This window comes from Tenebrio molitor, chromosome 2 (assembly GCF_963966145.1).
Source record: "Tenebrio molitor chromosome 2, icTenMoli1.1, whole genome shotgun sequence".
NCBI lineage: Eukaryota > Metazoa > Arthropoda > Insecta > Coleoptera > Tenebrionidae > Tenebrio > Tenebrio molitor.
In genome coordinates, this window is record NC_091047.1 from 31,361,024 (window position 1) to 31,505,202 (window position 144,179).

Below are 144,179 nucleotides of genomic sequence, written 5' to 3' on the forward strand. Positions count from 1 at the left end.
TAATTTTAAAGATTTTCAGCCATTTGGAGCCTTTGGGGGGCTCGTCGAACAAAAAAACGTTGTATTCAACTCGTTCTTGTGTAATTTGGGCTTTTTTTGGCACTCGTGGACCTTTAAAACTCTCGTTTCACTCGAGTTTTAAACTGGTCCACTCATTCAAAAAAAAAAAACAAAATTACATACGAACTCGTTAAATAATAGTTATTTTTATATTAAGTGCGTGAAGAGAGTGTTTTTTGTGCATGAAAAGGTCTTTTACGCCGAGACGAAGGTCGAGGCAGTATAAGCCTTTGAATGCACAAAAACATCTTCACGCACGAAATATAAACAATATTTTTTCTATAATTGATTCAAAAAATTGAAATTAAAAATTCAAATTTTTGAAGGAACTCTGAAGTTTCAATGCAGTGACCATGTTGCTAGGTAACTAATAAAATACAGTGCGTGAAGTGAAACACAGAAATAGTCGTGTGCGTGAAATCGCATTTCACACACTGTTTTGTATGGTTTCTATACTTACTAACAATGCAAAAAGAAATACACGTTAGAAAATGACCCACTTCAGGCACCGATAACTATGCGTGAATTTCAATTTTTTGAATCAATAATAGAAAAATAACTATTTTTATAAGATTTATTGATCGATATTGTATTGTTCTAAAATTGTGTAAGTGAGGTTAAGTTTGAATTGTTTGAAGTTATACTTTGTTTTTTCTTTAACATAGTTGCTTGAATTTGAACTTTTTGTTAATTTAAAACGCTTTAAAACTTTCAACACAACTGTGTGTGTATTTTCAGTTTTTTAGTTTCTTCTAAAATACTTGTTGCGTTACACTTGGTTCACTAAGAGGGGAACTGGACTGCTGAACTGAACTGCCGGGTGTGATGCTGGGGTGGAATTTGATTCCTCCTGGTGCCTCACAGAGCGGTAGTCGGCAAAGCCAGTCGATTAATAAAGTACCGACACGATTTGACGTTTAGATAAAAGGCAACCGTAACGATTTTTTCGCTACAAGAGGCGCTGATATCGCTATTTTGACTGGCTTTGGCATGGATTTATTAGTAATAAATTACTAATTATTACTAATAAATTACTAATTATTACTAATAAATCCATGGACTTTTGTGAACAAATGTTCACCAAAGCCAGTCAAAATAGCGATATCAGCGCCTCTTGTAGCGAAAATATCGTTACGGTTGCCTTTTATGCAAACGTCAAATCGTGTCGGTACTTTATTAATCGACTGGCTTTGGTAGTCGGGGGTTTGGGTCGCCATCTATCGGTGATTGCTGATGCTGGTGGAAGTTCCATTGGGATCGTCTAAGGCTCGTAGGCAGTAGCTGGTGATGCCATCTTCAGGCGATCGTTGGGAAATCTGCCGATAGATCTACTGGTGGTTGCGGATGTATTGTTGGTTGCAGTGACTGGCTTCCAACAGGTCGCTGCATCACCCCCCTCCCAGCGGGATGGTCGCGAAAGCGGACAGGGCGTTGGATGTTGCGTCCAGATCGCGTTTGTTTGGTATTGGTGTCTGTTGTGTTTGTTGCTGTGTTTGGTGGAGTGATGGTGGGTTGTGGTGGGTCTTCATTGGCGACGTATGCGGGTTTGAGACGATCTGTCGAGACGGAGGTCGGACGACCGTTGAGGAGCAGGCGGAAAGTTCTGTGATCACGGCGGAGAACTTTGTAGGGTCCGTCGTACGTCGGTTGAAGAGGAGGTTTGACTGCGTCGTGGCGTAAGAAGAAGTGGCTGCAGGTTTCCAAGTCGCGGAAAGTGAAAATTTGTTTGTTTCCGTGACTGCTTGTTGGTGTTGGACGGAGGTCGTTCATCAATTTTCTGAATTGTTGAATAAATTCAGGGTCGCTGAGGCGTGATTTGCTAGGGTTGAAGAATTCTCCAGGCAGACGAAGGGTTTGACCGTAGATTAACTCGGCTGTTGTGGCTTGTAGGTCATCACGCCACGCGGTGCGGAGGCCCAACAGAACGAGAGGAAGCGCTTCTGTCCAGGTTTCGGCGTGGCAAGTGAGGGAAGCCTTTAGTTGACGGTGGAGTCGCTCAACTAGTCCGTTGGCCGCTGGGTGATATGCGGTGGTACGGAACTGGGTAGTACCACATATCTTGTTGAGGCAGCGAAAGAGTTCGGATTCGAATTGGCGGCCCTGGTCGTTGGTGAGGCGAAGAGGCGTACCGAACCTGGAGATCCAGCCTGCTACAAATGTTTGTGCGACGGAAGCAGCGTCGATGTTGGTCAAGGGGAATGCTTCGGGCCACCTGGTGAAGCGGTCGATGCACGTCAGCAGATAGCGGTACCCGTTGGATGGAGGTAGGGGGCCTACTATGTCGATGTGCACGTGCTCGAAGCGGTGATTGGGGGGTGCGAAGCGTCCGAGAGGAGGCGAATTGTGACGCCAAATCTTAGTTCGCTGGCATTGGGTGCATGTGCGGGTCCACTGGCGACAATCTCTCTTGATGTTGGGCCATACAAAACGATCTGTAACAAGCTTTGTAGTGGCACGAATGCCTGGATGAGAGAGGTTATGCAACGAGTTGAAGACGGGACGTCGGAGGGTTGGTGTGACAAAGGGACGTGGTTCACCGGTTGTTGTGTCACAATAGAGTGTCAGGTTGGTACCAGGGATAGTGATCTTTTCCAGACGGAGGCCTGTGTTGGCGTCTGGGCGAAGAAATTCCTGCAGTTCGGCGTCGTTTTCTTGGGCCATGCTGAGGGCGCGGAAGTCGCCGGCTGAGGAGATGCTCCCAATGCGTGACAGGGTGTCGGCGGGGATGTTCTCGGGGCCTGGGACGTATCTGACATCTGTGGTAAATTGGCTGATGAAGTCGAGATGGCGAAACTGACGCGGTGTACACTTCTCGGGTTTCTGTGCGAACGCGAACGTCAGTGGTTTGTGATCGGTGAGTATGAAGAATGTTTGGCCTTCCAGCATGTGACGAAAGTATTTGATCGCGGCGTACACGGCGTAGAGCTCGCGGTCGTAGGCACTGTACTTAGTCTGTGCTGGAGTTAGTTTCCTGGAGAAGAAGGCAAGCGGTTGCCAATCGTTGTTGACTCGCTGTTGGAGGCAGGCGCCGATACTGAAGTCGGAGGCGTCTGTAGAGAGGGCGAGGTCAACTCCAATGACGGGGTGTGCCAGGAGCGTGGCGGTGGAGAGACTTTGTTTGCAATCTGTAAATGCTTGTGCCATCTCTGGGGTCCAGTTGATCGTTGCTTTGCTTTTCGTTTTTGGAGTGAGAACAGCGTGAAGAGGAGCTTGGAGACTAGCTGCTTTCGGGATAAAGTTCCGATAAAAGTTTATTAGTCCCAAGAATTGCCGTAACTGTTTCGCTGTTTCCGGTCGCGGGAAGTTTGTGATCGCGTCGGTTTTTTCGGGCGTCGGTCGGATGCCACTCGCGGAAACGATGTGTCCAAGAAATCGGATTTCGCGTTGGCCGAACACGCACTTGTTACAGTTTATGAGGATGTTGAAGCTTGCGAGTCTTTCACACACAGTACGGAGGTGTTTTAGGTGCTCTTCCTCGTTTTTGGATGCGACGAGGATGTCGTCTATGTACACATAGCAAAATTCCAGGCCGCGTAGAACGGTGTGCATGAAGCGCTGGAACGTTTGTGCAGCGTTGCGGAGGCCGAAGGACATATACATGAATTCGTACAGTCCGAACGGTGTCGTGATTGCTGTTTTCGGGATGTCTTCCGGTGCGATTGGGATCTGGTTGAAAGCGCGCACCAGGTCAATCGTCGAGAAGATGGTGCAGCCAGCAAGGTTTTGAGAAAAGTCTTGAATGTGCGGCACGGGATACTGGTCGGGTATGGTGCGTGCATTGAGGGTGCGGTAGTCGCCGCAGGGTCGCCAAGAGGAGTCTTTTTTGGGTGCTAGGTGTAGCGGTGAAGACCATGGGCTTGCTGAGGGGCGGATGATGCCGTCATTGAGTAGTGCCTGAAATTCTGTCTTGGCTATCTGCAGTTTGTGTGGGTCCATTCGTCGAGTCTTACAAGAGATAGGAGGTCCTGGCGTGGTGTGAATGTGATGCACGGTGTCATGTTTGAGGGTGGTTCTGGTTTGCTGTGGGTTGGTTAGTTGCGGAAATTCTTTGAGCAGGCGGAGATATATTGAATCAGTGACCGCAAGGAGACGTGGAGGATTGGTCGCGGTTATGGTAGAGACGGTACGGACGCTGAGGGGCGTCTGGGTATCGATTAACCGTTTGTTGCGGGGGTCGATCACTAGGTTGAAGTGGCTCAGGAAGTCCATTCCGATGATTGGGTGTGTGACCGCGGCTACAATGAATTTCCAGGTAAATTGTCGTCGTACACCTAAGTTGAGATCCATGGCTCGAAAACCAAAAGTTGTAATGGTGGAGCCGTTTGCGGCGTGTAGCTGGAACTCGGTTGCGGCGGGATGGTAGCGTAGCTTGTTGACGGGGTAAACAGATATTTCGGCACCGGTGTCCACCAGGAATCGCTCTTTTGTGGCGACGTCGACAACGAAAAGGCAGCGTTGCTGGGGTACCGGACCAATTGCCGCCGTGAGTGGTCCAGTACTTAGTTTTCCGTTTGGTAGGAACAAGGCTGGGTGCATTTGGTCGCTTTCCCCTTGAAGCGGTTGTGGTACCAGCAGATTGTGTTTTCTGGTTTGTCTTGTTGTGCTGCTGATTGGTTACGGCGCTGCTGGCGGTTGCATGCTTTGCGGAGCTCGGCTACTTCTTTACGTAGTTGCGCGAGTTCTTTGCTAAGGTCGGTTGATGTTGCTGCTATTTGAGTGGCGTCAATGTGTGGCGCAGTGGGCAACATCTCGTGGACCTTGTCTGCGAGTTCAGCGAGCTTGTCCAGGGTGGAGTCCGTCTGTGTGGTCAAGATCACCTGAGTTTGGTGTGGCAGGCGATTTGTCCACAGGGATCGCAGAAGGTTCTCTGGTACTGTCGCTAGGCTTCGGAGGTGCCGTAAAAATTCAGAGGGCTTGCGGTCCCCTAGGTCTTCTCGTTGAAGAAGTTGTTGAATGCGTTGCTCTTCGGAGCTCGACAGGCGGGATATTAAGGCTGTCTTGAGTGCTTCGTACTTGTCGCTCCTAGGTGGTGTTTGCAGAATGTCGCGGACGACTTGTGCGTTCCGGAAGTCAAGGTTAGAGACCACGTAGTGGAACTTGGTGGTGTCGGCCGTGACGTTAGCTAGTGCTAGTTGGCTTTCAAGTTGTGAGAACCAGAGTGCGGGCTCGTTACTCCAAAATGGTGGGACTCGAACTGTGACGCGGTCTACCTCAGGGTTGCGGAGCGCAGGGGCCTCAGTCTGCACGGAAGCTGTGGATTCGCCGTTGTTGGGCATGGTGCGCAGTCCAGGAGTCAAAAGTTGGTAATCACCACACAACACTCGCGAATGGTAACTACGTTGGCAGACTGGACTGACACTACTGGGGGCACTTGGGAGCACTGAGCACTTCTGGGGGTACTTGGGAGACACTACTGAATCACTACTGGAGCACTGTTTCTCGGGGTCACCACTGTTGCGTTACACTTGGTTCACTAAGACGGGAACTGGACTACTGAACTGCCGGGTGTGATGCTGGGGTGGAATTTGATTCCTCCTCGTGCCTCACAGAGCGGTAGTCGGGGGTTTGGGTCGCCATCTATCGGTGATTGCTGATGCTGGTGGAAGTTCCATTGGGATCGTCTAAGGCTCGTAGGCAGTAGCTGGTGATGCCATCTTCAGGCGATCGTTGGGAAATCAGCCGATAGATCTACTGGTGGTTGCGGATGTATTGTTGGTTGCAGTGACTGGCTTCCAACAGGTCGCTACATACTTAAACATTCGTTTAGAATTTAAAAAAGTAGGTAAGTATTTTATGAAAATAAAAATATATTGTATGTCTTGTTACGAAGACACAAAAACGAATGAAAAACAAAAACCACTTCTTCCTAATACATAGATAAAAAGCTTAATAGTCGAGTCAATAAAGCCGAAAAATCGCCGAAACTTCTTAATCCTCAGAAACAGCTCCGATTTTGATGATTTTTTTTTAATGTGTATATTTATATATTATTTGAAATCAGAAACATTTTGGTTGGGGCACGTAAATATTTATATTGTTTAAACAATAATTTGCTATTTATGGAAAAAATTCCGTTTTCCACGATATTTATTTCAAAGATTTCTTTTATATGGAAGCTGAAGTATAAAGAGTAGTTGTTAAGTTAAAATTTCTAGCAAAAAAACAATTTTTACAACAAAAAACAACAATAAAAATGCAACATAAAACCAAATGCAGAGAACATTTTTTACCCATTCGTGTCTTTCTGTTATGGAACATTGGAACAGCTTAAACAATGACATAGTTGAATCAAACAGTGTAGTTGTTTTTAAAAATAAATTACAAAAATATCCTCTGGAAATTCATAGCCATAATTACAATTAAGTAGTGCTTATAGGCGGCCCGGCCGGGACTCGAACAGTGAAATACATCTGTTGGAAATCCTACACTAAAGCTTGCTAAGTTAATTTCTGGGAATAAAACAGGCTAATGCCTCTATTCCTCCAATTAATAATTATTATTATTATTATTTGAACCCTCCACCACCCGGCGGCACGGCAATTTTGCCGGAGTACATACACTATTACGGATATAAGTAATGATGCAGTGCTAATCAACATAATTACCGGGCTCTCGCCTCCACATTTTGACTTTGTTGTGTTTTATTATGTTCTGTGTCAATGTTAAGGAACTTCCTTACGATGTGACATGAGTATAATAATATACCTTTTTGAATTTCAACTACCAATGTGTTACCTAAATCCAGAATTTTTAAATTTTTAAAAAGAGATTGTGGTACTATTCCCGTTGCTGAAATTATAAGTGGTAAAATCGAATTTTTTTTCTAAACACCAAAGATTTGTCATAGCAACGGAGAGCTCTAAATATTTATTAATTTTTGTGTTATATGTCTGTGTTATATTATGTGAATTTGGAACAGCTATATCTAAAAGATATGCTTGCTTTTGTTGTTTATTTAAAATAATAATGTCTGGTCTGTTATGCTTAATATGAATGTCAGTTAAAACTGCTCGATCAAAATATAATTTGTAATTATCATTTTCCAAACAACTTTCTGGTATAACTACAATGTGGTTGTGTATTCTTTAATAAATTGAATTTAACAGCTAAATTCATGTGTATAATTTTAGCGAATATATCATGACGTTTCTTATATTCGCTTTGAGCCAAAACTACTTCATTGTAATTATGGCTATGAATTTCCAGAGGATATTTTTGTAATTTATTTTTAAAAACAACTACACTGTTTGATTCAACTATGTCATTGTTTAAGCTGTTCCAATGTTCCATAACAGAAAGACACGAATGGGTAAAAAATGTTCTCTGCATTTGGTTTTATGTTGCATTTTTATTATGTTTTTTGTTCTAAAAATTGTTTTTTTACTAGAAATTTTAACTTAACAACTACTCCTTATACTTCAGTTTCTATATAAAAAAAATCTTTGAAATAAATATCGTGGAAAACGGAATTTTTTCCATAAATAGCAAATTATTGTTTGAACAATATAAATATTAACGTGCCCCAACCAAAATGTTTCTGATTTCAAATAATATATAAATACACACATTTAAAAAAAAATCATCAAAATCGGAGCTGTTTCTGAGGATTAAGAAGTAAAAACCTTCATTGACTCGACTATAATAATCGTTTTCCACAATGATCTTTATTAAAGTTTTAGATGTTTCATTGTCATAATTTACATATTTATTGTCATAATTCATTTCTTCATTGTCAGCAGCTACGTAAATGAAATCAGACAACCCAACATAACCTCATCTCATCAGTCAACAGTCATCATATCCTATAATCTTTAACATTATAAGCGGGAAATTTAAATTTTAAAAATGACTGGTCAAATTCGTCAAGTCATTGACCTCACAACACTACCATAGACCATTCAAATCCCTCGACTTCGTCTCGTGCTCTTATTTGCTATATAATAATTGGTCTTCTGACCTCATTTATGGATGTTTTCGTTCATTAGCAAAAAAATTTCCGATAAAAATGTTTGCACTTGGGATATAATAAGTAGTAACTTTTCACTTGCTAGGTTATTGATAGGGAATTTTAGATAACACTAAATCCAGTCGTAGTTGGCAACTCTCTGAGGCGCCATTTTGACAGAAACGTCATGCTCACACAAGACAGAACGGAGAACGACTTGCGCAAACGTTTTTCGACGTACACTGTGCGCATATCCATAAAATTGAGTTTTGGTACAAAATTTTAGAATTCAAAAAGAAAATGCCACGTCGTCTTCTCAAAGTTGGGACCAAACGGTTAATATTGACTTGTATCGAGACATTTATTGAAGCCAACGGGAAAACAACTCACAAAAACGAACATCACCAATAAAGTTAACTCTATTTGTGTTTTTTTGTTGTACATTTTGGCTAGTAAGTGTTGTAGTTTGATACCTTCTGCCTTTTCATCCCCTGTAAATCATTATTTTGAACTTTCTGTCTGATTAGTTTTTATCTGAAAATAGGTATTTGTATTAATCAATGCTAATTGAAAGTTCTGATTACTGCCAAATTACCATTTCCTTCGTTCTTCATTAATATCGAGAATTGCATGAGGTGATTTCGAAGTTTTTACGTTAAATAATCTGTACCTACCTGGATATAACTCCACTTTTCAACAGACGTGATCACAGAATAAGACACACGTTTTTAGTTTCTCCTACTTCAAATATTGATTTCCGTTATTAATATTGATAAATACATTAAAATCATTGCTTTACTACCATGGTCAAGTTTTGACAATTCTGACATTTTCACATCATGTTCACACCATACAAATATTTAGTGTAAAACGTATGCAGCACACAGCTAAACAGCGCCTACTATGTTTTTCGTTGTGGTCACAATCAAAGTGAATAGATAATAGTTATTTATTTAACGAGTTCGTGTGTAATTTTGGCATGAGTGGATCAGTTTAAAACTCGAGTGAAACGAGAGTTTTAAAGGTCCACGAGTGCCAAAAAAAGCCCAAATTACACAAGAACGAGTTGAATACAACGTTTTTTTGTTCGACAAGCCCCTTAGAGGCTCCAAATCGCTAAAAATCTTTAAAATTAGCTTGACGTTTCGTTTTGACAAGTTGTCAAATTTATCATAATCCGTTCACACAGGAGAAAATTCTCAAATTCTGACAGTGTCGAACAAAAAATGTGTTTAATACTGTGTTTAATCTAGAATTAATGAATAAAAAAACTGTAAGCTAGTAAAAAGAAACAATAATTAATGATAACTCAGACATATTATGGATTTAAAAAATCAACTCTCATCTTCGAATTCTTCTGGTTAATCCGAATCGCCATCAGACTCCTCGAGGTGTACAATCAGTGATTCCACGGTCACTTCAATGCGCACATCCAATTCCCACATCTGCTCTTCTTTAGTTTAACCGTATCCCCAACTTTAAGTTCCGCATGTTCATCACAGACATGTTGCGACTTGCTTTTTCGTTGAACATAATTTGTTCTGTGCATTCCATCGATAATCAAGTATAAAAACCCTTGACCAAACTAGCCTTTAAATTAATGCATAATTGACAATGACACGAATTGATATTAATGCATTTGTGGCCTATAGCATCATGAATTGAAGTAATTTACAAAATTGAAATAGGACTGTATTGAACTATTGAAAGTGTATATTGGGCTGCCTGACTTTTTCTACAGCATTAAAAAATGAACTATATCAAGGCGGTCTCTATTTTAACAGGCCGTGACACTGACTTCAGAAAGTGGTCTGTGGAATGGCCCACTAACGTCTGACAACGTTGCTTGGCCAACCTTTAAAAAAAGTTACTAGTTTTGAAGTTTTGTGATCACTCACTGTCACTCACTATTTTGTCATTGTTAGCTGTGAGTTAATCATCACTGAAAGATTTTTCTAATTCTCGTATTGCAACTTTACTTCAGTATATATCAGGTGACTAAGTCAAGGTAATTATGTGTATCCTGTTTTATAAGATAGCTATTGTTAGTAAAATTTCATAGTCCTGTATTCTGAACAAGTATCCTATCCAAAATGAAGATAGAAGTCCTTTTAGTTCACCTTGATTGCATTAGGTCGAGTGCAAATTCCAACACATGCCACCTGTACACTGTACAGCTCAGGACAAGATTTTTTTTCTAAAGTCGTACACACAGACCATTAAAGACCAATAAAGGTGCAGTATGAATTGTTGAAAATAAATAAGAACTGCAAAAGCTACCCACTCGGGTGTATGGACCCTACCATCAATACAGGTTTATAATTTAAAATGGATTTTAGACCTAATGGAACGAGCAACAAAGACCTCACGCGCCAGTTTTCTAGTTCCAAAGTCCGCATCCATTCTTGCATTCTAATCTTCTTCGATGGAAATTTGAAAACGCTAACGTAGGAAGACTTACTTGAAGCATAATTTGACTTGCAATTGGGTATCTACGAGAACACAACATTTGTGTGGCATGTTTATTTTTCAATTACTGAAATTAATTGCACAATTAATTGTCTTGTCAAAATGATTTTTGAATGAACCGCCTTTCTTTGGAAGTGCCAATATTTTTGAAACTCAGGATGCTATGGAATGGCCCACTAAGAAATTTGGCAACACAGCCAGTGTCCTGGCCTGTTAAAATAGAGACCGCCTTGACTATATCCAACCTTCTTTTCATTCAGCTGGTCACTATTTCTACGCAAAGGGTGCCCACTTATATCTGCAAGATATGATGGCTCTAGAACAGCTAATGGATCTAACTGAGTTTAAAATGTTCACAGAAGGAGATTTTATAATACGCCGATCCGATAAGTTTTGGTCCGGTCAGACTTGACAATTGAGCAGAAGCTGATGCGGTCTTGAGAAGCTACGGTGGATTGACAAAGGGGCGTGGAATCTCCAGCAATGTGCTGACACGGTGAACCGTAGGAATAGTGTTCATGCTAAACATATGCGAGGCAGGTGCCCGTCGGAGCTGAAATTAAAGCTAAATAAATATGTTCAAGTTCATTATTTTTCTCATGAGAGGAGTATTTTTGACTATTTAGGTATACATATTTTAACAAAATAAGAGACCTAAACAAAAAAAAATCACTTCTTGGAAGAAATACCCAATATTTGAAAAGCTGTATCTTGCAAACTACTAGACGCATAAAGCTCACTTAGGCCTCAAATTGTAGTGAATTTACTCTAGTTTAAAAAAATGTAAGTGTAACTTTTTCTATGAGACTCATACCTTAGGACCTTGAGCAAAAACTAAAAGTAGTGCGAAAATTTCGCTGTTTTTTGGTTACCATCCAGCGCACACAAATTTGATTTTTTACTCTTGGCTGAAGTTCACACGACATATTAAAAAATTAGAATTATATGATATTTTGCAAGGTCGGATGTATACAGCCTGTGCATTCTTAAACTCGAACATAGGCAATTAACAATAACATTGTATTGAACGTTTTTGCTGATTCCTGCTCGCCAATTGAACCTACAGCTAAGGTAATGGTATCAATAGAAAGATGAAATTATTACGCTTGAAATGATACCAATTATAAGATTAAAGGTGCGAAGTATATTTTAAAATGCTAATTTAAAACTCGGCGTTTTTTATTTAATTGTATTTAAATTTTTTTATTTAAAATCATATTTATGACATGTCATTTTTTTTAAATTTGACAGCATTTTTCAAAAAATTTGGAAATTTGTTGGTTTACGTCAAACGAAAAATGAATTGTTACTCCAATGAAGAACGAATTTTTATGGTAAAAATCAAAATTGTTTTTGTAAAATCGTATCAAAATGAAGTCACTTATACAGTAATTTGCGGGGGTAAATAATGCCTTTTGCGCCCTAAGGCCTAAAAGAATAACAATTAATTTTAATAGCTATTTTATTTGTTGCATCATATTGGCAACCAACAACAGAACTCTTGATTTTTGAGAACGAATCATGTCATTTATTTTTTCAAAGTTTTAATTGGATTTAAATGATTTTACAAAAAATAATATTTGCATTTCGGGCGTGAGCGGCGATTTCGGCCCTTTGGCGTCTTAAAATCAGGAAATCTGCTTCCAATAAGATGGCGGCATTTCGGCTTAGATGTTAGAAATTTTTTATACCTATGATTCATTTCCAAATTGTTGGATTGGTAAAGGTGGTGCTATAAATTGGCCAGCAAGATCTCTCGATTTAGCACCTTGCGACTTTTTCTTGTGGGGCCACCTTAAAAGCAACATTTACAAAAGACGCCACCCAGATATTAATTCTTTGAGTGAAGCAATAACTGCCAACTGTTTTTTAGTCAAGGAACCGCGACCTGTTGATTTAGGTTTGCAATAATAAAATTTCCTGTTACTCTTATTGTCTTTGAAAGTGTAAATTGCGGTGTTGGTGGTTCTTTGATGGAAAAACAGACTATAGATGGACATGGATAGCAGTCGCGAGGACGCTCCTACGTCAGGACAGCAGTCGCGAGGACGCTCCTACGTCAGGACAACAGTCGCGAGGACGCTCCTACGTCAGGACAGCCGTCGCGAGGACGCTCCTACGTCAGGACAGCCGAATGTTAGATGAAATTTCAAATGTCCCGCCAGACGGCGAGGCCAGTGGTCCGGAGGCAGCGGGGGAAACACCGCTCTGCTCGGATCAAGAAACAGCAAGATCGGAGAGTAGTAATCAAGCTCACATGCAGTTATGTTGGTCATCTACCCAAAATAAATTCGTTTTAATTTGTTAGAGAATTTCATTTAACAGTAGGTATACGGTATACTCCATTCTTTATCTTGGTGAGTGGTCTTAGGGAAATTTTCAGCCGTCAAGTTGAATTTAGGAATTTTTGAAAGTTCCCATGGAAAAGTGCGTTGGTAGTTGTAAAAAAATATTCAAATATTACAATAATGTACTTACAGAGACGCCACGAAGTCTTTCTGTTTATTATTTTCCAAGTTAAATTGCTCAAGGCGCGTCCAGACTATATAACAAAACATGTTATATAGCAATGTAACATATTTGTTATAAAACTATGCTGTGTAACTTGTTAGAATTTTATGTTTTTTAACATGAGCATCTAGATTATATAACAGGATTTTTATAACAAAATGTACCGCAGCTCAGTACGTAAAATGGCACCAAATGCAGAGGATGCAATTTTGGCAGCAGCAGCAGCCTATATTATTGTCTAGACCGCGCGTTAAGTCCACACGAAGATTTTGGGTACGACCATCTTTAACAGAGCGAAAACGATATTGTGGTACAGATCTTTTGGGGGATCTTGCAAAAAATGATGTGGACCCATTAACAGGTGAAATTCGGTGCGATGGTAGTTTCAAAAACTTTATAAGAATGACAAGTTCTGATTTTGAATACCTTATAATGGAAATCGGCCATAAAATAGGCAAGAAGGACACAACTTTTCGAGATGCAATACCAGTAAGAGAAAGATTAGCAGTAACGTTGAGATTCCTAGCAAGTGGAGATTCCTACATAGTACCTAAGTTTAAGCCTGCTCTTCAAATTTTCGAAGCAGAGTATTTCGCTTATTGTGCCAGAAGTTTGTGATGCTCTCATAGAGTGTTTCAATAACATGTTGTATGTTGTCCAGTGTGGACAAGTCTGAACATGTTATAAAACAGTGTTTTAAAACATCGTTTGATCTTTACCGACAACTGATGGAGAACATAAAACATGTTATAAAACAAGAAAAATGTTATAAAACACTGCGTTATATAACATTTTTTCTTTCGTTTTTCTAACAAGTTGTATAACTTTGCTATATAACATGTTTTGTTATATAGTCTGGACGCGCCTTCATGATTCACATGCACCGAGACCGAGACATAACCTCAAACGTGTCATCTTCACATCGCATCGTTTTCTAAAATTTTAATAACTTACTTGGGAATTTCAAAATGTTCTAGACCGGCCACACACTTTCCGGTCAAATTTGATCCGGTTTATAGTTTAAGAATCCGGTTAATTTTTCAAACCCAAACTTCTTTGCAATATTGCCCGGCACGGGACGGAAATAATGATTGACCGACGACGGACGCCGATAATTTTCAGACCGGGAACGGTTAAATTTGAGAATGAATGTGTACGGCTTATATATTTACATTTCGCGACATAAGATCGCAAGATTTGGACATGAATGCTTGATGAAGATTCTGAATCTGAATGACAGCTTGACAGCGATGACAGTTAATATTTGATTTACACCACACGAAAATTTGGTGGAAAAAGTAAAACTTACAAAGCTACCCATGGCTTGCTTGATCGCATCGACCACTCACCAAGATAAAGAATGGAGTATAGGTACCTATTTAATGTAATTTTACCTTTTTCTTTGGTATTGTTTTTTCTAAGAATTTATAATAAAAACTGCTTTTAAACTGTTAATTACTTTAATATTATTATTATTATTAATTAGAAATAATAGGATAATACATATAAAATACACAATTTTAATTGCCTATGTTCGACTGTGAGAGGACTAAAAAGATTCATCATTGAATCTTACTTTCGTAATAGTGCTTTCAATAACGGAGATTTTTTTTCTGACGGAAATTCGAGTCTAGAATTTGGGGTACATTTTTACGTTGACGGGAATTCGTGTACAGGATTAGAGAGCCTACGTCCAAGCCGTAGAGGGTCAAAGCCAATGTATAAAATATTATGCTGACGGGAACTCGTGTGCACCGTTCAATTCCTCGTAGGTGTACGGGGAGTTTTCCATAAGGCGCTTTAGGTGATGCTTGACCATCTTAATTTCACTCTCCCAAATACTACCCTGGTGAGCAGCTGATTAACTCCAAATGAATTGCCTTAACCGATAAGCATATGCTTATGAACAGACAAACATATCCCTTAGTTAGACTTTAGAATTCGTGATTGCTTAATCTCAGTAGGTAAAATCGACAACAAGGTAGAGAAATGGTCTGTGAAGGTTGACTCGAAAGGAAGGCAAATCAGCCATTATTTGCTCTGCAGGAGAGGCAACAAATCGGTAGCATTTAATACATTTTCTGGGCGACAGTAAGTATGTAATAGTTTCTGATGTTCATGCATAATTATCATCGATTTTGTGACGGAATCTTCAGCAGGCAAAACAATGGGAAACCGTTGAGAGAATGAAACACTTGAATTTTTGAGACGGTCATCAACCCGTAGAATACTTTCAGAATCGATAAACTGGTTTAAATAGGTACTGCATCTTGTTGAACCTCAATCAACTAGACGCAGTAGGTAAGGCTATTTCTCTGGAAAAATAATGATTTTGTATGATTTTAGCAATCAAACTCATATCTAGCAGCATTGGCTCAAAAGTACTCAGGACTCAGGGGTTTTACGGTTGTATAGTAGTTGCCGGGGAAAATGGAAATCTGGCTTTTTGATTTGAATAACTTTGGGTTGTATTTAAATAAAACTGTAATGGTTACATTATTAAGATTTATGACCTCAATAAGCGGTCGATACTCGATAGGCACTTTTCTCTTGTAAATAAACAGTCGCCCTTTTAACAGGTATGTAGTGTTACGTTATTTATTCTCCCTTTTGGTGAAATGTTTCCAAAATAACGATTTAACAGACTTCGGGTCGAAATCCACTGGAGACTGCTCGAGAGTACAACCAAAAATGTGGGGGTGGGTGGTGATAACCGGGAGAAAGGAAAACTCCGAGTCGTTTAACAGAAATAAATATATTTTACTCAGTCCTGCACATACCGGGTATCAACCACCAAACCTGGCCAGAGGCACATTAGACATATTAAAATAATATATGAGTTGCTATGAAACATATTATTGTTTCGTCAAATTTGCCCAATAATTGAGCATAATACTGCTCTATGTTCGTTCTTCCCTTTTCCAAATTTCAAAAGTATTTCTACTTTCTACGTTACCTACATCAAAAGTTTCCTGATGGCATTGTTTGTACGGATGATAATTATAGCTGTCAATATGACATTACACAATAATATATTTCATAGCAACTCATATATTATTTTAATATGTGTAATGTGCCTATGGCCAGGTTTGGTGGTTGATACCCGGTATACAAATCTAATAACTTTCAACAAAAAAGTTTCTCACCCTAAATTTTTATTTACAAAACGAAGGGTTGTGCCCTCGCCGCGATAAAAAAAGAAAAACTCTCAAAAGGAGATTGAATTCGAATCAAAAAAAGGGGAACCGAAGGCGAAGTCCGCTATCGTCTACGACGCTAATCTTGTACGCCGCCCACGATCGGCGGGACCGTCCCCTCGGGCCTCGCGTCGTTTCCCCAAAAGGAAAGAAAAATTCGAATAGAAAAAGAAGTCGGGCGGCGGCCGAGGACACAAGAGATAAATAATACTAAAAGAACGATTTAAAAAAACTGTTATCGGTCTGACTGGCCGTTTGTAGGTGAGGTCACCAACAGACCGATAACCCAAACCCGAACAAAAAAAACGTTCTGCCTGAAACGACGCGCTCGCTTCCCGAAAACTAAAAATTTACTCTATCACCCTGGCCTTGGTCGTCACGGGGCGGTCGACGTGTCTGGAAACCTGGACGTTCCTCGGGCCCACGGTGGACGACGAAATCTGGGCGTGGAATCTGACTCCGCACTCTGCGTTCGGTTCTCCGCGAACCTTCCGTCGGGGATCCGCAAATCCGCTCCTCGGCGTCTGGGTTCGGACTCCCTGGACTCTTCTTCCTGCCTCACCTTCTTCGGACTCTCGACGTCTCCACACCCCTTTTCTCGTCATTCACTCACTCGCCGTTTTCGCCCCCTTCACACTCCGACACCTATCTGACCACCAACCAAGGCAAAAGACCAAAGACCTCTCCTCTTGATCCGCAAAAGAAGGAATGGGTACATTTTTCATTCCCCCCCGAAGGGGGGCGGGCTGCTGAGGCTTTCCAGAGCCTTTTCAGCCACATTGACGGGAAATTTCGGGATGGATGCGGTGAGGATGGCTGCGGAAGGAAGGTGGTAGGTACTGAGGGGTAAATACTGACCCAGCATTCGCCTTATCTGTGATATGAGACCTATGCTCATACCACGATGTGATGTAGTGGGGAAACCCCTGAAAAAACCCACTACAGATCAGGCGGCACCGGGGTTAGAACCCGGGACCTCCCGAGAACGCAAAGTGCCGCGCTGATCCGCATTGGTTCTTCTCTTTTATAGTTTCGTCCCTCTCAATTCGGATTTTTATCCTTCTCGGCGGAAAACGGACTCGCCTTGAGTCATGCGCACGATGATCGAGAAATACTTGCATTTTTTAAAATGTAACAGTAGGTAGGGTAGGCCCATAACTTTCGCAGACATTTGGGTGGCTTGCCACAATTCTTCCGGTTCCGATAACTAACCAGAGTCCTAATCCAGTTCCTCCTTCCACAAGGATTGCATAATAATTTTGGCTTTTATAACTATGTACTACATTTACCAGTCCAAGTAGATCATAGATTTTCAAAATGACAGAGAGGATATTTCGTATTTTACTATTATTGGGGACAAAATATGTAGGTACGGTCGATGGACAAATAAAACTGGGACGAAAATGACAATCACATAAATTGAAACTTTCCAAATCTCCCTTTATCACAAATAGGTTAACTTTGGTATCACATATTGAATTGTATACACACCGACAAATATATTGACAATTCAATAGTCTGATTTACATAGCTTACATTTCAAGTGTCCCAGTTTTATTTGTCCATCGACCGTACAGTTACCGCCAGGGCATTTCGTCAGTTATTTTACTGTCAACTCGAAAATACAGTGTGGAATAAAATGATTTACATCTAGTTACCTTTGGAATTTTTGCACATGTAAATTTTCCTGTACCGCTCTACCTTTTTTTTCGAAGTCCGAACTATTAGTTCTGTCAATAAATGTCATCAATCGAATTGACAATTGTTAGGTACAATTTACTAAATTGAATTAACAAACGTTGGTGGCCACTTTCAACACTAGCCGTGACTTGCTTTTGTTAGCTCCTTTTTAATTTCGATCTTAATTTTGCATTCATATCATCCCTTCGCAATAAATCACATTTGGAATTTGGATATATATTTTGAGGTTAGGCTTTCTTTTTTTTGTAGAGCGGCATTTCGTATTTTTACAAGTGTAATGCAAAGGTAACTAGATGTAAATCATTTTATTCCACACTGTACTTGTGTAGCCTAAAAGCTTTATTGTCATTATGACTGACATTCAGAATTTTTGTGACAGAAATTCTGCCACGCACAATAAAATTCAAAATGCCACCAGTAACGTTTTTGATTGACAAATTGACATCCATGTCAAAAATTCCAATGTGGGGTTAGAAATACAGTGAGTTTTTTTTAAGACTGGCCATAGGGTTTTACATGCTAATTTTTCAACCCCCTGTTAACTTTTGTTCCGATAAAAATATTCAAACCATTTTTGGAACAAAGTTGGAAGATTTTTTAAACTATCGGATAGATTACAATTTAATATCCCAAACCGTCGAAAAAGTTGTGAAAAAAATATTTTTTAGGGCGCCGAAATCGGCCGAAATAATAGTACGTCGAGCGGCCGCCAGAGTAGCGCCATTGTCGGCTCAATCAGCACCTGACGATCTCCAATTGTGGACGCTTTTGGCGCGTTAAAAATATTTTTTTCACAACTTTTTCGACAGTTTGGGATATTGAATTGCAATCTATCCGATAGTTTAAAAGATCTTCCAACTTTGTTCCAAAAATGGTTTGAATATTTTCATCGGAACAAAAGTTTACAGGGGGTTGAAAAATTAGCATATAAAACCCTATGGCCAGTCTTAAAAAAAACGGACTGTATATAAAACCTGTTTTACAGCTAATGTCAGTTGAATGACAACCGTGGCCGTGACTGTACCTTGGTCATCATTTTTCTGTCACTTCAAAAGAAAATTAATGTGAACCAAATTGCTGAAAAATTGGGTACAGCAAAAAGTACTGTTATACAGTGGCTGCTCGTGGACAAATTTAGCAGTGGGCACAAGTAAAAACAATGAAGTATGGGTTTAAGAATCTTACCAAAACTTTACTTGTACAAAAAATCGGCTCTCCTCTTCTTTGTGGGCGAAAATATTTCGATCACTTTTTCATTAAAGTTATTAATATTTTTCACCAACTTCTATTCTATTGATAACATAGCCAGTGCCGTTAGTCTGTCTTGGTCCATAGTATTTCTTTAGAAATTCTTTCTTCTTTTGAGTGTGGAAAAACAGCGTTCACATTCAGCAGTCGTCATTGGAATAGTTGCAATTATAACAAACCACAAACATTTCTGATACACTGCATATGTCTTCTCTTTTATATAAAGTTGACAGTTCTGTTTTAAGTTTGGAAGGATCAAGAACATCATAACAGCGTGTTGCGATTTCAAAATCCTTTTGTGGAAAATCTTTTGTATATTTTTGAAAATTTTCTCTGCAAATTAAATTTGCTGCTGAAAGATGGTCCGTAAATGTAAATCTATCTACTGTTACTGTTTCCCGCTGATTGGTAGTATCGTGCTCTTTTAGAAGGTCGCTCTTCAGGTTCCAAATGTATTATAGAATCGATACTAGTATTTCATATTTTGAGTATTTCTTCTTCAAATGCGTTTAAACACTTTTTAACGTATGTCCCATCAGCAGATCTTTTTTGCAGTTGACCGAATAAAATATCTAGATTATAAAATATCTTCATTATCAAATGAAATGTCTCTAACCAGAATAAGAACTCGGTATTTTTAAGTAGGAGATTAATCCTGTGGCCTTTGTAACCGACTCCGTGTCTTCAAATTCATAAATTTCTTCCATGGCTTCCAAAATTTCATCTTTTTTTCAAAAATTGTGTTTATTTTCCCTGCTTTTGAAGTTCTATCTAGTATTTGCACCTCTCGGGAGTTTTTTATGTAGGATTTTATTAAGTATGGCAGTTCTTTTCGGAGATAAAGAGAAAAATATCGAAAATGCTTCCACGTTCGCAAAAAATATTTTGAGTCTTTTATTAGATGATGTGGCTTGCTTCATTATCAAATTTATCTGATGCGCGTAGCAATGTACAAAATGTGCGTTAGGATATTTTTCTTTGACTTTTCCTTGAACACCGTTATTTTTACCACTCATAACATTGGCTCCATCCTAACTTTAAGCGATTAGCTGGTGCTGAGAAATCCCTATTCCCTTTAGTTCATGCAAAATGGATTCGGATAAATTTTCAGCTGCATGACCCTCTGGCTTCATAAAACTCCAAAATCTTTCAAATAATACCCCTTAGTAAACATATCTTAAGACAATAACTATTTGCTGCAAATTCGAAACATAACTAGGTACACGATTTTGATTTTTTATTTGTTCTCTGCAAACCTGGAGCATAATATACATGGTGGTCCCGATATAACCTGCGAAATCCAGTAATAGGTGACGATGAGTAGAACTCATACACAAAAAAATGTTTTTAACAAAAGTTTTCGTTTTCGAGATGAAAATTATTGAAAATTTGGTCGAAATTTGCTGTACGCTAATGAGTTAATCGGGTTTAAAAAGGTAATTCTGGTTGCTTGGTTGCAATTTCTTTAGCAACAGTACCTGTAACACCTATGACATTTGTCAACTTTAATTTTAAATTTGCGAATCATATAAAAAGTTATGAAGTTCACAAAACAAGAATACGCGGATTTCCATTTACTCTATGGCGAAGCACGTGGTAATTCAAGAGCGGCAAGGCGACTATACGACGAGCGTTTTCCTGAAGTAGTGCTTCTGTCCCGTTGTACTTTTGTGGAGTTACATCTACGTTTATGTGAGGCTGGTTCTGACTGGTTCCAATACGATGGCGTCCCCGATCTTCCATTTAACCTCTTTGGATTTTAATTTTTGGGACCACACGAAAGATTTGGTGTAGGAAGATGAAATAAATACCTACAGAAGACCAACTCCGGGAATGCATAGCAAATAATGTCGCAGACCAGGGGCAAGCAGACACAGGGTATCTACACTTGACGACCATGTAGCTTTGATTGAGACGAAACAAAATAGGCTTTTCACAACAGCCGTTCGCGCGAGAAATTTAACAGGCTTCCCTGGAAGTGTAAGAACGGTGCATTGTCGCATAGAAAGTAGCGTACATACTTCATAATCATGTTGCTGCGGTCAAGATAAGACTTACTCCGCGACACAGGAAAGCAAGAATAGGTTTTGCGTTGGAACACTTGCTGAAAGATGAAGTTTACTGATGTCAAAAATAGTTTTTTTCCGACGAGAAAGTGTTACAATCTTCTCATAATAGTCACATTAGAGTATATAGACCACCGGACGGTCTTCTGTTAATAGGTATGTGGGCATCGTGTGGGCATGGATTTCTGCTGGTGTTCCTAGGACAATGCTTCATGTAGAAGAGCGAAAATAGTATGTCTGTTGTTACCGGACACCGTTTGAGCCCCGGTTTTGCTAGTGCAGACTGCAGCTTAGTCCCAACTTCTCCAAAAAATAGGTGGCGCCGGCCGAGAAAAGTCAAGCTTAGTTTTTACACTCAAAAAGCGTCGTGTCATTTCACTCCTCTTCCCAAAAATGAGACTGCGTCTCTTTTCAGAGCCTGGCTCTGGTAAAAGTGAGCTCGACTACGAGACGGCCATCTTCTTCAACGGAAGAACGCATCGAGAGACGGGACAAATCGGTTCTTGTGGGAGTCGTTCCGACGGAGCAGAGACATCGGTCAACGAAACGACACCGGCTCCCCGTGCAACTGTATTCAACCTCGAGGACCTTGACAACTTGACTTTTCTCGGCCAGCGCCGCCTATTTTTTTTTTGGAGAAGTTGGGACTAAGCTGCACTAGCAAAACCGGGGCGCCAACGGTGCCCGGTGATACTGTACAAGAAATTTTGTTTTTCGTCTGATTGTGCTTTTGTATTTGTGCTACTGATAATTACATGATTCTGGGTGAGATGGAGGTAGTAGAACCAGAAGAAATTATTGAAGGAGCTGCTGCTGTAGTTGGCAATTTGTTGCCATCAAAATCGAAAATGTTATATGACATGACGTACAAAAATTTCAAAAAGTGGTGCATGGAGAAGAATGTAGAAGTCACCGCAGAGAACGTTTTACTAGTATTCTTTGGTGAAAAGGCCAAAATGTTTTGTTGGGGCTCGTCTTCCTTTGATCTCCTGTCAGGCGGCTCCAGTTGTGATTAGGAATGGGGGGTCGTCTCTAAGGAAATTTTTGAACAGTTTTAGTAAGTGTATTTCCAAAATGAGTGAGGTCACAAAAGTCGGTCTGCACTTGCTAATCGCTGCTGGAGGAAGAGACCGCAGTCCGGTCTTGCACCTTGCACCGTCCAGCCGCGGTTTTCCCTCACGAGAGGCTAAATGACCCAGGCCATTCCATACTTGTGCGCAAGTCCTATAATTTTGCGCGTTATTTAAATTTGACGTTCACGGACTTAGAAAATATCGCAAATTTATTGTTTAAAAATTAGAACAACACTTGCGTATCTAATAAGAAACAATACAATAAAAGACCTTTTTTTTATGTAGTAAACTCATTTATACAGGTGTCCCAGAACTCGCGCGTCAGCTGTTAACTGTGAATTTTAATATTTAATCCAACAAGGATTCTACAACAACAAACGTGAAAAGTATATTAGTTTTGAAATGAAAACGATTTTAAGATAACCAATCACACACGCCTTCCTGAAGGTAACTCTGTTAAATATATGCGTTTCCGAGGAAACGATTTTAGATGTTGCTGCTAAAAAAACTGTGATGAAATGTTTGGACAACGAGTTTTATAAGGGTTGATTTGGCGCACAAATCCCAGGTCTAGAAAACGACCCGTAGGCGAGTTTTTTTGTTATTTTTTAGATTTTTTAAAAATTTTTAAATAAAAAAATTAAATTTTCAAATTCTAGGGAATTTTGTATTATGTAATTGGTAATTCAAGGTAACGGATGCAACTACCTACATCTGCAACATATGTTAAAAAGTAGAGTTTGGAAGTTTTTTAGTGTAAATGACAATATTACACTGAAATATTGATAAAAATTTTCTTAGAGATCCATTAAACTACGAGTGCTTTAATAGATTGCCATAAACGACTCCAAATTGATTACAATAATAGACCTATTAAAAGATTCTAAAATCATAATTATATCTTTAGTTTGTGTTCTACTCATCTACCGTTCTTTGCCTTACGCGCAGCACACGGTACAGTGCCATGCGGTACATGTAACAACAAAGCACCCAAGTTACTAACGCATGCGTATTGGTAAGGATCGTCCTGGGTTATTTACCCTCTCGTTTTTCCCTCCTACAAAGTTAGGGGTGGTTCGCCCTGTGTCGCAGACACATACCACCCGCACTACTCCTAGTAGCTAATTCAGTTGCCTAACCTAACGTCTCTAAAGGCCCATACACAATGGCGTTAACGTTACGTCGATGTTAAAACGTTAATGTTAACGTTAGATCTAGAAATTCAAAATTACATGTATTTCATAGTGGACCGTTCACAATGACGTTATGATGAAAATTAATGTTGTATGATATTGTTAGCGTTAACGTTAGTTCTAGAAATGTTCTGGATTCTTAACGTTACATTCTAACATTACAGCCCTTTCACAATGACGTTAACGTTACGTCGATGTTAAAACGTTAATGTTAACGTTAGATCTAATTACATGTATTTTAGTATTTTTTTAAAAATTATTTCCGCTGACTAATGTTAGAATGTAACGTTAAGAGTCCAGAACATTTCTGGGTCTAACGTTAACGCTAACAATATCATGTAACATTAACTTTCATCATAACGCCATTGTGAACGGTCTACACTGAAATACATGTAATTTTGAATTTCTAGATCTAACGTTAACATTAACGTTTTAACATCGACGTAACGTTAACGCCATTGTGAATGGGCCTTTAGCCAACGGAAATAATTTATAAAAAATACTGAAATACATGTAATTAGATCTAACGCACATCTAACGTTAACATTAACGTTTTAACATCGACGTAACGTTAACGCCATTGTGAAAGGGCTGTTAAGCTAACGCCATGGGCGCAGTATTCAATGATCAAGGCTTGTATGAGTATCTACGACAATGTTGACATTAGCAAATTTTCAAAATTTGTCGCTTTCTTAAAAAACAATTGGGTCATAATAAAATCTCCCTAGGGCAAATTATGAATATTATGTACCTGCGGGTATAATTATTCATTTCTGTCTCAATTTCGATGTGATAGAAATCAACAAATTTTCCCGGCAGTGAAAAAAATAAATAAAAACCGACCTCCATAATATTATCGTTTATTTCGGCAAAATATTAAAACTTAGTAGCTGCGTACGATTGTATTAAATTTTAATGCATGATTAACCCATGAATCAGAAACTTCGATTAACTTAATTTTGCTTTTGTAAACTGGCCCCATGTCACTCAAACGACATTGATGACCAAAGTAATTTGTCCCCAATAGTACTACTAATTTCAGTTTACCCTAAACTTTGGTTCACTTCTACACCAATCAAACCTTAATCCCCCTAAATATTTTATTTTTTAAGTAACAGTTACAAAACAAATACTGTACAACGGAATTAGACAATTATCATTGTTAAAAGACTCTAAAATGACAGTGAATGGAATGAACTAAAGTACATTTCATATTATATACCTACATAAGTAACATTAACAATTAAGCAACTTGTACTTAATGAACTAAATGCAGCTTAAGCACGGTAATTTTTGTGAATCTCTGGCTTAATAGCATACACCAACTGAAGAACCTCCTCAATCACCTGAAAACCAACAATCAAATCTCACCCTGAAAGCTAGTTTGTGACACTCACGGGATCCTTCTGGCTCGCTACGGCTTTGTTCATGTCGTCGATTCGCTGTCTAGTGTCCGCGTCAATCTTAGCAGCGACGCCCTCCTTGGACCCCATGTGTTTCGCCTCGAAGTCACGGAATTGACGTTCGCGTTCTTTGCGGTATTTCTCGATTTCATCTTGAGCTTCCTCCTTTGCTTGCTTCAACCTTCTGGCTTTGCCTGAAATAAAGTTTTTGTTGAGAACGATAACTCGTGACTACATTCGACTGTCACTGTTACACCCATTGCGTTGTTTTGTGAGTTGGGATTTCGAGGGGACAACTTACGTTTACGTGCCTCGGATACCTTCTCCGCAGCCCTCTTCTCAGCCGCCAGAAGCTGCTGGATGCCCTGCGTTTGACTTGCCATTTTTTAACAAGGACTTCTTCGGAACGGGGAACTACTAATGCACCTGATTTCCAACCAGTGTCATATGATATGATCGAGATCGATTAATTACGAACTTGAACGCTATGCGATAGCGGCGCTGCAAGCTCCAGCAGAAATAGGTCACATGAGTCAATTCGTCCTATGATTCAGTGGCTCTCAATAAGCGGCATCAATCTCGTAGGTAGATAAAAAGTGTAAATAGTTTTTTGTGTATCGAGGCCCAAAAAGTGCATCTTTTTCATCCGAGTGTGGGTTTTCTAGTCGAGGCGCAGCTGAGACTTGAAAACGGGCGAGGACAAAAGGCACTTTTTGGCCGAGGTGCACACAACGTTTTTCAGTTTTTCGTGATCGTTTAGGCAAAATTTTTGAAAATGTTGTTTATTATATCGAATGTTCAATTGAAAAGTTCATCAAGTGGCCTTTGAATTTTTGACAACATTGTGAATTATGTCTTAGAAAATCAATGACAAGAGTTAGGTTAGGACAACGTTAAGATGTGATACTTTCGACAAAATTTATTTTATAATATGTAATGTGAGTGCCTCTTAATTTGACGAAAGTTCGAAAGTTACAGCGATGTGCAAGCTGTAAAATTTTAGGTTAGTTTTCTTTTTTCTGTTGAAAGCATTAAATGCACACCAAAACATTATGCCTACGTTATCGACAAGCCGAGGGACAAGTTAACAATTGCAAAGATGCAATCTTCTTGGATAATCTGCTGGCTTCAATTTCTGCACTGGTGTGACTAGGGTCTGACACGGTAGGGACAAAAATGTAAATTCTTGTGTAACATTGTATGCGTTGTTCCAACAAAGAGATTAATTTGCTGACTCAATAGTCAGATAGATGTTTTTGGTGCATTAATTAAATTTAATTAATTGAAGTTCAACTGTACTGAAAATGAAACTCAACTCAAAAAAGACATTTCACTTGCAAAAGTCATAGCCAACTTGATGATGTACTTTTCGTTTTGAACACCCGTTAGGTACGGTTGGTGGACAAAAAAAACTGGGACAAAAATGACAACTATTCAAATCGAAATTTGGCAAATTTGCACCGTTTAATTCAGGCTTGCGAACAAATAGGTTAACTATGATATGATGACATAAGACAAAAATGCCACGTGTGACACTTACAAACATCAAATCGAATTTTAGATTTCATCCGTTTTCAATTCCTTTTTTAAATCCACACAATTTATAAAAACACGTAGGTAAAGGTAAGTTGAATACTTATATATTGCATATTTGTTTAAAACAAGTTGTTAACGAACAAAAAACCTAAACCTAATACTTCGTCATTGCACCATTATTTATCAATGACCATCTGTTCGACAGTATTTGGACGAAACTCATTTTTATACATAATTGAGGTCATACGCCCCCAAATACTTTCTATTGGATTTAAGTCGGGTGACTTGAAGGCCACGGTAAAGTACGCACCCCTTGCTCATCCAAGAACTCTCTAACAACCCTGGCTCTATGGACATGACAGTTATCGTCTTGAAATATAAAATTTCGTTCACCAAACACATGTGTTACTGAGGGAAGCATTATCTCCCTCAGAATTCTAACATAAACCGGTGCTCTTAGCCTCTCCTCCACATTTGCACAAACTCCTGGGACCCTAATGCTGATGCATCCCCATACATTGACTACAAATCGTTCACTTCGATTGGTGGCGTGAACTTATTCTTCATTATATCTTGTCCCTACAGCTCTATATACGCGGAGCCGTCCAGTGTTAGAAGACTGGAATGTCTTTTTATCAGAAAAGACTACCGCATCCCATATATTTTGATGAATATAATTATTCTTAAGCAAGCATAACTCTTTGTTGTTTATTCTGTGCAGTTAAAAATTTTTTTTTGCTGCACATTTATTATTTAATTCAGATTTCTTTATTCTTCTTCTTGTTGTTTTTAAAGAAGCAGGAAAATTCGTCTCCTGTCGAGCTCTGATGGCGGTTTGAAATGGATGTAAACGAAGAAAGTTTATCATATCAAAATCTTTATTATCTGTGGTAACTTTTGGACGGCCAGAGCCTGGTCTTCTTACAATGTTACCAAAAGTTTTTAAAGTTTTTGTTTGACGAGCAAAACAGTGTTTTTGCTAACGTTTAGCTCGTTAGCAATTGCTCTTATGGTAATACCCTCCCCAAGGCGTTGTCTAATTACGTGGTTTTGTAATTCTGTTAGATTTGGCATTATATCTGACAAGATAACTGTCAACAGTGTTTGTAAAAGTCAGTTTTATTTTGACTTTATTTTGACAATTAAAGCTTGATACAAACGTAAGAAATTTTGCGTGTCCCAGTTTTTTTTGTCCACCAACCGTACATAAAATAGGGGTAATTTATAAAAACTGAATATGTTTTGTTGGTTTATTTGACAGATGTCTGACGTAAGCCCAAGTCGCAATCCTAAGTCCTTGTTCACAATGGACATAAGCTTGACATAAGGCATAAGAAATTCATGATGCATGCAGCGTATATACTATTAATTTTTACGTAACTTATGAGAAGTGACCTCAGTGAACATTATTGTTGTGTACAAAAAGGCATGGAGAATCATATTCGAGTTATATGAACACATAAATTATTTTCCAATTGCCCAAATTTATAAATTATTCTTAGGTATCTCTTATGTATTTCTTATGTCTTATGTCCATTGTGAACAAGCACTAACATTAACAGCGAAAAAATGGTAGAGTAAAAATTAACGATAGGTAAAGTGCGTCTATCGATATTTTAAAACGACCTTTTGCTTCCTTCAGTGGTTTATTGCCCGCTAATAAAGATTGTTGTAAAAGTGGTGAGTAACCGATCCTCAATAATCCGCAGGTACCATCGAGAGTTTTTGTTACAGGGTAGGTAAATAATCCCCTAGTAATGAGACCATCATAAACGACCCAAAATGTTAACTAGTGTTTAAAAAGTCGTTTCAAAATATCGATAGACGCATATATTCTCGTGTCAAAAATGGATTACTCCCTAGAATTCGAACTTTAGGGAAATAACGTTTTTCATGTTGTGTGTAACTAGATTTTTCAAAAGTAATTTAGAAACGCCTAAGGTTGGTTACTTTGAATTGAGAGATTAAATCCAAATAAATATGCCGCCAGTAACCAAAATTGATTGTGAAACGAAAAATCATCTATCACTTAGCGAGAAATTAGCCATTTGCAACTGTTACAATTAATTTGCTGTCTTACATTTTTGGGATATCTTTTGTTTGTCTCCAGAAACCACATAGCCTCCAACCTAACCAAATTTATGGCAACCTAGTAACGAATATCCCTAAATCCTAGGGAGTAATCCATTTTTTAAACGAGAGTAGTCTATTTTTTAATCAAAGAACCACAACACCGCAATTTACACCCAAAATAGAGCTGACAACATTGTACACTTTTGACATAGGGTGAAAAATCTCATCATAAAAAATTTAGGTTATTAGAGATATTAGTATCGCAGCATATTAATAAAGTTAATAACAACTAATAACAACTAATTTGAGAGTTTAATAAATGTCTTACGTTGCGAGGCATTTTTAATAACACGTTCAAATTTTAGCTGCGAGTTTGCGTACTTTCAAGGACATTAAAAAATGACAGACGTTGGCTGGTATCGCCAATAGATATCATTAAATACCCTAAATTTAGTAAAATTTTATATTTACAAACCTAAATCAACAGGTCCTGGTTCTTTGATTAAAAAATAGACTATACAAAGAAATTATGCTTTAAATACAGAACCAAAGGTTCGAAATGCCCCCCATTTTGCTCTAAACATAACTATTCTTTTTAGGCTCTCGAACAGATTTATTATCCGTTCACCTGACATCCGCACTGTCAGTGTTATTTTATATCCAAATTAGTCGAATGTACAGTTGCGACCAAATAAAACTGGGCAGCAATTTTTTCTATTGTAAATCGGAATTAAATATTAAATCACCTGAAAAATCATCTCCTAGGAGATAACATAAAAAACTATTTTTCAAATTGACATCATCCGTCACTGTTATGTTGTGCCACAGGTATGGGTATCTGGTTACCAGAGAAACTTTCATTTTAAAAACCTGAATTACCAAAATTTATAAAAATGACATCAAATGTCAATTTAGTGATCGCTTTTATTTGGCCGCAACTGTACATCAAAATTTCGACTTTTCTGTTGAGTACTTATACAATAAATCTAGTGATAAATAAATTACTGGTGTCAAGTAAAAAGAAGTTGGGTTATACACTGGTGTTTCAAATTATTTTTTCTAATTTGCTGTTTTAACAAAGCTGTTAACGCATTCGTTTTGAATGTGTTAATAACCTATTAACACATCCGAAATCTAGGAACTATTTTCAGTTGGTAACACACATTGCCGGCAGCAAATTGACTCTGGTATTCTCTGCTATTTGCCGCATTTCTAGATAAGTCATCTTTAATTGCAATTTTACTTGCGAAAAATGACAATTATACAGGGTCTATCAGAACTGGCGGACCAAAATAATACGGTGAAATCATCATCTTCTGGGAATAATAGGAAAAATATTTTAAAAAATCCAACCTCATTGGATTTTAAAATAAGAACGTTGTTAATTGACCAATCGCGTTTAGATATAAAATTACCTTAAAAAATTATATTAGTAAACTAGGTACAGGTTGCAAAGACACACTTGTCATTTGCAACAGCATTTTTTCAATATTTCTGAACCAAATAAAGGCACAAAGGGACCAGCAAATCATAGTTTAGATAGAATATTTTCCATGTAAGTACAGTTTTACAGTAATTTCAAAGGACTAATGCCATAAAAACGCTGTTGCAAAGGCAAAGTGGTTTTTTGCAACTTGAGTCAACTATAACTATCGAAACAAATTTGATTGTTGCAAAGACATAATAATTGAATATTATGTCATAATAAATTATTTCTGACAATTACAAAATTCATTAAAAACGCTTAATGTTTACTTCTTCAGAATATTTTGATATGCTTGTCTTATATGGACAGTGTGATGAGAGTGCCACAATTGCTGCTCAAGAGTACGCAGTTCGGTTTTTGAAAAGTAATCCATGCTCTGGAAGTGTGCATTCTGGTTCTTTTGCTGCACTTACAATTTCGGGAGGTGTACACGAAAACGCTTCCTCAACAGTTTCCCTTCCTTCTACAGGCTTTTGAGCAATGTTTTTTGTAATAGTAATTTACGTTATAAGTCCGGTAGGTTACTTGTAACAGTACGAGTTAGACATTATGGACGAGGCGACGCGACGTTAGGAGCCGAATCTAGAATGTCTAAACGAGTACCTGTTACAAGTACTACCGGATGTATATCGTAATGTATTTTATTTCATACTGGAAGTCTCTTGTGCATCATAATTTTAATTGAAAAATTAAAAAATCACATTATATTGTGAAAATAGCATCACCTTTTTTCCTGTGGCAACGGCCGTTGCTATTGTTTTTATAGATCGAATATTTTTTTACTTTTTCACTTTTCAATGTCAGATTTGATGTATAAAAGGAAAACAGTCCGGTAGGTGTTGCTAAGTGATACTTTCCGGCTCTGATACTGACGATACTGTTATGACTCACCTACCGGACTCAAATCGATGATGCAATCGGGCATCTACCGGACAGTATGAAATAAAAACACAAAGAACACCGACACAAACTGACACAACAATTCTTTCTGTTTATTCGTTGTCACTAGTTACAATAATCACTGGACATCTGATTTTAACAAAAAATTCGAAGAGCGAGCGTTTTGTACATTTTTTCGCGCGTGAGCGACAAAGTGACAGTCCTCGGAAAACGTCAACTTTGCGTTGTCAAATGCAAGCGCAAAGACCTACTTTCTACATCGATTGTAGAAAAACCATCCGCTAATAAATTAATTTTTAACAACCGGTTATCTACAAATAACCAAAATTCTATTCTGTAAGACAAATTATTAACGGGTAGGTTAAAAAGCATTATTTTAGCGGCTAGGTTATTTTGAAGAATGAAGTCAGGCACGGAAGCGTACAAATACATATGGCAACGTCGCATAAATCACTGTCAGCTGGAGGAACAACAGTCATAATTATTTGCAAAATTATACCTAACCTCAACTAATAACGGGTGACTATTAAAATTTTCACTTGGAGTTGGCTTTGAACGAGTTTTTATTTTTTCTGTTACTTTAGACACACGCAAGAACGAACGACAAATGTCAGTCAGTACAATTGAAACATAACCTATAAATTATATAAAACATTTATTGAAATGTCAAACTTGTCAGTGTCTAAGGTGCAACGGAAAACAAAGAATGATCCATAGCCAACCCTAAGTGAAAATTTTAATAGTCACCCGTTAGTTGCAGACTACATTGGTATGGGCACAGACTACTCAAAAACGTGAAATTGAAATTAAAAATCGACCGGTTTTTGTTATTTTTTCAAAACTCAACAATTTATGATTTATCGAATTGTTGCATTACTTTTGCCCCTCACTGTATAAATGAAAGTAATTGGTAATTGGTACCACTTTTACGACAACCCTCGTTAAGCGGCAATAAACCACTCAAGGAATCAAAAGGTCGTTTTAAATATCGATAGATGCACTTTAGGTATCAACTCAAATATGTTACAGTTTGCCCACTGTAGTTTGAGCTGTGAGGGATGCGCAAAGTTGAATAAAAAGGTCAGATAAAAAGGTCCTGGAAACGGCAAAGAAATGCGACAAAATTAGTGAAGGGGCTGTAAGACCACTACGCATCCGGTTCTTACAGCTCAAGCTACAATGAGAAAGCTGTACCTACAGGGTGATTCATCTTTTACCGCCGGTGGCAAAATTACCCTTAAGAATTGAGAAAAATTTATGGAATTGACAGATTTGATTTGTCGAAAAATTTACTTACGAGTACATTTATCGCCTTCATTTCAGTTCATGCACCAAAAGAATATTCATTGCGAATGCCATTATTTATTTGGGATTTGGGACCGTTTTGACGTAAGTTAATTTTTAACGCTAAAAATTAGCAATTTGAGTTAAATTTTAACAACTTTTGGTTAAAATTTTGGCTTAGAGAATAGCGCAATGGGTTAAAATATTTTAACCGTTGTTTTAACGTTTAACTTTTAACCAAGTGTCTTACAGAATAGGCCTGTTGGTCAGTTTAAATTGCTTCTTTCTTAATCACTATTTAAGATAGATTTTTTTGAACATTTTTCCTATTATTCCCAGAAGATGATGAATTCACCCTATTATTTTGGTCCACCATTTCTGATAGACCCTGTATTTAGTCTAGATTCAAATGTTAACCATGAAATAAATGTGTCCCCGGGAACTGTCACAAAATTCCCCAAATTACCAAAATTGATTTTATTTGTAAAAAACCATGTATTTAATACGCAAATTAGAAAAAATAACATAAAAAATTGGTTTTATAAAACTTAAGAGCACTCGTCATGTACGGGCACTTTTGCTGCAAATCTAACTCGTGTCTTAATATAAGTTTTATAAAACTCATGTTTTAATATACTATTATCTAACGCTGTTTAAGGTATTATATCTAAAGCTTCATCAGAATCGAACTCCAATTCTGATTCTGAATCGGAGGCGGCAAGAGAAATTATTATAGGAGGAACATCAGCAATAGATAAATTACCCATATACTTCTCCAAGGTGGCAACTGGCAACATTATTGAACGTAAATTACCAAGTTAGTATAATAGGGTTTTAAATATTACCAACAGCCTGTCAACTTGACAGCACAGCCTGACAGTGGGGATGTCAGGTGAACGGATAATACCAGCCTGTTTAATTTAATTTGAAATGTCACTGTCAAGTGTTATTTGTTATGAGGCTGTCCGCTATCACTCTGTCAGTGTCAAGCCGTCAACAACCTCCAATTGTACCTACCATTCAAAAATAAAATTCAGTATCACCAACTCAAACAGTCCTTCTTAATTTAAACGAAACTGCCCTATTTTGCGTTTATACAACTTTATTTGATGCAAATATACAGGGTCTTTCAGAACTCGCGCCCCAGAAAAAATGAGGATACGCGAGATCCCATTCAGATGTGTAATTTTGAAGGAAAAAAATGTAGCTTAAAAGATATTCGAGAAAAGACAACTTAAAGTTGATCAATCAGAGATCTACACCTTCAAGGTGTGTTTGCCCTAATTTTACCTTAGTAGGATTTCATTAAAAAAAAAACATCCTCAAAATATGTGGGTAACTGGAGTTTTTGAAAGATGACAGTGTCAATAGTTATTTATTATAAAGTTCATTCACGTTGGATTTTCCCTGTCAAATTGTTGTCATGTTGCAAACCTGCACCTCTTTTCCTAGTAATTTCCACATTATCGTGTTAGAGCTATTTGACAATAATCGAATGCAGGTTTTCACGGCCGTTGTCAATAGGGTTATTGTTTTCCGGGTTGTGCCGCGGTCGTCTGGATTGTTGGGTAGCTGACGTTACTATCTTCTTCGGAGCTTGTAAATAAACTGGTTTGGTCTATTCCGTGTTGGGCTATTTATATGGTTAGTGGTGGGAGTAGTCCCCGTGGGATTGGTGGTGGGGGTGGTAGGCGTGGCTCGGTGACTGAAGTTAGTGGGGGGGTGTGTACATGGTCGAATAACGGAATTCCACGTGCTAGAAAGCTCAACCCCTTGGTCTCTGTTGAAATTATTTGGATTTTTTCTAATCTCGATTGCTTCCCTTATTAATCTTTGATGGTATTTGGATGTTTTAGCCAGAACTACTGTTTTTTCAGCAATCCAGACGACCGCGGCACAATCCGGAAAACAATAACCCTAGAGCTATTTGACGTCTTTAATTTTGAATCTTAGTTTGACATGTGAATAAAGTCACAGATTTTTTCATAAAATTCTATTCCTATCCTATGCCTGGTTAATTTTACCATGGCGGAAAGAAAAAAGAAGGTTTTATTAAGAGCTAATTTGAAAATTGCGTTAATTAAATGTGGCCAAGAACTGAAAAATGCCTATCTCGACCTAACCTCTACAGTCTACGCATGACATGGTTACTTTATTAGACCGTATTGGCGACATACACAACTAAAATATTATTGAAGTAAATATCGCACTGCCAAAAAATTAAATAATTTGACCTTGACGAGGAAAATCCAACGTGAATGAACTTTACAAGACGATAAAATCGTATTTTATCTTCGAGAGCGTTTTTTAGCTAATTACTCTCGAGATGATTAAATTTTATCGTCGTGTATAATATTCTATTTTTTCTATAGCATTTGTATTTTATCATTAATAGTATATTAAGTATAAAGAACGGTAATGACAATGTACGGATCGAAGACAATTGTTTGGAGGAGGAGCTTGCGACGACTCCAATATTGTCTGAGATCCGTACATTGTCATTAACGTTCGTCATGCTTATGAGATTTTTTGCGCGATTGAATATTTATTACAAAACATTCCTAACTAGAATGCAATGCGATACGACGCCCTTCACATCGTGTTGCCACAATGTCGATTTTTGTATCGCGTTTCTAAGGCAATCTGCAAACAACTACCGCCATTGCAGTTTTTGTGCGCAAATATCGCCAGTTGTGTTGAAAAACAAGCAGTAAAATGAGTGATATTAGTGATTCCGAAAACGAAGTGGATATTGTAGAAGAAACTTTGAATGTGGGGTGCGTCACAAATAAAGAATTTTTGAAACTAACGACCTCAACGTGTAATTATGAAGACAAGGAAAATTTGGGTATGAAAATTTTGATAATACTAATGTCGCGGCAAGTTCGCTAATATTATTTCATTACAGCGGCAAGGAATGCCGACCACAAGAGCCGTGTGAGTTTCCAGAAAGTGCTAACATCTTGTCTTCAACTTCTGTCTACATAAATCAAGAATTTTCGAAACCAGCGAACTCAATATGAAATCAAGAAGAAAAGAAAAATCCGGCGTATGAACATTTTGACAATTCTAATGTCGCGGCAAGTCTGTTACTAAAATTGTTTCATTGCAGCGGCAAGGTAGGCCGACTACAAGAGCCGTGTGTGTTTCCAGAAAGTGCTAACATCTTGTCTTCAACTTCCGTCTACATAAATGAAGAATTTTCTAAACCAACGATCTCAATTTGTAATCAAGAAGACAAGGAAAATGCGGGGTATGAAAATTTTGACAATGCCAATGTCGCGGCAAATTTGCTAATGCTATTTCATTGCAGCAGCAAGGAAAGCCGACTACAATAGCCGTGTGAGTTTCCAGAAAGTGCTAACATCTTGTCTTCAACTTCTGTCTACATCAATGAAGAATTATTTTCGAAACCAACAACCTCAATGTGTACCTAATCAAGAAGACAAGGAAAATGCGGGGTATGAAAATTTTGCCAATGCCAATGTCGCGGCAAGTTTGCTAATGCTATTTCATTGCAGCGCCAAGGAAAGCCGACTACAAGAGCTTTATGAGTTTCCAGAAAGTGCCCCCACATCTTGTCTTCAACTTCTGTCTACATAAAAATTATTATAATAATCGATTAATTTTGAATAAACTTTACTTACCGTTCTAGAACACCAAAAATTACTTACCATCGAGTTTATCGTTAGCAACGAGTAAACAGAGCTTACCATCTTGGAAACAGACGTGGTAAACAACCAAATAGAGTACAATCGCGCAAAAAACATTTTTTTAAATCATTACTATAATCGTGTCAGGTTTTAAAATCTCGGTAGTACCTACGAGCGTTGTTAGGGTAATAAATAAAATGAACTACTTTATCTACCCTTATTGTTAACGTTGCACTTTATCTACCCTTGCGGTTAAAATGATACTTCACCTTTTGATTTGAATAGATAAAAGCACACTTTTAACGTCTGCTATAGAAAAAATTAAATTTGTAATAAAAATGGCAAAACCTTTAATTAAATTAAATTATTAACTATAATTTAATTAAATTTTAAATTATTTGTTTTCATTGAAAAAGTGGCAAAGTAGAAAAAATACTGTATCATCTCGTTTATAAGGCATTTTATCGCACTTACTCCTTTAGGGCACTCCTCGCAAGCTCGTCGTGGCCTAAAACCGTGCGTGCGATAAAATGCTTCTTATAAGACTCGTATCATAATATACTATTATCTACGGCTGCTTGGATAAGACCTTATAACCACATTCATTTACAGTAATTTGAGTTGCGTAATGTAGGTAGTTCATTACCGCACTGGTTTCATTACGTAACGCATTTTTATTTAGAAGCAAACAGACAAAATTTATTGAAAGACAACAATACAAAAGAAAAGCTAGGTACTTATTGTAAATACATAACATAGTTCTTGCATTTTGTTCGCCCAGTTGCCGGCATCGGCTTTGTTTCGGTCTTCAATCTCTGGGCTTGGCACAAAAAGATTCACTTCCACTTTTAATGATATCATCTACTATTCTCTTTTGGGTTGCTCGCACAAGAGACCACGTCATACCGGAAAAACGACGCAAATTGCAGTGACACCTCCAGAGACGCTCGTCTCTTGCACTCCAGGTCGTTCTCGAAACAGGATCACACACGTTTCCGTTCCTTTTCTCACTTGACGTCGAGGTAACCCCAATGTACATTTTTCGAAGTCACTTCATTTCTGAGAGCTGCGATAAGACGTAAACGACCCGGCTCTCAGTTATGAAAAATTAAAAACAACGCGTTGTTTACAAACAGAATTAGTTGGTTGTCCTGGTATTGAGCAAATGACCAAATTGTTTCAATCCTGTTGCTTTGATTTTGAATTAAAACGATTGAAATTTACATTTAACAATTATCAAAATATATTTTTGTAAATGTCAAATTTGACGTTTTTGTCAAAAATTTATTTTTTTAATTAATAATTCGCAGCCGTAGATAAAATGTTGTACATAACACGTGGGCTAAAGCATATTACAGGAAACTCGTGTGTTACTGATGAACTCGGGCTCGCCCTCATCATCTGCAATCTTCACACTCGAGTCCTGTAATATTGCTTTTATCCCACTAATTGTGTAAATAACTATTATCACACTAATTATGTAAATAACTATTACTTTTCACCAGACATAATTAAGATTTATTTTATGTTCTAGTTAATTTGCGGTGTTGCAGTTTTTGTACTTCCCGCTACCAGCTGCCCCTACTAATTAGTCTGTTGGTCAGCCCAATCAACTTCTCATAACTTTCGAACGACTAAACTAAACCGTTCAAAATTTTCCAAACTCCTCTTTTCATTCCTTTTTTAAATTTTGCGAAATTGATTAATCCCGAATTAACTTCGGGACGCTAACCTCACGTTTCTTCTTTTTGAATTTAACTGGGTCGAAAGACCCAATTGGAAAAGTAAATCGCTCTTAGTCATTTTTTGACTTGGATTTGGCTTCAGGCAACAGTTTCACCTCGAAATAATTTTTTGAAACTTCCATGTTCGAGTTTTGAACAGTATGGAGAGTTTTGCTCCCAGATGATAGACAATTTAACTTTATTTCCAGAAGGCTTGTAACACAAAAGGAGCGAAACTAGAATATCTCTATTTAAAATGGATCTTTTCGAGTTTCAGACAGAAGGGAAATCTTGTTCAATCCATTTTAATTAGGACATAATTGCTTCTATTAGTAATTTTAAATACCTATATAATTGTTTTATAAAATATTTTTCCTGTAAGTTAAGTGTACATTAACGAAACGTCGGCAATAAAGATAGCACAATTTTTCCTGCTTAGTGATCAGAAACTTGAGAAACCAAACCCTAGTTCACGTTACATCTATGTGGATTGCAACTACACACATCTTCTATTTGTCCTGATTAAAAAGGCAAACTTGAACTTACGAGATTTCACTTTGTTGATGAACTTGCACTGGAAATACTTCTTAATCGATAAAAAAATATTTTATTAACAAATTCTTGACATAAATGCAACAAGTAAAGAATTATTTTTTAGAATGCATTCATGTTGTAGCAAACAAATACAGAAGGGCCTTGGAAAACTGAAATATCTCTGAGCCCCCTAACTTGGATTCACCATAAACCCTATCCACGAAAGTAATGGGTACTTCCCCTATATCATAATTGAGCTGACGCGCCCTCACGATCATTTCCATTTGGAAAACGTAACCTTTAGAGACGCAACTTTTGATAAGTTTCTCCAAAACATCTTTCTTGTACAATCTAAATGAACCAGTTAGGTCAGAAGCGCCAGGTCTTAGCAACAATTGTGTCAGAAAGTTTGCTCCTCTTGATATCAACTTTCTCTTGAAATCCCAGCCATACACACCACCTGACCGCACATAACGTGTCCCGGACACAACATCATAATCTTTTGATTTCTGTTTTTCAATAAATTGTGGAATAAATTTGGGCTGCAAAACACACATATTCAGAACTGACATATGATAAAATATTAATTTTTTTCTTACATGGTGGCTTAAATCTGCATCCATAATGATGATAAAGTTGCCAGTAGCATGCTTGATGCCATGAATATATGCAGTCCCCAGACCTAACTTTTTCTCTCGAGGTCTCAGTATAATTTTATCTTCCCCATAAATTTTCTGAAGTTGTTTGGCGGCGTCTTGCGTCCCGTCAGGGCTACCGTCGTCAATTATAATCACCTCGTAGTCGTAGCCACTAAAAATTAACTGTAATTACAACAGTTCGGAACATTGTGGAGTTCCACCTTTCTTTCATATGTTTCACGATCAGCCATATTATAATCGGCAAATTTTCGAGTTCGTTGTACGTCGGTAATAAAATTGAATATTTATCTTGTTTACTCTTTTCACTCATTTTGATTAAATTTTCGGTATCGAAAGATGGGTTGAGGTTAGAGTACAAGACAGCTAAGAACAGGACAGCCAATAACGAAAAAATATAATTTTGCATTTAGTATTGCAATGTTTGCCAATTTACACAAATTCGAACTCAATTAATTTCATAAAGCATAAAGAATAAACACTTAATGTAGAAAATATTGAAAAATTCGTCTCAGGACTCATATAATTACATATTTTTTTGTCGAACGATTGGTATTGTAAACGTCAACTGTCATCACTGCTGTCAGCTGACTGTGACATTTGTCGGTGTTTTGTTTGTCAATTCGCTGACAGAACAACAATCAGAGCCGTATTATGGGTAAAACATCAAAGGTGGTAGTTTGCGGGATGAAAGGGGTAGGAAAAACTGCAATTTTGGAACAAGTTATTTACGGTAACATAACTTCTAAAACTGTAAGTCAATAATTTCATTAAGGATCAGACTAAATTGGTACATTCACAGGAGTTGCACCCCACAATTGAAGATATTTATGTTGCTAACATTGAATCTGATAAAGGCACGCGGGAAAAAGTGCGATTCTATGATACTGCTGGAATAGAATATTTACAAATAACTACAGCTAATGGAACTACAAACCAGCAATTACCAAGGCACTATTTAGCTATAGGGGATGGTTATATTTTAGTATACAACACTGAAAGATCTGACTCACTAGACGTACTAGTTTCACTTAAAAAGGACATTGACAAAAACAAAGACAAGAAAGAGGTAATGTTATTGATCATTTTGTGTTTATGTATGTGAAATCTGATTTTATGTACAATGCCTAGAGATTTTAGTTAATATGCATATTAACTAATATCTCTAGATAATATGCATAAACCCCAGAGATTTCAATGCTTATGAATAATATCTTTTAACTTTTAGTTATTATGCATTAAACACTAAATTCGTCAGTTATTTATCGAAATAATTGAGTTCAAAATGTCACAACAGCTCATCTTGTTCAAACAAATAAATGTTCTTTATTTCTTTGGAATGTTAGATAATCAGGATATCCAAGTGCCTCAGTTTATTACATATTACGTAGATACTGTATTTTTGCGTTCTTGTGCTGTCAAATACATATTTAGGGATATAAATTATTACCAAGTTTTATTGACACTTCTGTTTTGCATTTTTGCAGTCGTCGCAGAGTATTATTTTATTGTTATAGGGTTAGTAAATAATAAACCTCTTCCATGAGTTAAAATTATGGATATAAAGTACTTAATATCTATATTTTTCAGTGGTTGTGCATAACAGGCATATACATTCAGTTATTTAGATAACTGAAGAATTTTGTGTTTTACGCATAATAACTAAAATTTTAAAGATATTGTTCATAAGTACTGAAATCTCTGGGGTTTGTGTGTATTATCGAGAGATATTAACTAAAATCTCTGGGTATTGTGCATAAAACTAGATTTCGCATATTAGCGGTAACAGTTAGTTTCTACATATATTGTATTATTTGAGATTTTATTTCAGGTTACAGTAATTGTAATAGGAAACAAATTTAAAGAATCTGAAAACACAGAATTTGATTCTACATTGAGTAAAGCTACAGCTTGGTGCAATAGAGAAAAGTTAAGACATTTTACAGCTTCAGCAATGCAACGAAATAGTTTGTATGAGGCTTTTGTGTATGTTACTAGTAAGTTGAATCCCCCACCCAGTAAAAGTACTTTCACACCACTTTCAATGGGTAGGAAGGTGAAAGATCAAAGTTAGTTCAATACATTTTCATTTAAATACTCCACACATTGATAACATTCTCAAAAAGAATTCACTCTCTTGCAGTAGTTGGGAAACTGAGTATATTGTTGTGTTGAATTGATTTGGAAATGGTTTAAATGAGATTTTTTTTAAATTTGTTTTTATTTATTACTTATACATAGTTTAATTTACATAGTTTTGTAAAAATATTTTAAAAACAGCATTATAAATTATTTTTAATACAAAAAGTAAATCTAATTCTAAAAAAAAAATATTTTAAGTATGAGATTTAATAAAACTAATCCATGTCGTTGACCCTCTTCTTGAGCTTTTTGAGTTCTTGGTCAATGATCAATGGCAGATCCATTCCAACTTGCTCATTAAAATATTTTTCAATGGCATAAGCTTCCTCCATCCAGAAGGTCTTTGGCAGGTTGAACAGCTCCTCGACATTGACCTTACCTTCCAACCCTTCCAAATTAAGCGACTCAGCTTTTGGAATTAACCCGATCGCCGTATCTCTAGCACACTCTTCGTTATCCAATCTCCTCAATATCCAGTCCAACACTCTGGAATTTTCGCCGAACCCGGGCCACAAGAATTTTCCGTCGCTGCCTTTTCTGAACCAGTTGACGTGGAAGATTTTCGGTAAGTTGGTCGACTTCTTTTCCATACTGAGCCAATGTTCTAAGTAATCCCCGAAATTGTAGCCGAAGAAAGGCCTCATCGCGAAAGGATCGTGCATTATGACTTTTCCTTTGTGCTCAGCCGCCGCGGTAGCTTCACTCCTCATTCCCGCCCCGATCAAGACTCCGTGTTTCCAATCTCGCGCCTCGTACACGAGCGGCACCCCAGTCGGTCTTCGCCCGCCGAACAGTATAGCCGAGATGGGTACCCCTTCGGGGGCCTCCCATTGCGGATCGATAATGGGACACTGTTTTGCTGGGGTGCAGAAACGGGAGTTGGGGTGGGCGGCGGGGGTGTTGCTCTCTCCCTTGACCCACGGTTTGCCGCGCCAGTCCGTGATCTTGACTCCGTCGTCGACCTCGTCTTCCATTCCCTCCCAGAAGACGCCGCCGTCACTGGTGGAAGCGACGTTAGTGAAGATCGTGTTCTTGAAGATGGTCTTCATGGCAATGGGGTTGCTGGAGTTGGAGGTGCCCGGAGCTACCCCGAAGAATCCGTTCTCGGGGTTGATGGCTCGGAGTTGGCCGTTGTTGTCGAAGCGCATCCAGGCGATGTCGTCGCCGACGCACTCGATCTTGTAGTCGGGCAGGCTGGGGGTCATCATAGCCAAGTTAGTCTTGCCGCAAGCCGAGGGGAAAGCTGCCGCGATGTAGCGTTTTTTACCAGCGGGGTTGGTCACACCAAGAATCTAAGATTCGAAAAAAGAAAAAACAAAATAAAATGGTGAACACATCAATTACTATGCAGGACAAAAATTCATATTGTAGCAAAATACCATTGTACCAAAATACCGTTGATATTTTAACTTATTTTTAACAGTTAAATATCACGTTTTTTAAGGGTAATATCACAAGTTTTGAAAAACCGAATTGAGAGTTAGCCAAGCATTTTCAAAAAATTCTCGGTTTTGAGATATTCTTCCATCCATTCGCGACTTACTAATACTAATATCGAAACATAAAGAATTTGCTCTGTATAAGTCTATATAGTATAGTAACTTACCAGCATGTGTTCAGCGAGCCACCCTTCTCGTTTGGCAATTGTAGAACCGATTCTGAGAGCGAAACATTTCTTCCCCAGCAAGGAGTTTCCACCGTACCCGCTCCCGTACGACACGATTTCGTTGTTTTGGGGCCTAGAAATCACCATTAAACCAGAACAAAATTTTTGAGTAGGTATTTACCTGTGGAGGATGATAGTTCGTTCTGGATCACACGGCCAACTCGCCATTTCAACGAACCCGCTAGCTGGGATCCCAACAGAGTGCAAACACTTGACAAAATCTGTCCCATCGGCCAACTTGTTCAACACAGCTTGTCCCATCCTGGTCATGACCCTCATCGAGACCACAACATAAGCTGAGTCGGTAAGTTGGATTCCGATTTTGGCTAACGGAGAGGAGACAGGACCCATCGAAAACGGGACAATGTACATGGTCCTGCCTTTCATGCATCCTGTGAAACGGTCTTTGATAGCGACGTCCATATCTCGGGGAGAGATCCAATTGCCCAGAGTACCCTTGATGCCTTCTTTGGTGGTGGGAATAGTCTCGGCCCTCTTTTCTGTAGAGATGAAGGTCTTGGACTCGACCCGAGCTGTGTCAGCGGGATTGGTACGAGCCAACCAGCTTAAGTAACAAAACAAAAATGAAACAGATGCACGGAAGTGACAAAGGAGTACTTACCAGTTCTGGTATTTGGGCAATGGTACGATTGTGCCATGCTGCTGCATGAGGTTGAGCAAGTGGTTGTTCTCCTGTTCGGTACCATCGCAAATGTGGATCTTCTCGGGCTTGCACAAGTCGACGTTTTCTTCGACGTAGGCTCGCACTTTGGGGGAAAGGCTCTTCAGATCGCCATTGATCACACTGATCCCCTTCAGGTGATTGAAGAGGCCCACGTTGGGGTGGCTGGCCTGTTTGGCGAAGCGGCCGACTTCGGTTGAGAATCTGCAAAAAAGAGTATTTGTTACAGACTAACATTCTGCGACATTGCATCTGAATTCAGAGACAAAGAAATTCCACAAAACCAGTCTAGACAAGAAACTTACATCCCGGATTTTTTCTCGATGAATTCAGGCATCTTGTCTCGTTGCTCGTTCTTCAAATGAAAGTCAGAATTAAGTGTAGCTCTTGTGGTACATAGAATAGTAGCCGAAGATAAACTTCAAGTAGAATTTATCGAAATTCGACACAAAACAATTCGTTCTGTGATATTTGGCGACTAATTTGCACAGCGTATTAGCCAGAATTGAGGTTTCTTTTACCAACACGGAAATAAATTCACCAAACAAAGAACTGAAGCGAATAATGATGGAAAATTGCCAGCGGACCCTTATATCCAACAATTGGGAACTCCCTCCTATGTCATAGTGGTGGGGGGTTCAAAGTACCTACCTATATCGTTAAAATAATTATTATCTCCGAGATTATTTTGCATGTCGAAATTGACAAAATCTGCCGGAATGGAAAATCTGCTGGAACATTGGCTATTGCCAAATGTTTTTACTGATATTTTTAATCAAAGCAATTGTGACGATTTCCTGCGAAAGAGGATATGAGCTGTAAGGATTAAGATTTGTTTGTCAATGGTACCGCTCGAAATTCCAATTTTTATCCACATGCTCATCTACTACGGTACAATCTTGGACTTTTAATCGATGAATAAGTCTTATCTCCAGTACTTTATTCTTTAATAATCGGAAGCGACTTTTAATCTCGATCAACGGCTGTCGATCTGTATTCTGTACTACGTCCCGAACCGATCTTTGTGACGTAATTCGAGGTCACAGGCTCGATTATAAGTCGCTCTCTTATTGGCCAAATCCGCGGGTGTGTTACTTGCCAAGCTGATGCAACTGGACCTGTTGTTGGCGAGTTGCTACGCTAGCGGATAAACAACCGTTTCTTTTGCAATAAAAACTCGACTGTCCGATTTCAAAATGATGTGATGCTTTCCGTTATGACGCAACTTTCGAGAAATGCCAATGTGACGCTCCCGGGATTGTTTTGATTCAGGGGGAAGGTCGCAGTGTGGGTTCGATTTTTTGAAAGGATTTTGATCAATGGGCCGTGACAGTAACCTTGAGCTGCTGATAATGGAACTTTCATTGATTTCTAATGACAGCAAAAAATTTGTGGGTAACAAATTTGTGAGCGTTTTTGTGGAGAGTGAATGTTTACAGATTGGAATAGTCGGTTGTCAAGTCAGGTGAAATTGAAACAAATTATTGAAGTATCTGAGATGATTAATTCCAATGATGCGATGCAATTATATCTGATTATTAAAAATATCAGTTATAAATGAAATGGAAAATATTTAGAATATACTGGGTGCCCCAAAATTCGCGGAACAACTCAGTGGGGCAATGTCAACATTGTCAACTTACGTTAGAGAATTATGAGAAAAATAATAAAAACATTCTATGTCTTTCAGATTTGAAGATATGGCAGCTCAAAAGGAGCAGCTTTGATCTCGTTTATTTGAAATATTAAAAAAGATTTTGTTTATTTGTTTTTTACTTAAAAAAGATTTTGACTATTTGTTTTTTACTAAGTATTTAGCCAATGCTATAATAATTCTAAATCATTGTGATCAGGTTTGCAATTATTTACTTCATTATTTCCAGCTTTTCAAAGACTTGATTTTATGTCGGTTTTGTTTCAAATAACACAAATAGAGCAAAAATCAAATATTTGCAGACTATTGGGATTTGGGATACATTGAATGTTTTTAAATGTTGCCATATTTAGTGTAACGAGTAGGTCCATATCTTCTACAAAAAAGAAGATTGATTTTTTAAAACATTTTACCTGATATTTTAATGACAATGGGCCGTATCACGACACCGTTATTAAAGTTGCCGATAACTAAAATCGTGATTAATAGTTATTTAAACATTAAGGGAGGTAACTAATATTTACCTGTCGAGGACAGGTTTGCTCCCGAGTGATAGCGAGGGGTAGCAATAGAGTCCGAGACTGGTTAAATTAGTTACCTCCCGAATTGTTTCTAATATTTTTTCCACTCTCAAAGTTATTTTGAATTGCATACTTTCTTTTTGATGAATTTATTTTAAATATTTGAATAAAATATTAGTATGTCTGTTGCTGGTTGCTACGATTTTTATTACAAAACGTCAATATTAAAAGCGTTGTGTCAAAAGTTTGTAAAATGAATTTGAACAAAATTGAAGGAGAAATGGAAGTTGCTGAGGTTGCAAACGCTTCATGTTCCTTCCCCCTGCCAAAGAACTCGAAGAAACGTTACCATAAGGCATATTAGTGTTTTGTTTGGTTTAATTTTTGTCACTTATTTCTCCGAGGGAGGTAAGTGGTTACTTACATCCCGTCGTTAATAGTAACCAACGATAGGTCAAAAAAGTTGTACCTACATCCACCAAATCAATGTCATAACAACGTACTTACCATGCAGAGAGTGGAAAAAATAAACATAAAACGATATAGATTTATGCAATTATAACGTGCTAGAAAGAGATGAATGCGTCACCATCGTAATTAGAGACATGACTAAATTTAATAAGGGTGTCGTGATACGGCCTTATGTATTTAACAACGTACTGCTAAGTTGTTCCGTGAGTTTTGGGGCACCAGTAGAATGCAATTTTTTTTAAATTAGATACTTAATTCAAACTGAATTACAGCTGGGTAAATATTTTGAATGAATATACATAATTCCATTTTACTCAACTTTTTATGTGATTTCTGTAAAACGCGAAGGTGGTTCAAGCCCTGTTAATAAGGGATGTCTATTGTCAATAACATGTGTGTCTCCTATGCTTTTTTTTTAAGAGCTAAAATCAAGTTCCAGACTAAGATATTACGCAAATCTGCACATTTAGTGGTTAAGACTAGCCAAAGAATTTAATCTCGGCAGAAAATTTTGTGAACGTGTACGGTGCGTGGGACTGATATTTCCGTAGGAGTATTGCAATACTCATGGAATTTTTCTAGTTCTTAACTTAATTGTAGGTTGTAGAATACCCGTAAGAAACTTAAAAACCAGGTCTGAAAGTACCTACATACTTATAAAATAATAAAATTATCAAGAAAAGTGAAGAAATTGATTAGTGAGGACCTTTTGGCATACAAATCGTACAGGAAAGAATTATGCTACGTGTAATTGTATAACCGAACGAATTACGTAGCTGTTTGCCACTTAAAAATTTTCGCTGGAGATAACTTGGTCTCTAACTCTAATATTAAAAATGATTTAAAAATTGAATGAACAACACTGTTCACTTGGCGTATTATTGTTCGTGCAGTTTTTCGGTTTTTCTTTTATTTTTCTGCTTTCGTGCACATTTATTCTGATGGATATCGAATCTTTAAAAATGTCCGTAGCAGCATTAACTTTTTCAAAAATAATTCTAAATCAACATATTGAATATGAAACATTCATCAGCTCGGTATTCATTTAAATTTTACTGTAATGCTTTTGTTATTCTGACATTTGTCAAAGAATTTTAATGGTCATTATTACTCCGCAGTTCTCTAAACCGTACAAATTCTTCGTGTTAATTACATTACAAGTTGATAAGAAATGGATGACATATCGATTAATTAAAGAAAGGCGTAAAAACATTTCATCGTTCAAAGGTTTGGTATGAGTGGACTTTTATGTAACAGTTGGCGCGACTCAAAAATTAGTTACTGGAACTGATATCATGAGGTGACCGAAATGACATTAAGGATAAATTATGTAGCCTTACTCGTCAATTTTTGTAAATGTACATTTCTGTTCACGGAAAAAGCATACAAGTGTTGGGAGAGATTTTTGCAATTTTTTGGCTGTGTAAATTTACTTGATATTTGTTTCCATGTTTACCTACCCATATTAAGTTATCAGGTAAGAATTTACAAACCAATTTTGATTATACCGCACTTAGGGCCAGTTTCACCAACTCCAGTTAAAGTTAACTGTAGGTTAAAATATACGAAAACATTGTTGTAACAATAGGTAACTACGGTAACGAAGCATTTTAACCTACAGTTAACTTTAACTGCCGTTGGTGAAACCGGCCCTTAGAGAACCTACAATAAACCTTGAAAATAAATAATAATATGTACTTCATTGAGGGGGCCTTAAGTACACTTTTACTTCGATTGAAATCGAATTATTTCAATTATCTGCCACTGACAATGACAATGACATCCTGACATCAGGTACCACGCCGGCCAAAAAAATTTAGCCGTCATTGTGTCATTTAAAAAAAATTGTAATCCGTACCTACTTTATTGTCATCATGATTACCGAAAACATTTACAAAAAAAAAAAATTAGAAAAGTTGTTGCTCTTGATGAGTTTTATTACTAGTTAAAATTAATGTATCTACTTATTTCTGTTACATGCTGTATAACAGACAAATCACTTTTGTCTAGAATTCACATCCTCTTTTTGGTTTCAAAGGTAAAGTAGCTACATACTCATTATCTGTTTTTTTTTTTTATTGCTGTGATACTTCGTGACGTCTTGTTAATAGATATTGATTAAAAACAACTGATACTGTTTCAGGGTTTTATCAAATTATTGAACAGTTATCAGCGCTATAACAAGAATATGAAGATAATTCTACGAAAAATAGCAGATGATTTGAATACAATAAGGCTTATTATTAATTGATAAGTTCAATTTAGTTGAATTTAGAACACATTTTGAAATTGTTATTTAAGATATCGTCGATGTTTGTTACGATAGTAATCATATGACCATAAATTATTGAAGAGAAAGCACGTTAGGTAATATTACAATAAAACATGATAACTGCAATGAAATGTTGCAACGCTGAGTGGATTCGATAAATTTATAGAAATGTAATGTAAGAGACTAAGGCCCGGTTTCTGGAATAGCTATTTATGCACCAAGGGCGTTACAACGATGATTACGCCCGGAGAACGATGAATCCAACTCGAGGGCTTTAGCCCGAGAGATGGATATCGTTCGATGGGCGTAATCATTCGGTGACGCCGTGGTGCATACAAGATTTTATTTTTCACTACGTGTTCTTAAAAAAAAAAATTGGCATCTTTGCAATTATGAATTGATGAGAGCGTTATGAATTCATTACGCCCGCTTATTCTTATTACGCCCTGTATTATGCCCTGGTTGTTATGGACATGTTTACGTATTTCGTATCCTAGGAGTTATCCATGCAATTATACTAAAGTGAAAAATAAACAATTTTATCGGGCCAGTTAGTTAACTCTCCGATAAATACAAAAATCCTGTAATGTGATTGGTTACTTTCTACCGTTTCTATAGCAACGCTTGATTTAACCGGTCAGTAAGTTATTGGGCCGTTCCAGAAACCGGGCATAAGAGACTTTTTTTTGACTTGAATAATAATTTGAATACATATATCGAACAAGTTTAATTCTTTAATTATCATGTAAGCAAATTTTAAAACGCAACAGCAAAACTACCTCCTTCACCCAAACATGTGGCTCATTAATTAAGGGTCCTTGATTCGGGGATGATTTTTAAAACAGGCAAGACAGTGACACTTGGAGCTGGAATCGAACGGAGCTGTTCGAGATGCACGAAAGTGAAGGCCAGGTGAATAATTTGTGGCCCCGGAAGTGGTACACTGAATCAGGCTTGTGATAGCCGGTGATCGAGATAAAGTTACTGGGTGTATAGGTAACTGGGGAATAGCAGATTTGGGCAACCTGGGCTATGAAATTAGTGCCATCAATGTCTAAAACTTCGGGCAGATACCATGGTATATTCCTCAGAACCGAACTCTGTTCGGGTGGGACACATTTGCGCCATGACACGTCGGGAATTGCCGTTGATCGAGAGACGTCCTTCGGGGTGGCCGGTGGTGGCAACCAAATGCACAGATCATACGGTTGCTTGGTAAAAAGTTTGTAAGGTTTTCCCGGTTCCCAGACACTGAGAGGGCATGGACGTGGGACGTGGGCTGCCGCGGCGTTGGTGGTCTTCCCGTTTTCTTCTGCGGGGACTGTGCATTCTAAACTGCACATGGGGGCTGTTACAGGTGCTACCAGGACATACATCGCAACATCGAAATGTAGCGCTTTGAAGACGACACCCTCCGTGGTTGTAGTTATGATTGGGTTAGGGGGGGGAAGAAACCCGTGTTAGCTTGGACTCAAGGGGGTGAACGATTAGCCGAGACCCGGAACGAATCAGGTCGAGTAAGGGGAGCGCACGCAACGGGGAAAACAAAGGAACACTCTACCCTGACTGCGGAATCAGTCGGGCACTTTTATTTGAACTAGAGGTCGCCCAGTGGTCGAAATTCGACCGTTATTCATTAAATTTTTAAATTTCAACGTTATTGACGTTTTTTTTTTTTTTGTCAAAGGGTACCTATACTTCTATAATCATCGCATATAATTTTTTTGAATTTTCATCTATTACTTCAGCTACGAGCGTGTACAAATACGTCATTATGCATTAATTTTCGAGTTATTTGAAAAATACGAACGATAGGAAAAATGAGGTTAAGCCATATTTAAAAAACAATAACGCGTTTTTTGACATTCCCTTAAGTTTTTTATTGCTATACTGGCCAGGTTTCGCCAAGGCTACACAGTTAATTTGCCTATCTTTTTCAAATTATATAACAAAAAATGAAAAATGAAATAAAGAATACGTGCTTTGTATTTTTTTATACAGTGAATTTTTTTATCGATGAACCATACGGATTTACATGGTGTAAACTTTATTTCCTGTTAGTGGTTTTTCTACTGCTAGTTTCAATAGTTATTTTTGTATTAAGTGCGCCAAATGATTGTTTTTTGTTGGGGCATGAGAATGAGTTTTTGGTCGAGACTTCAAACTCATTCGAATGCGCCAACAAAACAATCATCTATCGCACGAAATACAAACACTATTTTTTCTACAACCGCATTTTAAAATTTTTGAATTTTTGTAAAATTTTCCTTGGATGCTAAAATATTTGTCAAAAATGACTTTGCGACTTGATAACGAAACATAAATGTCACGTTTTTTTGACGGTTGTAGAAAAAAATTATTTTTCGGACATTTTTAGATTACTTAATTTTTCACAAGTTCTAATAATTTTTTTTAAATATTAGTACATTACGTTAATAATTTAATAATTTTAAATCTTTTTAAATTTCATTAAAATTAGTAGGCTGTGTCCACTGACATTGAAATAAATTAGGAAGCTCTAAAACTGAAAAGCAAACATTTTAACCCCTATTAATTTCCCAATTCGAAATATAAAAAACGCACCTAGAAAAACACTTTTTTGTGCGATTATACTCTATTTGCTTGTTTACCACGTCTGTTTCCAAGACGGTAAGCTATGTTTATACTTGTTGCAACGATAACCTCGACGGTAAGTAATTTTTGGTGTTCTAGAACGGTAAGTAAATTTATTCAAAATTAATCAATTATTATAATAAATTTTATGTAGACAGAAGTTGAAGACAAGAAGTTGGGTCACTTTCTGGAAAGTTATACAGCGGTAGTCGGTCTTCCTTGGCGCTGCGCTGGAAGAAATAACATTAGCGGACTTGCCGCGACATTAGCATGTATTGTGAAAATTTTCATACCCAGAATTTTCCTTGTCTTCTTGATTACACACTGAGGTAGCTGGTTTCAAATTTTTTAAATTTATGTAGACAGAAGTTGAAGACAAGATATTAGCACTTTCCGGAAACTCATACGGCTCTTGTAGTCGGCCTTCCTTGCCACTCAGAGCTGAACGCACCCCACATTCCAAGTTTCTTCTACAACATCCACTTCGTTTTCAGAATCGCTAATATCACTCATTTTACTCCTTGTTTTTCAACAAGACTGGCGATATTTGCGCACAAAAACTGCAATGGCGGTAATTGTTTGCAGATTGCCTTAGAAACGCAGTACAAAAATCGAGATTACGGCAACACGATGTGAAGGGTATAAGCACGTATCGCATTGGGCCTATTTTAGATATGAATGTTTTGTAATAAATATTCAATCGCGCAAAAAATCTCATAAGCATCACGAACGTTAATGACAATGCACTTGAATGCACCGATCTTAAGGTACGATTATGTTGGAGCTGCGATGAGCGATAAGAGCGGCGATAAGAGCGAACTGCCATTTGAAAACAATGGTACTTCGCTCTTATCGCCCATCACAGTTCCAACATAAACGTACCCTTAGACAATATTGGAGTCGTCGCTGCGCTCCTCCTCCAAACAATTGTCTTCGATCGGTACATCGTCATTACCGTTCTTTATACTTAATATACTATTATTTAATGAAACATTTAGAACCTACATTGTAAATTTTAAACTAAAGAGGTGGACAAATATTTTGCTGTTTTAAATGCTCAAATTGTTTGCTAAAAGCCGCTAAACAGTAACATAATAGGTCTCGAAAATGGTCGAATAATAAAATTAATAAAATGATTAATATTATAATAAATAACAATGGTCCAGTAGTATGGACTCGCAAAATTGCTGCCCATAAATTCACCTTTTGGGGCCATTATATGTGTGTTTCTTGGAAAAAAACTGTTGAAAATTAAGTAAGCTACCAGTGCACGAAAAATCATTTTGAAATTAGCAGTAGAAACACCATTAACGCATTAACACGAAATAAAGTTTACACTATGTAAATCCCTATGGTTCACCGATAAAAAAAATTCACTGTATATTTTTTATTGCAACAAAAAAGTAAAATGTCCGTTGAACTTAAAATAGTTTGAAAATGAATTTGTTCGATACCTCCCTAGAAATTAGGTCTGCATCCATAGTTACCAGTCGGTGAAGGTTTCACTTTCGCTCATTCTCTTTCGCTCACGCATAATTGAAATTCGATTTTATGAAAAAGAATTTGTATATTGAAAATAATTACATACCAATAATAACTAACAATTCATCATTTTACATAATTCATCACAACGACAGCCACAGAATATGCCCATCATCAGTACAACTTTCTGAAGGATCCACTCTTGGTCCGCTGCTTCCAGTAAAAACTTGCAGACATCGTTTCTTGAAAAAGTGCAGCTTTTTTCGGCTGACAATTTCTACATTTTGTTTTCAAAAAGTAGGTGAGACTGCTGAACCTGTACCATTTATTATATTAAAACGACTAATAGCTTATTAAAAAACCTCTTACCTGGAGATGTCAACGTTTTGAAATACAAACAGTGTACTCTTCAACATTGAATATCACGACCGCGCTTCTACGAGTATACTCGTATTTTTAAAATATGCCATCAGATGTTCGTCTTTTCCCTTCATCCGTTTCTCGGTCTGCCATTGTGTAAATATTTCCAATTCTTTCTGGTATCGTAATTTTGATTTCGTAGGCACCATTTGGTACTTCGCGGCACTTGCCTCGGCCAGGACATCTTCAGGAACATAGAATTCTTCAACATTCATTTTCACAACGTGTACACAAACACTTTATTGACTTTATAAAACTTTGTTTATTACAGATCTCTCCGAAAATGTGATTTATTTATTTTATTTTGATTTTATTTAAGATTTTGAATGTAAAGTTACAGACTTATTTTCCAAGGAGGTATTTAAGGTTTCAAACAAAACCAAATACAGCACTCGAGAGTAAGGCCGCTTTTGTTCACTTGAATTGCTGCGCGTCGTGGCCGAACATGCAATTCGCGTGTACAAAAAAAAGCTTTACCTTCCTCTCTCGTAGTGTAAATAACTATTAATGATTCAAAACTTCTGACATTAGCGCAGTTTTTTAACCTAAATTCTAAAAGGCCGTTTCAGACTATAAAAATTTAATAAAATCTGACAGAACTTTTTCTGACAGTTCCCGTTTTTTTTTTTGAAGCCAACCGTAAATGCGGAGTGAATTTGGGACGAATGCGGAGTGGATGATTTTTAATTGATTTAAACTGCGCTCTGCGCAATCTCATTATGTTGTTATATATTTGTCATTTGTTTTTCCAGCTAACTTAATTTGGGTATTACAATGTAACGCAATGAATTTTGATAGCTTCTGGCTTGGTACTATGGCGGCCAAAAAATTTTAGCCGTCACTTTCTGTCAGATGTTAAAATAAAAGAAATGTAATCCATACTTTATTGTCATTATGGTTTACCGTCTTGATTATCATTAGATTTTTGTTTCAAAGTGTAGTGTTATTTTTTTTAAATTTTTTCTTATTTGAGGTTATACATGTTATACATTGTTGTTTTCACAATAAAAATCTCTATCAGAATTAGCAATAAAAGTTTGTGTTCATATTTGAATTTTTTTTTTGACAGTTTAACCTTGAAGCCCTTGGGGCTTTACTTGAATTTAGTAAGCCATTTTTCAGCCTATTCACAACCATTTAATTTGGTGTGTAGATAATTAAAATCCTCCGATAAATAAGAGAGCTATGAACTCTTATTTGTGGGGACACCCTGTATATTATACATACATTTTTATCTTTCTACACTCCTTCTTATATGAACTTTAACTATGCCAAATCTCACACTCTTCCGTGCGGGCAATTTTCTTAAAAAGAGGTACAAATTTTTACTTTCACGTATTAATATATAGGCTGTCTCAAAAATGGCGCCCAATCTCCTAAGGGTCTTAAAGAATAGAAGTCTAGTAAGATAAATCCCAATACAAAGTTTGATCGGAACAATAGATTTTGTACAACTTGCTCTTAAATATGCTGATTTCAAAGAGATGTACCTATTGTTGTAATAGCCCAAATTTACGGCGTTCGCTATTACTTGTTATTAAAAAAATTACGTGTGGCTACTAGTGTCCTCAATAAAACAAGAGGGTTGCCGTTTTGATCGTATTTATTTAAACACTAACATCAACCATTCAACAATACAAGTCAACTCTCTGACCGTTGTGGTAGTAGTAGTAGTAACGAGAGTAAAAGGAGTGACGGAGTGACCATTCGCTACCCCTGGTCCCGCTTTTATATTTAAGCTAAGTCTACCTGCAAAAGGGACAGGGATGGTGAAAGTCCGATAGCCATAAATTACATTATAACACTATGTATCTCCTTTATTAACAAATTTTACAAGTGAATTATAAATTACTTTACTGTTTTCATTTTTCCAAGACCCCTTTGGGTAGTGGAACAACACAGAAGTCCTTCTTTTTAGAGTAATGACCTACCAAAATACGCTAAAATAACAGCGGCAACACTGACTTCAAAGGAGAATTGGTTTAGAGGCCGATTTCAAGTTGAGTTGCAACTTGTATTGTCATGGTAACGGCACAAAATTGCAAGTTTGAAAAAGATGACGCATATTAGTAATTAATGTGTAGGACAAAGATAGCTACACATTTGCGCTGCACCACATATTTGTCACCCTGACTTGAAATCGGGCTCTTAGTTGATTGCGCATACCAACCGATGTTGCCACATTTGCTTACTTTATACTGCGTATAACCATGGCCAACTGTATCAAAACGCTAGGCGCTTATTATGGCCGTCCCACTTGGTTTGAAAAAGTGTTCCCGTCGAGTAGGCCCTGGAGCGTACGTACAGTGGCGCCCCCTAAATTAACATTAGGAACTGATTTGAAAACGAAATTCGTCACAATGACAGTATTGACAGTAGCCGCGTTCGTTTATATCATTTTTATGCTAATTTACGTCAAAATCGTTCGGTTATTGTAAAATGAGCAAATTGATGTAAATCTAAATCGATTTGCTAGGAGTATTTCGACCGAGGAGATTGAGATTTTGGCGCCTGTCACAATAGTAGGGTTACTATCTGGTTATGTTTATGTAGTATGTGGAACAAGAGAGAAAAACAAGGGCATTTGCACAAGGTTTGAGTGGTGGGAAACGATGTAGGAGGACGCCCTAAAGGTATCTGGCCAGAAAAAACGCGAAAATTCGGCCGGGAGCTAAAGTGAACAATTATCTACCCTATTTTCGTTCGTTTATTTCAGATTGATCTCCAATCAGCTGTTCAAGTCTATTAAATTTGTGCTTGCATCTCCGAGGTAGTATCCGAACGCACCTACCTAATCAAAACTTAGAAATAGTGGAAAAAAAGGTCAATATGATTTTTTAACGTTCCGCTGCAATTTTTTTTAAATTAAGGTACATTTGATGCATGATTGTCAGTAACAAGCTAAAGAACAATGAAACCCCTCCAGCAATTGTGTATCTAGTTGATAACCCGTGGATAACATAGCAGAGCATTTTGTTGGCTGTGCGAGGTCTTTCACCAATGGTTTTAGATTTGGTATTATCCAAACCATATATAGTGTATATCGTTTATAACGATGTGGAAGGGACCGGTGAAATTCGGTCGTTATAACCGTAGGTCGCTATTTCCAAACACCATTTTAATACTGAAAAATCTTTTTATTTTCATAGAAAAGTGTACATTTAAAGGTAAATAAACGTGTCGATACATTTTTAAAGCTTTTATTACAAATTTAGGATCTCATCCTGTTGAATTTTTTTCATAGATGACAATCTTTTTGATGTGCTCACTTATTCTAATGCTGAAACGAGTCACATTATCCAACAACACAATGTATTCAGAAAAATACTAAATTCGAATTAAAACAATTTGAGGTTATGTCTGATATTTTGAAGCAATTGAAGTTTCTTTTTTTTTATGGTTTTTAAGCTATTGACACAACACCTCACCTATTATATGTTTCTTATTCTACACTTTTACTATTTTTATTATTTTGTTACTGCATGCAATTAACACTTGCAGTTAATTTATAAATACGGGGTGATCAAATAGGACTGTTTAAGTTGGTAACACTGAATTGTATTTTAAATCGTATAACAGGAGTAACTTTCGGTTGTTGATGGCTTGTCGTTGTTAATGCTATACCTACATCAGATATTTGTCAAATAAACCAACAAAACATACCCGGTTGCAGTGTTATAAATAACCAAAATATAAAATTTTCTTAATTGTACTGCCAACTTAAACAGTCCTTTTTGATCACCCGGTATTTAACATGGACATAACCAAGAATAGGACATAACCAATTACAGAAAAAAGAGACGTTTCTGTCATCCGTTGTCTTTTAATTCAAATAATCGTCACTTGAAGTCTCTACTGTACGTACGATTTTTTTAAATGTCAAGAACAATTTTTCTTACGGAGAAATCATCGAGTGGGACGGCCATAATAAGCGCTTAGCGTTTTGATACAGTTGGCCATGGTATAACTTAGAAACTAGCCAAAGGAAAAAAAAATTCACAACGAAATTTAACTCAACTCAAATATGTTAACGACTCAAGTAATTGGGCGCCATTTTTGGGACACCTGTATAGATAAGCTTTTGCTTAAATTATTGTTTAACTTTCATTATTTTACTAAAGTTACAACTTCTTGTGTTATCATTTACATGTTTGTACAGCCCCAATTGAACAAACCCTGATAGTCGAGTCCGGATCTGTGATTGCTGAATGAGATGGAGGTGTATTAATTGTCAAATATTGAGTGGATAAGGCAAAAACGTAGTCTTACACTCAAATAACAAATAATCACAGCTGGTTGAGAGAAAATAATACCTAATTTTAATTTTCTAAAAAAATGTTTTTTCCTAAATAGGGTATGTTATATGATACATATTATTGTTTTTAGAATTATGATTGTATGATACAATAAACGAGTCGACTTTTGTCTATCGCGATCAACACTGTAAGATACGCACCAGTTGAGGGTTTTAATTTCGAACATATTTATAGCTGTCATTCTGGTTTTGTTTTTTAACGTCGCACAAAACCTTCGCCAATATTTACAAATATCGCTTCCTGCATCAGATCCATAAATCTGTCACATTTTTATCAGATATTAACACGTCTGTCATACATGCTCTGCCTTCTGCCAATACACATTTCATCGGTTTCAATTAACCGCCAACTGTTTGTTGATATTTTCGAATCCAAATCGTCATGAACCTGGCTGATGGTTCGGTTAATTAAGAGAAAACAAGCAACATTCCCTAATTCGTGACACAAAGCGAACTATTTGTCCTCCGATAATAATTTATCTACCTGGCCGGCGTCGATACGCTAATGTTAAAATCATTCAATTAAAATAAATTGACGGAAAATTCCGGCGGGTTATTAACAGCTTTAAAAAATGCACATAAAAAAATTCCAAAACGTGATAAAATTGCTGGTGTGGATCATATGACTGGTAAGAACTGTGTTGCAATTCGTGTAAACATCGACCATTACCAAACCTTATCAGCTCGTGCGAGTTTTAATTTTAGAATAATTTATTTTTACCGTATCTGTGTGTTCTAGATGTATTCATTTTTTTGGAAAAACAGCGACCAATCAAAATTGAGGAGCCGGTCCTGACTGGGTTTTTGTTTCAGACCTCCGTCCCCGGTTCGAAAACAATAAATTTAGACCCGGCCATTGTGTAATGGTCGTACCGCGGCGACATCATTATCATTCAATAGCACTCACCTGCGAAGCAGTACCACGATGCCCGTCATGGTTGTCGTCTATCTGTAACAGACAGGTGCGTCAGTCAGCTAAGCTGGGGCGACCACCCCGCGGAATTTTTTGAGTTATCGCAGAGTTCAATATTGCGGCGCTATTACTATTTTGACCACACGACCCGATAAGATAACGGAAACTTACTTGTATCAAAGAAATTGCACTGTTTTCCGCTACGGTCTCGCCAGGGAAACCTTTCACTGTGACCGATCGGAGAAAAATAATTATCTACGTAGGGTCTTCTCGACGACAACAATGATAGAAATTGGCATTTCACTTCGTCGCGTGCAATCAACTCGACTTTTATCTTTTATTTCTCTCTGATATAATAAACTTGACATGACCTGGGTGTTAGTGTGTGTTTTTTTTCGATTGATTAAGAGATCGGAGGAATGGGAACGAAATTCGGATTTTGCGACAACACCCTGTATGCGTCTCACCAAACTTTTATTTAACCTTCGAGAAATGTTAATGATGCCACTTGGAACTGGAATTTGCTCGGGTGAAAACGAGTTAAGTGGTGGGCCGGGCCCTTCCACGGCTCCAACGGGAAGTGCGACATTAGACTTGTTGCGTCAGCGTAAATCGGTCTAATTATGATAGGGGAGAGTGGAATTTTAAGGCTAACATGTCCATTTATTTGCCAGCGTTATGTACAAGTGACAATCAGACAATCGGTGTTTGGAAGTTGGTAGATATCGAAAGCGGATGATAGAAGTTGCGGTGATCGAACACAGATGCCGCTGGTTCGACTTTGAGTACTTTGACACTTGCCAGGTGATTAAATCGTCAGTTGACCGATTGATTGCGGCCAAATTTAGCTTAATTAAACCGATCCAGTTCAATTGATTTGTTTATTTTTTGTTGGATTATATTTAGTCTTGTCCGGATCGAATACATATTGAAAGAAAAACTGTGTTGTTAACTATGTAGCAAAATATTTTTCCTTCTGCTTTTGCTACTTGTCAGGATATTATTAAAATTCAACCACTGAATTAAAACAATAACTTTAATAAAATAACGAATAATTTCAATACATTCCAACTACAACTCTCAATTCTCTACTCTGTCACTGCTTAACTCTTGACTCTTTACTTTCTAACTTCTAACTCTTGACTCTAAACTCTAACTCCCTGCTAGCTTACCCCTTTCTTACTTTTATATTCGCACTTCCACATTTCATTCAACCACTCACATTCATTCTAGCTTCAACGACCAAAATCACTAATCCAATAACAATCAAATGTTTAAACCTAAAAACAATCCGTTGAAGCCAACCGACTTTCCTAACCGACAACTTTTCTGTTAAAACTAATTCGTTCCGATCAATCTATTAGCATTCACTCATAACCAAATACACTTCTACATTTCCTTATGACTAACGGATTTTAACGAATTTACATCGACGGTTGAAAAATTACAACAGTTCGGCCTTTCCTGACCTAATTGACGACCTCGTCAATGTCGTGACATAATTCCTCCACAAAGTCAATGTACTAATAAACTAGAAACTAACAACAAAGCTTCCACTGATAAAAACAAAGCATCTAACATGTCTACATAAAAAAAAAAGATTACATTTTTTTTATACAATTACAAATCAAGTTCAATAATGCGTTCACTTAAAATTCATTTCACTTATTCACTTTTAGGCACTAATTTTAACCTATCCACTGGAAGAATACCTTTATAGATTCTGGCACTCTGTTGTTCCCCTTCTATATCTTGCACCAAATATCTGTCGTTATCCAACGCCTTGACAACTTCATATGGACCCCTGTATTTTGCTGTCAACTTCCTGCTTTGTCCTGTACTTGGCGCTTCACATCTTACCATCACCAAATCCTTCTCACTATACGTTGGAGGTTCTCTTCGCTTCTTGTCGAATTGTGTTTTCATCTTCTCCTGATTCTTTCTTAATAACGACTGAATTTCTTCTTCTTCCGCTTCATCGTTAAATTGAATTTCACTGTTGAGCTGAATTATTTCCTGAGTTAAGGGATTTTCTTCCAAGCCAAAACCTTTATACGAGAAAACAATTTCGTTTGGCGAACGTTTAGTTACACTATGAACACTACTATTTATGGCCCATTGCACTTGAAATAGTTTTTCGTCCCAATCATTACTTTCTTCACTCTCTACGGAAGTAGCTAAACACGACGTTATTATCTTGTTCATTCTTTCCATTTGTCCATTAGCTCGAGGCGTACTAGACGCAATTTTCACATGTTGTATACCAAACAAATCACAAAATGTTTTAAAACAGTCCGAGGTAAAAGCAGTACCTCTATCACTAATGATCTTCAACGGTTTACCGAAAACTGATATGAATTCCTTTAAAAATTTTATTGCTCCGACACTACCCGTATCACGAACTGCCTTTAGCACTATGAATTTGCTGTAACCGTCCACTAACCCAACCACGTATTTATTTTTATTCTTTGTGGTAACATAAGGTCCTGAGTGATCTATATGCACACATTGAAATGGTGCACTTCCTTTATCCAGAGGATGGAGAAATCCTGGTATCTTTCCACTTGGTAGCTTGTAATAGAGACAGTTTATGCACCGATTCACATGTTTTGTAACCACTTCTCTCATTTTGGGGAAATAATAACTCTTCTTCAATTGCCCTAGGGTTTTATCGATCCCTAAATGCATAAGTGATTTGTGCGTTTCAATCACTAACTCCGATCTTAGGTCCACAGGCACATACAGTCTCCATACACCTTTTGTCACTTTGTACACTCGTCCTTTATGCAAAGTGAATTTCTTACTCATTTCTTCATCACTATCTTCTAATTTTCTTCGTACAGCCAACACCTCATCGTCGTTTCGCTGCATTGCCGCTATCCAATCAGTGTTGATAGTAATTCCCATCACAGGTAGTCCTACCAACGACACTTCCTCGGCTTCTCCCACAGGGTTTCTACTTAAACCATCTGCGACCACGTTACTTACACCTTTGTGATATTCGATGGTGTAATTAAATTCAGATAATCGAACGAACCATCTACCGATTTGCGCACTTAAGTCTCTTTTGTTCGCGAGGAGTTTTAAACTATTACAGTCCGTACGAATCACAAATTTGATACCTAAAAGGTACACACGAAATCGTTCCAATGCACACACGATCGCAAGCGCCTCTAACTCAAAAGAGTGGTACTTGGATTCATCTTTGGTCGTTTTGCGACTGAAATATGACACTGGATGCAATCTACCGTCACTTTGTTCTTGAAGCAACACTCCACCAAGTCCAATTGCACATGCATCCGTATGCACTTCAGTTCTTGCATTAGGATTGTACACCGCCAACACCGGTTTACTTCCTAAACGTAACTTTATTTCCTCAAACGCTATTTGTTGAGCACTTTCCCACTTGAACTTAACGTATTTTTGTAACAGTTCCGTCAATGGACTGATTATTTTTGAAAAACCTCTTACGAATCTTCTAAAGAAACTGGCTAGTCCGACAAAACTTCTCACTGCTCTCGTGTCCTTGGGAATCGGAAACTTTTCGATGCTGTGGAGTTTCCTACTTCCAGGTGAAATTCCTAACTCCGAAATTTCAAAACCCAAATACTCCACTTTGTTCATAAAAAAATTACATTTATTTAAATTTAATGTCAGTCCCGCATTTTTCAAAGCTTCCAACACTAATCTTAATTTTTCGACACCATCTTCAACACATTCACTTGGTATTATAATGTCATCAATATATGCCATAGCTACGTCATAACGTAAATTACCCAACACCAGGTTAATCAATCGTTGAAACACTGAAGGAGCATTACACAACCCGAAAGGCATCCGTTTAAACTGATAATGTCCATCGGCAGTAATAAACGCTGTCTTTTCACGAGAATCTTTATTCATCGGCACTTGGTAGTAACCACTACTTAAATCCAAACTGGTAAAATATTTCATCTTGCACATTCTATCCAACTGATCGTCTATAAGAGGAATCGGATAATGATCTTTCACAGTTTGTTTATTAAGTGCCCGATAGTCTATGCACATTCTTAAATCACCGGTCTTTTTCTTCACTAACAACACTGGACTAGCAAAAGGCGAGTTGCTATCCTCAATGATATCAGCATTCTTCAACTCTTCTACTATCTTCTTTACTTGTTGTTTTTCTGTTATTGCCATTCGATACGGTCGGTAATAAACTGGAGTTTCATCTTTTAGATCGATCTTCATTTCGATCTTATTCGTCAAGCCTATCTGACGTAAGTTCTTGGCTATCAGACCTTTGTTCTCGTTCAACATGTCTAATAGAACACTTGCATCCTCTTCCAACAAATCTGTGTGAATGTCTTCGTATGAAATTGGTTCATCATTGATCTCTCGTTTCCCATCGACTTCAGCTAATTTGCAAATTTCTCCACGAGTGATTCTATCTCCTTCTTTAAATACTAATGGTTTACTCGAAAGATTCAAAACAGGCAGTGCGGATTTTCCTTCGTTATCCACCTCGATTACACACCGTGGAATAACATGACCATTCTCTCTTATGCCGCCTTCTATGCACAATGTTTCATTGACAACGGTCGAACAAATAGACACATGTCCCAAATAATTGCTTGGAATCGTCACCTGCTTGCTTGATGACATATGTGTTTTCTTATCATTTGCTTCATTCACGTTGAAGAAGTCAGACAATCCATTTCGTACCATCAATTCATCGGACGTACTTATAATGCACACATGAGGTTGCTCGGTGTAGGGATGACCCACCAGTACAGGTACCAACTGGCTGTCATTAGGTACTACATGTGCATTAACCTTCGCGGTCACGTCATCGATCGTAAGGTCAACAGTTAGCATCCCAATGGGTTTTACGACTCCCTGACCATACCCAACCAATGGTTCAAGATCAGTCTCAAAATAAGTGTAACCCATTTGTTCCACCAAATCGAGTCGAATTGTGACACAGCTGCTGCCTAGGTCAATATAACATTTCGTCGGTCTTCCATTAATTAGGGCATCTTTGAAATACTTCCTGTGTGTATCACTTCCAATTTGCAACACTTTTATACCTTCGGTCGAAGAACTACTCACTGCACTTTTACTTTGAGTTTCTCTAAATTTTCCACAGTCTTTGGCATAATGTCCTATTTTCGAACACTTAAAACACGTCACACTTTTATTTTTATTGCTGAAACAATTTCTCGCGATGTGTCCTTCTTTGCCACACTGGTAACATTTTGGTATTCCTCTAGTATTTGTCTTGTCATTACCACTAACAAAGTGTTTGCCAAAAACTTTGTCTTTCGTGTCTGATATGTAATTACTAGCCGATTTGATGTCCGGAAGTAATTCTGAGGGTCTCTTGTACCGACTCAAAGGACCCAAATGATCCCGGAATTTATTATTGTTCAAACCATGCACTATCCATTCGATAGTTTCCTGCTCTGACATGGCTGCCTTGTTGCACCTAGCAAGTTTTTCGTAGAAGTATTCCACGATATGTTGGCCACTCTTACGCTTATAATTTTGGGCATCAAGCGTAATTGCCATTCTGTTCTCTTGACAAGGGAAGTTTTCACGTAATAATCTACACCAATCTTGCCATTTACGTTCTTGTCTTGGTAAACTATCCCGCCACGCTCTTGCAACTCCACATAATTTGGATAAACCGAAATGACGTATCGCTAAATCATCCCAATCGTAGATCTCGGCATACTCTTCAATTTTGTCTATCCATTGATTGACAGAAATATCTTCTTTAACTGGATCGAAATTAGGTAACACTTCATCGATGTTCTTAAAATATCTTGGTCCTCTTGTTAGATCTTCAATTTCTCCCATGGTTTCCCCCGTTACGACATTGCCAACTTCGTCACCTGTCATCTTCACTTGTTATAAATCTAGCACACTCTTGCCTTTATAACAACTCTCGCGACAACGTTACACAGCTCCTTAGCCCGTTTCGCACCACTGACAGACGATCCACGACAGTACGACAATCCACCGTAACACTTTATCTCTTCACCACTGAGACACTGTCTTCTAAACGAACCTTTCTATCCCACTTCTGATAAACTGTAGCAAAATATTTTTCCTTCTGCTTTTGCTACTTGTCAGGATATTATTAAAATTCAACCACTGAATTAAAACAATAACTTTAATAAAATAACGAATAATTTCAATACATTCCAACTACAACTCTCAATTCTCTACTCTGTCACTGCTTAACTCTTGACTCTTTACTTTCTAACTTCTAACTCTTGACTCTAAACTCTAACTCCCTGCTAGCTTATGTACGGATAATAATTAAGAACAATTCAATTAACTATAAATATATTCGTAATCGTAAGTGCGTGCTAAATACAACTCAACTCAAACACCCTCTCGTTTCTATCTCTCTAATCTTAACGGTACAATGGTAGTTATGGTTCACAAGTCCCAGGCTCCAACCCCTACGCCGGATGTCGCCCTTCCATGGTGGGGATTATGTGACCTTCGCTGGCGTTTCCCGAAAATGCGTAGCGTACACTTACCCCTTTCTTACTTTTATATTCGCACTTCCACATTTCATTCAACCACTCACATTCATTCTAGCTTCAACGACCAAAATCACTAATCCAATAACAATCAAATGTTTAAACCTAAAAACAATCCGTTGAAGCCAACCGACTTTCCTAACCGACAACTTTTCTGTTAAAACTAATTCGTTCCGATCAATCTATTAGCATTCACTCATAACCAAATACACTTCTACATTTCCTTATGACTAACGGATTTTAACGAATTTACATCGACGGTTGAAAAATTACAACAACTATTTGAATAAAACTCGATACTTCCACACAAGAAGTTGTAACAAATTTATTAAACTAATAAAAGGTGTCAGGGGAAGTTTTAATAATTTACTCGATATATAAGTATGAAGAAGACTCTATTAGCAACTTTACACTTCGAGGCTTAATTATTGAATGCCTTGTTGGCTAATTATTCCACTATTCTAGCAAATTCAGCAATTCTTCATATTGGGGAATCGAATACGGGATGATGTCATCCGGTGCCCGTGATTTGTGCAATCTCGGCTCCTTGACGCCTGGCGAGAGTGCGAGGCCACCGATCACGGGAATATCGCCTTACACTAATGAAAGTTAAACAATATTTTTAAGCAAAAGCTTATTCAAGAAAAATGCCCGACTTATTCCGCAGTCAGGGTAAGAGTGTTCCTTTGTTTTTCCCGTTGCGTGCGCTCCCTTTAGTCGACCTCATTCGTCCCGGGTCGCGGCTAATCGTTCACCCCCTTGAGTCCAAGCTAACAGTGTGAATGTTTATTTGATTGTATCAAATGTAAGAACGAATGGCGATTATCTCTGGTGGTAAATTTAAAAAAATTGGGATGGGGCCGAGTCGAAGACCCGGCCTAGTAACTTACCCGACATCAATTTGGTAATTGTTCACTTTAACTACTTCTGGAATTTTCGCGTTTTTTCTGGCTAGACAGCCTCAGGACGTCCTCCTACATCGTTTCCCACCAATCAAACCTTGTGTAAATTAAAATTTTCCTTACCCTTTAGTTATACTAAGACTTGGCGCGACCTTGACGCGACCTTGAAACACAACAAGAGAGAAAAAAAGGCATTTGCACAAGGTTTGAATGGTGGGACACGATGTAGGAGGACGCCCTGAGGCTGTCTAGCCAGAAAAAACGCGAAAATTCCAGAAGTAGTTAAAGTGAACAATTACCATCAATTTAAACCAATCTGAATTGACCCGAGATACCTACCTACCTTGTCCGTGTTAACCCACATAAGTCGTCTTCTAATTCTCGCAAATAGTAAATATCATTTCCAACATAAAAACACATGTCCTTTCAACTGGTAATGTCAAATTTCCATGTCACCTCATTATTTTTTCGAGCAACCCCCACCCTCTTCCACCCCTCGTAGTCGGATTAACACCAAACTCTATTCGGTGGTCACAATTACAGAGTTATTTCCAATGGCAAGATCCGAGATTTTTTTGTTAAAAGTTTCAGCAGTTATCGGCGTCGATCTATGAAGACGTAAATTACTTACTTCATAAGTCCGCCATATTGGAAAAATCCACAAATGGTAAACATCATTTCCGACATAAAAACACATGCCCTTTCAAACGGTAAAGTCAAATTTCCATGTTCCCTTATAATTTTTTCGACCTACCCCCACTTTCTTCCACCCCCCGTGGTCCGATTGACACCAAAAGCTTTTCAACTCGAGAGACCACGGGTGAGTTTGTGTTGGTCAAATTTGAAAGCAATAACACCCAAACGGGTTTCGAAAGGAGCTCTTTTCGATACGCGGTTTCAGGAACATTTACATACATTTTTAATGTTGGCAGTGACTCATAGTGAGTTGTTGCTAAAATAGGTGATCACTGCATTTCACGACACTTTAAATTCAAAACTTACAATTGTTCGTCTATTTACCAGCGTTACCAACCCTTATATTTGCCAAATATAATTTTCCTAGCATTATGTTTTGGACTTTTTTTTTTTAATTTAAGGGGCAAAATAGAAAAAATATTGTATTATACTTGTTTTATAAGCCATTTTGTCGCACTTGTTTGCTTATAGCACTCGTCGCTGCGCTCCTCGTGCTCTAAAAAACGCGTGCGACAAAATGGTGTCTTATAAAACTCGTATAATAAATAACTATTTTGCTCCGAATAACATGTACTATTGCGGGCAAAAAAAGTGGGACATCAAATTTCTGTCAGTTTTGAAAAATTCGATGTAGTTTAAGCTTTATTGTCATTTTTTGACACTATTCCAGATGACAGTTTAAAAATTTATTTTATACTCCTATTTTCCTTTTCCAAATGCTCTCTCCTTTTGATAAAGATAGATTTTGATTGGGACTTTGCCTTAAATAAATCTTCACTACGTGCTTACTTACAATCATTCCCTACAACCTACAATACTTAATGACAACGTCAATCAATTCAAAGTAGGGTTAGAATAAGATAAGGGTTATTTCACATTAAAAGTCAAGACAATGACGTTGATGTCCCACTTTTTTTGCCCGCAATAGTACTATGGCGGACAATAAATTTAGGCCGGCAAATTTCTGACATTTCAAAAAAGTCAATGCAAGCGACCATTTATTGTCATTATGACTGATGTGTCAGTTTGTCAAACTGAAGGTTTTCAAGCTGTTTGGCGTTTCGTTCGCCCTTTTAGTAACTTACAGATCATGACGCACTAGCATAACTGATTTGTAGTAGCACTTCTCACTGGTGCACGCTTCTTTTCCCAATTTTAATTTTGATTATCGCCGTCACGATGACAAGAATGACAAACATCGAAAATGGGGTTAGTTGAACATAATGCCAGCTTCACATTTTCATGTCAAGCCAGTGACAGGCCGGCCTAAATTTATTGTCCGCCATAGTACCACAACCTGCTGTATAATAACCGGCCTGTTCATTTCATTAAAAAAGCATTGCGAAAATGTTTCCGGGAAAGAGCCAATTTTCGCCGATGAGGGCGCCACAGTACGGGCGCTTCTAAAGAATAAAAATGTGGAAAAATATGTTTAGACATGATTTTAGAGTTAAGGTTGAGTACAGTAAGTTCATATTTTCTTTCTAAAACAATATTGAATACAATTGTATTTTTGATTTTAAATTAGAATGTCATTTGAACGAGAAAAACTCTCGGTGACAAAAACATGAATAACATCCCCAAAAAGCGCCCGTACACTAGCGCTGACACTTTTGAACAGGCCGGTTTTAATACAGCAGGTCGTGACATATACATACTATTTTTTCCTCAAACCTTCATAAAAAATTATTTAAGAAATGTTAAGAAATCAGGTAGGAGATTGGGTAGACTGATAAATTAATATAGCTCATTTTGCAAAGCGTTATTATGACTATGACTAGTAAACTCTATCCACTCATAGATTGCTTGACATATATGTTACTAAAAATGTTCACTCTACGCTACAACAAATAGATCCGACGCGAAATTTAAAAAAGTGGAAAGAGTGGGTTTACACGTGATGTTTTATTATTATTCTGCAGTTTGCACTTAGGAAAGGCGAAAGAAAACTTCAGTATAATTGGAATAATATACACTGAACTTCAAAATTAATGCATCACTTGAATTTTTACGGTTTTTTTGAAGAGTTGTTATACACACTGAAAATAGAGGAGAAGCATAGATAATGCTACAAATGTAATTAAAATTTTGAGCCACTGAGTCTGAGTGAAAATACCGTTAGAAAAGGACTAAAGGAGGATCAGATACATCCGAGAAGACCAGCTACTGGACCCAAGTTAACTGTAGCCCTTCGGAGGGCCTGCTTCCCTGCTTAAACTTTGCATTAGAACATGTCGATTGGGTCGCACAAGATTGGCGCAGAGTTTTGGTCTTCGATAAATCCAGGTTCTGTCTATACAAGTCTGACACACAGGTAATAGTGTATAGACGACCTGGTAAGCAATATGCGCAATGTAATTTCGTTACTAAAGAGAGTTTTGGAGGAGGGTCAATAATGGTGTGGATGGGAATATCATTAGACGTAGCTACAGAGCTGGTGGTTTTAGATGGACACAATTTAAATGCACATCGACATATCACGAACATCTTGGAACCTGTGATGTTGTACCATTTGCCCCATTCGTAGGGCAAGACTTCATTTATATGCAGAATAATGGACGGCCACATATTGCAAGGGTAGTTTCCGACTAATTTGGGAATATTAAAAATTCTGTTATGGAGTGGTCAGCACGTACCCGGACCTCAACCCAACTCAGTACTTATGGGATAATATGGAAAAACGGTTACGGGCAATGGAAGGGCATCCAAATCACTTCAGTCAGCTAACAAGAGCACTTCTGGATATTTGGGAAAATATAGGCCAAAACCATAACAGAAACCTAATTCTTAACATGCCAGAAAGTTATCGAGCTGAAATTAACGCTAGAGGAGACAATACAAGATTTCAGGAAAATAATCTTTAAATTTAGATGGTTTTTTCGATTTCTCATTTTTACTGGTGATGTTACCTTTTCGAATTTTTGTATTTTTTTTACATTTATGTGCTTTTTGTGTAAGAAAATGTGTTGAAAATATTTCCCATGGTTCAGCTGTTATTGTTGTTAGTATATTTTTTTAATGTTTCAAAACTTGCTTTTTTAATTAAAAAAATCAAAGTAATGCGTTAATTTTAAAATTCAGTGTATAAAGGCTGTATGACACGATGCTAAATTTTGTAGAAAATTTATTAGAAAATGAGAGAGGACTAATGAACGATCAGGATCTGACAAAGACAGACTATGATCCTGATCGTTCATTGGTCCTGATCGAGGGTTTCTCTCATTTTCTCACAAATTTTCTACAAAATTTAGCATCGTGTCAAACAAGCTTTAAGTTTTATTAAAACAGGATATTTCACGAGTGATAATGTGCCCGACGGAATTAAAAATGCAACCCACAATACATTTTCGAATTTCCGAAAAAGCTGGCTACTGAAATTAAAATATCCAGCTTTTTTCGGAAATGGCTAAACACAAACAAGAGATTATTTAATATTTAATGCATGAACAAAAATTACCTCTGTATCATTTTCGATGTTGGCAATGTCACTTAAAGTGTTCATTATGCTAGATTCTTGAGGCACTCACTTCACAAATTCAAAAAAATTAACAAAAATTCGTAACGGAACAGATCAAAACAGCAACACGATTAAAACTAATAACTTTTAAAATCAGAGAAACGCAAAAGAAGTACTAGACTTAAAAATTATTTCAAAATTATAAAATGAACTAACTAAAATTACTAGTTTTTAATATTAATATGAAAAGTACAGTTCGAACAACTTTGGGAAAAATTAATCAAACCCGATTTGTCAACAGCAAGAAGATTTTCACTGGTATTGTTAATATCGGTATAGGTCATCGTGGTACTTGGCTCTTGGATCATTTCTGGAGCAATCGGTTCTTTTGTACTGTTACTGGTACTATAGGTTTAAGCTGACTTAACATCTTCAGTGTCATCAATTTTCAAATGAACCAATTCGTCGCAACGACTGGCACCCGCAACTCCTAACATTAAAATAAGCAATAATTATTCATTATTAAGTATTTATTGTTCGGAGCAAAATTCAAGAATCGGTCGACCTCTTTTTTTGTTAGAACCCTTGATTTTGTCGGTGTATAACCATCATTCTGCCTTTTTAAAAATGCACGTAATTTTGACATTTTTTCTTTATTTATTCCATTTTTTAGATTGAGTGTCGTCTTGACCATTGAATATTGAGACAAAGCATGGACGCTTTCATTTTAGTCGAGAAATTGGCAAAATATGCTAATAAAACACTTTCCGAATAGGATTTGACTTGTTTTTCATTGCACCATGTCAAAAAAGGTTGTAAGCACACTCGTAAATTTCCAGTGACTTTCCTGATAATAGGTTTGAAACAACTTCTTATGCAGTTTCAGCCACGTCCGGTGGGGTAGGTACTGGATAATTCATCAAACATTTTTGTGCTGGGTAAATTTTTACTTGCTTGCAACAGTTTGACGTTGATTTGAAAAAAACAACTATAATCAATTCATTTTTGTAATGACGAACTAAAGTTACTAAATTTAGTAACTTTTGTCTTGTGAACACATCTTTTTACCGCGAATTTGGGCTTTTACAAAGTTAGGTTATGGGTCACGTCATTTGTTCTGTCAAAACTGGTCCCAATCAAAGTATTGTGTAATTAAATTTGTTTAATTATTTTGAAAAAAAAAAGCAAAGTTGCACTAAACAAATACGAAAAGGCAGTTGAACGTGTAGTGACCCAGTTTAAAAATTTAAATTTTAATTCCCGGTACCGCCACGAGAGCGCGCCAAATGTGAAGGTACAAAGTATCGTGTGTTCCAATAAAAACTCACTCGCAGTAAGCCATGACTATAGAGATAGATAGACTGGTCATGTCGATTTTAGGATCATTGGAAGTAGTTCATTTGTTACTTACAAATTTTCATCATATTGTGAGTTGTGACAGATAACCTATAAATTTACTTTAGTAGTTCATTTCCATTTCACATCTGGTACTAAGACATACTTCACTTTTGTCATGGCTTGCTGCGAGTGAGTTTTTTGTGGAACACACGATACCTTAAGGTACTAGCGGCTAGATTAGTAACTAAGGGATGGGCTTGGCGATCCTGGGGAGTTGGCGACTTTGTTGAAAAGCGGAAATATAGCGGGGGTAAAAACGGGCTCGCGCAGGCGGTTGAAGGGGGTAGATCACTTTTGTTTGGTTTTTCGAAACGAACACACCTTGCGAAGAGCGATCCAGTTTCTCAAATTTGTAAGTTAAATCTGACTCAATTTTACTTCCGTCCCGAGTAGATATTTGTGTCCCCGTGAGGAATTCGACGTTTTTCATTCACCTGGGTAATTTATTCCACGTTCGTTGGCTTTTTGTTTTTGTTTTTGGGACCAGGACCACGTGGTAAGGGTATGTTGTAGATTTCAGTTTGTTGCATGCTGTTTCTTTAAGAAGCGTCCAGTTGTTAATTTTAAGCGTTATCCGTTTTTCCCGGGAGGTTCATTTTTGACAATCTGTTAATTTCGAAAATTAGTAGCCGTTGTCCAGACCGCGTGCGTCCATTTTGTTTTTCTTTCACTAACATTGCTAACGGCACTCGACCCGCCATATTTTTGTTTAGTATTGCCAGCGAGTATTGTATTCCTTTTTAAAGCACTTTTTATTTTATCGTTATTTAACTTCGCGTTTTGTTCTCTTTTATTTCCTCATTGTTTAATGTTGCGTTTTGTTTTGCTTATGTTATCCTCGTTTAATGTTGCGTTTTGTTTTGCTTATGTTATCCTCGTTTAATGTTGCGTTTTGTTTTGCTTATTTTATCATTGTTTAATGTTGCGCTTTGTTTTTGCTGGATTTTCTCATCGTTTAATGTTACGCTTTGTTCGATAGAATTAAACTCGGTTTTTTTCCTTCGTGTTGTTGCTAGATTTCGGGAAAGTTAAAGTAAAATGTTGTAAGTGCGCCCCTGTGGGAGCTAGGTGACAATCAGGAAGTCGTGGGGTTGTTTAGTAAATTTCTGTGGAAGCTACGGTTATTTAGAACCGTTAGCGGAGGCGGACCTAGGTCTTCGCTTATGCGGCGGCGGGATGTTTTCGTGAAGCTTCCGTCGAGGTTATAGAGATTTCGGGGGCTTGTCGGGAAATGATTGGTTGGGGACGGTGGAGCTAAATATTCGCTTATGCTGTTTAGTGATGCTAATCGTACGACCCCGAGACGCTCTGTCACTCTTGCTTGGTCGGCGAAATAGTCTGACGTTCATTAATACCCCGAATATCTATAAACGTCGCTTGCTCTCAAGATGATTCAGATTATTCTTCTGAGTCCCCTCGCGGCCGAAAGTTTGTTACCTCCAGCTCTAAGCTCCCGTCGGCGTACCTTGACCGCATAGTTCCAAATTAAACATTGTTTTGTCATTAATCGAATTGTAAAATATGAGTAATACCTGGGATACGGTTTTTGAAGAGGGTTTTTCATCCGTCCCTGTCAGTAATAACTGCACCATAATTTGTTTACTTGTTTTGCAAGCTTTAACCTCTCGTTTTGTCTGTTATGTACACGTTTCCTGTTATTTTAAATATTGTGGCATACATCTTGTCGTTTATCTTTGTGATGTACTCAACTAGTTAATTTCTTGTACTTCGTTAAACTTAGTTTCTGTCTTTTTGGATTCGTTTCATTTTTTTTTCATGAAAGTTATTACAGGCATTTTTAATAAAAGGTATTTTGCGTCTCTCACATCTGTGTTTTATTTGCGGCACTCTTCCAACTGGAACCCTCACCGTTTGCATTCCGAACCTTTTTCCGCCAAAAGAAAAACACAACGTAGGGCTCCTCCGACTCGATGACGATCATGAGCCCATTTGTTACCGTTTTGCGCAGGTTCGAATATTTGGCGGAAAAAGTAATGTATTCAAATCATTACAAACGTATCAATGAAATAATTTTGCATTTTGCTACTCATCCTCGTCATCGTCGCTGTTTTCCGAATCGGAATCTTCAACCAAATTAGCAATAATTGGGGATATGTTATGGATGCTAAAGTTTCCCGTAAGCCTTGTCCTTGTCCTTCATTTAAAATTTTGTACATACTTCTGGGACTGAAGCCTGTACAGCACTTAGGGAGAGTTTTGTTTTAGATTAGAATTTACCGAAAAAATATCCGCCACTGCTTCTACAATTTTGTACTTTTTGTACTTGCGTTTACATTATCTCCATGAGTAATTTCTTTTATTTTGTTGAAAGCCTTTAAAATGTGCTGGTTCGTCTGCTTGCTTATTGATGCTTTACTGCGTTTTGGAAATTCATTCATTTTGGCAGTGACAATACTGATATGACAATTTAAATCATTGTCAACTGTCTAATTTTCACAAAATAAATGAAAATTAGACAGTTGGCAATGATTTAAATCGTCATATTATTGTCACTGCCAAAATGATTGAATTTCCAAAACGGAGTAAAGCATCAATAAGCAAGCAGACAAACCAGCACATTTTAAAGGCTTTCAACAAAATAATAGCTATTTATGCACCAAGGGCGTTACAACGATGATTACGCCCGGAGAACGATGAATCCAGCTCGAGGGCTTTAGCCCGAGAGATGGATATCGTTCGATGGACGTAATCATTCGGTGACGCCGTGGTGCATACAAGATTTTATTTTTCACTATACGTGTTCTTTAAAAAAAAAAAAATTGGCATCTTTGCAATTATGAATTGATGAGGGCGTTATGAATTCATTACGCCCGCTTATTCCTATTATGCCCTGTTTTATTCCCCGGTTGTTATGCACATGTTTACGTATTTCGTATCCTAGGAGTTATCATGCAATTATACTAAAGTGAAAAATAAAAGAAATTACTCATGGAGATAATGGAAACGCGAGTACGAAAAGTACAAAATTGTAGAAGCAGCGGCGGATGTTTTTTCGGTAAATTCTAATCTAAAATAAAACTCTTCCTAAGTGCTGTACAGGCTTCAGTCCCAGAAGTATGTACAAAATTTTAGATGAAGGACAAGGACAAGGCTTATGGGAAACTTTAGCATCCATGACATATCCCCAATTAGGTATTGTTAATTTGGTTGAAGATTCCGATTCGGACTTAGAAAACAGCGACGATGACGAGGATGAGTAGCAAAATTCAAAATTATTTCATTGTTACGTAGGTTCAACTGCCTTTTTGTATTTGTTTAGTGTAACTTTGCTTTTTTTCAAAATACATAATTAAACAAATTTAATTTCACTATGCTTTGATTGGGATCAGTTTTGACAGGACAAATGACGTGACCCATAACCTAACTTTTTAAAAGCCCAAATTCGCGGTAAAAGCATGTGTTCACAAGACAAAAGTTACTAAATTTAGTAACTTTAGTTCGTTATTACAAAAATGAATGGATTATAAACATGTAAACAAAACAAAAGCCAAAATTGTCTCTTTGGTTACACGAATATTTCAATAAAATGCTCGCTTTATTTAAATGTACGTACGAGTTTCGCACTTCTTATGATACGGGTCCTTTACTTGGTTGGAGAAAAAATAGTATGTGTTATTCGGATTAAAAGTGACTTGCAGTGGCTCGGCTACGCTTCGCTTCGCCTCGCTTTGCAGACAAATTGCTGGTCAAAAAAAGTACCACTTTTAATCCTTATAACACAATATACTATTTTTATTTCCAAAATCAGAAGAACAAAGGAAAAGATGAATAGAAGCTTTAAATGTTGCACCACCCTTCAAAACAGATAATGCCTTTATTTGCGAGAAACATTTTAGCAACAATTTCTTTACCAGTACTCAAAAAACAAGACTCCATAAATACGCCCTGCCGTCAATTTTTCTTCGTGAACACAATGAAAGTTCAGTGTCAGACCAGCTGAACATATTGATAATTCTACGATTACTGAAAATCCATCCTGTTATAGCCAAGGCCCAAAATAGACACCCAACAAAATATTCTAGTGTGTTGTAAGTATTTGAATGCAAGAAAGTTAGTAGTCTAATGCTAGGTTTACATCTGACATTTATTGTATGATATTGTTGTGACTGTGATGAACCAAGTGGGTAATTCAAATTTCCCACCAAGCGTCCATCTCATTTTTTTTTTCTACCAACATACGCAATGAAAATAACACCCGCGAAATTCAAAAATGGCCAAGAGCGCGTGATCGTACCTCGTTAATTTCCCTACGTTGTGTTTTTTTTTATACAAATTGAACATTACCAGATTCGTCCCAACAGGGTTTGTGAACCACACAGAAGAGTGCAAATAAAACAACACAATAATTAAAACCAGCTATTTATTCAAAGTTATGATTTTAGTTAACGCCGGGATTCATGAATAATAAAACGTCTCGGGAGAGGGCACCCAAGTCTCCTCAAATGTGAGAGGACTACTCATTTAGAACTCTAGGAAAATGGTGAGCTCTGGCCATTCTCCCAGACCCCCGAATGAGGCTCCGCTAAAACCTCTCCTGAAAATACGAACAAGTCCGAAGTGACAACGTGGACGGGACAGTTAGTGAGAATTGAGCAAAACTGATTTCATAAACACAATTCAAATTCAGAAAAAACAGGAGGGTCATGTACATTACAAACAAAACAGTTACTTCGGACCGTTCGAGCGAGAGCGGGCACTAGGCGAGAACTTCAGCATGTTCTTTTTTTTTCTTTTCCAAGTTAATTTACAAAATACGGCAGATACGCTATAGAAGGAGTGAGTGGCTTTGGGTGGTCCGGGGGTCTGTGGTACCTATCCTTACGACTTTATCATTTCCCGCCTACCCGTGATTTAGTGCTAAGGGGAAAAATCCTAACTGCTTTACGTTAAGTCAACAAATTGAGGTACTCTAAGTTCATCGGTTGAATTGAATATGACTATTTCAGAGCAAAAACAAACGACGCTTGTCAAGTACCACAAATTTCGAGAACAGAGTCCCATTCCGGAAGTTCTGTGCCAAGGAACTCGGATTCAACTTACACCATGAGCGACGTTGCGGACCAGCATTCAGCAAGCCCCGCCAAGCCCTATGGTTTTCGGGTCTCTCTTGGGGCACAACATGTTAAACGAGGGGCCGCGGGGTCGTGTTCAACGATTGGATGTTAGGAGCAACTAAACCCCTCAAACAGAGAGAGACCCTCGCGATAAGGAAGAATTGACATTTACAGCAACTGGAAAATGTAAACGAAACCGCGACAAAACTTTGTTGACGGAGTAATCTAAGAACACTTTCAGTTTGGGATGGAAAAGTGGTAACAACCAATAACACATACATAACAATAAAACAAAAAACACAGTCCAGTCGACCCTAGCCTATTAGAGCCGGATCATCGACAAGGGCCCCCCCCCTTGGAGGGCGCCCCAGGACTAAATGATGAAAATACCTAAATGTAGAAAATCCCTGGATAAGGAAAAAGCCCGCGCAGATACCTGAAATATAAACCCAATTGGTTGCTACCGGGATGGAAAGTGGAAACTTTCAAATTTTGATTAAAAATGTTAAGCAATAAATAAACACTTGTTACACCAAAAGCGTCACTCGGAATAACTAGAAAGGGGATCAAAGTGAGGGAGTGCGCTGATAAAAAGTGAAAGCCACAGACCCACGCTAAAACTTGGAGTCATTTTCTTTTAGGAAAATTAGTGAATTGTAAAACCTGCTTTGACAACAAAAGGAAAACGTGATCCGTCAATCTTATAAATTTAGCAAAACTAGAACCAGGCTGCCTTACGCTCCTTCGCAAGCTTATAATCTTAAAAACATAATACATGGGGATGGTCGAGATAAATGTGGATTTTGTAAAACATGGTGGAAACCCACGTGCGACCCATTTGTGTCTTATTATTGTTAAACTACATTTCGCGCGAAGCAGAACTAATTTTAGTACCCCAAACACATACCTAGTTCAAAACAGAAGTTGGACAGCAACATTTAGCACAGTTCAATAAAAAAAACAACTAAAATCGCCCAATTAGCACACAGAAAAATACACGGTACTTCTGTACTACTCTGCGGTCAAGAAAAAGTGCCCTCCAGAAAAAAAAACATGGCCGTTCATCCCCTGTCGACTTTCACCCACGCCCCCAAGCGGTCGCCGACGGTACCGAACGCCGGTAATTCTATAGCTTTCATTGGCGGTTAGTTTTGAATTCAAAAGCGGTTATCTCATGACCCATTTTAAAATTTAAAATTTTTAATTCCCGGTACCGCCACTTGAGCGCGCCAAATGTGAAGGTACTAGCGGCTAGACTAGGAACTAAGGGATGGTAATCTTGGGGAGTTTACAACGCGGAGAGCGGAAATATAGCGGGGGTGAAGCGGTCTCTCGCGCGCGTGGTTGAAGGGGGGTAGGTCACTTTTTTGTTTGGTTTTTCGAAACGAACACATCGTGCGAAGAGCGAGCCATATTCCGAAATTTGTAAGTTAAATCTGAATCAATTACACTACCGTCCCGAGTAGATATTTTGGGTCCCCGTGAGGAATCCGGCGTTTTTTTAAATCCACACGGGTAATTTATCCCACGTTCGTTGCCTTTTTGTTTTTGGTTTTTTTGGGACCAGGACCACGTGGTAAGGGTATGTTGTAAATATCATTTTGTTGCATGCTGTTTCTTTCGAGAAGCGCCCATTTGTTAATTTTAAGCGTTATCCCTAAGTTTTCCCCGGGAGGTTCATTTTCTTTAACATTCTGGTAATTTCAAAATTAGTAGCCGCGGGCGTCCATTTTGTTTTGACTAACATTTTCTAACGGCATTCGGCCAGCCAGCGATTATTGTATTCGTTATTTATGTTGCTTACCGAGATTTGTGCCATTTAAAGCGTTTTTTTATTTTATCGTTATTTAACTTTGCGCTTTGTTCTCGTTTATTTGCTCATTGTTTAATGTTACGTTTTGTTTTGCTTATTTTATTATGGTTTAATGTTGCGCTTTGTTTTGCTGAATTTTCTCATCGTTTAATGTTACGCTTTGTTCGATTGGATTAAACTCGGGTTTTTCTTTGTGTTGTTGGTAAATTTCGGAAAAGTTAAAGTAAAATGTTGTAAGGGCGCCCCTATGGGAGCTAGGTGACAATCAATCGTGGGGTTGTTTAGTAAATTTCTGTGGAAGCTACGGTTATTTAGAGCCGTTAGCGGGGGCGGACCTAAGTCTTTGCGGGAGCGGCGTCGGGATGTTTCCGTGAAGCTTCGTCGAGGTTATAGAGACTTCGGGGTTTTGTCGGGAAACGGTTGGTTGGGGACGGTGGACCTAGGTCTTTGCGGCTGCGGTCTAGGAATGCTAATCGTACGACTCCGAAACGCTCTGTCACTCTTGCTTGGGGATCTACGTCAACTGGACGCGGTAAACTAGTCGCGCGAAAACTGGTCGCCGCAACCTGGACGCGCGACAATTGGACGCATGCGACAATTGGACGCGACGAAAATTGGACTCGTGAGAATAATTATAAGGTAGAATATAGCCTAAGGGAGTCCGTTTCGGCTCAGGGATGCGAGTGTCGAGAGTTCGATTCCGACGCAGGGCGAAAAAAAAAGGCTATATTCTATCTCGTAATTCGCCATTGGTCCCTGTCTAATGAGTTGGTCATCATGCCCCTCATAGATTTGTAAACCAGTCCTAGACTGTGAAACTAATTTATTGTGCTATTACATATTAAATATGTGCACACTCGTCAACAAAAGAAATGAAATAAAATAGAATTTACATGTTTATATATTTATCATTATATTCCTGAAATGAATAATATGCTTTATTACACAAGAACCATTTAATGCGCATAAACCGAAATATTTACAAAGTACCGAACGCCGAAAACCTGTAATTTTGTAGTATTTCAGCACCGGCTTAAATAATCTTGCCAGCAACTGTTTTCTTATTTCCCTAATTGTTTCTTAAGAAAGGAACCATCCCACTGATAAGAATGATACCTACTCTGGACGGAAGGGTTAGATAGGTAAATATTACATCCCTAACAAGCATAATAAAATTCTAAAGAAAAAGAGAATGTTTCCTAAAAGTTAATTACTTCAAATATTGTCGCATGCGTCCACCGTCCAATTGTCGCGCGCGTCCAATTGTCGCCCGTCCAGGTTGCGGCGACCAGTTTTCGCGCGTCCAGTTTTCGGCGTCCAATTGACGTGACACCTCTTGCTTGGTCGGTGAAATAGTCTGACGTCCCCTCGCGGCCGAAAGTTTGTTACCTCCAGCTCTAAGCTCCCGTTGGCGTACCTTGACCGCGTAGTTCCGAATTAAACATTGTTTTTGACATTAATCGAATTGTAAAATATGAGTAATACCTGGGATACGGTTTTTGAAGAGGGTTTTTCATCCGTCCCTGTCTGTAATAACTGCCTTATAATTTGTTTACTTGTTTTGCAAGCTTTAACCTGTCATTTTGTCCGTCATATACCCGTTTTCTGTTATTTTAAATATTGTTGCATTCATCTTGTCGTTTATCTTTGTACAGTTGGCTTCAAAAAAAGCGGGAAATGAAATTTGACTTAATGTGAATTGGAAATTTAATTTGTCAATTTATGTCAATTTGTGTCTGTTTGACAGTAGTATTTCAGTATTTGTATTTGCATAACTGACATTTCTGACACATAAGTGCAGTTTTTTAACCTAAATTCTAAAAGGCCGTTTTATACTATAAAAATTTAATAAAATCTGACAGAACTTTTTCTGACAGTTCCCATTTTTTTTGAAGCCAACCGTAATGTACTCAACTAGTTAATTTCTTGTACAGTTGCGGCCGTTGAAATCTCAGACAGGAAAGATTTAAACACTCTGTATAAATTCCGAAATTTGATTAGCGTAAACAGGGCTTTTCATCAACGATTATAAAGTCAGTGTCAGTATTTGATATATTATGTCAGAATCGCGCGTAACTTTTGAAATGCCGCAATTATCTGATTTGCAAAAATGTGTTTGACTGAGGGATGGTGTGAGTATAACAGCCATTGCGAGAGAAATTAATGTGGATAATGTTTGAGTGACATTTCGAGTAACGTCACTTTCAGTACCATTTACAAAGCCAAAAGTTTAGCGTTGTCAAAGTGTCTGAGTTTTCAACGGCCGCAACTGTACTTCATTAAACTTAATTTCTGTCCTTTTGTATTCGTTTCATTTTTTTTTAATCGAAGTTATTACAGACATTTTAATAAAAGGTATTTTGCCTCCCTCACATGTGTGTTTTATTTGCGGCACTCTTCCAACTGGAACCATCATCGTTTACATTCCGAACCTTTTCCGCCAAAAGAAAAACACAACGTAGGGCCCCTCCGCTTCGATGACGATCACGACCACATTTGTTACCGTTTTGCGCAGGTTCGAATATTTGGCGGAAAAAGTAATGTATTCAGATCGTTACAATATTTATGTCGGACAGTAGGTAGCTATAGCTTAATGTAAACGGGGTAGAATTTCTGTCCGGTACATTTGTGGCGTATGTCTGCAATATCTACCGACACTTCTAGAGGTATAGGTGGAAACGGGTATTTTTTGCAGACACTTCAATATCGGCGATAAGTTCTTAAAGTTGATTAGCGGTCTACTTCTGTGTCGACTGTCGAGCAATAACTACTGAGTGCATTTCACTGCAATTTGTGAATCTTTTTTTTTTCATTGTTGCTATTGTATATTATTTATCTGAAATGAGTGAAAAAAAAGAGTGGCTAAAAACAGAAATAGACGAACTAATTGACTTGTACCACAATAAGCCTGTACTGTGGGACGTAGAAGATAAAGTCTACAGGGATAGAATTAAAAAAAGGGATGCTTTGGTCCAGATGGCGGAGATATTTGCGACGTCAACCGAAAAATATACCTATAATAATCAATAATCATACTTGCAGCAATTTTCCGCTTTGATAGTTTCATAACTCTTCTGACAAAATTACAATATCAATGTAAATATAGGCAATATCATCAGTCTAGGCAGTTACGTCATCATTTGGTGAACAGTAATTTCACCTTCACAAAATTAAAGAAGCTAATATTTGCCAATAAAGTAAATTATAGTTAAAAGCTTCAATTATGTTGGCACAATCAAAAGAGTTGCCATGTATATTTTTCATTTTCAATTTTGCAACAACGGGTTGTTCCAGGGTGATGACGTAACTGCCTTAACTGATGATATTACCTATACAATAAAAATGTTTTTGAGAATTTTATCCTATGTGAACGGATTTTGATAAATGTCAAAATGAAACGTCAAGTTAATTTGAAAGATTTTAAGCGATTTGATGCCTTTAAGGGGGTCGTCGAACAAAAAAACGTTGTATTCAACTCGATCTTGTGTAAATTGGACTTTTTTGGCACTCGTGGGCCTTTAAAACGCTCGTTTCACTCGCGTTTTCGCTTTGTGAATTGTCTTTTGGGTTTCATTTTTACCTGGTCAGGCTCGTCATCTTACGTGAATAATCCTGTATAGTGAGAGAGGAGCGAGATGTGTAGCTACATAAATCGCTGGTCTAGATCTAAACGGCTTTGATATTTATTGCAATCTTGGACATCGAGAGGTGTCATATGCTTGTTGCTGACATTTATGTCATGTAATTTATATCGTTTATTTCACCTAATGTAAACTGTTCTTGAAATTGTGAGTCCGACACTGGACACAAATGTCCGGATACAAATGTCAGATGTAAACGTACAGTTGCGGCCGTTCAAATCTCAGACAGGAAAGATTTAAACACTGTATAAATTCCGAAATTTGATTAGCGTAAACAGGATTTTCATCAAGGATTATAAAATCAGTGTCAGTTTTTGACATATTAGGTCAGAATACAGCGTAACTTTTGAAATGCCGCAATTATCTGATTTGCAAAAATTTGTTAGACTGAGGGACAGTGTGAGTATAAGAACCATTGCGAGAGAAATTAATGTGGATAATGTTTGAGTGACATTTTGAGAAACGTCACTTTCAATACCATTTACAAAGCCAAAAGTTTGGCGTTGTCAAAGTGTCTGAGTTTTCAACGGCCGCGACTGTACCAATGGTATACCAAAAGGTAGAAGAATTTACTATATCGAACGAAATCAGCGAAAAATAATTTCAAAAGTAAAAAATCTTTTGCACGATTCTAAAAATATCTCCAGAAATTTTAAAAATTATTAACATTTAGAATTACACTTCAATTCAGTAGGAATGGAATTTATTAAATTGCAGAAAAGACAAAAAGTTAAACCCATCATGGTCTAATGAAAACAAAATTTTTGCCTTAGCACTATATAAAAGGAGACTGAGGTCTTATAGATTTTTTAAAGTTACCATCAAGAACAACCCTTCATAATTTTTTTAAGCACATTCTGTTTGACTCAAGCATAAATTTACAGTTATTTGAGAAACTTAGAATAAGAGTGCAGAAAATGGATTCTAAAGATAAAATATGCAAATTAATGTTTGATGAAGTAGCTTAAGTACAAATTTAATATATTCAAGATCAATAGATAAAATTATTGGGTATGAGGATTTAAGATCATTAGGTCGTAATAAAAAACTTTCCAACCATGCCCTAGTTTTTATGTTAAATAGTTATTTTTGTATTAAGTGCGCAAAGTGATTGTTTTTTGTTGGGGCATGAGAATGAGTTTTTGGTCGAGACCGTCAGGTCGAGACTTCAAACTCATTCGAATGCGCCAACAAAACAATCATCTTGCGCACGAAATACAAACACTATTTTTTCTACAACAGCATTTTAAAATTTTTGAATTTTTTAATTTTTGTAAAATTTTCCTTGGATGCTAAAATATTCGTCAAAAAGTTTCCTTGGGTGCTAAAATATAACTATTTTAGCATCCAAGGAAACTTTTTGACAAATATTTTTTCACTATCAAAAATGACATACTTTGCGACTTGATAACGATGCATAAATGTCACGTTTTTTTGACAGTTGTAGAAAAAATAATTAATCGTTTTACATTTTTTTAATAATGTCTAGTTGTTAAAGGTGGCTTTCCGGATTGTTTGTCACCATGTAAACAACCTCATAACGGCCGGAGTCCGTTAAGGGCGGCCGTTATGAGCGGGAGAGGCCGTTATGAATGACTAAATAACTATAGCAACGTAGATCTAAACTTTATTTTTCAACTTTTTTACAATTGGTACAATTCATGTTTCATGTTATGGGACACACCTTGAATTAATCGAAATCCGTATGCCACTAGTAGATCTAGACAAGCGCGATTTTGCAGGCAATAACGATGACCTCATTTTCGGACATCGGGAATATCTTGTTTGCGATTTTTTATTGATTTCATTCATTTATTTTCAACGGAAAGTTAAGCGTTGAACAAATCTGATAAACAACATTGAAACATTTTTTTTTCACAAACAACGGTTGACATGACGACGTCCTCCGCACACTTATTAATCATTCGGTTTTTTCGATGGCGTTGAAAAAAAAATATTTCAAAAAGATAATAGGTAATGAATTGTAGAGATATTACAAAAACAATTGTACAATACACGTCCGTTAGGGCCTTTACTGCCTCGCCAGTATTATTCGACTCGCTCTGCGAGCTCGTCTCACAAAATCTCTGGCTCGGCCGTAAAGGCTATCCTAACGGACTTCTACTGTAACAGTTATTTTCATATGAGTAGGGCCCGGATTTTAGGCAATTAAAAAGTCGGAAATAGGTGCCTAAAATAGTCCCTTAAACTACTGCAAATAGTCCCTTAAAAACTGAAAATAAGCCATACTAGGTCCTTAAAGTTGTGGTTAATTAAATTAAAAAATGTGTTTTTAAAGTTTTAAGTAGGTACTGTTACGTTATTATTTTCTCTTTCTTACAACTTACTCTAACGTCCACCAGAGAAAACTTAAATTTCCCAACTTCACCGGGGGAAATTTAAAATAACGATTTCGGAGACTGATTGGCTTCAGGTCCTGCACAAAACACACTTACGTCTCGAGAGCAAGACCGTCGGAAAAATAAATGATTTTTCACAAATACAGTGTTGTATCAGGTGTTGGACAGAAACTCGTGTATAATTATAACGGCGTTTAATTTGTCGTTTACCCAGCCTTTACATACAACAATTAATTAATAAGTTCTAACTTAGATGCCGCTGCGGGCGAAAACAGTTGTCAATATAAAGTTAATCTAGGGCATAAACCAAGTGGTATTCTTGATAATGAACAAATTAAAGAAATGGTCCTTGATACTAGATAGATCTGCCTAATGTTAACAAATTGAATGCGAAGTGACGAACAGAAGGTTCAAAAAATTTTAACACGCTGAAGGCGCTTAAACTCTAATGATATTCACAAAAAGTGCCGGTACTACCAGGCTAAACTTCTAATTAATAAGTCACAAATTAAAGATAAAAACTTCCCTTACACCGGGCCTGGGACTTGGAATCTAAAAGATGAGTCCTGGGAAGAACGGAGCTGGAGGAAGGTCCTCCGAGTCCTTCTTCCGCCGCTGGTCAATCACGCCGCCCGTATCCTCGGATAGTCCTCGGGGTCCTTCCTCCCCTCGACACTTCCCAGGGGAAAACGTGAACTGTACGGTTTTGGGCCCCGGTGAAAAAGGTGGAAAAACTACAAGGCAAGGTGATAAAATGATATATAAAAAAACGTTGAGACCCAGCGAGCGCGTCGTCTCTGGCGAGGTCACTCCCGGTCTGATAACATGTATTAATGTAAAAGAAATGAGCCAAGATGGCGGACTACAGAAAGAATGACGCTGGAGGACCTTGCCAGATACGTGTTGCTCCTGGACTCGGGTTCCTCGGCCAGGGACAGTCCTGTGTGAGGTCCTGCTCTCCGGAGGGGTCCTTGGGGATGACGCCGGTCCAACAGGGTGACGAAATTACTCCGCTTGTGCGTAGGGTCGTTGACCCTCGTGAAGGAAGCCTTTATCCGCCGCGGCGTTTCGGTTGGTGCGTAGGGTCGTTGACCCTCGTGAAGGAAGCCTTTGTCCGCCGCGGCGTTTCGGTTGGGATTCTTCTAAGATGATTTTCCAGCCGATTCGGTCTTCCTCCACGGGTTCGCCAGCTCCTGTTGCACACTAAAACACCCCCTTATCTCCCCCTTCGAACACGACACTCACACACGGATCGGTCTTAACCTCTGACCTGCACTAGTCGAGAACCTCTCTCATGGCGTCGGTTCCACCTTTATATCTTTTTCCCCTCCTCACGCCGACTTGACGCGGCCGGTACCGGAAGTCGGGGTCCGAGAGCCCGTTCTGGAATGTTCTAGAACGTTCTCGCCTTTACGATTTACCGCGAAATTTAAATCGTAACAGTACACACAACAAGATATTTACTAATTATTTTTTATTAATTAATATACAATACTACAAGTTTGTTAGTTATTTACATTGTTACGTATTTACATTGCATACAAGATATTGCTCTAAATTTTCTACTTTAAAACATTGTCGGTTATCCACCAAAATGGACTTATATTTTGAAAAACTTCTTTCTACCTCGCAAGAGGTAATGGGCGCAAATTTGTAATAAATTTCTTCCATTTTGGTGTCATGTTCCGGCACATCTTCACCTCTAAAAATTCTTGCCAATTCTAGAAGAAATTTGTATCCAGGATTTTTTTCAGTAACATCTTCAAGTTTTTTTAATGCTACTGCTGCTACAGGGCCTGGAGATTTTTTTAGGGAGGTAAATACGTTTTCAACAATTTTGATTGAATCGGTTAAAGGTAACCCATTTTTTTCCAATTGAGTAATACTTTCGCAGATTATTTTAAAATTACTGCGAACATAAATTAATTGTTTTTTTATTCCGGGTTTCTTCATTATAGACTGTGCTTTTTGAATAGCAACAGCAGAACTTCCATCAAAGGACATGACAACCTGTGAGTAGTTAAAAACAGTTTAACAATCAATTAATTTGCTTATCTTTTATATACTTACTTCTTTAATGGAATCAAAGTGTTCGCTGTAAAACATAGCAGCCTGAAGCCATGTTCCCCATCGTGTTAAAATTGGCTGTGGAGGCAGTGGCATTTCTTTTAGTTTTTCTTTGTACATTTCAACTCTCAAAGGTGCCTTAACGAAAATTTTTTTCACGTTCGAAATTAAATTATCCACATCTTCATATTGATAGCGAATTTTTTCAGCCACTAGATTTAAAGCATGCGCTAAGCATGTGACATGCACAATTTTTGGATAAAACACCTTAAGGTGTCTACCAGATTTTATCATATATGGTGCTCCATCCGTTACAAACAAAAGAAACTTTTCAGCAACAACTCTGGTACTCCACAAGATTTCTACGCATAGAAATTTTAAATCAAAATAAATTTAAAAAAGTGAAAAACCCTTACCTAAAGATTGATTTACGAATCTAGCTATTGTCTCATGATTTGTTCTTTCTAATTGTTTAGACGCCAAAAGATAAGATTTTCCAGGTTCATCTTCTGAAAGTTTCCCAACCAGACAATTCGCCACATATCGCCCAAGTGCATCTGTTGTTTCGTCAACTGAAACCCATATGTTAAAAGGATCCAGCTCATTCCGAATGCGGTCAATAGTCTAAAAGTGAAAATAATTTTAAATTAAATATTAAAAGATAGTATGTTCATACATCTTTGTAGCATTTTGGTAAATAATTTTTCCGTAAAGTAGACTCATCCGGAATTTTTCTACCACAATATTTTGTCAGAAAATTCTGAAACGCAGGATTTTGTAGTTTGTGCCATGGTATATTGGCAGCTAAAAAGACGTTACAAAGTTCCATATTGAATGTACTATTTGCCGATTCCTCCAAGTTCTGTGTCAGCAACGTTTGCCGAAGCGGTGTCATAATGTTCTCTTTATGGATGACCGTTTGCTCATGCTGTTGCAAGTGACATTTTTTTTCGCATATAAACTACAAAAAATAAAATTTTCAAATAAGTAAAAAATATAAAATGACATATTTTTAATTATGCTTAACTTACCAGTTTACCACAAGCTTTACAAAACATTTCTCGGGTTGATTTTATTTCATATAAATCTTTCTTGCTTGTCCACTGTAATATTTTTTCGCGTAAACTAATTTTTTGTTTCGGCATTATGTTCACTTTAAACAGGTTCACAAGAAACACGACCACTGCACGGAGATAAAGTAAACGAGAAATGACAAATTTGTAATGCTTATATTTACGTCTCCCACCAAATTTCAGAGGAGATGGTTAATTTTATATTTCTTAAATTTTTAGAAAATGACACCCTTAAGGTTTCTCTTATTGTTTCACTTCGGGATTTTAATTTTCGTTTTTATGGCAAGGACCATTTTATAAACGTTAAAGCTTCTAACAATACCTAAGTATCAGAAAACATTAGACCGCGTATACCTGCACCCCTTCGAACAGAGGCAAACAGATAAACTCTGTAATTTATGCCAGTCCAGTCTAATGGTTTGTGGTACTTAGGTATTGTCGGAGTATTTACCGCTGACATCATGGTCCCAACCGTAAAAGCGAAAAAGTAATTCCTGTATTGTACTGCACTTTGTACATTTCAGTAATTACATCTCCTTAAATTTTAAAATCATAAAGCATTGTAAATTTTATTGAGGTACCACTTTTACATTTTCAATACCGTAAACTTCCCAGAATTCGAAAATTGGGAAAAAACCGCAAAAATGAAATTGATTTTTGGTCATTTTAGGCATGTTCAGGCAGTTAAAAGGTAAAATAGGTATTTAAAGGGCATTTTAGGCCGAATAGGCAGAATCAAATATGGCTCTAATTACTCTAATTAAGCCAGAAATCATTTATAGACAAGTTTCATACATGTGCCTTAAAAAATAAAAATAGTCCATTTTGCCTAAAATCCGGGCCCTACATATGAGTAACGCTGTCAGATCTCTTTTCAGGTATGAGGCCGAAATTTGAAGCACGAGGCGTCAGCCAAGGGTCGTTATAAATGATTGTCCCATCACAGTTGGCGTTGAAAACCCACACAAATTTTGTATGTGCCGCCTGCTTCGCAACGTTAGACAAACTAGTAGACAGATTTCCACTACCGCCAGTAGCGCCACCTATCGGCGATGCTAGTCTCACTCATGTTATCATGCTTGCGGCACATTCAATTATTCCAGTTAATTCCTATTAATTTTATTCCAGTTAAAGTTTCCACACTGTATTAAAACAAGTAATAGCTAATTAAAAAACCTCTTACCTGGAGATGTCAACGTTTTAAAACACAAACAGTGTAGTACGGGGTGATCAAGAAGGACTGTTTAAGTTGGTAATGCTGAATTTTATTTTTAAATGGTACAACTGGAGTAACTTCCGGTTGTTGACGGCTTCACACTGACAGCCGCATCAGTGATAAGTCAAATTTGACATTTCAAATTAAATTAAACATGCTGGTGAATCGTTCGAAAGAAGAGTTAATTTATGTTTAGAGCAAAATGGGAAGCACTTCGAGGATTTCCTTTAGTTAATTTTTAGATTATTATTCCGAATTCCAACTTTGATTTCTTTTTGCCGTTAATTTTTACTGTCATAAGTCATAACCTACCATTTTGTCGTTATTAATGCTACGTCAGATATCTGTCAAATAAACCCACAAAACATATCCGGTTGCAGTGTTGTAAATAGCCGTGTTGGCTTTTGTAAATAATTAATTTTAGTTCTTTTCATTTTTGTTTGGTTTTGTTCGATTTAGTTTTAGCGCCTAGTTTAATTTAGTTTTAAAATACAATTCGAAAATAGCACCCTCTGTCATTGGTGATTGCGCGTTAACCGATTCACAATTTCGTGCAAAATCGGGGTTGACGAAACCTCCCCCACCGGTGAAGGACATTTTTTGAAAGAAAGACAGACTTCGACTTTGACCGTCCTTGTGAAAACACCTAGTTTTCGTACTCATCGTCTCGTGTCGTGCAACCCACTTAATTGAAGTGGCACCGAAGTCCAAAATTATCGTCGAATTCCACCCATGCCAATCGGTCCATGGTCTCTTCGCGGTCCGCAAAAAAAGGTAAGTCAATTTTGATTTAACGAAGTGTGGATCACGGAGAAAATCGAACAAAGCTCTTCGTTTAGGTAGGCTTAAGTCAACTAAAACTGACTTAAGTGCCCTGGAGACAAACAGCCGAATATAAAAAATGTTCTTAATTGGATTGCCAACTTAAACAGTCCTTCTTGATATCTGTCAAATAAACCCACAAAACATATCCGGTTGCAGTGTTGTAAATAGCCGAATAAAAAAATGCTCTTAATTGGATTGCCAACTTAAACAGTCCTTCTTGATCACCCTGTAGGTACTCTTCAACACTGAATATCCTGACCGTGCTGATGCTGCTCCTATATTTTTAAAATATGCCATCATAACATTTTCGTCTATTCCTTTGATCCGTTTCTCGGTCTGCCATTGTGTAAATATTTACAATTCTTAGTTTTGATTTTGTAGGCACCATTTGGTACTTCGCGGCACTTGTCTCTTCCAGGACATCACCAGGAACATATAATTCTTAATCATCGATTTCCACAACATGTGCACAATGTTGTTTATTTTGTATTTTTTTTTCCAGATCAACAAATTCCACCAAACATGTGATTTCTTTATTTTATTTTAATTTTATTAGAGATTTTGAATACAAACTTGATACAAATTTGAATTGCAATGCGCGTGAACAAAAGCTTTAAGTACCTTCCTCTCTCGTGGTGTAAATAACTAATATCTGTTCACGTTGGAATGAACATCAGTGGTGCAAATTACTAACCTGTTACTATGACAACTCAGATGAAAGTTAATGCCAAATGTGTGCGATTTGCACCACTGATGTTCATTCCAACGTGAACAGATATTATTAGGCATTCACGATCTTTTTGGTACCGAGTTGGCTATGATCATCTAGTGTTTTTGTTGGCAGTACCTCGGTGATAACTAAATTCCCTAAAGGAAATTGACACTTTTTGATTTAGGTAAGGTTGTTTTCAGTATAAGGTTATAATTTTCTGAATAGGTACATTGTTGCCGGATCTCATAAATCTGGTCTGTCCTTTTTAAATTGGAAGTAGCATCGTTTAATGGAAATTTTTTGTCGTAACAAAATGATTTTGGGAATTTTAATTTTTCCTTTGACGGAAATTAACATTATTTTTACCCACTTAATAAATCATTTATTTTCTTACAAATATTAAAATAATAAATCTGGCAATGCGGTGGCAACAAATTATCGAACAGACAGACAGCAGACAGAAAACAAAAGTTGCATCCGTTGGATCACTGAATCAGTTAGTCCAACATGAAAAGAAGAACTCGGTTCCAAAAAGATCGTGAATGCCTAATATTAGGCAGAATTATTTTGTGTCATGGATACTCCACATTTTTAAAAAATTTATGTCAGAATCATCCTGTATACGTTAGGTATGTCACGATCAGTATGACGTTCTGCACATAGTTTCCAGGCCTGTACAACATTTGCATCAGTTTCACCATACACTAGGACAACATCTGTTAATTCGTTATTAACTGAAACTGGTTGTCCATAAATTACATTTGAAAGGAAGTTTTCCGATGGTGACACAATATAAACAGATACAAAATAAATATTAACTTTTTTTTATTGGTAACCAATTTTGCTCATTTAAAACACGCCTGAGCGTGTTTAAATCGAACTTTAAAAAACGCTCTTTTCCATGGCAACATCGCGCGTTTTCCATGGAAACATCACCAAACCCGAGAGGACCGGAGAAACGTGAAGTCTAAATGTTAACTCATTTAACATTAAAAAAAATATATCGTAAAGTATTAGTGGATAACTGGTCTTTAAAACACGCGCGATTTTTCGAGCACGACGGCGCAGCCGGAGTGTTCTAAATAATATCCACTTATATTTTAATATACTGAGCGATCATTTAAAAAATAAATTGAGTTTGCCTTGGGGCCTATGCTATAGGCTTGCCCGACATCGATTGACGCGACGCCAAGCGGCGGAGCGCGGCGTTTTTCAGTTTGTAAACAAACAGTTTCGTATTTGACGACGTGTAAAATCGGCTTTTTGAAAGTAAGAAATTCAAATTATTTAGAAAAAAAAAGAATGATCAATCGGGGAGGTGTTTGCTGTGTTCCGGGTTTCCAAAATATCGAAAAAAAGAATCGGTAATTGAAATTTTAATAATATTGTGATGAACCAAGTGGGTAATTCAAAATTCCCACCAAGCGGCCATCTCATTTTTTTTTCTACCAACATACGCAATGAAAATAAAACCCGCGAAATTCAAAAAAATGGCCAAGAGCGCGTGATCGTACCTAGTTAATTTCCCAACGTTGTGTTTTTTTTAATACAAATTAAACATTACCAGATTCGTTCCAACAGGGTTTGTGAACCACACAGAAGAGTGCAAATAAAACAACACAATAATTATAACCAGCTATTTATTCAATGTTATGATTTTTGTTAACGCCGGGATTAATGGATAATAAAACGTCTCGGGAGAGGGCACTCAAGTCTCCCCAAATGTGAGAAGACTACTCATTTAGAACTCTAGGAAAATGGTGAGCTCTGGCCATTCCCCTTGACCCCCGAATGAGGCTCCGCTAAAACCTCTCCTGAAAATACGAACAAGTCCGAAGTGACAACGTGGACGGGGCAGTTATTGAAAATTGAGCAAAACTGATTTCATAAACAACACAATTCAAAATTCAGAAAAATAGAAGAGTCATGTAAATTACAAACAATGCAGTTACTTCGGACCGTTCGAGCGAGAGCGAGCACTAGACGAGAACTTTAGCATGTTTTTTTTTCCAAGTTAATTTACAATGTGCGGCAGATACGCTATAGAAGGAGCGAGTGACTTTGTGTGGTCCGGTGGTCTGTGGTACCTATCCTTACGACTTTAACATTTCCCGCCTACCCGTGATTTGGTGCTAAGGGAAAAGTCCTAACTGCTTTACGTTAAGTCAACAAATTGAGGTACTCTAAGTTCATCGGTTGAATTGAATATGACTATTTCAAAGCAAAAGCAAACGACGCTTGTCAAGTACCACAAACTTCGGGAACAGATTACCATTTCGGAAGTTCTGTGCCAAGGAACTCGGATTCAACTTACACCATGAGCGACGTTGCGGACCAGCATTCAGCAAGCCCCGCCAAGCGTTATGGTTTTCGGGTCTCTCTTGGGGGCACAACATGTTAAACGAGGGGCCGCGGGGTCGTGTTCAACGATTGGATGTTAGGAGAAACTAAACCTCTCAAACAGAGAGAGACCCTCGCGATAAGGAAGAATTGACATTTACAGCAACTGCAAATGCAAACGAAACCGCGACAAAACTTTGTTGACGGAGTAATCTAAGAACACTTTCAATTTGGGATGGAAAAGTGGTAAGGACCAATAACACATACATAACAATAAAACAAAAAAACACAGTCCAGTCGACCCTAGCATATTAGAGCCGGTTCATCGACAAGGGGCCCCCCTTGAATAATATGGAGGGCGCCCCGGGACTAAACGATGGAAATACCTAAATGTAGAAGATCCCTGGATAAGGAAAAGCCCGCGCAGATACCTGAAATATAAACCCAATTGGTTGCTACCGGGGTGGAAAGTGGAAACTTTAAAATTTTAATTAAAGTGTTAAGCAATAAATAAATACTTGTTACAACAAAAGCGGCACTCGGAATAATTAAAAAGGGGATCAAAAATGAGGGAGTGCGCAGTTAAAAGGTGAAAGCCACAGACCCACGCTAAAACTTGGTGTCCTTTTCTTTTAGGAAAATTAGTGAATTGTAAAACCTGCTTTGACAACAAAAGGAAAACGTGATCCGTCAATTTTATAAATTTAGCAAAACTAGAACCAGGCTGCCTTACGCTCCTTCGCAAGGTTATAAATGTTAAAAGCGTAATACATGGGGATGGTCGAGATAAATGTGGATTTTGTAAAACATGGTGGAAACCCCCGTGCGACCCATTTGTGTCTTATTATTGTTAAACTACATTTCACGCGAAGCAGAATTAATTTTAGTACCCCAAACACATACCTAGTTCAAAAACAGAAGCTGGACAGCAACATTTAGCACAGTTTAATAAAAAAAAACAACTAAAATCGCACAATTAGAACACACAAAAAAAATACACGGTACTTCTGTACTACTCTGCGGTCAAGACAAAAGTGCCCCCCCCCAAAAAAAGAAACATGGCCGTTCATCCCCTATCGACTTTCACCCACGCCCCCAAGCGGTCGCCGACGGTACCGAACACCGGTAATTCGATAGCTTTCATTGGCGGTTAGTTTTGAATTCAAAAGCGGTTATCTCAATATATTTGGCATGCGTACTTGCTAACAACAAAGAACCGCTAATTCGTAAGAATTAAAAAAACAACAATCAATTGTTACTTTTTATTTTTTTTATACAATAAATAAACTGTTGACGCATAACGCAGTAATTTCAATTGCAGTAAATAATAATTTACATGATTAATATAGTGCGTTAAATATACTGGACAGAGGACGTGAAGTAAAACCATTGAATGTTGAAATTATTGTCATCAAAACATTTTTATTTCGTTGCACCCTAATATGCACTCACTCTTTAGGGGAATAGATAAAAAATCGCAATTTTTGGCAATGAGAATGTTCCAAATACGATTGAAATCGCGCTAGTTCCTCTTTAAATATGTTTTTATATCGCCAAATCTCAAAAAAATCACACTAAAAACGTTCCGAATCGAAAATTTGTATTTAAAATATAGCAACAATTTATAGAGATTGCTGTTTTGAGGCACCAACATTTCTCTAAATTCCGAATCGAAAAGTTTACCTTTAGATAAGTTTTTTTCCGTGAACAGCTCGTATCAATCCACTTAAAGCCGCAAGTTATTATTTGCATGATTTATTGTACACTTGAATGCGAAAATTTCAAAAATTCCTGTGTTTTAATGAGTGATATTACAAATCAAGAGAGGCGGAATTTTGAAAACATCAACTGAAAGCTGCGCGCTGCCTCCGCGAGGCGGCGCGGCAGTCGCCAGAAAACGATATCGGGCAAGCGTATAGCATGGGTTGCCATAGGTAACACGCCGACTCGATTTATTTTTTAATTGATCGCACCGTACTATATCGGTATCGTGCGAGTCATGCACACCAACGAAAAGACATCGCGCAACTCGGAAAAAAATTACTAAAAACATATTTGATTTTCGCAAAATTTTAGAGAGAAAAGTTATTCCAGTCGCTCCGACGGCGACGGTTTAAAATTAAAACACGTATTTTTGATACAGCCTAGGCAGCAGCTAATTTCCTATTCCACCTGCCTATTTTATGAAAAATGCAATGCAGTGTGACGCAGGATCAAGGACTAAGCAAGAAACAAAATATTTAGTTTCCTTAAAAATAAATGTTTAATTTACCACACAACTGGATTAAAACTTTAACTTTACTTGCACTAAGCTTGAATTATTTCTTTTCGAAATAAATTTGTGGTTCAGAGGCATATTTAGGCTTCCGATCCGACTCATCTTCATGTAGGTAAAAGCTTAAGTCACCTGAATTAGATGATTGCGATGTGTCTAGCGCCGTAGGTATCTGAATAAAAATGAACAGTTTCCTATTTTTCGTCCTTCAAAATACCACTTACATTTCCTTTAATCAAATTTTTGCCAGTCAAATCCACAGCATATCTTCTGTGATTTCTAAAATCTTTTCTCGATTGCTCTTTTTTCGTCTTTAAAAGACGATTTTGTACTACATGGTGAAGACATTTGGTGTCTGAATTGACAGGAATCTGTCAAAGAACACTGGATTCACACTTTGCAGAGTAACGCAACTGATACTCACCACTTCACAAGTCGATTCACCGACTAGTATGATTTCAAAATCTTCCCAATTAGGCTCCGGAATGATTAACAATTTTGTCTCTATGTCGATGGGAATATTTAGTAGACTGTTGTTGGAGAGAATGAGTCTATGAACTGTTCTATTGTATCAGAAGATTAAAATTTTAATAGTTGAGGGCATTGAAAGTACCTGGGGATACAGCAAGGAGCGGTGAAGATTTGTCTCGAATGAAAATCAGCTACTATTCCTTCTATTAGAAGGATATTCTCTATTGCTTCGTTCACTACAAACATTTTTATGTGTGCCAAATCCGGAACAAATGCTCTCTCTAGGGCGAACTTGGCTTGATAAGGCGAAGATTCGTACGTCGAGGTGCTCATCAATAATGGAAGAGCGATTCTGGTACTCACAGATTTCCATATTCTGCACTCCAGCCTGCAACACCTCTGTGAGACACCACAGCAAAATGATAAAATGCAAACAGACCCGCTAATCGGGTCCGAATTCAACTCCATGGCCCTTTTGATAACTCCATGACTCAAGACGTAAACTTGGGTGTGGATGTCGGCGATTATTTTGCAGTTATACGGCCTTCTGGTCAAAGTGCTGAGTTCGCCGATACAGTTCCCCGAGACGATGAAGTCGACCGCACTGTTATGGAATTGTATACAAGAGATGTAGTCGACGATCGGGAGCTCGCCGAAGTCGCGTAAACTGTTGAGAACGCTCTTTTGGGGAGAGTACTTGATACAAAGGAGACCTTCAAAGTGGAGAGTTAACTTGGGAAGAGTGAAGATCGTCGCGAACCTGTTACGACTATATAGATGCCCTCGGCGACGTTTCCTTCCTCAAACACCACATCTCCAGGCTCGAATTTCTTCACAGTTACATTTTCAAAGAGGAAATCGATCACGTGTTCATCCCCAGCCATCCATTCTACCTCCCTGAATATTATTTTGGGGGCGCTGGGCTGCACAGATTTCATCACAGTGACGTTCTTGTACAGCTCGTCCATGAGATTCGTCAATTTTCGGCCCTCAAAGTCGTCGATCCACCCTGAAAGTAATAACAAAAGGATTTTGTCCACTTTAAGATCAGTTAAAGTGCCTCTTAAATAAATTTAAATTATATTTAAAAAAATTAAATCAATGAAACCGAAATAGAAAACAGTTATTTATGTAACAAGTGAGTAAAGTAATACCTTTTTTTACGAGTGCAGCGAGTGCGCAAATCCGCCGAGTAAAAAAAAGATACTTTACTAACGAGTTGCATACAAAATTTTTCTGGCACCCGTAAATTTCAATTTTTTCGACACTCAAAATTTGAAAATTTTCTCCTGTGTGAACCCGTGGACCTTTAAAACGCTCGTTTTACTCGCGTTTTAAATTGGCCCACTCATGCCAAAAAAAATCCCAATTTACATCCGAACTCGTTATAATTGCGTTAAAAAATGACACGCTACGGCACTTTTTTTAGAGCAAAATGTGTGCAAAAATGAACCGCTGTGGCACTTTTTTTAACGCATTTTGACCGATTCAAAAATCACGTATTTTATGAACGCAAACGAATGAAAAAACTTGCACTTTTTTTGACGGACGTTAAAAAAATATCATGTTACACTCGTTTCACAAGACATTTTGTCGAACTCGTACCTTTAGAGCACTCCTCGCTATGTTCGTCGTGCCCTAAATCCTCTCGTTCGACAATAGACTGTCTTGTGCAACTCGTATAACAATTTACTATTTTAATTTGTTGTACCACGGTTAATGAAAGCTTGAATGGCTATTAAAAATTTCGTTTACGAGTAATTATTACACTTATTTTTTTTTATTTACCTGATACTTTCAATTCAGAAATCGCCGCTTTCATGCTGCATAATACTGTCCTGATGGCCTGCTTAGTCTTGACCGTAATGGAAATCCACGGTTTGTCTTTTTGGAGCAGACCCAACAATCTGATTATATTCAACCGATCTGCCTCTATTTTCTGTCTGATGTGTTCCCTGATCACTTCGTGGTCGATCATGTAGGGCAACATCTCCAAAACTTCTTCCTCTCCTGCGACATAACTTCTACCCAACTCATAGGTGAAGGCCATGCGACTGTCGACTCTCATCTCCAAATACCTGAGAAGGTTAGGTTGCAAGTCTCTGCAGAAGTGGATCAGTCTGATGAGGCGTATGAAACGCATCACGGCCAGTGCCAAATTGAGATCATATTCTTTGACATATTCGTGACTCGAAGTCAACGTGTGAAAATCGAGAGCCAGATCAAAGCAATTTGCAACCAAAACAACAAAGTCGACGATGTTCCAAATCGATCTGGAATTGTGGGTTGGGTAAATTGTGAAAGGCACCATAGACGATGCTTACTTGAAATATGTGCCAAAGCCGTGTTGGCAGATACGGATCCAAGAATAACCCAAAATTTTAATTACGAATTCTGTCAAATAAATCAGAAAGAATGTAGCGTCCAAGATTATTGTTATATAACATAACCATAATTCAAAATGAGAATGTTCCAGAGTGGAGTGCCATATATTCAAACCTGTTGGTATCGTGTTTAACAAAATGACACAATACATAAAGCAGTCGAACTTCTTGCTAGTCATTAAGTGGTAACACATGCGTCTCCAATATGTACGAGGGAGTCTGCGCTGGCCGTCATGGTGTGATGGAATATGTTTCATGTGTTTTCTTAAGAAGCGACGAAAACAACTCTGGATTAAATGGATTAAACATTATTTGGGGAAGAAAAATTTGTCTCTTTACTACTGAACTATAGCTCTACTAAGCTAAGAAAATACAATGTGATCAACAAACAAACAGATGGTAAGCAAAACTTCTGAAAATGTGTGGTGTAGTTTCAGCTCTACTAACAGCTATGATGAGAGGTTCAGTTTAAATGCCAACAAATATGGTTATGTATGTCAAAGATAGTCATCATTTTCTTAGTTCCCATCGCAAAAATATGTTTCTGTCATAAGTATTTTGTGTTCTCGGTGAAAATCTGTGTAAATAAAATTCATAAATTTAATACAATTTAAATTTTACGTGGAATTTTCCACAAGAAATAAACTGTTTAAATGATATGGTTCAATTTCGATATTTTAATATCAGGTCAGGTCAGATCAGGTCAGGTCCAGACAGACCTGTTGACCTGACCTGATATTAAAATATCGAAATTAAACCATATCATTTAAGTCTCTCGATTTCATTTATTTTTTATGAGGTTATGTCAAAACAGTAGTTTATTTGACGAGTTTGTGTGTAAATTGGGGCTTTTTTGGCACGCGTAGGCCATTTTAAAATGCGAGTGAAACGAGCATTTTAAAGGCCCACGAGTGCCAAAAAAGGCCCAATTGACACACGAACGAGTTGAATACAACGTTTTTTTGTTCGGCGAGCCCCTTAAAGGCTCCAAATCGCTTAAACCCTTTAAAATTAGCTTGACGTTTCGTTTTGACAAGTTGTCAAATTCATCAAAATCCGTTCACACAGGAGAAAATTCTCAAATTCGAACGAGTTGAATACAACGTTTTTTTGTTCGACGAGCCCCTTAAAGGCTCCAAATCGCTTAAACCCTTTAAAATTAGCTTGACGTTTCGTTTTGACAAGTTGTCAAATTCATCAAAATCCGTTCACACAGGAGAAAATTCTCAAATTCTGACAGTGTCGAACAAAAAACAAAGTTTACTCCATTAGCCAGCTAGAATTGAGCAGTAAAATTTCTCTTCTTGCAAATAGAAACAACTTTTGGCACAACTAAATACTATTCCATTCTATTTTATTCTAGGTATACTACGTTATTCGAACCTCTTCGTTGAATCTGCTGTGCAACCCGTCCAAGACGATTTCAGCGTCTTCTGTCTCCATGGCGATCTCTACCGCATGAATCAAGATTCTTATACTTTCATGGGTCATCATTTCGTTCTCGTACTGTCTAGAGTATGACATTTTCTTTGCCTTCAAAATCCTCATCTTTGCCTCTCTAATCATCTCTTTCATCTGTTTAGGTGTGGGCTCTTCCAGGACTTCCAGGTTACAATCGGAGCAGTATGCATACCTGTAGCCCATCAGTGCTTCGTCCTCTTCATCTGTGGAATGTATTCCTATGGTATAAGGGTGTTTGAGTGCCGTCGCGTTGTCCACCGTCGACCAATCGGCGTCGGAAAGAAACCTACATCATTAGAACCAGAGCAGTTTATTTTCTCGATTCTTACCTGTCCATTTTCAAAATGGCAACTGTCTGTGCCCTCTTCTTGAAGATGTGTTTCATGCAATTGTTCATATTGACTTGTCTTGCGAGTGAGATGTCTGTGAAGCCGAGCACATTTAATACAGTCGCTATGAGACCGCCGTTGATCAGATGCGAGAAAAAGTAGATGCCGGCGAGGTAAAAAATGAACTTTCGGTACTGAACGTCGAATAAATAATCCGCCCTGTCGACCAACATAAACCCGATGGGGTTCTTGGTGCCCCCCCACACTACTAGTACCATGTTCTTGAAGGTGATGCCGGCGCCTATTCTGCTCAAGACGGGCGAGAATAACATGAAGCTAATGAATCTGACGATGTAATAGATGATGTAGGCGACGAACACCAAGAGGTAATCTTTGAGATGGATCGTAGGTAATACTTCGGTTGTAATAATCGTGGTGATGACGTGGAGACACACCACCACGTCGACTATGGCAGCAAGGGACCTCCACATGTAGTTGAGAAGATCTTCGGTCTGCTTCGACAGAGTGGAACGTTCGATGGCCATCAGGATGCCAAAGGTGACCACGGATAAGGTACCGCTGCTTCCGGCGAGACTTGCGTTGAGGAAGGCAAGGAAAGGGAATGCAGTCATCAATATGACGATAGTTTGAGGTTTGGTTGAGGTTTTCCGTATCAAGAAGCGAAGAATGAAGCCATGCACGTAACCAATCACAATACCTGAACATGACTCATGAGCAAAATGTACTTCTCGACTGTAACACTTACCAAAACTTATAATGCGAGCAGTGACTGCCATGTATTGGTACCAGTGAACTATCAGATCAGAGCGGTAACCAAGGATGATTGTGTGTGCGATCAGGACACACCCGATGTTTAACAAAGCCTCTCCTTCCAACAAATTAATAGTGTGAATGGTGCGAGTGGTTAATTGTCTGAGCCGGTGTATCACATGAGTCACAAAAGTGGGTAGACAAAGTATTCCGATGTGCAGCCCAGTAACTAACAGCCAACTGGGATCTATTAGGTACTTCATTATAAATCCAGTTAGACAACCGGTAACTAGAGCAACTGCAAAATAGAAACGCGTACTTTTTCGCACTTTTAATCGAAACGAAATTTACTTGGCACAGATATTATCATTATTTGAGGAAGAGTTCTTAAAAATGTGTGCACATCGAGACAGAAGGCGGATTTGAACACTATAGGTGGGAGGTAAATGAAGATGGCTTCGCTCGACTTCAGGTCGATGAGAAAGAAATCCATGGCCAAGCTCTTGTAATGGTAGACCAATACACCCCACACTACTCCCACGATAAGGACAAAGAGAACATACGGAGGTCGAATGAAGTATTTCTGAAAAATGATAACAATTAAAATGTTCTGTAAGATTATTTCACTCACAATAAGAAAGCAACGACAAAATGTATTGAACAAGAGACAAATGAAAACTATCATTATCCAACGAGTATTATTATTCTAACGGAAGAAAAGTCGAGAACTGTAAAATGTGAAAACACAATTTTGAAGTTTATGATTGTTTTTTCGGTTTCTATGGATTCGATAGAAACAATAGATAGTACATTGATTTTTTTTTCTTTCTATACTTGAAGCAATTATCTGTGGTTAACTTTTAAGAAAGATTATACGAGAAAGGAAATTACGGAAAAAAATTAGAATAAAATAGAAAACAAATGAAATTAAAAAATTGAGTTTTCCAACTTTCTGTGACAAAGAAACAAAAGGAGAAAACATCTCAAAAATAACAAATCAATAAATATTGCAGTACTACAACGGGGTAATGCAGCGTCAATCCTTGGAACAATACAAGATTCAAATACCTAATCAGAAATTAGAAGAAATATTTTATATTTTATAAAATCAAAATCATTTCAATTAGTTCTAGTCAGACAATATTTCTACACTAATCAAATGGAAGAAAGAGCCACTTCTTTATTGTGTTAAATTTTATTTCTGATACAAAATATGTACATCGATAAAATTTTGTGTCCACTTAGTAAACAATGTCTAAAATAGAGGTTTGGATCAAAAAAGTTATCTTATCAACAGTTGATGTATTGAAGCCTTAAAACCCAAAAAGTGCAAATTTTTACAAAGAGTTAAAGGCGTTTATCCATTTTCTTCTTTTATTTAGTTGCAACTGCGAAAGAAGCAACATGAATGTTGATGTTCTTGGTACACCACGAAGGCGTAGAGTGTACCTATCAGAGATTCAGATTGCTCTAATTGAAGAGGGGCGCTCAAGACGACAACTATCCCGAATCTTAAATAGGGACTGGATAAGGTATCAAATCTGTGGTGTTGTGAGAAGACAACCATCTGCCTCGGGAAAGGGCAACATCCGAGAGAGAAGACCGTTTGATAAGGTTTTGGGCCACCAGAGTACGCTCGAGTACTGCTGCAACGTTCCAAAATGAGCTGGTAGAGGCGACAGAAACCAGAATAAGTACCCAAAAAACACTGAATAGGCTTCATGATCGTGAGTTTAACCCGAGAAGACCAGCTAACGTACCCCCTTTAAGCCCTGATCAGCGCAAAGCAAAAAGGTTATTTGCTTGCTCAAGAACATGTTGATTGGAACTTAGAGGAGTGGAACAACGTGCTTTTCACTGACGAATGCAGATTCTGTTTGCATCACATCGATGGACGAGTTCGAGTGTGGAGAAGCCCAGGGGAACGGTATTTAAACGGTACCCTAAAAGAAAAGGTTCCATTTGCGGGAGAGTCCATAATGGTTTGGGATGGGATAATTTTGAATGGACGCACGGAGCTGGTGGGAAATCGTGAGGGGTCTATGACTGCTCGGAGGTTCATATACGATGTTTTAGAACCACATGTGATACAGTTTGCAGAGAATATGGGTCCAGAATTCATTACGTAGCAGGATAATGCCCCTCCACACGTAGCCAAAGTGGTGCAAAATTTCGTCAATATAGTATTTTTACCTCGAATAGAAATATTGACTAAAATCATAAATCACACCAACAAATAAACAGATCTTAAAGCACCCCACTCGGTAATTTATGGTGGGGTTTTAAATAACCTCAGCCAATTATTTGGTGACACCCAACGGGCAAAAATGACCGGTTTCTTACCTGTAAGTGAATTGTAAACTATTTCTTTGTTGGTGTAATTTATGATTTTAGTCAATATTTCTATTAGGGGTTGTAGCAGGTCAAAGTGCCACTATTCGTTTTGGTCGGGGTAAGAGGCCAAGAGGTCCTACTTTTGCTCGCGGGACAAAAAGATCGCTGTTCGAAAATCAGGAACAAGCAAGATAACGCACGGCACATGACGTCGCGACGCGCCCACCCTGCCGTAACCTTTTTCGGGACGCTCATTTCGAAATCATTCAGTTTGTTTGTGCGGTCAGTCAATTCATTTTTAGTTTATCGGGTCAGGGTTCATTTTTTGTTTATCGGTTCACTTTCAGTTTCCTTTCAGTTTCGCTTTCAGTTTCACTTTCGGTTTTCGTTTGTTTCTTTCGCGGTTTCATTTTTGAGAGTTTTCATTGTAGAGTCTTGGTGCCAGCCGTATCGTCGTTCTTCCAGTTTCGTACCGTCGTTCGCAGGTGGTCCGTTTTGTGGGGACACGTCAGGATCACGCTGTGATGCCGCGCCTGGTGTCGCCAGCGTAGTAGTATCTCGGCGGGTCCCAAGCGCATCGGGATCATCTGCGGATATCGTTTTTGGGATCGAATTCTGGAAGCAACGTCTTTCGTGAATTACGCGTGGACTCACCGACACATTACCACATCAGAATTTCCCGGTCGGTGAACGTCCAATGTAAACAAACCGGCGCCATGATCGACCATCTGTCATTTAGCGCGCAAGTGTAGTATCGCCGGAAGTAGTCATCGGGATGCGCGGTCCGTGCAATTACCGGGACGCCTTATCGCCCAACGGAATAAGGTCCAGATCTCTCGTGTTGATATCCTAGAAACGGGGGTAACCAAAAAAAACCCATCGCGAGCGGAAATTAGAGGACTCGGTCGGCGACTGCCGAGCGGGCGGCTGTACCGCAAGTCGCGAGCTGCGAATCACGTGCGTGGCGTTCGGGATCCGCAATCATCCCTGAGGGCGGATTGCCGAACGCCATGGTGCTTATCGTCCGGCGCTGCCAGCCTTCGGGGCCGTCGAAGAGCCCGAAATTTATCGTACCGCTACCGTTACCGTTTTGCCGTGGTCGAGAAACCCCTCGTCATCTAGCGAGACAGAGGTAATTATCCTTCATTAGCGAATTCACTTCACTAACTTTCGTCTATTAGGGGTAGTTCGAGCCAGATTACCGTTACCGTACCGTGAAGGAGTACCGGGAGGTTCTCCTTCGATTTATCGTGAAGCAACCCCTTTCAGCGGAAAGGTAATTACCGAATCGTTTGACATTCGCAACACTAACGTCAATTCGTTAGGGGTCGTTCCTTAGGGTCAGCCAGACCGGTTATCGTTCTTCAAGGCGATTCGTCGCCATATTGTTCTTTAGGGTCAGCTTTCGCCGGACCACTTGCCGTCTTTTGGGCAATCGTTTCGAGGGTGGTCAACGCCAGACCAACCGTTGGTCTTTAGGGTCAGCTTTCGCCGGACCACTTGCCGTCTTTTGGGCAATCGTTCGTTAGGGTGGTCATCGCCAGACCAATCATTTTTCGCCAAGCAGTTTATCGTCCGCCAATATCATCGTTTCATTGCCGGCTCAGGACTAAAGAGTATCGTCAAGGTCATGCCGTGACGCCAAAAAAGGAACAGTACCGTACCGCAAGCCAAAGGGACGCAATCGAGGACACACCACGTTACCGGCATAAGATAAGTCGCCACATTTTAATTGCGGAATAATGAAAATTTGCGCCTCGAATTTCCCGCTTCTCATTAATTAGAACTCTCTCAAATGTAGTAAATTTTATAATTCAAATATTTTGAAACTTTCATAAGATTTCACAATTTTCATTTCATATTTTGCATTTCAGTCTCATTTAGCAGTTCTTCTACTTTCAAAAAGTTTTCAAATTTCATATTTTCAAGTTAAATTTTCGGAACTCTTCCGACCGCTTTCTTTTATGATTTTTTTCATAAAACTTTTATGTCAAGGTCTCTGCCAGACATTATTAATCATTGAATCAAGGTTAGTTTAACGCTGTAAATTTATAAAGCAGAAGACTGCGTTTCTTTTTCATTTCACACATGCAACACATTGTTTTCTTCATTACATCGGAAATATTGTATTAGTTTTAAGTTTATTCACAACAGAATCATAAGATAAGTTACAAGGTCACCTGTAAGGGAAAGCTTTCTTAATAAGACCAGAATAAGTGTATTTAATAAGATCATTGATGTGAACTGGTTCAAAAATTCCTCTTGAACAGAATTACTTAGAAAAACCGTTTGCCAATTCCACGAACCAGTGCACACTCTAATAAGCCCTTCTTATTTAAACTACTGTTGGCCAAAAAGCTGAATAAACAAGTTATTTAATTCCCAAGGAATTAGATTTTTCATTTGTCTTGTCTCCGACGTAAAAGAGAATACTGAATACTTGTCCCGGCAGCTGGACAAGCTTAACAACAAGCTCACAAAAGCTGCCTGGCGCCCATTTCCTTACCCACGCCCTCTGCCCCGAAAAACCCCCTGAGAGCCCGGAGCTGTCACTGGCCAACTTTTGGTCACAGGGTAAAAATACTATACCCATAATATTCAGGTAACGAATTGCTCCCCCTGCAGTCCAGACCTCAATGCAATCGAACATGTCTGGGACACACTTGGGCAGCAAGTAAAGGAACGTCAGTCAGTCGGGAACCTTCAACACGTCGAGGAAATCTTTCTGAAAGAATGGGAAGAGGTAACTCCTCAGGTTATTCAAAATTTAATTGAAAGTATGCCTCGTCGTTTTGCGGATGTTTTGGGGGCTAGAAGAGACCATACCTATTAATTTTACACTTTTGTTTCTGTGACACTTTGTATGAATGCCCTTTGTACAATATTGAAGCGGTTGGAACAAGAGGCACTATAGTCCAGTCAATAGAGACATAAAAATGGCTCCACCTTGCAAAAGGTACAGAAAAGTTTATACTTGGCAGATATTTTCTATTAGGCATATTATTAATATTGCCGAGTTTGCGACCTTGGGTGGTTGCCGCTCGCCCCGCCATACTGGAGAATAGGGGTGGAAAATCACATTTCTGCGATTATTTCATTATCCGTGCGACATATGTCTATACAGGGTGGTCCAACACTTACCATTTTTGCGATTACGCGGTTTCTAATTATCGAAAAAAAAGTACGCTTGGCTAGGAAGAGACACACATATGGAGCTATAAGCCTGTCCCATTATTTTATTTATTATCAATTGGGTTTCGCGTCAGGAGGCGATAAAGTGAAATTAATCAAAATTCGATTTACTTTTTTTTTAATCTAAATACATAGGTTCAAACTAATACAGAAAACAGAAATCTGAAAATAAAAAAAATTAAAACGAATCACATTGCCGATTTATTTGCAATTAAAGAAGGTGCCGCACAACTGACAGGAATTTATGCCTAATCACAAACCAAACCAGAAGTAAGATTTACAACACCCCATCGCCAAACTGCAGGTACTTACCCTGTCAGGGCCGAACTCGACTATTTTACGCCTAGCAATTTCGGCAAACATTCTGAAGAAATTTTCAAATAAATTACGTAATGAAGTTGAAATTATTCAATATTCAGTTTTCTAAAATATCTATTTTTCATTTAAAGAAAAATCCTTTACTTGCTGGGAATCGTTTCTATAATAAACTGTAATTTTACCAGTACTGAACCGAAAAATGGTTTCGGGGGAGCCGACAGCCCTGCGTCAAAAAGATTTATTGGGGGGCCATCACATTACGAGCTGTCCTATTCAGCTCTACCTGTATAAGTACAATTCTCTACATTTTTTGTTCTTTATGTTTTTTTGTCAGATCAATAGTTTCGTAGTTGCAGCGTGTAGAAATCGAGAATTTCTTTTATTTTTGTACTTTTCATTCTTTTTCACACCACCACACAAGAGGTAGAGCAATAGGGTGCGTTTTTTTTTTTACGTAGTGTCCTCGGTGGGGATACTCCACGATGCAGTAGAAGTTTACTGTTTTACTCTTTTTGATCTCTTTGTAACGTAGACGGATCCAAATGATCTGGATCGATCGGTATAGATGAGCTGAATTCATCAGAGTTTGTGAATTCGGGAATTCCTCTTGAGAATTTTTCTCTTGTTCCTCGGGGTCATCATCATTATCATCGGGATCATTTGGCCAAAAAAATCCCAATTTACACACAAACTCGTTAAATAAACTACGTACTATTTAACAAAGGTTGCACTTTTTAAACATCAATATATTGATTTGGCTTTTGTCCGTTTTTATTTAATGTATCTTTTTATTGTATTTTGTTATCCCCATCACCCCATCATTATAAAACTTTATAATAATATATAATATTGTTTCGTGATGACTTGGACCACAATGGATGATCCAATTTTTGAGGAATGCTCGAAGGACCAATCTCGATAGATGAAGATGTTTGCGGTCACAATGGTAGACCAGTTTTGTAGTTGCGGATCACAATGGATGACCAATTAAATATGTAGGTTGCTTGAACTTTGTTTATTGAAAACTCAACACTTAATCTACTTGAATTACACAACTGTCAACGAGAATTTGAGACAATAATTACGACAAGAGTCGCGACAAGAATCGTGTGAAGAATCGAGACAAGAATCTCAGAATTTTTAATATTCTTGGAATTTATAATGTTGGGGTAGGTAGCGTCCAACCCCTGAGTAGGCGTTGCTTCCCCACCCCGCTGAGGCTCATCGGCTGTAACATCCGCAACAATATAATAATAATAATAATACAGGTGTTCTCGAAGTTGACGCGTTCCTTGTAATACGAGGTACTACACATTATTCTCAAGAATTTTAGCCCAAATCTTCTTAGTAAAATGTTTGTATTAACGGAGATAATTGATTGTATATTTTTATTGTTTTCTAAAATTTTAAGTCCGGTCCTGTCCATTTCGCCGCTGTACTAGATTAATAATTAACCTGGCCCAGAATGGTGTCTTTCCGTAAATCGCTTTGCAATACTCTCTGGACGCTGCAAATGCATTCTGATAACGTGATAACATTGCCCATGCATTTGCGACATATCTGTGAGCTCATTATTTTCCTAATAATAAAGCCATTTCGACTAATTAGATGACAACTCTGACAGTAGTTTTGATTAACGTCCATGCTCATTTGATTTTTTTTTTCTCAATTCCAATTTCTAACAAATCAGCGCAAATTTGAGCAGGACCGGTTTCAAAAATTTCAAAAAAATTAACTTATTGTATCTTCATTGCCGTACACATTTTACCAAGGTGATTTTGGCTAAAATTCTTTAGAACAACGCATACTATCACATGTTAAAAGGAACGCCTCAACTTCGAAAACACCCTGTATACCGGGACATTTTTTTAACATTGAACATAGCCCATACTTAATCCCTATGTTCAGTTTTAAAAAACACAGGTCAATGCATGTATAGTTGAATTTTTTTAATAAACAATTGTCAAAACGTTGTCTTGTTGGTATGAGCCAAACTGTGATTACCTACTGATTTTCATGATAATACAATTGGTCACATTGAGTGTCAACATTTTTTTATGTAACTGAACCTGTGCCCTAACGAGCGAGAGTTTATTTCAAATTCGAAAAGGTTTCTCATGATTTCTCATTAAATTTGTTTTGAAAATGAATTCGCGGAAGAAAGGTACGGGAAGTGAAGTGAACATAACCTTAACCATGATTTGGTGTCAAATTGTTATACAGCTGGTCCATATGTCCAAATTTTAGGGTGGTACAGTATGGTTTTTTACTTCATTTTGATACTGACAATTGTTTATTAAAAAAATTTCACTATATGTAATCACGAAACCAAGGTAACGAAAATAATTACTTGACAGTTTAACAAAACAAATAATGCAGTTATTCTATGCCAATCAGAGCATTATAAATGTGCGTGACATTTCCAGTGCAACACATGATAGACCAATTCCATCAATCGGAACAATTTTTAACATTATTTCAAAATCTCTGGTGTTCGGTATAGTTGGTTGCATAGCAACTCACAATTCATTGATCTGTGTTTTTTAAAATTGAACATAGGGAATGAGTATGGACTATGTTCAGAGTTAAAAAAATGTCCCGGTATCAACCCGGTATAATTATTTTGTTTGCAACAGCAACCAGGAATACAATCGGCGGCCATCTTGGTAAGGGCAAAAACGAAGAGGTAGGAATCAAAACAGAAAACAGTCTATATTACTATTTTACTCTCCGTCTATTCTATTTCGCACGTCACTGTTTGAAACGTGCAACTTCTGTGCGTGCAACGCGCAACTTACGTGTTCTGAAAACGTTTGCAATTAATTTACCGAAATTCCGAGTTATAATTTTCAAGAATATGATCTCATTGATCTCTCTCTTAGGGAACGAAGGTGCACCTGTGGTTTTTCGAGCGACGGATCGTGAGAAGGCGGTGAGTCACAGTTTCTATCCAATCGTGAAATTTTCTGACACGTGTTTCCTTCGATAGTGGTGTAAGGTTATGGCATCGCTGGAAATGCTGGAATCGCCGATAAAGCGGCCAAGATGCAATCATCGAATTTTGAGGAATCGATGGCACCCTATTGAGAAGGTAGGTCGATAAAAACATACGGATCTTGGCGCTAATTATACGTGTCCTAGGTTCCAACTTTGGGTCTAAGTTTTAGTTCCAGTCAAATGACAGTTTAGTTCGAAGTACTCATAGCCATGTCGACCTGAATATTTGCATTTTCCTTTGGTGGGCAGTTCAATCCAGATGTTCAACTCGACTCTTATAGTGCAACACAGCCATTAACGCCAAGTTTAGACTTCAGGAGTGGATCTTTGGATGTGGTTCTTGTCATCGAGCAAGGTAGGACACATTTAATTTTTAATTCGCTGTGACTCAAGGCACGCTAATGTGCTGCTGTTTGACAAATTAGATACATGTGAAACAGAGTTGCTAGATTTTCAGAATTATTTATCACCAACATTGCAAACACAAATCGCCCAAAATCGCCTAAAATCCCCTCGAATGATGAAGCCAACAATCGAGCACCATGTATGTATCCCCCTAAATGTGGTGTTCAATACAAATAAAAAATGAATGATGATTTAATAGTTATTTATGCAACAAGTGCAAAAAGTGAATGATTATTGCATGTGACTTGAAAATTGTCCCAAGAGCCCCAGGCGAGTGGGACAACACGTCAAGTGCAATAACATTTTTTGCACGTGTTGCATACAACATTTTTTCTACGATCGAACAAAAAAAAGAAAAAAAAAACGATAATTTAATTCATGTATAAAAAATCCCATAAGCCGCGATGCATTTGTCACTTTGACATTGGATAAAGTTAGCCCTAACTTTGCATCTGGATAAAATGTGCTTAAGGCTCGCGTTTACCTGAAAGAAATTTCGAACTTGATGTACAGTGGGTCCTCTATTTACAAATTTATATTTTGGTCAAACCTCCTTGGGTCAAACAAACCGAGGACGCAGGTACCTTGAATTGGTCACAGACGCTCAGTAGGGGGTAGAGGATTACGACCCTGTCCTGTTCCGTACCTAAATACGGAGATAAAATAAAATTTTGTGTTGGAAAGACAAGTCCTACAATGCCAAATCTGAATTGGCTTTGGCTGCACTGCAAACTGTTGTTTCATTCCATTTTATTATTTATTAGCTGACCCGACAGACGTTGTCTTGTCCAATCCAAATTTCAGCAAATTAGTTTGTGATGATGATTTATTTTCTTCCATTAAATTTGAAATTACAATGAATCTCAAGGTGTTTTATTTACATTTCGATTGCAAGATCGATGTTCAAGTGAACAATCCGACAGTGAAATAAATTGGTATAGAAATAAAACAACTACATTTGTTGGACAGATCGCGAAACAACACAAAAGTAAAAACGGATGTAATTTTAATTTAGGGTGGAATGCGTTTTTCCAGATTTTTCTCCAAATTTTCTAAAAACATTTTTTCAATTGAGTTATTTCCATCCCGGGAACAAACCGAACAAAAAAAAAGAGAATCAATTACAAATGTCGTCAGTAATGATCGAGAGTGCATAATTTTTGAAGTTTGTCCGAATTTTCCGACTTTCCTTTGTACTTCTCCCATTTTTTTTTAACAAAAAGAACATTAAATTTTAAAAAATTAAAAATATTGAGCTAAGAATTAATTTTATTATTTTTTGTAGGTACATAATATACCTACAATTTGATCGTATAGGACATTTTTCTGACTTTGAAAGCCCGACTCATAAAACTACAGTGAGCGGCAAAAGTATGGAATAAATTCCTTAAAAATTAAACAATTTTTTTTTCAAAAAGATCTTTGGACAGGTCAATTTTAGTTTATAAAAATACATATTTTAGTACCAAAGAAAATTCCAAGCAGTCATTTGTTTTCGAGTTATGACGTCATCGATGGTTTTTTTAAATGGAAACGCCCTATTTTTTTTTCTTGATTCTGATATCCCTTTTAATTGTCTAAATGACAGTATAAAAATTTTGTTATCTTACATAAGGAAATTTTTAAGAAAAAAAATAATAAAGTTGGAAAAATTAAATTTTATAAAGAACAAAAACAAGTCAAAAAATCAAGTAGGTAAATCAAACAGTCAAATGTTACTGTCAATTTCATTCGTACGTGTTATTTGTTTTACAAAACGTTTTCGAAAATGACTAATTTATCAGAAACACATCGTATAGAAATTTCAATTTTGATTGGGTGTGTGGATAAAACTAGAGAAAATTAAACAGGGGGAATTTCTTCATAAACTTGCTTATTGTCAACAAGCTGGAGGATGGCAATTCGAACATTGAATTCCATAATTTTAAGTACTTACTAACACAGTTTTTGACTCGTTTTTGTTTGTTATAAAATCTATTTTTTCAACTTTATTTTTTTTTCTCAAAAATTTCCTTATGTAAGATAACAAAATTTTTATACTGGCGTTTAGACAATTAAAAGGCCTATCAGAATCAAGAACAAAAATAGGGGGTTTCTATTTAAAAAAAAACTATCGATGACGTCATAACTCGAAAACAAATGACTGCTTGGAATTTTATTTTGTATTAAAATATGTATTTTTATAAACTAAAATTGACCTGTCCAAAGATTTTTTTGAAACAAAATTTGTTTAATTTCTGTATAACATTCACCAAATACAGGGAGCAGCATTGTGTAGTTCTGTAGTTGTATTTTCCCAAAGTATTACGATTAAATCTGCATTTACTCCCTGCAGATGAGGGACTGAATATTAGTTCGGAGTTTCTACCTGATTTGTCAAGAATTATGAACGAGACAAAAATGACCCTTATGGCAAAATATTTTTAAGGTAAAAATACAATGAAATGGTTGGTTTCATCTTGTGTCCCTTCGGTGAATAATTGAACATTATCGGTTTATTAGTCGGGCTTTTAGAGTCAGATAAATTTGCTATAGACAAAGTATAGGATTATAGGATTTATAGGTACTGGCAAGTAACGATTTTTATTCTTTACTTATTCTGTACTTGCTCATGTAATAATATATGTACTATTATTTCATCATTGTCTAAGTAGAACTTACTACTTAGACAATGATTTCATACTGGAAGTCTGTTCTGTATCATAATTTTATTTCAAAAATCACATTATTTTGTGAAAATTGCATCATTTTTTTTCCTGGGGCAACGGCCGTTACTACTGCTTTTACAATGATTATTTCATTCATCATCGTTTTCGACCAATCGTAAGGCTTTATTTTTTGGATTACAGCGATAATTTTTCGATAATTTTTTATTGTCCTTTTTCAAATGTTTTATTTTTTTATTTTTAAGACAACGGTGAATACTAGTGTCACATTTTTTATTTTTATATCAAATGTCAACATGAATCGTCAACTTCTGACGAGCAACTTGCAAACATTTTAAAGGACTTTAATTAAACCACTTTATTCATGAAATAATCTTACCGAATTACATACATTCGTCCTTCTGAAATAATCTGTTGTAATACTCAAGTTGATTAAAACGCAACACTCGTATCGTTTTTTCACAAATTTCTCGAGAAATTAAAACGTCAAAAAATGACACTTGTGGTTGCTAATCAACTTTTGTATTACAAATCGATCATTTCGAAGCACTCAAGTGGATATTTTTCGACTTTTGCAATTTTCAATGTCAGAAAAATAAAACAGTCCGGTAAGTGTTGCTTAGCGACACTTTCCGGCTCTGATACGGTTATAACTTATAACTCACCTACCGGACTCAAATTGATAATGTAATCGAACATCTACCGGACAGTATAAAATAAAATATTTAGAGATCGTGAATTTTGACATGAAATAAAGGAAAAAATTGTGCTTATTTTTATAGTGCATTATTACTGGAAATTATTATTCCACTTAAAAAAAAAGGACAGAGATTTGCGTATCTAATATTAAAATGGGTGATATAATAATCTGATGAAGCTTTTCCTGATGGAGCAGCAGTATTATTGACTGTTGTTAATAAAGCTCAAATCGTTTGTTACAAATTTGGAATAAAAATGCAAATACCTATTATAAGTATTTCCTAATTTCTTAGGAGGAGGCCGATGTAATTTGTACCCTTGTATAGTCCCCTTTCCGTAAGCTGTTAGCTCAGGTAGCATGTACGGTTGGTTGTCTACAACGTAAAATTTTTTTTCGTTTTTTTCAACTAGTATTCAAGTAGGAAACACCACTTTTCGTCTGCGTCACATTCACAACAATATCTAGTGAATGACGTGAGATATTTTCGATATCTCTTTTCGTTTTGCCTACACAGCTTCTAAGCAGAGCATTTTATTTGTGGTTTTTTAACAAATTCGTCAAAACAAAATTATATTTTTCTCTTCATAGTTCACTAATAGAAATGTTCATAATTTATGTAGTAAAGAGAGAAAACGTTCATCTCGTACTGTTTTCTCAAAAAACGTGATCGAAAATCCACTTTTTCGACCGTTTCAAACTCAGGTAAACGCGAGCCTTAAACTTCCATCGCAAACTTTTTCGAACCTGATTATTGTTTGTTGTTATAATAACGAACCAACAATCTTAAACATTTACACAGCTTGTAATAAATTTAAGTGCAAAATGACCTATTCAATTTTTCATAATTAGGTACCTACTTACCTAGAATTTTTCATTATTCATTAAATTATCTCATCGAATTACGCTGGAGGTTTTTTTCGTCCAGGATAAAATTTCATTTTTTAAACTCTAGTTTGGTTTCTTTTTGGTAAATTATCGTAAAAAAATTCAATTTTATGCGGACAAAAAAGACCTCGTGTAATTACAGTCGATAAACAACAGTTCAGTCCCGTGCGTCGTGTGTGAAAAATGCAATAAACACTCACTTTTTGCGCGATCATAGACAGATGCAATAAAGACTTTACTGCACTAGTGCAATTAAGAGGCACTTTTTCCACTAAAAACAATGAAATGAACACTCACTTTTTCCACGATCCTAGAAAAGAAAAATTTGAAATAGAGCAAGTGTTTTAAAGACCAGTTATCCACGAATACTTTACGCTATTTTTTTTTTATTGGTACACTTTGAAATCAAATATGTATTACAAAAAATGGAAATAGGAACGTGAATACATTAGTGATGTGACATGAATATACAGGGTTATTATAAATGTTTGTAGTCCAAGTAGGCCATGAATTTGTGCCGCCTTGTTTCGATTCTGCACTGTATCTAGTGGAATATTGGCATGAGTGAACTTCTGACCAACTGAAACTGTAAAAGTCACTGTTAATGTCAAATCACTGATTAGTGATTAACGCATTTTATTCCTTCGAATCAAAATACGTCTTTAGTAAAATTTAAGAGTGTTAAGACCACAGACGACCATAGCAGACGACGATGAGTATACAACAGTGATCAAGGTTAGGTTAGTAAAATTCTGTAAGTTTCAAGTAAATTTATTTTCAGAATATCTGTTCTCTTCCAAATTCTCTTCTAATTATCAGTTTCTCCTAAACACATTTTTTTAGGATTGCAATGGGGTACACCGTGGAACAGACTACTTTCATTATTATTTCATTTTATTAAAATGGTGTACGAGATGAAAACAGAATGTAAGGATCAATATCTCGCAAAGTTTCCTAATTTAGAGATAGAGGAACAATCTTTAATGACCCACATTCGATGGATTGTGAATAGACAAAACTAGAGATGTTTCAAAGGAAAAGTCATGGAGGAAGCCTTCAAGTTGATGAAGTTTTGAGAGAGAGAATGGAACAAAATTCCAGAACATCATTGCACAGTCAGGTGTAGCACTGAGCACATGTCAGAAAATTGTGAAGAAAAGATTAAATTTGCACCCTTATAAAATGTCATTGTTTCAAGAACTGAAACCAGCAGATTATCCATGTCGTGTTGCATATTGCAGCTGGTTTTTAAACAACATGAATGATAACAGAACTTTGGATTTGGCATTCTTTTCAGACAAGGCATGGTCCTGCTGTAAATTCATAACCTGATTGTAGTCAGGGAGACGTTAAAACTAATAAGTATACCTCCTCTTCCATATTTGTTGCTGATTTCATTAATGAATGACTATTCCAGATTGGATCAACGCATGCACGGAACCTATCTGACGTCGCCCATCTTGTGTATCCTGCCCCTGCACATTATAACATTGGAAATCATTTAATGCACATCAACAACAATAAAACCTTGCTGGACAGTTAAATAGCTTTAATTTGTTGCCATATAACACATACATAAAATGTCTATTTACAATGATTTAATTGTCTCATTTTCCATCAACAGTTTTGGTATCTTGTGGTACTTAAGGCTCTCTATCAGTACCGAAAATGTATACGAGAAAACACCCATTTTTTACCGATAAATAACATCTTTAATCTTCAATTCTAAAGGGAGATCGATATTTATACAGGATGACAAAGTTGTTTTCTATGTCAGGACAGGTTAATTATTTTTAAATTTTGATCCGAACGCCTTAAAAAACACAATAATTGAAAAACTTTTCATACATTTTTCTCCAAACCTATTTCTTTGCCAATCTTCAGACTTACACCAAAATGACGAGCATCTTGCGAACTAGGTAGGTGTGTGTTTACTTTTTTAGTAAATGGAATGTAATTCTCTCTATTTAAAAATAATGAATCGAAGCAACGTAACTTTTGCATCGAAAAATTCCTTTTCGAGGGGTGATTTATAAGCCCTCATAATTTATATTGCCCCCCTGGAGAGCGGTCGGACTCGCCGCCTCGCTACTGCTTTAAATAGACACAGACCTAGGTACCAATTCTGTTTGCCGATTTTGTCTACAAATACTTCGACTGCGTCTTTAAAATTTAATTTCATACTGTCCGGTAGATGTTCGATTACATTATCAATAGAGCATTAAGCATTAAAAATTGGTAAAATAGGCAGGGAAAAAGGCATTAAAAATTCGAAGATAAACATTGACAATTAAATGTTGCTATAAGTATTATTGTTTCAGTGATTCACTGTACATTATAGAAAAAAAAAAACATCATTTACATTTACGATTCTTACTGTAAAAAATTTGAAAGTGAACGAAAGAAAGTAATTTCCAGGTAAAACGAGATAAAAGCAGAAAGGGGCATTTAAGTTACATTGTGGATTATAGGAAAACTCGAGTCAGGTAATGTAGATACCGTAATGGGATGGGATTTTCTATGAACTGTAGGTAAAGTTAGTTCGTTGCTGCTATGTATTCCATGAAAAACAAAATTTATGTCAAAATTGGCAGTTATATAAGCCAAATGGGCTTTTTTTAGGAAATGATCAATTTGAGTCCGGTAAGTGAGTTACAACAGGGAAGCAATACTTACCACTGTTTTATTTTTATAAATCAAATCTTACAGTGAAAAGTTAAAAAGTCAAAAAATATACGGTCATTGTAACCGGTGTTTGTAAATTTCTCCGATGGTTAAACTAGGTACTGATAAGACATGGAAAATTTCTCCGATGGTCAAATTAGCTCCTAATTAGGCATGGTAAATTTCTCCGCCGGATTATGGAAGCATCACGTCCGACCGATCGACTACCCCACATAATCGTAGAATATTATCGATTCATGATGAATGTGGATGAGGGGCGGCTGTGATTTATTTTTATCATCTTGGATAAACTGACACAATTTTATTATTTTTTCTTGTCAGAAATATAACATGTTTGTTCCGACATTGAAATTTGAACAATGTTGTCTAATTTAATTTGATTAAAATTTTTTGTTTGTTTGTTAGAGTATATATTAAGGTACAGTCGCCAGCAATAAATTTTGTTCGTCAATGTCATTTCAAAATTTGGTTAGATTGTCACAAATTTAAAAAAAATCCCCGTCTGATTATACTCACGTCAATAAAGTGTCAAAAAATTGAGAAAAAAAATGCAATTATTAATGTATCACAATAGAGCGTTTTCTATTGCGTCAAAGAATGACATTGACGACTAAGATTTATTGCTCGCAACTGTACTTACCCTTTGGTTAAAACAAATTATAAGAAATCAATTTGTGATAGAAAAAATAAATACATGCCTACTCTTGTGTCAAAATAATAAGCGCCTACTGAAGAGTTAATCCTCTCAGGTACCGAACAGACCACCGGAGCAATTTGCCACTTTCCAGAAAGGCTAGGGTTAATCCTTCAGAGCAATTTACATGTTTGAGGGTTGAAATCGGAGGAATTTACGTCTGCCCGTTGTAACATAACATATTTAGCCGTGACAACCAAAAACAAGATAGTGGAACGTATTGATATGAAAATACAGGGTGTGTCTGAAATAAGTACATTAATTTTAACTGGTAATAGAACTCATCAAAAGGAACAACTTTTCTCTCTGCCATTTTGGCGAAAAACGTTGCGTAGTGGCTTAAAAAAATAGGAAAGATTTTCCTAAAACCGTTCATATCTCCAAAACTAAGCTACCTAAAAACGTGAAACAACCAGATTCTTACGAAGTGGTTTTTTTGCTATACGGGTAGATTTCTTTGAATTTCGATTTCTGCGTTAAAACACGTTTTCTGGATGAAAATGGACGTTTTTTTCATATTAGCGCTGATCTCAATTAGCCATTGCAGTATTTAGTGGCGTAGGGCTATTTTAGTGAAAAATCTCTCCAATTTTTTTTGGAATTAAACATCGTTTTTCGGCAAAATGGTAGATAGAAAAGTTGTTCCTTTTGACGAGTTCTATTACCAGTTAAAATTAATGTACTTATTTCTGTTACGCGTTGTACCTATGTAACCTGTGTTTCAACCTGTGTTTATTGGCGTGTTTATTGGTGGAGTTCCAGTATCGACATACGATTTCGGATTCATGGATAGCTTGATTACAAATTAATTTGATCGCTCTTTATAAGATCACAAAATTCCAAATATATAATTCTTCTGGGAAGTTTTCCTGATCTGCCGTGTCCAAATTACCTTCCACCTGGCTGTTTCGGCTAGCTAAAGGATCATTATTGGACGACACCGTTATTCATCCCCGTTTCAGGTACAATCTTGAATATAAATATGCTGTGTTTGTTTATACATATTTCTATTTATTTTGACTGCGTCCTAGTGACTAGAAGTTGAGTTATTATCCGAGTGCGTTTTAAAAATGGGTGTCCATGGCAAGAATAAGATTTCTACAAACGGTTACCGGAAAAGTATAAAACGTAGAATGAAGGCAATACGTAATAAGAGGTAAATATAATGAATATAATTTCTTTCTCAATTTTACTCTGTCTTACTTTTCGCAACTGTACGACACTTGCAATCTGCAGCTATGTTATTTATTACAATTATGTTATTGTTACATGTTATTCTTATGCTTTTTTAGATCAAACCGTACTTTTCAATTGTTTCATTGCCAACAGACTCAGTCATTGTTGATCACGCTGTACAAAGACAAAAGCAAATAAGAATTAGTTAATTACTTTAATTTAAGCAGTAAAAAAACGTAACAGTGCTTTTGAAATCAACAATGCCAAACCGGACAACAAAACTAAAAAATTATAATCAAGGTTCGCGCAGGGCAAGCAACAATATCATATGCGTACACACCGTACTGTCACTATTTACAAAACATAATTACAGAGCCAAAAATAATGTATATTTATTTAATTATGAAAATAAACTGATTTATAATTTCAAAATTTTTATTTTCTTACTTATAAATTTAAATCATATTCTGGGGAATCCGACGGAAATTTCGTAAAGCTGCTCGGGATTTAGAAACAGGGCAGAGTAGCAGGTAGTCTCCTTTGGGCGAAGTGCTCCTCTTCACACTAGGAGGTAACAAATACTAATCCCCTCATTATTAGCACTGCATGGTAGTGCCTGTCGTAAAACGGTCAGCAGGTGTTGTATGGTTGGTTGTATAGTTACGAAATAGATATTTTCGTTGGGTGATGGGCACCCTTAACATTGTTTCCTCGAAACTTTAAAACAAAAATGATTCAGTACCCATTGAATAATTTACACACCTGTGGTTGAACACCAGTGGATAAGTTTACAAAACTGAAATAGAGAAAATTAAATTCGTATGAGATGGATTGAACCATATGAACTTTAAAGTTCACTTTGATAACAAATCCCGTCTTGATGGATTTTAGTCACTGTTACTCACGGTAGTAAAACGTTGGAACAATCTCTTTAAACGAATCTTCACTGTTGTGGTTAATAATTCAAAGAATTTTTTGAAGGTAAACATGACCTCCTAATGTCAAGAATAATAATCTACTTCGTATCATTTTCGTATTGAACTATGGAACGGCAAAAGAAAAAAAATCATTAATTATAATTAGTTTAGATCAACACTTATTTTATTGAACATTTAAATAAAAAAAAAAATTCAAAAATTAAAATTCGAAAATTAAAAAATAAATAAATGAAATATATGAAAAATAATATAAAATAAAAAATTAATACATTACAAATATTAGGACCGATAATAAATTAAGTTTTATTGGTGTTTAAAATTAACTAATCGATGAAACTTTGCGCGAATATTTTCGCACCTCTCAGAATTTTTTTTTCCTTCGTGATTTAATCTGACTTTTAAAAACAGATTAATTATATTTTTAATTAACAGTGACCTGTGGTTGTCAAACTGATTTTGACTGCTAACATGGTAATCCATTTCAGCAGTATTGAAGCGGTCGCAAACATCTTGATAGATTCTTAAAAGTAAAATCTCTTTTATGTTCTTGGAACAAATTTCGTTGTGGTAGCAACGAAATATTTTTTCAGCTACAGAACATATCTTAATTACATCGGTAGAAGGAACGGACAAGTTGTTTTTATTCTTAATTTTAATTAATAGAGGGACTTTGTTCCTTCGTTCGTTCTCCCACGGAACAAGATGATTTCGGCAAATTTGGCATACAATATGTTTTGTCAACTTAAACACTATAAACCCAGCTACATATTTTACAACATCTTCCACATATGAAGATAACTGGTAGCATGTAGAGACGTATTCGTCGTCAAACACGTCTGTCTCAATTTCTTCATTGAGGAAACGTTCTATTCCAGTTTCCCCAGTTTTGACTTTCTCAAATCTTGCATGCAAAATTTGGGTGTCACTGATTAAGCAGTTTCCCGTCTCAGCTACAGAAATTTCACTGCGGACCAAGAGTCTTTTATAAGCAGCCTCAAATTGCTGCGCATTGGGATTATTATTAAATCCCCCCTTTGCCCTCATCGCACTAAAAAAAGTTTCCAAGTGGTCTTGCAATAATTTATACGTCAGCAAGTATTGAAGCCCGTGTTCTTTCAGACAATCATAGATTGCAAAAATATTGCGCAGGCAAATTACAAGACCTATGAACCCGATTTTTTTTGCTGTTTGAATACTTTTTTCCCCTGATGACATTTTAACCCTACAATATATAATTCAAACTTCGCAGCATATGATTTGAGTGTTTCATAGCTTTTTGCAGATATAGGAACATTGTATTTTGTTTTTTTTTTGAAAATTTACTACGACAGTTTAAGAGGTCAAATATATCGTTAAAATTTTGAGCAAATTCTGCTGTGCCATCTACATCTTTAAACCCTTCAATATCCATTTCCTTTGCAAAGTGAAGTGCACTTGCGACACTGCCACTCAAAGTTTGAACTGCTAATCTAACATTCATTTTATTATCTTCATAAAGAATATGCTTCTTTGTTAATTTGTTCGCAGCATGTAACTTTTCTGTATCTTGTAGTAAAATACAACCAAATCCACAAAATGTTGCCAATTAATAAGTTTGCCGTCACCAGAATAAATTTTTTGTTTGGCCCCTAAAGTATTTCGCACCAGCTTGATCATGTGACAGGGATCAAATATTATAACGGGTGACTATTAAAATTTTCACTTAGGGTTGGCTATGGATCATTCTTTGTTTTCTGTTGCACCTTAGACACTGACAAGTTTGACTATGTTTCAATTGTACTGACTGACATTTGTCGTTCGTTCTTGCGTGTGTCTAAAGTAACAGAAAAAATTAAAACTCGTCCAAAGCCAACTCCAAGTGAAAATTTTAATAGTCACCCGTTATAAATGTTGCAGCCAGTGGCAGGATTTGTAAAGAAAGGCCTGAAATTTGGTCCATATTCTAAATTTGCTCCTAGAGAAGCACACATACTGCCATTCACATGGAAAGTGTACAACCGCCACTGTTCTTTTTATTTCTTTTTTTTTAAAGATAATTAAAGGTTAAATTTATTCTCTTTTGAATTATTTTGTAAATCTCTAGTAATATAAACTCGATGAAATGTATTTTTTTGGTTTAGTTAAATTAAAGAAAAATCTGAAATATTTGATATTTTAAATGAAATTTGTGGATAAACTATTTATTTTAGATGCCAAACACCTTATATCTTTTGAACGCTCATTGAAAGAGCTATCCAACGGTATATCGAAATACAGAGTGTTCTATTTAAAAAAATTGACTAAATAAAGAGTTTGTGTTTGAAGCGCCCTCTACGTAATTAAGTAAAAATCTTAATGTTTTTCAACAAGGCAATAAAATTGACGATATTTACAATGTTCTAAAAAAACCTAATCTAAATAATTATAATTTGTTATATTTTTTACAAATTTTCAAAATTTGGTTTGTCAGGACACAAAAAAGCGAATAGTTTACTAACAGCAGTGGCGGCTCGTGACCTCTGGGTGAGGTGAGGCCAAGCGTGAGGCGCATATTTTGGAACATTTAACAACGACATAACTAAATCAAATTGGGGATTCATGTTTGATGGTTGATCTACCTATGTTACCTTACCAAAAATCAAAAATGTGCACTTAACCAAATCAAAATAACCACGGAAAATGACACAAAGGTGACCAGCACAGAACAAATTATTATTCAAACTGTTACTGAATTATATTAGTTGGCGCGAAGATGCCGCGTCGCGACGGCCCGCTGGAGTAATAAACTGGCGTGATCTTTACGTCATTTTTAGGGATGATTTCCTATTGGTTAAAAGGCGCGCGTTAAAAAATATGGTGTAGCTCAATGCATGCTGCCAAAATTGTAGTACGAGCGTCCACGATGCTCACCGGGAGGCCCCGAAAATTTCATACCACCTAGCAGATAAACCATTCAATGGGAGTCTTTTTTCTCTGGAATTAGACCATAATACGTAAGATCGGCCTCGATTCGTAGTAATTGACGCGGCCACTAGTGGATGCGGCGCGACGATAAATATTTGAATACATATTTCCCGTTGCACTGGGAGCGCTGGATTTACAATTTATCGCTCTCCAGTGGAACACAAAACAAAATAAATGCTTTGGATACTACTCCTGATATTCTTGCTAGGATTTACTAGTTTGAAAATATATTAAATTATAAAATAATTATAATATAAAAACAAATCTGCAAAATACTAATTCTTAAAAATAAATTTTTATTTAAATTCATGCTTAAATGAGGATGAGGCCCGGCCTCAGTTGTCTCACCTGACAAGCCGCCACTGACTAACAGTAGAAGTTAGACCCATCAAATGTGGTATCTTCCTCTTTGTTTTGACGAGAGCTTTCCAAAAACGCAAAAAATACTGGGTGTTCCATTTAAAAAAATATAAGTTTTTTGTTCGACACTGTCAGAATTTGAGAATTTTCTCCTATGTGAACGGATTTTGATAAATCTCACAACTTGTCAAAACGAAACGTCAAGCTAATTTTAAAGGTTTTAAGCAATTTGGAGCCTTTAAGGGGCTCATCGAACAAAAAAACGTTGTATTTAACTCGTTCGTGTGTAAATTGGGCCTTTTTTGGCACTCGTGGGCCTTTAAACGCTCGTTTCACTCGCATTTTAAAATGGCCCACGCGTGCCAAAAAAGGCCCAATTTACACACAAACTCGTCAAATAAACTCCTATTGTGTTGCCACCGATACACCAAACACCCTGTATAATCTAAAATATTTTTAAACCGTGCTCATAACTAACGTGCTAACATGAAATAATAACATTTTTCAAAGAACTTATATTAACTTAGTAAATCTACTTTGCCAAACCGTTGGGACACCCGGTATAATTCCATAAATAAGTAGGGGTTGCTAATTTACCTGATGTTTGCCCTTCCTTGAGTTCGCACCGCACAACAAACATTTATGGTAGTTATAAGACTATTTTCTCTCCTATTGTAAAATGATTTACAATTTAAATGAAAATTGACTATTTTTTCACGAGGACTTTACAACGCTAACTTCACGACTATACTTTGTCCAGCGAAAGATTGGGAGATTTTATATTGTATTAAATTAACCCAACACTACAAAATGCACTAGAATACATTAATTAGAGCATAATTTCAGGGCAAAAATGTTACTGCTTGAAGGATATATTTCATATTTTACGTGCGCTAGGTACTACTTTGTTGTAATCGTAGCGTAATCGAGCGTTTTCAATTACCAGTTTAGTGAATACACAATTAACTTCAACAATAATATGTGAGTTACAATTTTTCATGCGTATTGATGTCTTGTTTTCTGACTAAACCCTAAGTAAACTCAGGAGCAGGTATACAAGGTGGGGGTGCGCAAGGGCCAAGGGCGCGCATTTAACATATGCTCCCCCTGTTGATAATTTGTGCACTTTTAAGATGATTATTCTAAATTTTACAATGATAACCTAATTAATGAATACAACCTAATTAACAAATATGTACTAACATTATGTGAAATATGTTGTGCTCAATCTTAACCTAATCTTAATGCTACTCACACGACACTGGACAAATTTTTATAATTGACCTTTTAAACACACCGCGCACTGTTTTTACCGACACTACACGGCACTTGCCAACTTGCCATCTTCTCTGATTGTAGTTCCGTGATTCGACCAAGGGGCCAGTGAAGCGGAGGAGTGTTGTCTTCCTTGACGATGACCAATGCTCCAACTGTTGGTCCATTATCAATTGATAGCGACTCAATCGGTTGGTGGACACTTCTGTTATGTTGTCTTCTGTGGGTGCCGTTAGTTGGGTGCCAATCAGGAAATGTCCGGGAGTCAGGGAAGTTAAATCATGGGGGTCATTTGATAGAGGTATGATAGGACGTGAGTTTAAACAGGCCTCTATCATTGCTAGAAGCGTGTATAGTCCTACAGAAACTCTAGTGGAATTCGGCTTTGGTTGTAAATTTATGCTTGTCACTTGAAAAATAGAATTTTATGCTGCAGCAATAATCCTACTGATAAATGCTAATGAGGGTTGTCAGTTTGGGATTTGCAATGTTAGCTTCAGGCAGGGATGTTACAGGTAGTGGTAGTTGTATTTATGACAACATTTATTACTTGATAATAAAATCTTATTCTTCAGTCGTTGTTGTTATATTTACAGCTAAAGCCGAATTCCACTAGAGTTTCTGTAGGACTATACATTTCCTTAAAATTTAACATTCGGTCACCGAGGACGCGTTTTAAATAACTTTACTGATTTTACTGCAGCCTCCCAGAGACCACCCATGCGTGGAGATCATGGGGGAATGAAGTGCCAACTGATGCAGTCGTTGGCAAGTGCATTTATGACTGAATTTGAAAAAGGTTTTGATTTCAACAGTGAGGACAATTCTTTTAGTTTTTTGTTAGCACCTACAAAGTTCGTCCCATTATCAGAATAAATACATCTCGTTTTGCCGCGTCTTGCTATAAATCGCTTTAATGCGTTCAAAAATGCCGAGGATGTGCATTCACAAACCAGCTCGATATGCATTGCCCGCGTGGCGAACAAATGAAAATCGCTATGTAGCCCTTAATTGTCCGCGTTCTACGACAGTGACCTTCTTTTAGCGTAAAGGGCTCTGCATTATCTACTCCGGTTACCGTGAAAGGGCGAGTAGGGGTGACGCGATCTTTCGGTAGATCGGCCATTAATTGTTCGTATGCAATTGGTTTTAGTCCGTAGCATTTGACGCATTTGTGTATGATGGTTCTTATGGAGTTTCTTGCCTAAATGGGCCAATATTTTTGTCTTACTGCGGACAAAGTCGCTTCGCACCCTCTGTGTAAATTTTCGACATGAATTTTTTCATTGATCAGTTTAGTTATCAAGTGATTTTTGGGAAGCAACAGTGGATGTTTCTGATCGGTATTTAAATTGGCGTGTTTTAACCTCCTCCCTACGCATAACAGACCGGTGTCGTCAAGGTACGGGTTTAGATTGTGTGAATCTTACTATCGGAAGATATAGTCCTCCAAAATTGCTAAGAGCTCATAAAATTTTAGGGGTATAACGAGCCATTATAATAGTTATTTACGCAATTAGTGGGATAAAAGCAATATTACAGGATTCGAGTGTGAAGAGTTCATCTGTAATCACACGAGTTTCCTGTAATATGCTTTAGCCCACGTGTTATGTACAAAATTTTATCTAAGACCGCCCCCAATTAAAAAAAGAAGGTAAATCTTATTTATTTCCGCCAGTTTCATTACACCACTCAGTGGAATAATAACTTACTTATCCTACTGAGTGGGGTAATGAAGCTCACTTATCCCACTGAGTGGAGTAATGAAATGCGTCCGGTAATGAAGTTCCTTATTCCACTCAAATGAGTGGGATAAGTGTCATTTATCCCACGGGATTAGATAAAAATATTTTTTGTTCGACACTGTCAGAATTTGAGAATTTTCTCCTGTGCGAACGGATTTTGATAAATTTGACAACTTGTCAAAACAAAACGTCAAGCTAATTTTATAGATTTTCAGCGATTTGGAGCCTTTGGGGGGGGCTCGTCGAACAAAAAAACGTTGTATTCAACTCGTTTTTGTGTAATTTGGGCTTTTTCGGCACTCGTGGACCTTTAAAACTCTCGTTTCACTCGAGTTTTAAACTGGTCCACTCATGCCAAAAAAAAGCCCAAATTACACACGAACTCGTTAAATAAACTACTATAACTTATCTCAAATGGTTTATTACGGGATTAACAAACCGCCCAAGTGAATAGCTGCAGACTCCACCGTGCTTCCTTAAATTGTGAATCTCTTTACAGAATTCTTGATTTTGTACCGCTTTTATTATTAGGTCGTGTGCCATTTTTAGTTCCTTTGTTCTTAAAGCGTCTACTGTTTTACTGCGACGGCGACGTCAGATAGGCTCCGTGCATGCGTTGATACAATCTGGAATAGTCATTAACGAAATCAGCAACAAATATGGAAGAGGAGGTATACTTATTAGTTCTAACGTCTCCCTGACTACAATCAGGTTATGAACTTACAGCAGGACGGTGCCTTGTCTGAAAAGAATGACAAATCCAAAGTTCTGTTATCATTCATGTTGTTTAAAAACCAGCTGCAATATGCAACACGACGTGGATAATCTGCTGGTTTCAGTTCTTGAAACAATGACATTTTATAAGGGTGCAAATTTAATCTTTTCTTCACAATTTTCTGACATGTGCTCAGTGCTACACCTGACTGTGCTGACAGTTTCAGCAATGATGTTCTGGAATTTTGTTCCATTCTCTCTCTCAAAACTTCATCAACTTGAAGGCTTCCTCCATGACTTTTCCTTTGAAACATCTCTAGTTTTGTCTATTCACAATCCATCGAATGTGGGTCATTAAAGATTGTTCCTCTATCTCTAAATTAGGAAACTTTGCGAGATATTGATCCTTACATGATTGCATTCTGTTTTCATCTCGTACACCATTTTAATAAAATGAAATAATAATGAAAGTAGTCTGTTCCACGGTGTACCCCATTGCAATCCTAAAAAAATGTGTTTAGGAGAAACTGATAATTAGAAGAGAATTTGGAAGAGAACAGTTAACCTGAAAATAAATTTACTTGAAACTTACAGAATTTTACTAACCTAACCTTGATCACTGTTGTATACTCATCGTCGTCTGCTATGGTCGTCTGTGGTCTTAACACTCTTAACTTTTACTAAAGACTTATTTTGATTCGAAGGAAAAAAATGCGGTAATCAGTGATTTGACATTGACAGTGACTTTTACAGCTTCAGTTGGTCACTCATGCCAATATTCCACTAGATACAGTGCAGAATCGAAACAAGGCGGCACAAATTCATGGCCTACTTGGACTACAAACATTTATAATAACCCTGTATTTCGGAGGTTGTGCCCCTGGACAAAATATCTGCTGGGTTTTCCGCCGATCGCACATGGTGCCATTTGTTTGACGTTGAGCTACCTTGAATTTCCGCTATTCGGTGCGCTATGAACGGTTTAAGTTGACGGGGTGACATATTAGTCCACGCTAAGGTGATAGATCAGGGGTGGGCAATCTTCTCAAGCAGGCGGGCCAAAATAAAATTTATTTTTCACTTTAGTATAATTGCATGATAACTCCTAGGATACGAAATACTTAAACATGTCCATAACAACCGGGGAATAATACAGGACGTAATAAGAATAAGCGGGCGTAATGAAGTCATAACGCCCTCATCAATTCAAAATTGCAAGGATGCCATTTTTTTTTAAAGAACACGTATAGTGAAAAATAAAATCTTGTATGCACCACGGCGTCACCGAATGATTACGCCCATCGAACGATATCCATCTCTCGGGCTAAAGCCCTCGAGCTGGATTCATCGTTCTCCGGGCGTAATCATTGTTGTAACGCCCTTGGTGCATAAATAGCTATTTCATTGACTTAGACGGGCCGGACATTAATAATTTAGATATTTATAGGTAGAATATAGCCTAAGGGAGTCCGTTTCGGCTCAGGGACGCGAGGGTCGAGGGTTCGATTCCGACCCAGGCCGAAATTTAAAAAAAAGGCTATATTCTATCTCGTGATTCGGAAGTCACGTTAAGCCATTGGTCCCTGTCTATTGAGTTGGTCATCATGCCCCTCATAGATTTGTAAACCAGTCCTAGATTGTGAAACAAATTTAAATTTTTTTTTTTATAATAATAATCTAAGCTGAATGCCGGTCTTCTCCGGGTTAGTGGAGGGTCCAAATAATAATAATAAATACCCGTTATAAATACATATAGCCCACCTGACCAGTGGAAGGGGTCAGAGAGAGATCATATTTTTCTAGTATTGATTATTTTATTTAACAAAAAGTTATAAAGAAATAAAATTGAAGGTATCTCCTGCCTATTCTCTAACAAATGCTCTAAATTCGTTTTTGCACAGGCAAATATGAAAAACTACAGTAAAAACGCTCCGAATCGGAATTTCATCGTGGAACTTGCTCATTTCGGATTAAAACGCTAACCTGAGCTTACAAAAAATGTTAAAACAAATACATACAAACAAAACCATAGGTTTAATCTTATTAATGAGAAATTTGTGAATGCATATCTTTCACAAGACGATTCAAATTTGGGCTAAAATTAGATGTGGCGACGCGTAAAGTATTTCCCAAATGGAGATCTGTAAGCCTTGTTCTTGTTTTGGACTTCACAAAATTCATTCTAGAAAAAAATTGTTCACAGCAGTATGTGCTTCCAAACTGCGCCAGCATTATACGAATGACAGCTGACGCTTCGCTTCTATATGGCCGTCTCAATTTAGCAAAAATTTGTTCCTGCAAAGTAGTCCATGAAACGTGCATGACCAACTTCATTAAACTATGTTATGGCCATCCCAAATGTCGAAAAAAAGTAAACCAAATGACAAGTCGATGATGGACATAGACAACACAGTAAACCTATAGAACGCAAACTCCCATAGTTTTTTGTGTCCCGACGCCATCTACTGGCTTGTGGTAGGTGCACAATAAGACACAGCCAGCTGGATATCCTGGCTTTTTTATTTATTTAAATTTTCAAAATAATTTATTTATTAAATTAAAAGACTACATTTATTTTGAAGTTTTTATTTTCAATTTTTTTCGATGCACTTCCATTGCATTTTTATAAATTTTGATTTGGTGTTTCTTTTCCTCCATTGCGACAAACAGAGATTTATGGCTTCCTCACCTTCAAAATTTTGCTCTTTATTTTGACATCGAATTTTGCATGTAACGTTTTCGGTACATTGCAGCCCGTAGTTGCAGCCCGAATTTTGGATTAACATTCTGACTTTTTATAATTTTGATTATGCTCAGCTTTTCTTATTTTCTTTTTGAAACTTTCACAAGAATTTATATCTTCATTACTACATAAAACAGGATTTACACAATTTACTTATAGCGTCTTCAGCAGAAATATCGTAGATTAGTAGATCGGATGAAAATTCTATAAAAAATAGTTTTCAGTTAAAATATAATTATCAATATTTTTTTACTATTACTGGAAGTAAGTCTGGACTGGAAAAGCAAGGAAGTTGTATTGAGTCGAGGGTACGGCCACATTCAGCAATCTATTGTTCGTGCCGAAGTATTTGCTGGTAAAATAAAGTCCACACACAGTGTAGCTGTTATACCTACACTTTAATAGGCTACAAAGTTGATAACTGCTTGTTACCCGTGTTTTTAATCCATTCCATAAAATGCCCAGGATATTTAATTGGATTTGAAAATCTATGGCGAGTTCCACATGGTTTAAATACCTTTGCATTCTGCAAATTCTCGTAACAGTGGATTTATTATTTGACTTAATATGTCAAAATATATATATTTTTTTAATTTTGGCATAAGTTTCCGCGATTTTTATTTTTATAAAACAGCAGCGTCCCCTGACGGCTTGTGGTGGGTGCGTTTCCAAAAAAAAACGATAAAATGCATAGGAGTTTGCGTTCTATAGGTTTACTGTGTTGTCTATGATGATGGAGATGACGTGGCGATATCTAGTGAAATTTAGAATAACCACACATTTAAATACATGATACGTTTTCGTCGTCATAAAAGTATAAACTGACAGTTTTTGGCAATGAAATGGCATATAACATAACCTGATATTTAACTTTTTAAATGTGTGGTTATTCTAAATTTCACTAGATATCGCCACTTCATCTCGATCACATGACCAACTTCATTAAACTATGTTAATGAATTTCTTTTCTAGTACCACAAATTTCCCGAAGAACCTCAAACCATTTACTTAGCTCTAACTCCACTGGCGCTGGGAAATTGAAATAAAGGTTTTTCAGAATTGCCACAAATAATGCATTTAATGAGCATTTTCAGAGTTTTTTGATTGACAAAATTTCAAATTTGACGGCAATTTTACCTTGATGTCTAACAAACAGATGGCACCACTTCATCACTATCCATAACATACTTTATACGAAGCGCATTTTAACGGCCATAACATAGTTTAATGAAGTTGGTCATGAAACGTGCATCATGTGTCGCCATCTTCCGTCAAGTTGACAACTTATTCATTCTAAAGTTTAAATAAATTCGGGACTGTTAAGTTGTTTTTTTAACAAAATGGGCAGAAAGTGTTTTATTTGTGGAAATTTGAAACCTTTTTTCCGATTTCCAAGCGATCCCGATCAGAGAAACAAATTGTTAGTCTCTTAAAAGATTTTGTAGTATTTTTTGAATAATAAAATTTCTTATAGAAGGTAATTTATTAAATGGTATTATAAATCTCAACAAAATTACAGATCATCTTCAAAAAAAGTGACACTCACTAAAGATGCTGTCCCATTCGTATTTGTAGGAATTCAGATCTCAAATGTACAACATGCAAAATGTTTTCTTTAGTTATTTTAGAACCCTGTTGTTGTTTGTACGAATTCATATCCTGACCGTCCCTAGATGAAAATGAACCTGCTTCTTCCCTGCAAAACAATACATATACAATACATATTTGTCAAAGTGATCTTTTATGTCACTTTTATCCACCACCATATTAGGATCTTTGTTAAGATTAATAGCCCTTCAAAATCGGAGTCAATTGCTGTATCCCAGTGATTCATTTGTAGGCATTATTGAGAATTGCGAATATAGTACAAAAACTGTTAGGTACCATTTCTACAATATGGGAAACCATGTATTCATTTGCATGACTTGCTGTATGATCACCTCCTTCAAAATTCAGAGTTTTCCTGTGCAGACCATAAAGCTGCAGTATGCAATGTTATTATTAAAATGGCTGCGAAAGCAGTCCTTAGTAATATTTGTGTAGAATAAATGGATTCTTTGAAGACTAAGCTTGAACTATTAAACAAATTCTTCATTGTGGAATTGTAAAAGCATCTTCATCAGCAAATACTGCTCAAAACATTAATTTCATTAGTCAAGCAAAGATTCCTTCTAAAACTTACGGAGAATGTGTGACTACAAATATTGAAGAACTAATATTGCTTATTGATGTTAGAACCAGCATACACAGTCTCAGCCAAAATATTACACCTGCAAGTAATATTTTTTCTGCATCAGTAGCATTTCTCTCAGGATACATAAGAAGTTAGAAGAAGATCAATTTCACTGTGATGAATGTCTTGTTCCACTCTTATCTACCACCATACCAGGACCATTATTAAGATTAATAGCCCTTCAAGATCGGGGTCGATTGATATATCCCAATAATGCATTTGTGGGCATTATTCAAAGAATTGCAAATATAGCACAAAAACTGTTACCATTTTTACAGTATGAGAAACCATGTCTTCAGTTGCATGACTTGCTATATGATCACCTCTTTCAAAATTCTGTGTTTTCCTGTTCACAACACAAAGCTGCAGTCTGCAAGATTATTATTAAAACGGCTGTGAAACCAGTCCTCAATAATATTTGTGTAGAAAAAACGGATTCTTTGAAGACTCTGAGCTTAAACAGTAAACCACTGAGCCGAAAAGTGTTGAAGTTATAAATGGTTATAAATTTTGCTCTTACCTTTAAAAATGTGTTTTGTTAGTGTTGTCATCTAGGTAGTTAAATTAAACCAAACATTTTCGTCTTCGTGTTTTCGTTAAATGGGCTAATAACAGTAATAACATAAAAATGAGGTCATTGACCTTGATGTTAATGTCAAATTCATAATTTGTAGTTTGGTTGTTTGTTGAGTGGAGGTCGCTAGTAGATGTCCATCAAACGGGAACATTTGATTGCATGTAAAATTCAAAATTGAGACGGCCATATAGAAGCGAAGCGAATATGAATGAAGTTGGTCATGGTCTAGTCTCCTCCTGTACTCTTTCACTCCTTGTTCATCCCATACTTTTATTGTCACCGTCTTCTGCTCCTCCCTTTCCCTTTTCTTCTTGATTAGTTCCTTCTATAGTAATTTCTAGCGGTAGGTGGTCGTAGTCTACTCTTTTTCCCACTTTGAATTCCTCGACTCTCTCCCATGCTGCCTCATTCACTATTGCATAGTCTATAACTGTTTCCCCCCTGCTGCCTATGTAGGTCAATTCCCCTTCTTCGTCCCCTTGTTTGTTCCCGTTCTTTATTAGGAGTGTCAGTTGAAATTGCTGACCTTCTCTTGTGTTTGTTTTTTCGTTCAGATTTTCTTGGTGAGGTTTTGGGCAATGGTTTAAGTTTTTCAAGGTCAATGTCTTTGCTGCAATTAGGCATATTTAAAATTTCGTCAGTTGGAGTTACATGTCAAGGAGTTTCTGCAGAGGTCGACGAAATCGCTGTTTGAGAATCATTCATTGACAAGGTACCGACCTATTCTCTAACAAATGCTGAGCTTACAAAAAAGTGCTAAAACAAATACATACAAACAAAACCATAGGTATAATCTTATTAATGAGAAATTTGTGAATGCATATCTTTCACAAGACGGTACAAATTTGGGCTAAAGTTAGATGTGGCGACGCGTAAAGTATTTACCAAATGGAGATATCTAAGCCTTGTTCTTGTTTTGGACTTCACAAAATTCATTCTAGAAAAAAATTGTTCACAGCAGTATGTGCTTCCAAACTGTACCAGCACTACGACTGACAGCTGACAGCTGTGGATATTTCTGTTTTTGAAAATATTTTTGATACAATTCCAGAAGTAGCGTGTCTTTAAACTTAATCTTTAGTTTAGAGTTTTCTTGCAATTCGATTAACTCCATTCGAAGAGACAAAGGTACTCTATCCACATCGAAACTAAATGGGAATGAAAAGATATCCAAATAAATTTCTTGTTTGCGAAAATCTTCAAACATACTAGCAAATTTTGTGCTTAAAAGTTTTATTTCATTTGCACAAGAAGTGTGATCAAAATTACCACAGTTTAAAAGCGTATTAAAATGATAGGCATTGCCATTTCTTAACTGATCTTCCCAAAGTCTTAGTTTATTCTGGAAAGACTTAACATGCCCATATAGTTCATGAACTAATCGTAAATTTCTGATTTTTTGTCCCTTAAAACTTTTGCCAATCTTTGATAACGCTGAGTACTTTCTACCTGACATTTAAAGTCTTTTTGCTTTGGCAAGTTAATTAAGAAATATTCTTTTAAATTCTCCCATTGGGCTGCAATACGAGTTAAAACGTTTTTTAAGCTTAGCCAGAGACTTGAGTTGTGTTATAACATATTTTCTACCTGCAAACCAGTAAACATAGAAGTCAAATTGTAGTCTGCTCTTCTGGCGGCACTATATTTAAAAAAAATGGCAATCTTGGGCGAACTCGTCATAATTAAAATCCACTTTTTCCAATCCTTTCATAAATGCTGTATGCATTTTATGGAGACTGCAAGTACCGATATTAATAATTTTTTTGTTGTGATTGTCCAGTAAGTGTTTTTCGAATTTTTTATGAAATGATAAATTTACATTCGGTCCATCCATACTTATTTGTAATGGGGGCCACACACAGAGAGGGAAGAGTCAAGATTTGAATGCACACGCCGCGGGGTACAGTTAAAACTCTCTGTGTGTGGAGAAGAATGTGGCACGCGCATTCAAGTCAGTTGGAATCAAGACTGTCTTGATTTTTGGCGTGCACATTCAAACCCGCGCGGGGATAACTCACGGTTTGTGGCGACAAGTCTCTGCATGCTTCGGTTAAAATTCAGTGGCGGCCGTATTTTGTCTGATTTACGAAATGTGTCTCGTGAATACAATACACGGGCACGCCACTGTTATCAGACAAATTTCCTTTTTGGTCACCATCACAATGAACGTTTGCTGCACAACTGACGGGGAAGCAGTAGTGTGTGTGTACTCACAGAGAGTACGGGTTTAACTTAGGACAAGCGTGTACACTTTTAACAGCACATTCTTCCCTCTGTGTGTGTGGCCGGCTTAACAAGTATGCAACATCCATTTTTAAAGTGTTAAAAATTTCGAACAAGTGCACTCTCAAATCTTCAGATGTGCAATGTTCTAAATACAAGGTTAGGTTGGCAATGTTATAATTACCTTTTCTTTCTCCTGTCGTCGGATCACTTAGTGATCTTGGGTGACGTTGGGTTGGGATGTTCGCGAAGGAGGACAAAGTGGCCCTGACGCAGTACATCTCCCCTCGATTTGAAACCACCTTTCCTTTGTTCGGCTGCTTGTCGTAATCGGGTCAGTACATCTGCACGGATTTGGTCCGTAGTCTTCGGTTGATTCGCCGGAAGGAAGGCCTCGATCAGGTCCGAAAGGGGGTTCGAAGGGTTCTTCCCGGAGATGACTTCGTATGGGGAGTAGCTAGTGCTGATGTGCGGCATCACATTAAACACTAGCTCGATCTTCGGGAGGATCGTACTCCATCCGGAATGGGAATCCGGGCAGTAAGTCCAGAACAGCCGGCTCAGTTCCTTCATTACGAGTGCGTTTCTAAATACTTCACCGATGTTAACAGTCGTCACCAAGCGCACCACGATTATTCGTCATCGGTGATATAGATGACCGTTAATTTAGAAACCATTTGTTGGATAAAGTATTGAAACTCTACCTTCTACCCTAACCACATATAACCTCATTTTTAATTTTGACACATGTCTCCTGATTAGTTGTTACTTGGAGCTTTATGTACATACAATAATGAATGAGAACCAAACAAATTTCTTGGTAACATCGCTGGGGTGTGTTTGTCACATTACAAAAATACTTATTGAAGAGAATATAACGTCTTCATCAGATGAAGATGCATTTATGGAAGAAATACCTGTACAAGTTAGAATTCGTTCTGATATTTTATGTAAAATTACAATATTTAATGAACTGCCTGACTTAGACTGTAGAAGTCATTTTAGAATTACAAAGGGATCCACAGAAGTAATATATTAATTAAAAATTGTTGCTTGTCTACAAAAGTTTTTGTAGATTTTATGCAAACTTCTAGGAAGAGAATGGCACAAAAACAGAATAGGTAGGCGATCATCAGATATCAGAGCTGGCATTATGCTGAGTTTGTGGTACCTTGCAACAAAAGAAACATTTAGAGAAGTGGGAGATCGTTTTGGAGTTAGTCGGGGCCATGCATATAGAATTTTAAATAAATTCACAAAACAGTTAAGCGGGCATGTAAATAGATTTATTAAGTGGCCTTCAAGAGAAGACATGTTTGATGGTGCCAACAACTTTAATGCTGTCCATGCCAATACTTCATTTCCAGGCGTTGTTGGATGTGTAGACGGAACACATATTCAAATTCCACAACCAGATGTAGATGCCGCATCGTTTTACTGCAGAAAGGGCTACCATTCTGTAATATTACAAGCTGGGTGCACCTCAAAATTATATTTTACAGATATTTATGTTGGTTGGCCGGGCTCTGTAAATGACGCTAGGGTATGGCGTAATTGTCCGCTATACCAAAAATTGATGCAAAATCCAGAAAGCTTGGTACCAAGTACACACTTAATAGTGTTAAAGTAATTTTTCCGCAATTTTTTCAAAAACAGAAGTTAGTCTATTGACTGACTCAATCTTCTTTTCTTCCACGATTTGTCTCTGCTTAAACCTCTCTTCTCTTTTTGCACTCTCTTCCTTGTATCTATCATCATCAAGTTTCATCCTTTTTTTGTACAACTGGCCAGTGGTTTCCACTCTCTGTCTTCACGTTTTCATTTTTTTTTATATTCCAAATCATACATTTTTTCCTCGTCTTCAGTCTTTTTTTCTACATTTTCACTAATATCTTTTTTTTCTCCTTCTAGTGAACTACCTATCAATTCTGGCTGCGGATTTACTGATGCTTTTGCACCATAATGCTCATCAATAATATCAAAATAAGGCATATCCTTTGGACACTTTTTTAATGGTACCTTTTAAAGATAATGGACATTTAACAGAAAGCCAAAAGAATAGAATATTAAGTCGAACACGAATACTAATTGAGCAAGCATTTTGACATTTAAAAAATGCATTCCGATGTTTGCAATATCTAAATAGAATTAAAATGAAAAATATGAAATATGTAATCATTTCAGCTTGTATTTTACACAATATCCGGATCGCAGAAAATATACCGCTAGAAAATTTAGAAATCCAAGTTGATGCTGATGCCGAAGTGGATCTCCCAGACATCCAAAATAATCATATTGCTCAGCTTAAAAGGAATCATATAGTAGACATAATTCAGAATATGTTAAGTATATGAAAGAAAATGCCATTTATGATTGAAAAAAATGTAATTTAACAAAAATAAAAAATATTAACCCAAACGGAAAATAAATTCTTTAAAACAAAACAAGAAAGTTACAAATTTAAAGTAATTTTTCCGCAATTTTTTCAAAAACAGAAGTTAGTCTATTGACTGCCTCAATCTTCTTTTCTTCCACGATTTGTCTCTGCTTAAACCTCTCTTCTCTTTTTGCACTCTCTTCCTTGTCTCTATCATTATCAAGTTTCATCCTTTTTTTGTACAACTGGCCAGTGGTTTCCACTCTCTGTCTTTTCACGTTTTCATTTTTTTTTTATATTCCAAATCATACATTTTTTCCTCGTCTTCAGTCTTTTTTTCTACATTTTCACTAATATCTTTTTTTTCTTATTCTAGTGAACTACCTATCAATTCTGGCTGCGGATTTACTGATGCTTTTGCACCATAATGCTCATCAATAATATCAAAATAAGCCCACTTTGAACCTGTACCGCTTCCTGAGGTTTTTAATTTGTCTTTACATTTTCTATACGTTGTCATCATTGTTCGGAACTTGTTATCACAGATTACGCCTGTTACATGGTAATTTCCAATACTGACCATTTGTTTAGCCACATCCTCCCATAGTTGTTTTTTCTTTTTCTTTGGCTTGTTAAACTGATTCTCCATTTCAAATCTGATTGTTAACAAAAGCTTTATCGACTCATTGTTCCAAGAAAAGTTTTCAACTTCGTCATTTAGAACTTCATCAGATACTACAATGATGGAGGATTACTTATATGTGATATAATTTAAAACAGCTTACTTACTTTGATTATGATCAGGTGAATCTTCATATTAGAAGTAGATTTACAATTATTATTCTGCACGTGTTGACTAACAATGTCAAAATCCTCACTTTTAAAATCAGTTTTTGCAAGCATACACATAGTTTTCTTCAGTCATTTTGGAATTTTTGTAATGAACGTAACCCTAACGTTGGACTTAACTCCCAAAATCTTAACCTCAAATTGAAACATATGTTCGGATGATTGCCCTACCAACATAAAATCATCGCCGCCATCAAACCTAGGCATCAAACTTATCAAGAAAAATTGTCGGTGAGTTTGGTGTGTCACCGATTAGCCATCGCAAATTTGAGAAACAGCTTGCAGAGTTACACCGGTGACAGTAGAAGCATTTTAGGAATATTTCGGTGTGTATGGAGCTCATCAATGAACATTTAGAAACGCACCATACCCGTTCGGTTGGGTTTGACTTGGGGTGACGGATGATCGACAAGGTTGGTTGAATGCCCCAACTTCGGAGAGTGTCTTGCCATTGCCGGGATTGGAATTGTGTGCCATGGTCACTTAAAACGACCTTGACCGGAATGAATCGGTGAAAATCATCAACAATTTTCTTAGCCGATATTTTGGCTTGAGCACGACGAAGCGGGTACAATCTAACGAACTTAGAGAAGGCATCAATGACAACAAAGATATACGTCACCCGAGAACGGCCTGCTGGTAGGGGTCCTGGTCCATAGTAGTCCAGCGTAACTAAATCGCCTAGATTTTTGGCGATGATGGGGTGCATTTCGCCTACGAGTCTGTCTCTGACAGACATCGCAGGATTTGATGAATCCCTCTATGCGTGCGCGCATCTTCCGAAGAAAGAAGTGGCGATTCATAAGGGAGTAAACCTTGGAGATACGTAAATGGACATATTGCTCGTGAAAACTCCGGATGACGTCTTCGGCCAGGGATTCCGGAAGAGCTATTTTTGGAGCACCATCAGTGGGGTGAAAAAATATGAGGATTTCCTGATGTAGTCGGAAGTGTTGGGAGAGCCTCTCATTTGCGGGAAGTTCGACCCCCCGAACTCGTGCGTCGAAAATTGGACCCAGAAACGGATCGTCGACCTGCAATGGTTGGAGATTTTGGAAATGTTCTTGCAACTCACCCAACCAACCGGGAAGAGGCAAAAACGGCTGAAATGAATTCGGTTTCTGCGTGGCAAGTGGCGCCGACAATCGGAGTGTTGGGGCCGCGGACGGGGATAGAGCCCATTTCTGGTGGAGAGAGAAATGAGACAAGGTGTCGGCGACGATGTTGTCCTTGCCTCTAATGTGTTCGACATCGTAGTCAAACTCATTTAGCAGTAACGACCACCTGGTGAGTCGGTCGTTTAATAGACGGCACTTCTTCAAGAATTTTAGGGCGTAGTGATCCGTCCTGATGATAATTTTGTGGCCTAACAAAATGGTTCGGTTTGCAAACCGAAAATAAGGGCAAGCAACTCTTTTTCCGTCACGGTATAGAGTAACTCCGGCCCTCGCAACATGCGACTCGCAAAGCCAATCACGCCGTGTTCCCCCTCATCGTCTAACTGATAGAGTTCGACGCCTAGCGCTACACCAGAACCGTCGGTTTGCATGGAGAAGGTTTTGCTGAAATCTGGAAAGTGCAGGATGACGGTCTGCAGGAAGAGTTCCTTAGTCCTTTCGAAAGCACTCTGCTCCTTACTACTCCAAGCCCAACGTGTTCCCTTCTTGAACAACTGTGTTAGAGGAGCAGTCTCGTGGCTGAAACGGTCTGAGAAACGTCAGTAGTACCCACACAGGCCTCAAAAGGCACGCAGATGTTTTTGCATCTTAGGTACTGGGAAGTTTCTGATCGCTTCGACTTTTTCGGGGTCCGTAGCAGTGCCTTCAGTACTCAAGACATGCGCCAGAAAGTGGACCTTTTGTTGAAGGAACGAAGATTTTTCCAAATTGATTGTCATCCTAGCATCCTGCAGTCGTTGCAGTACACGTCCCAAGTCTACGAGATGTGCTTCAAACGTCTTCGAAACAATTAGGAGGTCGTCAATTGTCGATACTTTCTCTCTTGCCAACGGTTTCCGATTCCTTCGGGAAGGCGCCTTCGACATATGGTCTGAATTTTTCTATCGCGATTATGACGGCGAGGCACTCTTTCTCTCCAACACTATAATTCCTCTCGGGTTTAGTCAGAGTTCGGCTCGCGTACGCTATCACCTTTTCTTGTCCGCTTTGGAATTGCGTTAAAGCGGCCCCTAGTCCGTAATTCGAGGCGTCGCACTGGATGGTAAACGGTAAACTGAAGTCTGGTGAAGCCAGAACGGGAGCTGACACGAGAACCTCCTTTATTGTTCGAAAAGACTTCAAGGCTGTTTGGTCCAACGTGATCGGGAGCTTTCTCCCTTTGTTTTTCAGTAGCGCATTTAAAGGGGCCACGATTGACGAGAAATGTGGTATAAACCGTCTATACCACGAGCATAGCCCGAGAAATCGCTTCAGCTCCGTAGTGGTCGTCGGCGCGGGGTAGTTGACCATCGCCGTTATTTTGTCGGGGTCGGTTCGGAGGCCTTCTCGATTGACTACGAAGCCCAAATAGTGAAGTGAACTTCGGAAGAATTTACATTTCTCGAGGTTAACCGTTAAGTTCGCGTCTTCCAGGCGTTTACAAACTTCTTTCAGGAGTGCGATATGTTCACTGAAGGTACGGGACGTGACGATTACGTCGTCTAGATAGACGAACACCCGAGGTTCTAGTTCCGGTCCATCAGGCGCTGGTGGGTTTGCGCGGCATTTGACAGCCCGAACGGCATGCATCGGAAATGATAAAGTCCGCACCCTGGAACCGAAAATGCTGTCTTCTCTCGCGAAGATTTTTCCAGCGGGATTTGCCAGAAGGCGCGTTTGAGATCGATACTACTGAGGTAACGGGCGTCGCGCAGGCTACTCAGGATTCGGTCGACTAGCGGTAGTGGGTAAGAATCTTTTTTTGTCACCGAATTTAATTTCCTGCCGTCGAAGCAAAATCGGTAGGTCCCGTCGCTCTTTTTGACGAGGACTGGCGAATTCCAGTCGCTGTACGACGGTTCCACGACGCCGAGTTCGATCATTCTGTTGAGTTCCTCCTTAAGTTTGTCGAGTACGTAGGGGGACATGGGGTACTGGCGTATCTTAAACGGTTTCGCGTCTCCCGTGTCTATGACGTGTTCTATCTGATTGGTCGAGCCCAGCCTTTGGTTGGAGTTGACGCGATTGTACAGGATTTCGATCTCCTGTGTTTGTCTCTTTTGATTCGGTGTTAACTCTACCAGGCCCATCGTCTCCGGCACCTTCATCGGCGTCTCGAGTGCGTCTACCGTGGCGTTTACCGGTGTTAGCCCCGTCGTCGCGTCTGGGGTACGGGGTGGTGACACGTCTACTAGCCAGGTATCGTTTTTGATTGTCAGGCTTACCTGGAAGCTCTTAAAAATATCGACTCCCAAAATGAGAGTGTGGTTCAAACTTGGCATGACCAGTACGGGGAGCGTCTCGCTGCGGCCTTTTACGCTTATCGGTAGGTGGATTAGTCCGGTTATCAAGTGCCTGCTGTCGCTGGCGGTCGTTACTAGTAAATTTTCCGGTACCGCTTGAACGGGTAGACCAAGGGAGTTCACCTTTCGTAGCCCTTCGCGTCCGAGAACAGAACGGTTCACAGCAAGGCGGTGATGCTTTCGTTATTTATTTTTACTGATACGTAGGGGCGGTTGTCATCCCTGTGCTCCGACGTCCGAATTTTCGATATATCCGCCAGTGGTTTTATTACCGGGGCGCTCGTGAAATTTTTGACGTTACTACCGATACGGGAATTTCCGAGTCTGTTATGGTTCGCGAAGGCTCGCGTTTCGTTAGGTTTTTGGGCTTCGGTGAGGGAGTTTGAAACCCGCCCACGTTTTTTTGAGCACTGCGGACAGTCTTTCACGGTGGTGTCCTTCCGTCCGCATCGGTAGCAGAACAGATTCTGGCGTCTGTTTGGGCATTGGCTGTACAGATGGTCGTTTTTGTTACAATTCCAACAATTTACTGAATTTTTCGGACTCTGACTCGGTGGTTTTCGGGGTGATGGACTCTCGACCGAATTCGACACGGGTGCTTTACTCGTTCTTACGGGGTTACGGTTTTTCGCCTCGTCGGCTTCGTCTATGCAGCGGCAGAAGCTCAATAATTGCTCGATACTATCGACCTTCTGCAGGGCTAGAGCGGTAATGTATCGCGGTAATATCTTCTTTTTGATCAGACGCAACTGTTCCTCCGGTCCGGGCGTCACCGTTAGCCGGTTGAAGATGTTTGTCATCGCGGCGACGTAGATGGCCGTTGGTTTATCGGACCTTTGGAAGCGGGAACGCAGCGTCTCCCAAATGGTCTCGTCGTAATCGGACGGTAAGAAATTGGTGTTCAGCAGCGTAACCAGCTGGTTCCAGCTGCCTACCTGGTCCCTAACAGAGTGGTACTACGTCAACGCCGGTTCCGTAAAAAAATCGTACGCGGATCGGAACAGTTCGTCCTCCGTGACGACGCCTCTGGCGACCGTCAAATCTTTGACCTTCTCTAAAAACGCGACTAAGTCGGATCGGCCGTCGTAGCTTACACCCCACTTATACACGGGAACGCTCTTTGTGGCGGCGTGGCTCGGGACTGCCGAGGTTTTTAGCAAAGACAAAGACAAAGACAAAGAAGTGTCTGGTTGAGGGGGGTACCCTCGACTTTGTCGACGAAGTCGGCCTCCAGCTCCATGAACAAGAAATTATTGTTTATAAAAATCCTGAACTGACGAATCAGTGCGTACATGTCATCAAAAAAAACAAACTGTTATTGCTTTACTACACTTACTACAGGGTTATTCTAAATGATTGTAGTCGACAAGCCTATGAAAACAAATGACATTTTTTGTTTTGCCGTTCCATAGTTCCATTCAGAAATGATACGGAGTATAGGGATTATTATTCTTTTATGACATTAGGAGGATATGATTACCTTCAAAAAAGGTTTTTTTTACATTTTTTTGGTGAAATTTATGGTATTTAAGTGTATACTTGTGATACATTGTTGTTTTCAGAATAAAAATCTCTATCAGAATTACTAAAAAAAATATGTAATCCCATTTGAAAAAAAAATATTTTGACAGTTTGCCCTTGAAGCCCATGGGGCTATACTTGAATTTATTAGGCCATTTTGTAGTCTATTAACAACTATTTAATTTGGTGTACAGATAATTAAAATCTTCCGATAAATAACGGAGTTATGGACTCGTCTTCTTTTTTGGGGACACTCTATACAAGTAAGTGAGGATGCTAATCAGCCGCCTTTTTTATAAACCGTTTCCGTTATCAGACCGAGAGTGACCTCGTCAGGAAAGGCGAGTTGTTGATTTTTTTATTCCTTGCGCCAGGTCGATCACGTGTAGAAGAGTTTTCCTTCCCCAGGAGGACCCAGGGCGAGGAAAGTCCTCGAGGACCTTCCGTAGATACGGACATCGTAGCAGATTAGCGCTGGTTAAGGGCTCGTAGGACGTTCCTCCGACCCCCCTTTGAAATCTACAACGTTACACCCTCCAGGGAGAAAACACTTTCGTGCCGGGCTTAAGATCTCTTCTTTGTATTTGAACTTAGTTCTGTAATGATTTACGTTTTTGGGGTTGGGGAAATTTAAATAGTAAGTTTAGGAATTTTTCTATTGTCATGTTGGGTTTTAACAAAATTTAGTGCCTTCAGCACACCTTATATTTTCAGTTAATAAATTAGGTTTTTTCAGTATTGAAGGTTTTACGTTAAATTATCTTCGTATTATTGTATCTTGTTCATCATCTTGCGAGAGAAATTCCCACCGTTTGTTATCCTAGACTAGAATTGTTATTGCCCAGCGAGACACCTAGGTTAGCCGTTTGTTACTTTCCTTTTTGAAATCTGTTTGGGGGTTACACTCAAGAAAATTCATTTGTCTTTTTCTAACCAACTCCTGGACTAATACCGTGCAAAATAAATCATCTTCATCTTTGCTCTATCACACTCTCTAGACGTAGGTGTTTTGTGTAAGTGACAGATGAGCCGTCAGTCTACAGAAAATCGTTATTATTTCGACCCGCAAGCAAGTCGGGTATTTCGGGAAGAAAAGAGAAATTTAATAACGTAACATTACTTATAACTCACTTATTTATAATTTTTTCTCAACGTCTTACCACTCCTTCCAGCCCCCAGTAAACGTTTCCTGAAAATTATTATTGGCCATCGCCCTTCTCGATTCTCCTATCTGAATGCTCAATGGACAACTATTTTGATCTTTTGACCCCCCGATAGTTTTTGGAAATTCATAATATTGTTGGGACGGCCTGTCAAATTTGGTTTATGATGCCGCCGACAAGTACCTACTTTCGGTACTTCGATTGCCGCTGAAACAATTGGGAAAATCCCCACATTTGGCGTCTCTTTGTCTCTATCTTGTGGCAAAATCCACAGCAGGCAACGTCGAAGGAAACAACAAAACCATCCTTTTTAGTAAGTACCTGCATATGTACTGAGCGCAGTTCAGTTGAGGATTAAGCAACTCTTCTGATAACCTGACTACCTGTTCCTAATCTGTTCGAGAGCCTCCAAGATGAAATGTTTCGATGGGTAAGTCGGGTCTTTGTCGCCAAACTATTAACTGATAATTGCGATTATCACAGTCTACCAATATCTGGCGATACATTTTTGCGGTGTCCGCCGTGAGTACGTATTGATGAATGCCAAACCGAGCGACAATACTGAATAGTTCTTGTTGCAGAGCCGGCCCACTGAATAGATTATCATTTAGACTTTTCCCGAAGGTTGTCTGTCAAGATCCATCAAAAACGACTCGGAGTTTTGTTTTGGTACTGTCTGATTTGAACACGATATGATGAGGTAAAAAACCTGATGAGAAATTCAAAATATCTGCAGCTTCCGAAACAGGTACCTGCTCTAAATGATCGAGAGCCTGGTATTCGTCCATGAAATTGCTGTAGTCTGATTGCAGTCGAGGATCGCGTTTGAATTTGTTTCCCATTGAGCGGAGACGGTTTATGGCTGCATTTTTGGAAACCCCCCCCAAATTCGGTGGGTCGTGTTTGAACGGAAGTTTAACAATAAATCTCCCGCTGTGATCCCGTCTGGTACTTGTTTGAAAGTACTTTTCGCAATATTGGTCGTCGGCCGACAATAGTATATTATATTATGAGGAGCAAAAATGAAGTTTTATGTGCTGCGGCTGGTAGATTGGCTGCCGAACGCAGTGAGGCAGACAAACCAGCCAAAGCACATAAAACCAATTTTGCTCCGAATAACATATACTATTTTTTCTTCAAACCTTCATAACAAATTATTTAAGACATGTTAAGAAACCAGGTAGGAATTTCAAATGATTTAGCTAGTTTACTTTACTGCCGCTCATCAGCGAAGATAATAACTTCACGGACGCCCTCAGCGGAGATAATAACTTTATCTGCCGCTCGTCAGCTCGTTAGATGCCATGACAATGAATTATTCATGCGTCTTCTAAGCGTCGG

The 144,179-nt window shown here is 37.6% G+C and overlaps 6 protein-coding genes and 7 long non-coding RNA genes across 25 annotated transcripts; 6 read left to right on the plus strand and 7 right to left on the minus strand.

Annotated features, from left to right (window-relative positions):
- The first annotated feature begins 14,850 nt into the window (after positions 1-14,850).
- On the plus strand, positions 14,851-15,479 carry LOC138124635 (uncharacterized). Of its 2 annotated transcripts, XR_011157232.1 has the most exons (3): positions 14,851-15,076; positions 15,142-15,282; positions 15,332-15,479. It is a non-coding gene; the product is annotated as an uncharacterized lncRNA (long non-coding RNA). The 2 variants fall into 2 exon arrangements; XR_011157231.1 differs by lacking the exon at positions 14,851-15,076 and having other exon boundaries at positions 15,087-15,282.
- A 9,070-nt stretch (positions 15,480-24,549) lies between these two features.
- Positions 24,550-25,339, minus strand: Vha13 (V-type proton ATPase subunit Vha13). The gene is made up of 3 exons (XM_069038530.1): positions 25,168-25,339; positions 24,861-25,060; positions 24,550-24,809 (listed from the first exon to the last, which is right to left on the minus strand). The coding sequence occupies exons 1-3, from the start codon at positions 25,247-25,249 to the stop codon at positions 24,741-24,743; spliced, it is 351 nt and encodes a 116-aa protein (XP_068894631.1). The 5' UTR covers positions 25,250-25,339; the 3' UTR covers positions 24,550-24,740.
- An 8,465-nt stretch (positions 25,340-33,804) lies between these two features.
- LOC138124132 (uncharacterized) lies at positions 33,805-35,915 on the plus strand. Of its 3 annotated transcripts, XR_011157019.1 has the most exons (4): positions 33,806-34,993; positions 35,054-35,398; positions 35,459-35,606; positions 35,667-35,915. It is a non-coding gene; the product is annotated as an uncharacterized lncRNA (long non-coding RNA). The 3 variants fall into 3 exon arrangements; XR_011157017.1 differs by having other exon boundaries at positions 33,805-35,398; XR_011157018.1 differs by having other exon boundaries at positions 33,805-35,398; positions 35,462-35,606.
- A 2,198-nt stretch (positions 35,916-38,113) lies between these two features.
- On the minus strand, positions 38,114-39,121 carry Dpm1 (Dolichyl-phosphate mannosyltransferase subunit 1). The gene is made up of 3 exons (XM_069039461.1): positions 38,916-39,121; positions 38,656-38,866; positions 38,114-38,598 (listed from the first exon to the last, which is right to left on the minus strand). Exons 1-3 carry the CDS (start codon positions 39,119-39,121, stop codon positions 38,188-38,190), a joined length of 828 nt encoding a protein of 275 aa, XP_068895562.1. The 3' UTR covers positions 38,114-38,187.
- A 187-nt stretch (positions 39,122-39,308) lies between these two features.
- Positions 39,309-41,492, plus strand: kappaB-Ras (NFKB inhibitor interacting Ras like 1). Its single transcript, XM_069039462.1, has 3 exons — positions 39,309-39,465; positions 39,515-39,781; positions 40,544-41,492. Exons 1-3 carry the CDS (start codon positions 39,367-39,369, stop codon positions 40,784-40,786), a joined length of 609 nt encoding a protein of 202 aa, XP_068895563.1. The 5' UTR covers positions 39,309-39,366; the 3' UTR covers positions 40,787-41,492.
- Positions 40,915-58,189, minus strand: LOC138124418 (phosphoenolpyruvate carboxykinase [GTP]-like). Of its 2 annotated transcripts, XM_069039454.1 has the most exons (6): positions 58,035-58,189; positions 57,858-57,899; positions 43,143-43,406; positions 42,642-43,085; positions 42,461-42,593; positions 40,915-42,146 (listed from the first exon to the last, which is right to left on the minus strand). In XM_069039454.1, exons 2-6 carry the CDS (start codon positions 57,884-57,886, stop codon positions 41,070-41,072), a joined length of 1,947 nt encoding a protein of 648 aa, XP_068895555.1. In that variant the 5' UTR covers positions 57,887-57,899; positions 58,035-58,189; the 3' UTR covers positions 40,915-41,069. The 2 variants fall into 2 exon arrangements, with proteins under 2 accessions (XP_068895555.1, XP_068895554.1); XM_069039453.1 differs by lacking the exons at positions 57,858-57,899; positions 58,035-58,189 and adding an exon at positions 43,508-43,784.
- Positions 52,281-54,615, minus strand: LOC138124424 (uncharacterized). The gene is made up of 2 exons (XR_011157137.1): positions 52,585-54,615; positions 52,281-52,531 (listed from the first exon to the last, which is right to left on the minus strand). It is a non-coding gene; the product is annotated as an uncharacterized lncRNA (long non-coding RNA).
- On the plus strand, positions 57,437-58,114 carry LOC138124427 (uncharacterized). Its single transcript, XR_011157140.1, has 2 exons — positions 57,437-57,579; positions 57,764-58,114. It is a non-coding gene; the product is annotated as an uncharacterized lncRNA (long non-coding RNA).
- A 6,208-nt stretch (positions 58,190-64,397) lies between the features above and the next one.
- LOC138124426 (uncharacterized) lies at positions 64,398-65,602 on the plus strand. Its single transcript, XR_011157139.1, has 2 exons — positions 64,398-64,742; positions 65,009-65,602. It is a non-coding gene; the product is annotated as an uncharacterized lncRNA (long non-coding RNA).
- Positions 65,603-83,920: 18,318 nt separating this feature from the next.
- Positions 83,921-87,726, minus strand: LOC138124419 (uncharacterized). The gene is made up of 4 exons (XM_069039455.1): positions 86,485-87,726; positions 86,225-86,432; positions 85,812-86,170; positions 83,921-85,751 (listed from the first exon to the last, which is right to left on the minus strand). The coding sequence occupies exons 1-4, from the start codon at positions 86,701-86,703 to the stop codon at positions 85,263-85,265; spliced, it is 1,275 nt and encodes a 424-aa protein (XP_068895556.1). The 5' UTR covers positions 86,704-87,726; the 3' UTR covers positions 83,921-85,262.
- Positions 87,727-94,213: 6,487 nt separating this feature from the next.
- LOC138123948 (sperm-specific sodium:proton exchanger-like) lies at positions 94,214-100,693 on the minus strand. Of its 3 annotated transcripts, none has more exons than XM_069038815.1 (13): positions 100,297-100,693; positions 100,017-100,248; positions 99,661-99,963; positions 98,895-99,612; positions 98,488-98,851; positions 97,045-97,391; positions 96,509-96,993; positions 95,481-95,729; positions 95,160-95,433; positions 94,863-95,108; positions 94,674-94,800; positions 94,474-94,620; positions 94,214-94,421 (listed from the first exon to the last, which is right to left on the minus strand). In XM_069038815.1, exons 1-13 carry the CDS (start codon positions 100,348-100,350, stop codon positions 94,293-94,295), a joined length of 3,675 nt encoding a protein of 1,224 aa, XP_068894916.1. In that variant the 5' UTR covers positions 100,351-100,693; the 3' UTR covers positions 94,214-94,292. The 3 variants fall into 3 exon arrangements, with proteins under 3 accessions (XP_068894916.1, XP_068894915.1, XP_068894917.1); XM_069038814.1 differs by having other exon boundaries at positions 94,674-94,812; positions 100,297-100,692; XM_069038816.1 differs by lacking the exons at positions 94,214-94,421; positions 94,474-94,620 and having other exon boundaries at positions 94,674-94,807.
- A 7,186-nt stretch (positions 100,694-107,879) lies between these two features.
- On the plus strand, positions 107,880-120,696 carry LOC138123520 (uncharacterized). 6 transcript variants are annotated; one of them, XR_011156829.1, is made up of 5 exons: positions 107,880-108,195; positions 108,392-108,441; positions 108,499-108,600; positions 108,651-114,524; positions 114,580-120,696. It is a non-coding gene; the product is annotated as an uncharacterized lncRNA (long non-coding RNA). The 6 variants fall into 6 exon arrangements; XR_011156830.1 differs by lacking the exon at positions 107,880-108,195 and having other exon boundaries at positions 108,208-108,441; positions 108,651-113,916; positions 114,006-114,524; XR_011156831.1 differs by lacking the exon at positions 107,880-108,195 and having other exon boundaries at positions 108,208-108,441; positions 108,651-113,902; positions 114,006-114,524.
- Positions 120,697-129,899: 9,203 nt separating this feature from the next.
- Positions 129,900-131,919, minus strand: LOC138123518 (uncharacterized). 2 transcript variants are annotated; one of them, XR_011156826.1, is made up of 2 exons: positions 131,189-131,919; positions 129,900-131,038 (listed from the first exon to the last, which is right to left on the minus strand). It is a non-coding gene; the product is annotated as an uncharacterized lncRNA (long non-coding RNA). The 2 variants fall into 2 exon arrangements; XR_011156825.1 differs by having other exon boundaries at positions 129,900-131,138.
- Positions 131,920-144,179: the final 12,260 nt, after the last annotated feature.

What these genes read in the sequence shown, in the direction of transcription:
- Vha13 (XM_069038530.1), bottom strand. Translation starts at nt 25,249, where the DNA reads ATGGCAAGTCAAACGCAGGGCATCCAGCAGCTTCTGGCGGCTGAGAAG. An exon ending in GGTATCCGAGGCACGTAAAC is followed by an intron (nt 25,061 to 25,167) that starts GTAAGTTGTCCC and finishes ACTTTATTTCAG; the next exon opens with GCAAAGCCAGAAGGTTGAAG. An exon ending in TAGCGAGCCAGAAGGATCCC is followed by an intron (nt 24,810 to 24,860) that starts GTGAGTGTCACA and finishes GTTGGTTTTCAG; the next exon opens with GTGATTGAGGAGGTTCTTCA.
- Dpm1 (XM_069039461.1), bottom strand. Translation starts at nt 39,121, where the DNA reads ATGCAAAATTATATTTTTTCGTTATTGGCTGTCCTGTTCTTAGCTGTC. An exon ending in GTGAAACATATGAAAGAAAG is followed by an intron (nt 38,867 to 38,915) that starts GTGGAACTCCAC and finishes GTTAATTTTTAG; the next exon opens with TGGCTACGACTACGAGGTGA. An exon ending in ATGCAGATTTAAGCCACCAT is followed by an intron (nt 38,599 to 38,655) that starts GTAAGAAAAAAA and finishes TGTGTTTTGCAG; the next exon opens with CCCAAATTTATTCCACAATT.
- kappaB-Ras (XM_069039462.1), top strand. Translation starts at nt 39,367, where the DNA reads ATGGGTAAAACATCAAAGGTGGTAGTTTGCGGGATGAAAGGGGTAGGA. An exon ending in GTAACATAACTTCTAAAACT is followed by an intron (nt 39,466 to 39,514) that starts GTAAGTCAATAA and finishes GTACATTCACAG; the next exon opens with GAGTTGCACCCCACAATTGA. An exon ending in AAAACAAAGACAAGAAAGAG is followed by an intron (nt 39,782 to 40,543) that starts GTAATGTTATTG and finishes ATTTTATTTCAG; the next exon opens with GTTACAGTAATTGTAATAGG.
- LOC138124418 (XM_069039453.1), bottom strand. Translation starts at nt 43,539, where the DNA reads ATGCCTGAATTCATCGAGAAAAAATCCGGGAT. An exon ending in TTGCCCAAATACCAGAACTG is followed by an intron (nt 43,086 to 43,142) that starts GTAAGTACTCCT and finishes TTGTTACTTAAG; the next exon opens with CTGGTTGGCTCGTACCAATC. An exon ending in GGCTCGCTGAACACATGCTG is followed by an intron (nt 42,147 to 42,460) that starts GTAAGTTACTAT and finishes TTCGAATCTTAG; the next exon opens with ATTCTTGGTGTGACCAACCC.
- LOC138124419 (XM_069039455.1), bottom strand. Translation starts at nt 86,703, where the DNA reads ATGACACCGCTTCGGCAAACGTTGCTGACACAGAACTTGGAGGAATCG. An exon ending in TACCAAAATGCTACAAAGAT is followed by an intron (nt 86,433 to 86,484) that starts GTATGAACATAC and finishes TTTCACTTTTAG; the next exon opens with ACTATTGACCGCATTCGGAA. An exon ending in ATTCGTAAATCAATCTTTAG is followed by an intron (nt 86,171 to 86,224) that starts GTAAGGGTTTTT and finishes TTCTATGCGTAG; the next exon opens with AAATCTTGTGGAGTACCAGA.
- LOC138123948 (XM_069038814.1), bottom strand. Translation starts at nt 100,350, where the DNA reads ATGATAGTTTTCATTTGTCTCTTGTTCAATACATTTTGTCGTTGCTTT. An exon ending in CATCTATATAGTCGTAACAG is followed by an intron (nt 95,434 to 95,480) that starts GTTCGCGACGAT and finishes TCCACTTTGAAG; the next exon opens with GTCTCCTTTGTATCAAGTAC. An exon ending in AATTCGGACCCGATTAGCGG is followed by an intron (nt 95,109 to 95,159) that starts GTCTGTTTGCAT and finishes GAGGTGTTGCAG; the next exon opens with GCTGGAGTGCAGAATATGGA.